The sequence below is a fragment of the Drosophila grimshawi genome, unplaced genomic scaffold (assembly GCF_018153295.1).
Source record: "Drosophila grimshawi isolate 15287-2541.00 unplaced genomic scaffold, ASM1815329v1 contig_848, whole genome shotgun sequence".
In the NCBI taxonomy this organism is placed as follows: domain Eukaryota; kingdom Metazoa; phylum Arthropoda; class Insecta; order Diptera; family Drosophilidae; genus Drosophila; species Drosophila grimshawi.
The window spans coordinates 23,047,813-23,191,991 of record NW_025063692.1 but is presented as its reverse complement, the minus strand read 5'-3'; the positions used below and the strand labels follow the sequence as shown (position 1 = coordinate 23,191,991).

The 144,179-nt window shown below is 38.1% G+C and overlaps 5 protein-coding genes and 1 long non-coding RNA gene across 13 annotated transcripts; 1 reads left to right on the top strand and 5 right to left on the bottom strand.

Annotated features, from left to right (window-relative positions):
* Positions 1-31,396: 31,396 nt before the first annotated feature.
* On the bottom strand, positions 31,397-32,425 carry LOC122322824 (homeobox protein cut-like). The gene has a single exon (XM_043215987.1). It carries the CDS (start codon positions 32,423-32,425, stop codon positions 31,397-31,399), a length of 1,029 nt encoding a protein of 342 aa, XP_043071922.1.
* Positions 32,426-32,581: 156 nt separating this feature from the next.
* Positions 32,582-127,657, bottom strand: LOC6564941 (Kv channel-interacting protein 1). 8 transcript variants are annotated; one of them, XM_032737966.2, is made up of 7 exons: positions 127,471-127,642; positions 116,257-116,730; positions 115,995-116,087; positions 46,576-46,776; positions 41,262-41,335; positions 33,595-33,807; positions 32,582-32,692 (listed from the first exon to the last, which is right to left on the bottom strand). In XM_032737966.2, the coding sequence occupies exons 1-7, from the start codon at positions 127,517-127,519 to the stop codon at positions 32,582-32,584; spliced, it is 1,215 nt and encodes a 404-aa protein (XP_032593857.1). In that variant the 5' UTR covers positions 127,520-127,642. The 8 variants fall into 8 exon arrangements, with proteins under 8 accessions (XP_032593857.1, XP_032593858.1, XP_032593859.1 ...); XM_032737967.2 differs by having other exon boundaries at positions 115,995-116,057; positions 127,471-127,641; XM_032737968.2 differs by having other exon boundaries at positions 46,585-46,776; positions 115,995-116,057; positions 127,471-127,639.
* On the top strand, positions 60,328-60,696 carry LOC6564939. Its single transcript, XM_001991111.2, has one exon. It carries the CDS (start codon positions 60,394-60,396, stop codon positions 60,625-60,627), a length of 234 nt encoding a protein of 77 aa, XP_001991147.1. The 5' UTR covers positions 60,328-60,393; the 3' UTR covers positions 60,628-60,696.
* LOC116805546 lies at positions 117,578-117,938 on the bottom strand. Its single transcript, XR_004365243.2, has 2 exons — positions 117,771-117,938; positions 117,578-117,693 (listed from the first exon to the last, which is right to left on the bottom strand). It is a non-coding gene; the product is annotated as an uncharacterized LOC116805546 (long non-coding RNA).
* A 9,576-nt stretch (positions 127,658-137,233) lies between the features above and the next one.
* Positions 137,234-139,445, bottom strand: LOC6564942. Its single transcript, XM_001991114.1, has 2 exons — positions 138,616-139,445; positions 137,234-138,335 (listed from the first exon to the last, which is right to left on the bottom strand). The coding sequence occupies exons 1-2, from the start codon at positions 139,443-139,445 to the stop codon at positions 137,234-137,236; spliced, it is 1,932 nt and encodes a 643-aa protein (XP_001991150.1).
* Positions 139,446-142,960: 3,515 nt separating this feature from the next.
* Positions 142,961-143,548, bottom strand: LOC6565418 (protein sisterless A). Its single transcript, XM_001991115.1, has one exon. The coding sequence runs from the start codon at positions 143,546-143,548 to the stop codon at positions 142,961-142,963; it is 588 nt and encodes a 195-aa protein (XP_001991151.1).
* Positions 143,549-144,179: the final 631 nt, after the last annotated feature.

Genomic DNA, 144,179 nt, shown 5'->3' with positions numbered 1-144,179 from the left:
AGTTTGCATTGCACAATGAAGGGGCAACTATTTTGTACAATTTATAAATCCAGGGAATATGTTTACTCAGTTTGTAAGAGCAGCAACAACTTGCCAATGCCGATTAATAGAAACACTACACTTACTCGATTGTAACTTACTTTTATGGGTACATATTGTCGTATCTATTTTCCTATATGTACTATTTGCATATGTACTTATACATAAGTGTTCATAAAATATATTTATGTGTATAGTTTCCTTTAATGAGAGTAATTTGCTTAAAATTTATTTAAGGCTATTTAAGTTCATGTGCAACGGAGCTGCTCAATAATATTGAAATTGCTTCCATTCATTAATTCCTATCTGTTGCCATCGCTTTTAGTCTGACGAAATTCTGTTTTTATTACTTTTGCTGGCAGCAACAATTTCGCAAAAATATATTGGTTTAATCATACAAAGGGAACGTTTATATATACGTCGAGATCATTCATGGGCAGTCTACATAATTCGGATCAACAGAGAAGTAATATGCTGTGTAACCTTTATTTTATTTCCCAACTTAATATTTAATCCCTGAATTTTATAAAATTGCCCTACTCTTGGAAATGATTTTTTCTGATTTCTGATTTTTTTTCGTTTCTATTTTTTAAATTATATTCTATTATTAAAATATTCTATTATATAAATATATAAATAGAAATACAATGCATATTTAAAAATTCATATTTGTTAAAATAAGAAACACTTTCTAGTTTCGTGGCGATTTTCACAAAATTCAACACGATTGTTTCCTTCACGTTTTCGCATCCGGAGCAACTTTGAATTATTCCCGAATTATGGAATATTATGAATATTCCAAGTACACCAAGTTGCAAAGCAGCCCTCTTTTTATATGTGTGCAACTCCATGAGGGCAATCCATATATTCATAGTATGCATTGAAATTGCGTTGCAATTTGCGATGATAAATTTAATTGGATGGGAAGGAAATGCTGCAATGTTTTTACACCTGAATCGACTGGAGGCTTATACGAGTGCTTCCTTATTGCTGGCTCACCCAATAACCTAGCCAGGAGCTGTACATTTATGAGGTCATAATGCAATTCATGCAAGCCAGCCAATTTGTGTCTGAAGTGAACTGAAACGTAGATTAATGAGTGCTATTCAATTATGCAGCTTGTTTTTTTTTATCGTTTGGCAATTACGAATGCAGCCGGTCAAGGCAAAGTAGGTATGTGGCAACAATTTGAGGCATCTCTTGCGGCTTTCGCGCGTCGTTGTCAATGTTGAAGCTAATTTGAACATTGGTCCAACGCAAAGGCGTTGGAGCTGAATGAATACTCGATCCTGGCTCGGGGCTGTCTTTGTTTGTTTAGCTGACTTTGTTAAAAATGTTGTCGAAAGCCCAACAACTAGAGAAATGGTTGGCCAAAAACTGAAACTGACAGCAACCGGCAACCGTAAAAACTTACTGCCAGCCACATTGCCAAACATTTTACTCTCCAAATGTGGTAATGGGGCCATTCGCTTTTGCGCATCATAAATCTATGGGTTTGACTGCCTGGTTCACACCGGCACCCTGTGTCGAATCAGTTGAATGTTTGTAGATAGATTTACGACCACAACTCAGCGCGTTTCGTTATTCTGTCCAAAGGCAACAAACACAGATACAATTCGCGTTTTCATTATGATTTCCCATTTCACCATTCCCATTGAGCGGTTGAACTTTTGGTTTATAAACTCAATATCAGCATTTTGTTTTACCGAACAACTTTTGTTATTGCCAAATTGTTTAATTCTTGCAATTCATTTCGAAAACCCAAAATTACTTTAATACCCCGTACACATAAAAAAGGCTTTTGGGGTGTCTGCGTACATTTGTGTGTACATTTTTGTATTATGCATCTATTTGTCTGATCCAAGCCAAATATTATTGTATCAATAAATTGTAATTAAGTTCCATTTACAAATTCGTACTCCATAGGCTTATATTGAAAACTTTTTGTATTTTTCAAAATAGCTAAACAGCATATTTTCTAGTCAGGCACTTTGTCTTGTGTATACATTGAATGAAGGGTTATTTGATTTATGATTGTTAAGCTGGTGTGCAGAGTATCTCCTATTTGAGCATTCTCCACGAAAAAACTTTCTCTTCTTGTATTTAAATAGCTATCATTCAAGAATATTTAATTATTCTTGCTTGTAATTAGCATGACGTTTATTAATGATAATAAAATAATCTATTAAATAAATCGCCCGATATGCAATTGTAAAATGAAATTTGCTTAAAAGTTTTCAAGAATTCGCTTCAAACATTATGTTGAACATTCCAGTTCAAGTGTTTGCTTTGTAAGCCTGTCATAAATGCATATATATTTGTATTTATCAGAAAGAAGAGGCATCGAATTGGTGTTAAATCTGGATAAATCTGTAATAGGGAATCTCAGAGTCTTAAAATTAAAATCATTATTCAATTGCTTCTTTGAATATATAATACAATAAATATATATATAACAATTTATTTTCTAAATAACACTTTTAGTAATATTTATAAGTTTTGGTCGTTATTCCGTGTCAACATTAAGTTATTACATTTTTGTATATATTTATATGTATACTATGTGCAATATATATATACACTCATGTCTTGCTGTACATAGGGTACTTACTAATCGGCCATGTTACCTGTTCCAATTGGCAACATTTGATTGTTGCACGATTTATGGAGCAAAGGGACATATAATTGTTTTGAATGGGTCCAGAATTGATTTAGTCATATGGAAAATCGTTTAATTAATATTCTGCAGTTTGCGTTGCCTAATTTTGGGCGGCTTTAACGCCCTTAAGGCTGCCGATAGCTGCCTTTCTCTCCTTTTCCTCCTGTGTTGTCGTCGCTGTCGCCTTCAGCTCTTTTGCAATTTCCCTGATTAATTGCTGGGGTGTTGTTGTTTAATGTGCTTTTTTTGGTCGCTTTTTTGCTTTTCGTTTTTGGATTGCTGGGTGGTTGGGTTAGGCTTGGTTTGGTGCATGGCCTTGCGGTTGCTTGAGGCACACAGCGCTCAGCTCTCAGCTCTCAGCTTTCAGCTCGACGACGGCTCATCTGTTTTTATTTATGTATTTCATTTATTTAATTCAAACGTCTGCCTGAGTTTCTGTGTTTAGTTTTGGCGTCGCATTTGCATTTTTCTCGAGTTGAAGTCGGCGTCCGTGGCCGTGGATGTGGACGTGGACGTGGCCGTCGTTGTGGCCATATCTGTGCTCCCTTGGTTTGTTTGCTCTGTTGTTGGCTCTGGCGTTTTTCTTCATTAAATGCGTTTGAATTAATTTATAATTTGCTGACGCTTATGTATTTATGCCGCCTACCCATGGCCTTTGTCGTATTATTGTTGTTGGTGTTGCGTTTTCCATAGCCATTTTCACGCCTCGCGCCTAACTGTGATTAATTGTCATCGAATTTTCATCGAGTCAGCTAGCTTTGGTTGCTCTGCTCTTTCTGCCTACGCACTCGTCTCTCGTCTTTTGCGTAATTGTAATGGCCTCTCATTTTTCTAGTTTTTGTTGTTGTTATTGTTGTTATTGTTGTTGTTATTGCTTAACGCTTCTTAGGCTTGATATATGGGCTGGCCGAGAGGCTCGCTGATTTTATGGCGACTTTGCTCAATTTCACAAATACATACTCCCATCTCATCCAAGTAGCATTTGAAGGCAAATTTAAATCAAAGAAAAATTCGTGACGAGCGGATATAAAGTGTTTCTATTCCCAACCAGAGAGAGTATTCTGAGTTTGTTTACAGTCACGAATTATAATGCTCCTTACATACAGGGCAATAAAATAATCAATATCGTATCACTATTCATTTTCTGTTTGAAATTGAGTTGTGAGCAGGTGAGGGGGAGACAAAAGCGTATATAAACTACAAAAGTTTCTCGGTTATCTTAGCCAAGCCGAAGATCGCATAGCCTTGTAATCGGCTGACATTTAAATTATTGTGCGGAGTTCGGATTTAACATATGCTTTTTTTGTTTACGAATTAAAGTATATTTATGTATGTTTACTTTGTTTTTCGACTGGCTCTGAAGGGAATATACCATATTCTACGCCTCTCTCTCGATCTCGATTCCGCAACTTAAAACGAATCTTTTGACCGATTGTCCCTATGGCAGCTTAATGATGTAGTGGTCCGATGAGGATGTTCTTAATTACCAAATGTAAGAGACTTAATAACACACATGTTGTAGGCTTAATCAGTTATTTTATTCCAATATTTTTATTTAAGACGAGAACAAATATAGCGAACGATTAGTTCTATCAAGACTATATAATATGGTGGTTAGGTCCAGTCGCCAAAAATACTGATATATGTCAAGTCAAATCAGGATAGCTTTAACATAAAGAGGGTTCCATTTCGATAGTATGAAGTATGTATGTACGTATGTATGCATGTATGAATATTTTGTATGTTTTTATCCAGTTAGCAGAGTAGGTGAATGGTGAGTATTGGAAAGTTTTGGTTGTTGTTTAAATTGTTTTTGTTGCATGCAATTGATTTTGAGTTATTATATAGTTGAGCTTGTGGGGCGGTGCCGTCAATATGTCAATATTTGATGAAGATATGAGCGAGCAGGAGGAATGAGGTGTAGGGGTGGATATTTGTATTACAGGCGATTGTATGAGTGTGGCACTTAATGCACTAAACAATTTCACGTCTGATTGAAGGCAAATAAATTACTGCGTTTGCGCTCAAATCATGCGAAGTAAACGCAGCCCACTTGAGACTGCGAACTGCTCTCGTTCCCGTGCTTGTTGTTGTTGTTGGACAAATTAGAGGGCAGCCAAGCGCAAAGTGAGTATACGCACCGTATAGCACAGAAATATGCGGTGAATCTGTAGCTAAGCTCTGGGCCACTGAACACACAGTTATGTATAAGCCAGCTCAAAAACTGCCAAAAATTGTTATGCACATGTGTGGTTAAAAATGTGTGTAATTCAAATGATTTCCTAGCAGATAAAATCATACAGAAACTGCTCAATAAACACAACAGACGAATTCCTAAAATATAACTTTAAAATACAAAAAATAATTGGTAACAATTATTCGCAATACTTGTATTTTAAAATATATATAGAAAAAGACAGTTCGTTTTGAAAACAGCACCATTGTCCAATTGAATATTTTATCTATGATTTTGAAGATTATGTACATAGGTGCGTATTGGGATATAAGGCTGCAGCCGTCATGCTTTCCTTACCTTATTCTTGGCTCCGTCGTTTCTGATGATTTGAGCAACTTCAAAATCCTGCTAAGACCCGCTCATCTCCGAGCAATTCTCGATAACTGTGTTTTGGAAATCAGTTAATAGACCAAGACGATTAAGACTCAATTGACAATTGACGTCTTTCATTCGAGTGCTCAACTCGGCTTTTGCTCTTCGATTGCTTGGCTGAAGGTTGTCATTAGCATTGCCCAAGGGTCGGATTTGAGTGGCCGTGCGTGGTAAGTGGCAATCAATTGACATTCGTTTTGTAATTGCAACAATTGAGATCGCCTTTGTCAGCTATTTGTGATTGAGTGTCTTTGGCCCAAGTACTATAGAGGAATCCTTGATATCTTGTGCATCAGATAACTGAAAATTTGCATCACAGCACAAAGTAGGGTGCTTCAAATCAGATCATGCATGATTGAAGCCAAGCCACGCTAGAGACACTTAATAATTTTATTTATTGTTTTTTTTTTTTATTAGTGTTACGAACATAAGCGTAAATGAGGAACTAGTAAAGCCCCCAATTCTTATTATAATTAATACTTTTTTTTTCATAGAAAGTTTGGATAATTTTGCATAGGAGACCACTGTGCGTGGACCTGGGCTGGTTAGCCGGCTGTCAGTGACAAGTGCTGCAGCTGTCGTCAGTGCCCACCAATGCAACACCTTGGCCCCAAACACACATATACACACACACCACGTATACACAGCACACCCTGGTTAGAATTCACAATTTCTCCGTGTCTCCCTTTCTATTCAGTTGCATAAGCCTAATGTCAGAGTGCATCAGTGAAGGGAAATTCCAAAGTGCGACTTGTTGTTGCCAATGTTATTTCTTTTCTGCTTCGGCTAGTTTTTCAATTTCGCCTAAAATGCTTTGCGGTAACTGTCCGAGCTGTCTAAATGTCCGAGTAGGTGATGCCAAGTTGCAACTGCCACTGGCCTTTTCTCTCCCGCTGGCCCCTGCCTGCACTTTGGGCCAAAATCAACATTATTCCATATGTGACATTGCGCCAGCTGTGCCTGCAGGCACCTTCGGAACTTTTCATCTCAACTGCAAGGACTTTTTAAGAACGTCTGTATTCGGGGTAACTGGCAGTCGCACGTGTCCTGTGTCACTTTATATCTCTTGTATGCTCATACGTGCTCTCAATTGTTGGCCAAAAATGCATTTTAATATCTATTCCCAATCTGTAATTGCAAATTAATGACACTCGAATGAGTATAGTGAAAGGCACTTAATGAAATTCGAGTCAGAATCAACCAATTCAAATAAAGTTTGCCATAACCGAAATGTGCAATATATATTACAATATGAAAACGTTAAACAACATAATAAATTAGTAAATCAATAGACTAAACGCCAATATGTACTTAATTGAATTCTGTAAACATATTGTCATGGCTAATGTGCTTAGTGTTTGGCTAAACCTCAATATGTAAACAAGTTTAAAATGTTTTCTTTTTTTTGATGAAAAGTTTGCAATAGTTTAGAAAAAGTATAGAAATATATTCAAATAAAACTTGATAAAATTGACACATCGCAGTACATTTAATTCGAGGCTTTTCAAATATTTTTTTTCGAAAAAAATTATGTTTCTGACAAAATATACTTAGTGGAATTACACGGAATTCATTAAGCTTCATGTGCAAACAACACACATGAAAGTAGTAGACAAACGCCTGAATAAACACACCGCAATTTTAATTGTATGCACGGCATGACGCATAATTTTGCACATACTTACACACACACACACACACTCACTCACACACACACACACAATTCGCATTCAAAACTCTACATGAATTTATTCACTTGTATTCATATGCAAAGGTGGGACAATACCTTGCAAAATGCACGAAATTACGCAAATATAATTTACATAAGCAAATTGCATAAAATAAACTAGGGAACTGCGAAATCATAGACAATATTTGGATACACACACACTCGCACACCCGCACACCCGCACACTCGCACACCCGCACATACACGGCTGAGTGCCGTTGTTGGTGTTAAATTTTATTCATTAATGTTTAATTAGCGCTGTTAATTGTCCACATTTATAGATTTTAATTGTGCCACTGAATTTGTGTAGCAGTGCGCCCAATTTACATCGAATGGATTTTAGCATCTGTATTTAATACTGTTCGAAACAATGAAAACGACTTAGGCAATTTTATTTCACTTTAAAATAACCCTCTACATTTTTTTTTTTACAATTTTCGAATATATAATGAATATTGTTATAATCGTAATTTCAATTATTTAATTGATTAATTTAACCGCAGTGCAAACATAAATGATGTAGGATTCTCATCTGTTTATAATTATCTGTAAGATGATTTAATAAAATCGATTTGACATAAAATTTGCATTGAACATGAACATATATTTTTTACTTGCAGCTTTAAAATTGAGTATTTCAGTAATTGTTACTGTAACAGATTCAATCTGGCAACATCATTCGCAGCTTGATGGACTGAAAAACGTACAAAAATAAATTAAGAAAAGCAAAGAAGGCGTCAATAAATAAAGACTTACAACAGCGGACAGCTGAAATGAAATTTATTAAGCGGAACTCAGAACAAATTCACCGTGGATGGAGAATGGAGGGAAATGAAATGGCATGGACTGGAATGGAATGACAATTGCCCCAAATGAGTTACAACAGCCCAAATAACCAGAATTTGAATAATGAACAAATAAAAATATGACCGAATAGGAGTGACTGATGGGCGCCGTAGATTGCCCGTAGTCGATCCCAAGAGAAAGGGACACGGGTTAGACGGCCAAATTGATGAAAGCCAAGCAGAAATGATTTTACTTTGTACTTTAACCCGAATTGACCGTCCGAAAGCTGCCACTTTAATGCTCTAAACTGTAGTTTGGGAATAACCACATACTAAGGGCATTCCCAAAAGTTGGACACACCCACACGCGCACACGCATACACACACACACACACACACGCACGCAACATGAGTACTTTTGTACATACAGACAGCTGTAATTCCCTGTTGACGCAAAATGCACAAAAAAATATTTGAACAAGAAAAAACGGTTATATTTGCCAGGCCGAAACTTACATACCCTTGAAAAAAGGAACGACTGATTAGAACTGATCAAGTACAACTTTAAAGTATATTGAAAATATAGAAAATTGTTTGAAGAGTCCAAATGTGAGGAGCATAATAAATCGGTTTGGTTTTTCATGCAACAACTATATGAACTATATAATTTAATAATCCGATAATAATTGAATTGCTCCAGCAAGATGACGGATATATTCAAGCTTAAAAAAAAGTAAGGGACTAGTTCGCATTTGACAGATCATTTCGTGGGCAAACTCTGAAATATATGGCTCATCTGCTGGTTATGTATCTATATTTAATTAAGTAATGCCATAATGCTGATGCTACAACATTTTTGGAAATATCAGTAATCGCTACAGGGTATAGTGATTAGTGTTGGTCAAAAGGGTAGATAAAAGAATAAACTTTAATGTTTGTAAATGCTTTTCATTAAGACGTTATGTCAAAGGTCACCAAGTATTGTAGTATAGGTTACATGAATCCGCTGGGACGTGCACAGGAACACACTTACACACACAATCCTGAGGACGCACAACCCCACGCAAACACAACGGAGGAAAGAAAGAGAGAGTAAGATAGAGAGAGAGAGAGAGAGAGAGAGATGATCAAAACACTTGCAGCTGTTTTCATAAATATTTCATTCAAGCCATTTAGGTTTGTTGTTCGGTCATAGTTGTAAGGACTGGGACCGGTCATGGCTTTCAGTACTGCATGCGTACATATTGTACATGAATGTATGTATGTATGTGAAAAATTATGCTATTAAAACTTTATCCACAGAACGCATAGCGAATAACAAAGTTAGAGAAGTTACCAAACATTAATACCATTGGTAAACGGTCTAAGCACTCGCCTACACATACAAAAACACATACAAGCTCACATACCCTTTACACAAATATGGTGCTTGAAAATAAAAAACAAGGCTTGCTAATTTTAAGAAATTCTTTTTCGTATATTTAGAAATTATTTACAGAAGGAAATAATTTTCAGTGTAATTTTCAAATATTAGCGCGATTTTATAATAACTGGGCCAACTTTTTTCCGAGTGTACATTTGATTTTGCAGTTGATGAACTTCGGTAGTCGCAAAACTTTTTGAAAATTGTTGCTCTGCGGCATAAGCCATAAGAACAAAATAGCATCACAGGCACTTAAAAGCCAAACTCAGCTGTGAACTCGTACAATGTAAGATAAAGATACACATTTAGATACAGATATAGATGTATTTTATGTACTCATACAATTATATGAATCTTTGTAAATGACATTTCTGATCGAGTCAACTGGATACAACTAAACTAAAATTCATGTCTAGGACTTGTCCCACAATTTTTAAAACGCACACTGTTAAGATCGATAGCTTTGTGTGTCAAGTTAAAAGCTTTTTAATAATAGCAGCAATTTAATAATGTAGTCTTGTTTAACAGTTGCTAAATATATATTAGCGTACGCAAATAACGATGTTTTAACGAACAAAATCATACAGTAACAAGTCAGAACGTTGCAGTCGGGCGCAACCGACTGAGAAATGCTCTGATACCCGAAGTAATACCATCTGATAACAGGTGCCACAGGGCCGGGAGGGGGTAGTCAAGAAATACCGATCTTTGAAGGAGGTTCCTAGTAATCTACCTTCATAATATAAATTGCGGAAGATATTGGCTTTTGTGAATTTTGGGAGCGAGAGTGGATGTGTTGGAGGATTTTCCAAGCATTTTTTCTGCCTTCCAAGTTTCGTAAAATTACCTCTAAAATTGCGCAAGATATAGGCCCCTAGAGTTGTTTGTGTCTTTAAAATTGTTAGAGATATGTGGCTTTATCGATTTACTAGCCTCCTAGTGGACGCAGCAACCCAATTTTTACACTTTGTCTGACGCGGGCAAAGACCAGTATATGTTGCATGTTTCAAAGCTCCAGCTTAAGGTCGTCGAACAAAGTTGCGTTCCTACGGACGGACGGACGGACTACCTTCTGTATCAGAGTATAAAAAGAACTGTCCCAATAATTGATTATTTTGTGATTTGCCTTTTTTTGCTGAGATAAAAAACTCAATCGTTTTTTTTTAATTTAGAAATGGTTTTTACTGTTTCAATTTACGGACGACTTAAAGCGAATGCAACTTATGCTGCATTTGTTGCACCCACATTTCGAAATGTTGCAGCAATGTCAGCATTGTGGCTACAACCACATCCGAATTCGCAACGGTGCTATAATGTCACAACTCATTGTTGTTGTTGTCCTCCATTGCTATAAATGCAGCACTTTAGTCAAATGCCATCAGGGAGATCAGTTGTCATCATCGCTGGTGATGGACTGGACGTGGCCGTGATGGTTATCACTGTGGTTTCGGCTGTGGTTGCAATCATTCAGATTTCAACTGAGGGTGCTAAGGTTGCCTGCGAGCATGTTTTGTAGATGCATCAGCTATCTGTCGAGCTTGTACCGATATTCCCCATATCGATTTACAAATAGCTGACAGCAACTGGAGCTTCCATTTGTGGAGATCTAATTTGTATATGGATAGTTCTCGCACAGCGACAATTAACATTTAAATATTTACAAATTTATAACATTTATTTGAGTTGTTTTCCTGTATTTGAAAGTCGAGTTGTTAGTGTATTAGATATTGCCACTATATACAGTCTACAGTTATATGTATTTCCACACTGAAATATCAATATTTTTGCATTGGCAGTGAAATTAATTCACATCTCGAATTGACTTTGACCCAATACATTGATTTGTGGGAAGAGTTTATCGGTTAGCAGCCAGCCTACTTCACAACTACCATATGGGAGATTTGGGCCTAAGATTTACACTACAATAAACCCCAAATGAGCTGGGCCGTTGGGTTGTTCACTGGCTCCGCACGTGCTTTGTTTTCGTTACGGAATGAGAGAGAGAGAGAGAGAGAGAGAGATGTAGAGAGAAAGAGAGAGAGAGAGAGAGAGAGAGAGAGAGAGAGAGAGAGAGTGAATGAGATTGGAGTTTACCCGTTGCCACAAAAAATAAAAATATATCGCTGTGTATGGTTAGTATGGATGTCCACTGCTGCTCTGCTGCCAAGTTGGCCATTTGCTGATTGCGACCGCACTATTTCGTCGGGTTTGGCATATAAATTGACTGAGAACCCAAACCCAACAGCCGCCGCCTAATAGTTAAGGGTCTCGCCTTTACTTTGTATGCGACCAGATTTGGATTTCAATTCAATTGCATTGAGTGGCTGAGTGGCGTGCTCTTGTAATCCAGTCCAGACTAAGCTCCAGCTTAGGCCCATGCTTTGTGTCTGTATGTGTGCGTTTGTCTGTGCGTGTGTGTGTGTGTGTGTGTGTGTGTGCCCATTTGACCATTTGCCAGCCGATGACTTTTTACTGTCGACATGTGCGCACCGCACTTAATTGATGCAATGCATTTGAGTTCAGGCTGACATAACTTTGCTTTTAAGCCTCACAGAGGCGTCAACAACAACTTACCCATTCAGCCTACATGCAAGCGTTGCCTTCAAAAACGAAGCGAGGCGAAAAAAAAACACCCTCAAAAGAGGAAATAGAAGAAAGCATGACAGTAAAGTCGTTGGAGCGTTCAAAATGTGTGTGTCAAGCATTAGCTGCCTAAAGAAAAAAAGGACATCAGCTGGAAAAAGGAAGGAAGGAAGGACTTGCTCGCTAAGCGTTGCTCATACGCCTTGTGGGCCACTCGGCGTGTGGGCTAATCCTTCTTGTTGGCCAGCAAAAAATACAAAAGTGTTAATACGAGTAACTCCGTTAACGAAGGCATTGAGCATAGATTTACTGCAATATCGTCTCATTAATACGAGTAGTATAGCTTGGTAGGATATAATGAAGTGGTGCAAAAGCATTCACAGGTAGATGGAATAACTATATATATTCTTAATCAGCTGCAACAGATGAATCTATTTAGTTATGTCCGCCTGTCACCCCGTTTTCTTTCGACAGACCGTCTCTATGAACACGCCGATCTAAGCAACCATAAGGGCTTCTAATTCGGCTGGTAAGTTCCTGGATAGCATGTGCAAAGCAAGTTTATTGATGCTAAACTACGTTTTCCCAATATCGATATAAATCCATAATCCAGAGTAATAAAACACACCATTTGACAGGTGTAGCTTTCTATTCGAGAGGAATATACCCTGGGATAACATTTATCAGCTATAATAATTGTAAGCCCTTGCACTCAGGGTATCTCCTAGTCGGGCTGTCTTGCGAAGAGCCTGGTTACTCGCTTTGATTGATGTGGTGTATTTAAAGCCACAAAGATTAATCAGCATCAGCTGTTAAAAGTGCAGATACCCAGTTTCGTCAACCGGTTGTTGCGTATTATTATTTAACGATAATTTAATTGGATTACCACATGCAAAAATGTAAATAGGAAATTTACAGTGTTCGCTTTGGGGCTTATAATAACATCAACGTCAAACTATCAGGCATGCCACTTGTGGCCCAGACCCTAAGCCCTAAACTCAAAACCCAGCACCAAAACCTGGCCCAAATGCCGTTGGCATTGAACACAGTTTGGTGTTCACGCCTCTGGCGATGACAGCCGACGGCATGTTCATATTGTTGAGGCTACTGCCAGGAGAGACTGTGCTTAAGTCTCGCCACTTACCGCCCCATGTCCACGGCTATGTGGTCTCTATGGTGTATGGCCAAAGTAGACATATTTTTTTTGTTTTTTTTTTTTATGGCGTTTGCAAGGTGGCAACATAAAACCGGAAACAATGCAGGCCACGGCAAAGGCAAAGGCAAAGGCAAAGCCAAAGGCAAGGGCACCGACAACGGACTTCTCTTCGTTCAGACGTAAACTGACATGTAAATGAAACTGTTTCAATGTGTTTCATTGTGTGCGTCTGTCCCTTGGCTTGTTGGTCGCGACGCCCTAAGCCTGTAAGAGTTAAATGGGTGCGGATGTTGTGTCCGACGCTTGTCTCCAACTGCGTCAGCGCACAACAAAGAAAATGTCACGGAAATAACTAAGGATTAGATTGATGAGTTTGCTGCTAAGCCAAGCGGCTGGCCCAAGCCCCAGCCCCTGACCTCGCGCCAGCTTCAGCGCAAGACCAAGCCCCAAACACCTAGACCTACACCTACACCTACACCCACACACTCACACACACACACACACACCAGTCTTGCACCAACTACTGCTTGGCCATGTCATAAACTAGTCACCGACACGTGAAACATCACAAGTTAAGGTCCAAGCTTCAGCTCCAGTTCTAACCAGGCTACTGTCTAAAAGGGCTTGAGGGGACTCAGGAGCAGCTTAATTTTTTGATTATATGCCAACATCAGTTTATTGCGCGGTCGTTTGCTCCATTCTTACATGTGTTATCTTCTACTCCGGCAACTGTAATTAATTAAATTAGACTTGTTGGAAGAGAGTGCGCAGTGCCAAAAAATCTTCTAGTGAAATTGACTTGCAAAAGGGGATATACATACGTTGACAATAACAACAACGATGACAACAACAGTAGCAGCAAGGAGAAAACCCTTGACAAGGTCGTTCATACCCATACATATGTTATGTGTGAGTGTCCATGTGTCCATGTATACCATTCGGTATATAAATATCTATATATATATATATATATATATATTGCATACGCACATTAATATATAAATATCCTCATACTCATATGCCACAGGCCAACAACATAAACATGAACACCAGCAATCTACCAGAAACATCATTTGCGTACACTGCCACACAAATATTACGTAAAGTCAATTTTAAATTAAAGGTGGGCAAGTGGTGGAATAGTTATTCAATAATTATGAAGTGCACTCAAAAAACAAATCCTCCTGAATTTTAGAAAATCTTCATTAAAAGGAAATCGCCTTGAAAACGAGAAATATTGTCTGGAAAAGCATTTTTATTTTTCTGAAATATTTTTTATTATAGCAGCAAATATTTCTAAAAGGTAGAAATGTAATCCGTTATTCTTGGAACAAATCTTTTCTGAAATTTCGAAAATAGTAATGCAATTTGCGCTCAGAACTACTGTTTTAGAGTTTAGCTGGCTGCTGGCTGTTTTTACCAGGAAAGTTTGTGCAATGTTGGAAATTACACCTATTTTTACTTAAATGTTGGAAATATTTACATTGGAATTACGGAAAGAAAAAGACACAACCTTCCGTTTTGGAAATATACCTACTTGATTGAGGGTTGAATGCAATGACAAATCAAATATACAATTAGTTAATCCACAATTTAATCGAGCATCGAGTGAATGTCCTTGAAACAGCGAGTCGTAAGGCAACAAGTTGATTTCCTACTTACTTCATTAAAATTAAAAATATTAAATATAAGATGTTAGCTACCGTATCCGACACAATAATACTTATGCTAATGAGAACAAAAGGCATAGGAATATGAATACCACTGATAAATAAAGATCCCAAAGAACAATTTCAAAATGAATAATCAATTTGCTCAGTTGTTATCGGAACATAATACTTGATTTGTTCTTGTGTAGTCTATAGTGTCATTGTGTACATACACACATACATACATGTACGTGTGTGTGTGTGTGTGTTTGTGCGTATGTGAATGTGTCTGTGCATATATAATGTTTAACATTATCGTTGACATTTATTAGAACCAGCTAAGTGAATTTTTTGCTTTGCTGCCTAACATTAATATTGTTATTTTGTTGTTATTGTTGTTACTACGCTTTTTTTTCTATACATATGTGCCGCTTGTGCACCCTTTACGAGTCTGAGTATCTGTATTTAAATATGCATGTGCGTGTGAGCGAGTGTTTGTGTGTGGTTTAGTGGTTTAGTGGTTTAGTGGTTTAGTAGGTGTGTCTGGTTTTGTCACGTTTAGCCGAGCCAGTGTTATGGCTTCTGTGACGTTCTAACTTTATGCATTGTCTTATTCAATAATTTAATTAACACTCAAACACATAGGCAGAGGAATGGGTCATAAGAATGTTTATTATTGTGCACGATCTTTAATCGCTAATTTCAAAACTCACACACTAATAAGAGTGCTCTAATCGAGTGTGTCCGACTTGGAGACATCCTCGCACTCAATTAAGAAACGTGTTGTCTGATTTGGAATTCATATGAAAATGTTTTAGTTATTATTTTTTATTTGGTTTTTTTTTTCATATGCACAACATCAATCCCAAAGACAGATAATCCTCGATTCGCTATACACAAATTGTTAATACATATATAGATGTATATATTAAGGCGCAGTTCTTCTCTGTTCAGGCCGCTAGGCCCATGAATCATGGGGGCAATCCTGTCGAGCCTGTGTGCTTGTGTGGACGGAAGGGCCCATGTGGCACGTCTATTAAGCTATTTTAATGTATTTTGATTGCATATTTTTGTAAGTTATGACTTGTGAGTTACGTTTAACATATGCGCATAAATATTACCCATGCTGCCACTGAGAGAGACAGAGAGAGCGAGAGCGTGTTCAAGTCACACACAAATATTTAGCTACTCATACGCGAACTAGTTGTATGGATATTGTGACATAATTATTCATATTTACCAACTGAACGAATGGCACACGGGGCCTATTAGCGGACACACTGGTCCCTATCAGAGGTACAATAAGGTGTGGCCAGTGTGTGTGTGCGTTGTCCAACCACCCCCAACCACCCAATCCCCGCTAAAGAGATCAATCTTCATTTGGGTCATTTAATAGCAATTGTTAATTAAAATCGACTGCAATATTTGTGAGCACTTTTGATGGCCTTCCCAGTGGTTTGGTGTTGATAATGCCACACTGCATTCGCCAGATAGTCTAGGCCTCGTTACTCGAATCCGTTGACTGCTCACCAAGCTTTACTTCCGTTGCATTGTGTGCTTGGAGGCCAGAGTTGTAGTTATTATGGCGCTGTGTTTCCTGTCCCTGGCGCCGTTGCCGTTGCCGTTGCCGCTGTCAGGGTGGTGCGTGGTGTATGCCAATTGGGTGGGTTGTAAGTCATCACCTGCCTACCAGAGCCAAAGCCAAAGCCAAAGTCAACAGCGTTAGCGACACTCTACCACGTCCACAGGCACAGTCCACACAGACAGACGGACGGGCAACAATGCACAATTGGAATTGTAGCCATTCAGCTCATCACATTCTTTGTTGTTCGCCCAAGGCTCTGATTCGTTTCGTTTCGCTTCGTTTCGTGGAGGCCCATCTCGAAGCTGAGCACTGAGTGCATCCCTTTTGGTTGGTCACGTTCAAGTCATTATCATTATCCGCACAACGCCTCATCGCCTTGTTATTAAGCATAATTATTGGATGCAATTTAACATTTTGCTATTTCAATTTGCACAGCTGCGCAATTGGATGCCATCATTATTATTTATTGTTCCACTGAAATAAGTGAATGCACATATGAATTCCATTTACCAAATAATCAGTCTTTTATGTAAGCAACTATTTATAAGTCATTTATGTTTTCGCTTGCCAACTCCACACTTCTGAATTTCTCAATCTGCGGAAAACACAATTATTTATTTAACAAACTGCATACCTAAACATATTGATGTTTTCAATGATGTCAATGATACATTATCATAGCATCAGGAAATCATCATTATAATTATTTTGTCTTTGTTTGGTGTCTCAGCCATTTTGAGCATTTGTGGCAAGCAAATGCATCAGTTTTATGGATCCACACATTTATTTAACAAAGCATTTTGATATTTTCAATGCTTTTCACATCCATTTTCATATTTTTTGGGAAATCTTCATTCCATTTTTATTTGTATATTTACTATGTGGTTAACAATGGCAAATGTATGTAACAGGCAGAAGGATATATTCTTAATCAGGATCAACACGTGGATCTCAGAGATCGACTACAGCATTCTAGCTTTTTAAGCATATTTGACTCGGATTTGGTCGGAGCGCTGGGAATGAATTGAAGAGTCGGCGAGTCATGTGTTGTCTTTTGGACATGGATACATTGTAAGTTTTGTAATTTGAGTGGAAATCTGACAAATTTAATAATCATAAAACGCAAAGCAGACGAATTAGAAACAAAGCAAACGCAGCGTGAATATAGCGTTGCATGCAACCAACTGAAAGGCAATGCGTAAAACGCAAGAGAGAATTTAAGCATACTGCACCAAATGGGGCAGGGCCAGAGGTGGCAGCGGGAATAGGGCGTGATTTGGGCGTGCTCAAGAGCGTGGGCGGGGCGTTTGCCGAATTACGCCAGACAAAGTTGAAATGCAATTGAAAAGTTTTGCAAAAAGAAGCAACTACTATATATGTATGTATATGCGGCCAGAGGGCTAGCTTGAGCTGGGAGAGAGAGAAATAGAGGGAGAGAGAGAGAGAGAGAGAGAGGGTGCAAGCAAGAAGAAATGTCATAAATGTTGACTGAGTGCTCTGGGCGCATCTTGCCAAAGTCGCTAAATTCATATGTATGTACAACTTTATTGAGGGCAACCCTTTTGAGGCTGCTATGTGTGGCAAATTCATTTGTAAGTGCAGCCCAGCTGTGTTGCATGATAACGCCACGGTGTTGCCGGCGAGTCGGGTGCGGGGTTGTTGCGAAACTTTCACAGCCGGACAAGTTGAACAAAAGTCTTAACATATTTTCATAATCCAAAAGTTTAGCACAAATGCGACTTAATTGTTGGTACGCGTTGCTTGTTCTTTATTTTCTTTGGGCTAGTTGCAGTTGTTGTTGTTGTTGTTGCTGTTGTTGCTGCAGCTTTTTCAACTTTTGCTACTCTTTTTAATCACTTAATAAAGCGCGGCAACATCATCAACAGCAAATTCATTTGGGTTTTCAACTTGCCAAGGCTTTTCCTTATGCCAACAACAACAGCAACATGAACATCATCAGTAGCAGCCAGCAGCCAGCAGCCAGCAGTTAGCAGTCAGCAGTTAGCTGCGCTTCAAGGGTGGGCCACTAAACTGCTAAACGGGACTAACAGCGATAAGATGCGAGGGGCTGCCCCCCCCCCATGGAGCAACCACATTATGCAGATTTGAGCCCAGAGCACAAACCACGCAACGGAACAGACAGTAACTTGGCTTATTTGCTGTCTTTAATGCGCTTACAGTGAAAGTGAGCTTCCAAATGCTTACTGATTAAGGCCAACAGTTGCTTGGCTTTTGGGGGGGTTATGCATCAACCAATTAAAAAATCTGGCGTATTTTTCATTAGTTCTATCTTAATTTAAAGATAAACTTCAGTTAAACGAAACTCTTCATTTTTGTGTGCTTGAAATGAAAATTAATGTCTTAGAATATTTTTCTAAATATTTTGCGTCTTTTTCATCAGTTTTTCTTTGGAGTTTGTTATTAAAGTTTTATTGTTATTCAGTGAAATTGAACTGGCAGCAATTTGTGCCCAACACTCGTATAGAATAATTGCTTTTGATATTTATATTTTAGACTTGATTGGGTTGGTATTTAAATAAATATTCATTTGACCGTTCCCGAAAGCTCCACTGATATTTGATTTTATATTTTAAATGCAGTTTTTTTAAAACATTTTGTAAAGCATTTTTAAAGTGTGTTTACTTGAGTAAATCACTAATCAATAAAGATAACCTAATAACAATAGAATACAAAAAAACCTATATTGTAAAATCGTATTTCATCCATGCTTATTGTGAAATTTCAGATTGGTGTGTGGTTATTACTAGAAATATATATTATATGCGAGTTATTGAATTGTTTTGACAACTTTTATGTATACATACCGATTTACCATTGCTTCTGGTTTTTCTTTCTTTCATTTTTTGCACTTCTCCCATTTTGTGTTATCCCTTTGCGTCACGCCTCGTAGCGCCAAATAGATTTTATGAACATTCAATTTTTTTTTGCTCAAGAGCAGCAGCATCAACAACAAAAATAATAGCATCAGCATCAACAACAAGGACAGGCAAAACTGATGACAGTAGCTTGTTGCTGTCTTTGTTGCTTTTGGGGCAAAGAATTCATAAGTTTTTATGTCTTCATTTTTGGCAGGCGCCGCAAATCAAAGTGAATGGCATAAATGTCTGTATCTATTTAACACAAATGCCCTTTTAGGCATAAACAATGTTACGTAGACGTAATAAATACGGACATTATGACAACAACTAAAACAACCACAAGAACAGGAGAACAGCAGCTAAGCCATAAACCGAACGCATTAACGCCACAAATTTCGACACAAATGTGACACAAATGTCACACAGACTTATTGATTTCTTCGAATCGAATTGTGATGATGGCAAACGAGAAGAACTACATAGTCACACACACACACACACACATATACACATACACACACACACACTATCTATGCTGTCCCAGCCGCTGATAGCAGAGATACGAGTCCTGATTGCTGACAGTTTAGTCACAGTGGACACCAAAATTGAATTCCAGGCTGCTGTATGATACATAGCACGCGTGCCGATAACAGCAAACGTGCAACACATACACATACACATACACATACTAATACACATACACATACAAAGACATAGCTGTGGGTATTATTTTTGATGGACACACACGAACGCAATTAGGTGGATACTAAGCGCAGGCTGTGATTCCGAATGGGACCTCCAGCAATTGGTCAATTATGCTTCTGGAAACTCAACTAATGCTTAAGTACTGATCAGGTAGCCGCAGCGATCAAACAATTATTGCTGTTGTTGTTGTTGCTGTTGTTGTTGCTCCATTTCTTCCTTTCCGTAAAGTAAATAGTCCCTCGGTTTTAAAGCTACTTTGATGTAACTTGCAACAAATCCGTATTTTTACTGCGAACATTTAATAATATTAGCAATCAATCGATCGAAAGATAAGTTCCCATTTTATCAATAACTCAACCGGCATCCCCACTATCGTTCCAAATCAATGACACAACCTTAAAGATCCTCAATCGGTAGGCATATACCTTGGCATAGTTTTAATTAGTTACAAATTGCATCAATATTGGCAAAGAAGCACAGCACACATCAGCTATGGCTAGGCAGTGACTTGGTTACAGGGTATCTCATAACCGCGATGTCGCTAACTAGAACATTCTTACTTGGAATCTTCGGCAAATGCAGGATAAGACCGATTCTGTTTCTGGTTAGTTAGATGGCTGCAGTGCGGGTCTTGGCAAAGGTGATTCTCTCAAAGTTTAGGTGGTTTTTGGTCGAATTTTCTCACTATGTTTGTTGAATTTGTCTCAATACGCTTGCCATAAATGCTTAAGTGTGTTCGCAATGTTTTGTGCCTTTACAAACAGCAGGCACGTGACATACACTCAAAGAAACACCACACACACACAATTCGAACACATACATCTTCTCATATCTAGCAATTAGCCACGCATCGCATTTAATGAGTGGGGGACGGTCAGGTGTATGGGGGTGTGGCACTTATAGCGTCAATAACTTAATTTCCACTACAACGTGATTTAATTAACGATTACTAAAAGCCTGACCCTTTTTGGTCAGTTTGAGGACTCGGTTGCTCCACACGAAACAACTAAATGAGTTTGCCTGTCGGTTTGAGTTAACAGGCAACTTTATATCGAGTCGGTTGGTCTTGCAAAACTTTTTCCCTTATGCTACGTGCCATTTAAAAGGAAATTAAAGTCAGTTTCCAAGTGCGTGTTGATTGGGCCACATTCAATTTGGATCTATATCTGTACTTAACACGCATCTATGAAACAAATGCAATTTTCAGGAGATGCAAAATGCTGAATGCGGAGCTTGTGCACTATTTTTATACTTATTAAGAAATGTTATAAAATTTAAAAGATGACTTAAAAATAAAACCATGCTTATCTTTTTATATATATAGGGGGGATGACGTCGCATCACATAATTCATAGCTCTAAAAAAATATGTGTTCCACATCCAATTCCCGGCCGATCCATATCCACGCCTCCGTTCCGTTTGTACGCTGCAGTATGCTCCTGTCGTTGCGGGACAGAACCGAGAAGTGTGCTTCCTTATGCCACCCACCCAACAATTATGCTACAGATAATAAACACAGTAAAGCTGTACATTATAAAAAAAGTTTTAAAAATAACTCGGCAGTGAATTTTACTGCACTCAGAGGTAATAGCACAATTGAAAATGTTTCGGTCGATTTTGTAAAATTCAGCGGTAGTTGGTTTTCTGAGTGTGTATCATAATTTGTAGGGAATGTATGCAGTAAAATAAATTTGAAAGTCTCTCAAAGAATATAAATTTAATTTTTAATTTCAATCTATTCATTGCATAAGCTAGACGTGCTCCAAGTTTCCAAAATTATTGTTTTTTTTTTTTTGTTAAATTAAAAGTGTAACTTTAAATATTTGTATAATTCAATATGTTGATTTTTGTGACAAATATATATCAATTTCGACTTCAATTTATTTAAGAACATGTTTTAATTGGTAAATACAATGACTGACAAATAGATCCCCTAATCAGCTGTGGAGTAGACGCGTTCCGAGTTTGTGTCGCTAGAAAAATGCACTGTTTCGTTGCATTTCGATATAGGTGAAGAATTGTAGCAGTCAAAACTAAATTATATCTCTCTTAAATATATTCTCTCTTCGATTGATATCGATGCCACATTTAAAGTACATACTTGCATGTTATGTTACAGATGTTATATTAAGCCCATTTTACAGATCGACGAAAAATGTCGTGATCGAAATTTGCAATATATTTCGTTAGTGGAACCTCAAACAAAAAGGTCTTCTGAGAGGTAAAAATTTAATGAATTAATTTTCTCGCTTTAGCCGCGTTTATAAGTACACTTTTTCATTAAGTACACTTTTTTCCTTATTAATTTCCATTTCGATGCACTTCTTCTGTGGTGGCTTGCCGATAACCGCCGTCAAAATATATCTAAGTATATTATCTGATACCGAAAGTATCATAGTATCTTGCTGTCTCTCCGTCCGTCCGTCCGTCTGTCCGTCTGTATGAACGCAATTTTGTTTCGACACTCTTAGAGATAGAGACTTGAAACTTGTAACATATACTGGTTTGTCAGACAGAGTCTAAGAATTGGAGAGCTACGTCCACTAGGATGCTAGGAAATCGATAAAATCGATAATCGCAAATTGATAAGGCCACATATCTCTCACAATTCTAAGGCTACAGTCCCCAAATTTTGGTTGGTAGATTGTTGACGATGTCCTTCAAAGTATATTGCCAGTAACACCCTTCAAAAATCTAGAAAATAAATAGTGGACGACGCCCACTCGCACCCCCAAAGTTCTCAGAAGCCTATATCTCCCACAATTTAACAACTCCACTTACTAAACTCGGAGGGAAGATTACTAGGTACTTTCCCTAAAATTTTTTCAGCTATGCCATAATTTTAACAAACTTGGCAGGTAGAATATTAGGAAACTCCTCCAATACGCCAGTTTCCGCAAATTTCAAAGACAAACTTGGACGGTAGATTACTAAAAATCTTCTTCAAAGATCGGTTTTTCTTGGCGACACCCACCTTTTTCGCTGCTACCTGGTATCAGCTGGTATCAAAGTATTTCGCAGTCGGTTACGCCGGACTGCAAAGTTCTCTTTTGTTTTCTTTTAATTTGTACCACACATTTTCTCTCATTTTCTAACAATATATTCTCATTGTCTGACAATTAGTGACCAGCTACAGAATGGAGATACGAAAAAGAAAATTCACTATTGTTTGTGTATTTTGTATCGCCTAAGGGAAGTGCAATTCCACAAAATGGGAAAGGTATATTGCTGGTGAAATCATTTAAAGCAAATTTATCTTGGACCATGCTCCCAAAACGTATAGCTAAATTCTTTATTTAAAGTTGGAAACGCAATGCTGGCTCGAAATTCATTTAAAAAATAATGCCTCTAAAAAGTGTCTGTATGGACGGGTCAAAAGTCCCCAGAGCCATAATTTTGCCAAAACTCAATCAATTTTAAAAGATAAGTGATTTTAATCATAGTTTGACCTCAATATAAATCCTACATTCATAATTGGAAATGCAATTCTGGGTCGAAATTCATAGCAGCCTCTGAAGATAAATAAATTGGCATCTCCCTCAAGTATTTGTAAAGAAAAGTATTCTCTACGCCCACCTTGTTATTGCTATCAGAGTATTTTGCAGTTGGCTGCAACATGTTTTTTATGGTCAGTCGAAATAAATTAGTCTACGCACATTGTTCTAATTTTAAGTATTTACTGTTTTAAGGAATGAGTATTTTCTTTAGCAAATATGTATTTGAAAACAATTTAAAGCATCAATCCAAATGAATACTGCACCAATACTCAGCCAGGCTGCAGTGCATTTGGATTGCTGGATGGGCTGTGAATAGGGAGGGGAATGGGAGGGTCTGCTTTGTATTCACCCTACACATTCGGCTCATTTGTTGTGCTGTTGCATTTGACTAATTAACATGCAGTAAAACTTTCGCACCAACTTTGTGGCCCAACGAGTCGCGTTTAAATGCACAATGCGGCGTAAACTGTCAGACAACAACATTTGCATTTGCATTTGCAGTTGCAGTTGCATTTGCATTTGTAGAAGACCCAGTGGCCACTGCCTCGCTGGACTGCGGCCCTCCACTAATAGACGCATTTAAGAGCATTATATCGAAATTACCGTACTTGTGAAACCGTGTTGGAAAATGCAATCTCATGGTTAGTCCTTGTAGCGCTGCGCTATCTCCATCCACAATACGACTAAAGTCGCATGAATATATACAGATATTTACACATATATTTGACAATCCCAAGGTTACTCGGATAGCCCACCGATGCTTAACGTATTTTATCGATTGCGTTCACAAGGGCTTGTCAGCTTATCATGAATTTTACTCTCGTTTGGAAATCATCCAATATCGCTTTCAAAGTTAGAAATATATCATTCTGCGCCTAAAGCGCGTGCTATCCGCCATTTAGTATTGTTTAAGTTTGAATGAAAACTTACTATCCACAAGCATAAGCCACCTTCTAGTGTACGTAACAGAATACTGCATATGCTGTGGTAAGTGTTGAGGTCAACCAATCCGCCAAACTCGGCCTATTTGTCATGACGATCTGGCTTGCTGATCTGAGGATCAGTTGAGTAATACCTTGTTTAAATCTTATATAAAAACTTTTTGTTATATTCAATTTTAAAGTTCCGAAATGCTCATGGGCAGATCCAATGTATTCATAAATATATATGCTTTAAATGCTTAGCGATCTTTTCAAATTTTGTTATTTAAAATCTTTTTTTTTATACTCCGATATACTTCGAATACTGTCGGAGTTCATCTTCAGTGGAGTTTCGAAATCACGCACATTTTAAGATTAATATTAAGAAACAATTGTTGACTGATGAATTTTAAATCGTCTTCTTAGATGTAGCCTGTTGGCTGTCTTATGGGAGCAGACCTTTTGAGTTTCGCAATTACCGGCGTTATTAAGATAATGCAACGCATCGATTTGGATCGTTGGAAAAGCAAGATTTTATAGACTTAAGGACCTTCAGTGATGCTAATGAAAATGCAGGTGTAAATCATAGTTTTATTACGCATTTATTTTTCATACATTCCTTTTATATCCATATTTTAACTTTACAAAAAAAAACAGATTTTTTCGATCATGTTATTATTATGCATTAATTAAACATTCGTTTACTATTCTTAATATCTGTCTGACATTTTTTTGTTTTGGTTTGCATTTTTGGTCATGCAGCAGGACTTAAACGATTTTGCTTATAGTTTTAAAACTGTTTTCTTTCCGTTCTGTTTTCTTACATTTCATGAAAATTTTGGTTTGTTTTTAATTTAAAATGTACACCAAAAAAAAAAAAATCATCTATACATTACAACTAGAATATATTTGTAATTATCAATTTGCAATTAAGTTTACTTTCAACATTCTTTAATTTTACTTGTAATTTTTTTGTTTGTTTCGGATTTTCCGGTTTTTAGTTTTTGAGTTCAAGCTCGGACTGAACCTTCCGCTATACTCACAGTTCTATGAAGGAAGTAATAGAGCGAACTAATACATTGATAGACAATAATAATACCTCAAGTTCTGTATGCGATACTCATTTCAATCGCGCAATAAAAGACTACAGCATTTTGCAAATATTTAGTGTGGGATTTTTAGCTTTTCGTTCCTTAAGGATCTTTTGATAACAATTTTGTTTTGATATTTTGTATTTTACTAAACGTCGTTTTTCCATCATAGATCAACACATTTCTCATACTACAGCTAATGAGATTTCTTCCTTTTTTCAATCTGCTAGTCTGCGTGGAAATGCTGTCCTGCTTTTCATTTAAGTCACACTGAAATAGTGAATATAATTAATCGTACTTATGCTAAGGCTATGACATGTATTTTTTCCACTCTATTCTTAGTTATTAGTAATTCACAAAGCAAAAAATATACATTTATTATAACATTTTTTTATACAGTAAACTTGGTACCATGTTTGTATGTGATCTTGAGTTCTGTGATAGAACAAGACCACAGAAAAACCAAAAAAAAAAAAAAAAAAAAACACAGACAACACTAATAGAAAATTCTCTAAAACGAGACTTTTTGTTCACAATTAGTGGTTTCATTGGCTTTTAAATACTTGTATTCTCTAATGACCAAAAGGTTTACTTATGATTTCTCTTGCGTTGGTAAAATTTGATTTTAACAGTTTATAAAATTTAGATTAAAAAACCATTGTATATACGAATAGACTATATACATTTATGTGTAACACTCATTTATTTATTGATTTTATTAGGCTTAGGCCTTAAGAAATAAATGTGGCATGCAACTGATTTCTGAATAAGTTGCTTTTTCCCTTTCTGTTTGACATGCCACAAATACAATTTTGTTTGTTTTTTCTTTTAAATTTGACACTTTTTAATTGGTTTAATGTTATTTCGTTTTTTTTACAAAGTGTGAATCTTAATATATATAGGCCATAGGAAGCCGTAAGAAAACTTTAACAAACTGTGAAATTGTTGGAATTGGTTTATTTTCAAAATTATTTATTTACTTTACTGTAATTTGTATTACTCATTGATTTTATTGTTAAGTAACTCCACATTCATTTAGCTAAAATCTCGTTATAATTCCAACTGCCTCAGACCGCATTACCAAATTAAGCTTCTTTGATTGAAAACCGTGATATGAGCCAGTGTATAAGCGTACTTATTTAAGTTGTCTTCTGGGTTGGTTGATAGGGATTTTTATTATTATTATTATTATTATTATTATTTGTATTGAAACTGTTGTTGCTGTGTGAGAGAGATTGTGGCGCACTTAAATACAGTTTCGCTTGGGTGGGTCAAAGTTAAACGTGGGTGAATATCGTTTTGATTTGCTTGGCATTTCAACAGTTGGCATATTGTCGTGACTCGCTTAGGTGTATGTGTGTGTGTGTGTGTGTGTGTGTGTGCATCATTTGATTCCAATAGTATTAACTCTGTTGAGTAGTTTAAGTAACAAGAAACCAATCGTTCGAAGGAGAAAAGTAGTTGCTAGTTAGATTCATAGATCTATAAGTAGTATTCTTAACTTCGCTCGTTAAGCGTTTAATTTGATTGATTAGTTTGTGTTTAAAGTGTGGAGAGGACTAGAAATCTAAGTGTTAATACATAGATAGTTATAGAGCAGTTGGTGTGCAAGATTGCAACGCATTTGTTTTTTAATTTTATTTTTTAATATTTTTGAAGATGTAAACATTCGTAATTATTCGTACTGCGGCAACATTTCTCTAAAAATAACACCATATTTGTTTAGCTTTTTCTTATATTGTTAAACACTTATGCTTCATTACTTAAGTTCTAATATTATTTAAATATTATCATTCGTTTTTTCCTTTTTTTTTTGATTCAATTAAGACAACATTTATTTTTTATTGTTTGATGTTTTATTGGGTTGGACACAGTTTTCTAGTGGGACAAATCTTCAAATGTCTTAAGATTTTGTTATGGTATAATATTCGTATTTGTTTTTCTTGTTTTAAATGTAGATTTGGGTTAGCGCCTCATATACCACACTTGGTGCAGTTTCATTTTGAATGTAAATAAGTAAGTATTTAGTAGTTGTAAAGTTGAAAGCTTTTTTTTAGGTGTTTCAGCTAAGGTACCAATTTGCTACAGGTTGTCTAAGTGGATTACTTTTGCACTCTCTCTTGGTTCGTGTTCTCGCTCTTGCACTCGCTCTCCCGCTTGGGCCAAGGCAGATTGGAGATCTTTTGAGAATTGGTGTTGGAAGACTACATCTATGTAAATACATATGTATATACATGTACATACATATGTGTATAACAGTAAGTGAGGATGCAGTATTAGTTGGAAAGGATCAAATCAATAATTCAAGTGACCTCAAGTTCCAATTGTTAATCCAGTTCCGTTCAATTAGGTTTTTTGGAAATCCATTGTTTGTAAATAATAATAAAACTATTTACATTAGCTTAGTTTTGTTGGCTATTTGCTATTGTATATCGTTATTTGTTCTTGTTTGCTAAACATTTAATGCCTAATAGTTGTGTGTGTATTCTGTGTCTTATGTCTACTTAAAAAAATACAATGAAGCAATATACATATTCGACAAACATTGTATTTGCATCGTATATTTTTATCCACACATACATACATACAGTGTATCCTATATGTATGCTTCACATTTACTTATGTATTCTGGAATAATAAACTACAATATAATGCATTTAGTTAGTTTTCTACATTTGTTTTCCTTTTTGCTTAGATTTGCTGGTCCAATTTCTGATTTTAAACATTGATTTCATTTGATTTGCTTTCGGTTTTAAATCTCATAGGTCTTATTGTTTAACACGCAATTATATAAGTATTATATGTAATTGTACATAACTAATAAACTATTTACTATAAGTTGCTATATACATAAATATGTATATAGAGTATACGGGTTGGTCTAAATAGACTTGGAGATTATTGAATAATTGAAATTTGAACAGCAACAGTGTGAAACAACAACAAACAGAAATTTACAAGTTGTCATTGTCTTTTGAGCGGTTATACGATAGATATATTGGCTTATCATATTTATTGGCTGACATCCACTGCTCTAACTATTTACTATTTAAATGTGCTGGGTACAATTTCTAAATCCATTACACCTCAATTTTATTAAGGTTTTGTAAAGTCGTTTTATTTTATGGTATGCCCAGCATAAGAATAAAATCCAAGTAAAACTGATTGGTTCAGATTCATAGATTGTGTCTTTAAAAGCACAATCAATCCAAATGCGGCGAACTGTAATTGGTATCTATATTTTCTCTGAATACTCTGGTAGAGAGTTATTTGCAAGTATCGTTCTCGAACCAACTATTCCAAAATAGTTTCAGCTCTGAAATGGGAAGCTTGAAATCTGATTTTCGGCATATAAAGCATATTGAAATAAACTGACAGTTAAGAGACTGCATCATTGCGGTTTCAAATTTCAAGTGATACAATTTTTGTTCTCTTAAATATTCCCAATTCTTATAATACAGTACAAAAAATTATATGGTGTGGAAATTCGAGGAAATTCGATTCCACTTCGATTTTTTATAAATATAGCATTTCTTTAGTTTAGAAATTTTTGTTCGTTCACATGTTTGTTTGGATTTTGTATGTTTTGTTTTTGGTTTTTTTGTTTGGTTAGTCGGTAGTTTGTTGGTATAAAGCTTTCGTTACGCATGCAGTCAACAGTGAAAATGCTGTTGCATAATTTTGTGGGCTGACCAAATTCAATTGATTCTAATTTGCCCACATATGTATATATGTGTGTGTGTGCGTGTGTGTGCTTGTGTGTGTACATATGTATATACCTTAGCTAATTGCATATTGAGTGTTCGTTCTTCGCTGGTTTGGCAGTGCGCAGACGTTGTTTGTGTGCGTGTGTGTAGCACACTGGCAAACATAAACACTTCCACACTTTAAGCAATAATTTGAATATTTATGACCATTTCGTAGCTAGTTTGACAATTCGCGTTCGGCTTCATTTTCGCATTTCGCATTCGCATTCGTTTCGTTCACATTTCATGTTGTTTTTATGCAAATTTTCGTTGCTTGCATAAATATCTGTGTGTGTGTGTGTGTGTGTGTGTGTGTATAGTGTGTGTGTAGTGTGTTTGAGTGGGTGAGTTGTGGCCAGCAGCATTTCAAGCAGTCAGCAGGCAACAGCAACGGGCAGCAGCCAGAGCGGCAGAGAAATCGGCAGTAAAAGAAAGAGAAATAGATAGAAAGAGAAAGAAGAAGAAGAAGAAGAAGAGCACATATTTTAATTGGCATACAAGAATTTCAATTTCATGCGTCTATATGTATGTGTAAGTGTTAGCATGGCAAAAGAAAACAACGACAAATCATATAGAAAAATATACCAAAAGAGGAAAGAAAAACACAGACAGACTGAGATAGCCATAACGATTAACAGTTAGCAATAGGTAACGAGCAACTGAATCCGTTATCCCTTCTCGTTCATTCTTCGAGTCTCCGCTTGAAAGGCAGCCAAATTGTCATTCTTGGTCTTTAACAACACTTGAACAAACACAAATACACAGAGATACACAAATACATAAACACATAACATAACTGTATATGTGAGTGTACTAATAAATGAGTAAGGCTACAATAACGCATACATAAATACATTCGAGTTTGATTCGATTGAATCCTTAGAACAATGCTTCTACACCAGGGTGTCAAGCCGAAACCTATTTCTGTTCCGGCTCCAGTTCCGGCTCCGGCTTGTACAGTGTAAAGATTTCAGTAAAGATTATGATTATGATTTTAATATAATTTTGTTCTAGTTTTTGATGTTCATAATAAACGACCAATACAGATTTCTGTAGCTGGATCTTAAATTCTGAATTTCAATCGGTTAAGTTGCGGTTCCGTTTCCGGTTTGACACCCTGATCTACACATAAAAGTTGCTGTAATGTAAGCCTAATTTCCAATTCGTCTGTGTGTACAAAATTTGAATTGAGAACATTTTTCTTTTATGTTTTTTGATTAGCAATAATAATTATAAATATGAATTTACAATTTTTTTTTCATAAAGCCAATAAATACAGTGTCAATTAAATGGATGCAAACAAATTTTAAGTTTATAAAGTAGTAGAAACCAGAAAATTGTCGAAATAGCATTCACATACACACACACACACACACGCGCGCATAGAAAAGCACACTGACACACACACACACACACACACACACACACACACACACACACACACACACATATGCGAATAGCAGGTATTCGTTTATGGATATTGAGCAATTCATCGGACCTTATTCATTAGCTTAACTATTTGGTTTTCTTGTTGATTTGTCCCTCCCACACTCTTCATTTTTGTTTTTTTTTTTTTGTTTAGTTTAAAGTAGTTTCAATTTTCATCACAGCTAACGTCAATTTGAGTTTTGGTGATAACTACTTGTGTTTTTGGGTTTCTTTGTTTGCATTTAATTTGATTTCGCCGACTCAGAACTAACGAAAAGAAACAAAATAAAAAAGTAAATCATATTTTCAATTTGATTATTTGCTTTATTTTTTATTTAGTTTAAGATTAAAATTGCATTATACTGCAGCTTTCCTGTTATACATATAAATCTCTATTTAATTATTAAACACTATAGCACATTTTACACCTTTTTAACATCAATATAACATACACACCGATTTGGATTTGACTGATCTTAAACTGACCTATGTGTAATATTGTTTCTGCTTCTGTTTCTGTTTCTGTTTTTTTTTTTTTGTATGTTTAAGAAAGACCAACCAAGAAAAAAGAACACTTACATATGTGTAAGTAAAGTACATTGAATGTTAAACTTAGAAATTAAAACACTTAAGTTGCAATTCCATTTTTTAGTATAGTATATAGTATATATTATTAAGTCCAGCCTGTAGTCTCTTTCTTTGCTAATTTTGCTTACACAAACGTTTACGAAATTGAGCAGAAAGAGCGCGAAGAAATGTATACTATTTGTTTCTTCTATTTTGTTTTTCATTTGTTGTATTGTTTTCGAACCTGCATGCAACATGAAAATCTCGAAAATACTTATGCTGGTATCAAAGATGTACTCACTAGCTGATAGAGATACGAATTTTGAAGGTTTACAAATAAATGCCTATTAGCAGGAGACGCCCTGCTTGGCCACCGTATACCAAGTGCTGACCGTAACCAGCGACGGCGAGTCTGGTGTATGGGGCAGCTCTGTCTGCCCAATGCCTGCCACTCGATAATTATTATCCAGCGGTGGCGGAAGCGGCGGTGGCAGCGGAATTGCTGCTGCGGCGGCTGTTTCTGCTGTTAATGCTGCTGCTGCTGCTGCTGCTGCTGCTGCTGCTGCCTGGACTTGTTTGCGATTGTTGCGCTGCCTGTTCTTGTTTTTACTCTTGGCTGGCTTGGGTGGCGCATGACCTTGACCCTGACCCTGACCCTGAACTGGGCACAACTGCTGCGGATGATGGAAATGCATTGGCTGCGGCGTATGCAGATCGCGACCCACCTGAGGCCCCACCTGCGGACAACGAAAGCGTATCGCCTGCTCATTGGCTATGCTTAGCTCTGGCCATCTTGGCGGCTTCTGAGAATGTAAATGCTGATGTGGATGCTGATGCGGATGCGGATGCTGGTAATGATGATGGCGCTGCTTGCTCTTGCTGCGCTGGCGCTGACGTGACTTGGAGTGCGATTTGCGCACTCGCATCGTCGGCAATTGGCGCGACTGTAGCTCCGTTTGGGGGCGTTGGCAGTGACGGCAAATGGATTGACTGCGCGGAGGCATCAGCTCCTCGCTGTATTCATAATCATCTAAGTCGGCATCATCTGCATACTCTTCCACATCATAATCATCATTATCGTTATCGTTATCGTACTCCGCATCTGCTTCATTCTCGTCCTCATCTCCATCGTTGTCGTCATCTTCATCTTCATCGTCATCTTCATCTCGCTCATCCAGCTGTATATCGTTCAGGGGGCGGTGCCTATGATTAGCTTGGTAGTTGTTGTTGCTTGCTGTGTAATTGTTTGTTTTTGCTGTGGTTGCTATGCTTATTGTTGTTGTACTGGTGCCATCCATGTCAATGACATGACAGCACTTGGCTGCTGCTGCCTGGTGGCTTGTGCTATGTATTGGTTGCATTTGTTGCTGTTTCATCTTGTAGTTTGACTTACGTTTCTCGTGTTCCGTTTGTTGTTGTTTTTGTTGTTGTTGTTGTTGTTGATGCCGTTGCTTTTGCTTTTGTTGCTGACTGCGACCACGTTGCCGATGTCTGCGAACCGTGTACTCATCGCCCTTGTCAGTCGGATATGGTCAGAATGCTGTATCAAATACGGACATAGATCTGGATATGGCATCGTCATTGCGGCACGCCTCCAGGAACTCCTCCAGCGTCACAACTCCATCGCGATTGATGTCCATTTTCTGTTCAAGTTTCGATTAAAGACAAAATTGTATTAGAATAACACGCCATCAGTTTGTCAAATAGTCTTCTTGCAAATTCTACGAGCAGCCTTTCAATTAAAGTCTAGGAAATTTCACACACTTTCTGTTGCGCAGAAACAATCGGTTGAAGACTAAGAGTCAGTATAAAAGTTACTCTTTAATTTTGTTGTTCTTGATCAGTGTCATAAGCCGAGTCGATATAGCCATCTGTCCGTCAGTCTGTGCGTACTAGTTCCTTAGCTATTTTGATGAAACACAGACTGTATTTGTTGTACAGAAATGGGATTCGCATTCGCAGCTAGTTTAACTTATTTTCATGTCCTACTTAATGTTGAATATCTCTGCTGTAGGAATACAAAGAGAAATGAATTTAGGGAGGATAATACTGACAAATATATAGTGCAGCCTGCTACGCATTTGGTTCTCCCCTTTTGGCCTGGCTGCTGGCTGCTGTACCATATGGACATAGAACAAGATGGGGTATTCAACAGGACGACAACCGCTAATGACACTGCGTGACTGGCAGACCAAACGAACCAAGACAGCAAGCTGCCCAAGCTGGACATACTGGACGGATGGACAACGTGACAAGTCCCCCTATTTCTATTTCTGCGGCTGTCTGCCATTCGATGTGCTCTCTTGCGAAATGACCAACAAAAGAAATACATAATTTGATTTGCATAATGCTGAGTAAATAAGCCGCCAGTTTGAGGCGAGCGCAAATTGAAATTGAATAATTAACATAAGTAATGCGAATCGTTGCGGTCAGTTGCAGAAGTGAACCGAACCGAAACGAAACGAACCTTAGCGAAGCGAAGTGAACCGAACCGAACCAATACCGTACAAGCATCCACAAGGATGCCACAATTGTGGGCACTCACCTGAAAGATGTGCTCCACCTTGCCCTTGATTTTCTCCTCCTCGGGACACTCGTCGGGCAGGCGGCCCATTAGCTCGTATATGGCAGTCACAATGTCAGTCATTTCCTCCCTCGTAATGAAGCCGTCGCCGTTGATGTCGTAGAGGGAGAAGGTCCAGCGGAGTTTCTCCTCAACCGAGCCGCGCGACAGTATCGAAAGTCCTTGAACAAAATCCTGTGCCAAATGAAAAATAGCCCAGTATAAATACACATTATACAAACAAAAAAAAAAAAAACAACAACAAAAAATAATCTTACAGTTACATTTACAGTTACAAACAGGTGCGACATGAAACCACGACAAGACGGAGCGAGATCGAATATATGTTTTAAGAAATTGGCCGTAAGCCACAGCCCATTAGCACGTACATGGCTTCAACTACTTATCGCCCAATCCACCCCCCTCGAGTTAAATCCAGCCTTGTCCAAAACGCAGCATGCTGCTGAAGTGGACATTCATCTCAGTTCTGTGTATGACAAATGTGCCTAGATAACAACTGGCAAGTGGAAAAAGTTGTACAATAACGCCGGACAGAACTCCTCATCCGATCCACGAGCGGGAAAAAACTCCGAGCGTAGCTAAAAGCAAAATGTTGCTTCCTTTTGCATATTTCCTCGCATTGGTCTTATCTATTTGTATTTGGACTTGTTTTTGTGCTATGCTCCAGCTATTTGCTGGATTTGGCCCATTTGGCAAATGGCAGAGAGCACAAGTCTAATTTATCAATGAGCCAGGCAAGTGATAGAAACAGGTAAAGAAATGAAAAAAGGAAGGAAGTTCGCAAACTAGTTTCGAGCATTTGCAGTTGCGGACGCTGACAAATGTGTGTAGTTGAAAACACAACTGAAACTACTTGGATCTTTGTTGCAAGGTGCGTATATAGATAAGCAGTGTCTGCAACCAATTGTAGAAATGAAAGGCGAGGGTGGTACAAAATATTATGCGTTATGCAGAGTAGGTTTTGCGAGCCAATGACTAAAAATGCATCTAAGTACTTTTTCCAAAAAATGTCGATACTTGAACGGCATTTTCAATACTTCCCATAGCCGATGAGAAAAGCACTATTATTAATTTGAGCGGTCATTTCTGGGAGATTATTTGAAATCTTTTTCCACGAAATTGGTTTAAATTTGTTGAAACTTTAATGCAAATTACTTCTTAAGCGGCTATATTTAATATAAAACATAACACTTTAAACATACGAGGAAGAATTAACAAAAATAAATCAGTATTTTGACAATTTTATTTTTTACAATAGCTTTACTATTATTTTGAGCGCTGCTTTATTTATATTTATATTTATATTATATTATTTTATTATTATATTTCATACACCAATATAATCATCACAATGGTAAAATCACTTTAAAAAAAGTGTAAGACCTATAAAATGAATACAGATGACAAATTATTATCATAATAGTGTTCCACATGCAGAACGGATTAGTTTTGGCAAAGTTGCGGTTAGCCAAAAGCCAATAAGAGAAAGTATTTAGTATAATTTTGGGGAGATTGGAAGTGAACATTCCTTTTTTGCTTATTAACATTTGCTGTCGATGTATTCGTTTATTAACTTGTGTTGTTTACAATACTTTTTACTTTTTCACTCGTCACTGCACTTGCGTTTTCGATTCTTTTAAGGAATGTTGCACAATTCAACTCAAATCCAACTCGAATTGCGTTGACGGCAAAACCACGTTTTCAATTTAATAAAAGCAACTGTCGTGCAAATCGTGCATAAAACACCTTGCAACAATATGTGAGCTTAATTGAAAAGCGGAAGTCTACTTAGTCAACCATCACTCGACACACACACACACACGCTCACTCGCACACAAGGCAAGAGCAGCTGGAAGGCAGAGAAAGAGAGAGAGAGAGAGAGAGAGAGAGGGAAGTGCGAGGGAAGAGCGAGGGTTGTTTGTGGTATGTGTTATAGTGTGCTCATGTGCATACACTCGGAAAAATGTAGAAAAATGCTCTAAAATAAAATTCGTTAGAATGTTTTTCTGGCTTATGGAAATTTTTATAGATTAACGAAATATATTTCTTCAAATTAAAAACACTTGCCACAAATTGACAACTTCAAAAACGTGATTTTTTCTCCTATTCTTTTGGTAATATTAAAAATGTTTAAGAATGTTGCGTCCAAAAATGTTTAAAAAATGTTGACTGAAATAAGGTCATAAAATGAGCTTTCGCATTTTATAAATGCACTTTCTGAAAAATAAGGTAGTATGGGTATTGCGAATGAATTTCAAGTCGATTTTTTATTTAAGTGTATAAATGTTTACGTTTTCAAGTATGTACATGTTTTATATGGAGAACGTGCCTTGGAGTCATTACAATTTTAGGTCATTATTCACAAACGAAAATGGCGAACAGGCAAAAAGGCAAAGGCGAAGCCCGCTCATATTTGCCCAGATAAGCGACTGTCTCTTAGTAGCTGAATGTGTGTGTGTGGGTGTGCGTGTGTATGTGTGGCATGTGTACAACTGCAGCAGTTGTCTGCCTTTTGTTTAGCCTGTATCTTTGCTTTACCATATTGCCCTTGTGTCTTGACTCGGCCACCCTCAGCGAGTTGGCGTTAAAATTCCCATAATTCATCGTTTCAATGGCATCGCCAGCCAGTCAGCCAGTCAGCCAACACGTGCTGCTCCCTCTCTCTCTGTGTCCTCCGCTATCGGCCTGTTCCGTCCTCTGGCATACCATTTTGCATAGCCAATGGGCGTGGTTCCCTCACACCGGAAGTGAAGTTCATGTTCGGACGTCGGCGAACAAAACTGCAAAATTATTTGCAAATTTGCATGCGAAGTTTCTGCCTGCCTGCCTGCCTGCCACACCCCAGCATAAAAAACCAAAACCTTCTATTGCCTGCCTCACCTCCCTCCACTCGGGCTGACCACCCACGCAGCCATTTGCCACGCTTTGCATGCGCATATTTATTTGATTTCCGTTTGGCTTCTTCGCGCTTTGTGTGCGCCAACAACACTATTTTTTGTTTTGTTTCTGTTTTTTGTTTGTGCAGTGGAAATGTCGACAATGACAGCCGCAAAAACAACAACAACAGCTACAACAGCTCTAGCAGCGACAGCTACATGAACACGGCACGTGAAAATAGATTGAGATAGGCGACGGCGGCAGCAACCATATACCATTCCACCATCCGCACCACCCGATGCGCTTGTCATCCACTTGTGCTGCATTTTATTTCAATTTTGAGACATTTCACTTGGTTGTTTTTCTTATTTTTTTTTGTTGTATTTAGGTTGGCTTTTGTTTCGCTCGTTTTGCGCTGCCATTTGGCAGCTTACCCGCTGCTGGCGAACTACTCAAGAGTAGGCTATGGGGAAGTAGTGAACGTAAAAATGCCAACAGTTGTTTTCAGCTTGTTTTCTGCACATGGGCAAGATTCCGATCGAAATTTGTTGGCTTCAATATCTAAATTTGATCAAACACCTGTTCCAATGTACTGCCAATCCCTGAAGGGCATATTTATTGTCTAGTGTAACTGGCAACATAAACAGTTGCCCAACTTCATGAGACCCTTTTGTAAAGAATGTTTATCATAAAAATTCTTTATATTTATTTAAAATGTTTATTTGCTTTTTTGGTTTCAATTGAATGCTTCGCTTGATTTACTTATGAACCTTATCTAAAAAAAACCTTGAAAACGAATTTCAGATATACTTCCTAGCCTTTCCACACGTTTTCTATCTTTATCAAAATAGTTGCTGATATTTTGTATGCTTTTTGGCAGAACTTTAGCGTATGATTTAGTAAGACTGAGTGTGCTTTTAAACCGCTGTGGGGCAGCTTATTTATGCCTCTTAAATCTAAGCACTTTGTGCTTAAAGCCAATCAGTCGCTGTCTGCCGCATTCACAGAATCTTCTCTCCACCCATCAATGACAGACACTTTTTAGCGCAGAAAATTGCAGAAACTTTTGCGCAACGCATTAAAGCATAGGAAAGTGTACGATAAGGAAAGGGAGGAGAAAGAGCGAATATGTGTGTGAGTGTGTGTGGAATAAAGTTATGGACAACTTGTCGTATACGTATTATTTAGTTCGATTTGGCAGGTTTAACAAGAACTTTGCTTATTACAACTTAACGCTGGTCTGAGTGCTAAAATATCCAAAGGACTTTCACAGCACATGTCGACATGTTAATGTTAATGTTGTTGTTCTTGCTGATGCTGGCTGGGGCCACTGCTAGCAAATCGCAGCTAAATGAGCAGAGCTTTCTCCCCTTGAAGTATTTTGCAACATTATTTGGCGATGTCATGCAACCAAATTCCATACAATTCCACCCACAGAGAGCCACAGGCCAGCGAAGAGGAGCAGCCAAGTTGCTTATAATGCTACTTGACTATGTCTTGGAGTTTCAACTCAACTGTCAGCCATATTTTATGCTTAAAATGTCTAAAGTAATTTCATTGTACTTAAGCGCTTTTTGTTGCTCTTTTTGTGCTTGGGGTGTGCGTGTGGGTGGTTATGGGTGCTTTGCCACTTGCCGTCTCAGTTGACTGACCAGTGAGCCCACCCAGCCAAGCTCTTTGCAAGGCAGCGATATTTTGCTTCGCTTCATTGTCCCCCAGCAAAAGAGAGAAAGAGAGAGAGAGAGAGAGAGAGAGCGAGAGAGAGAGATAGAGGGGAAGGGAAACAGAGAATGATAGTACATAATTAAGTATATTAAATTGAATTATTTTCCAAGTACTTAGGCGCATTACAAAGTCACAATTTTCCATTTGCCAACGTTTATTTAAGCTTAACTCTTTAATGTCTAACTTTGGATTTGATTCGGTTCTTAAGTTTAATATATATCTTATACCTTTCTGTAAGCTTTTCTCTTTCTCTGTTTTGGCTTCTGGGCTTGTCAGTCCATAAGGTCTTCTATGAACCTTTGATCCTAAATGCTATTTTGATGGATTAAGCTGTCTTCACTTTCGACAACTTCATTGGGAACCCGTCTTAAAACTATTTTTAATAATTGAAAGTAGTTTTGTGGAGACACATTTTATGTTTACATTAGAGTTCACTTTAACGTGGTACACTCAGAAAATAAAATTACCCTTAAATTGAAATAATCGCAATACAAAGTATATTTCTAAAATTATATCTTTCTCTGTTCAAATTTAGAAAAGCAAGTAAGAGTGCTTTAAGCGAGTGAGCTAGACTACGAGATACCCTAAACACAGGAGCTGAATATATTATGCTAGTTGTATTGTCATATTTGAAGTCTCTGCTGTTACGAATAGGCTAAAATGCTCGTCCTACCGAATTTTATTGTTTGCAGTTGTGGATTGAGATGCACTTGTAAAAATCAATGCTTGGCTTAAGTTTTGAATTTAAATGAATCTTAAATTCACTGTAAAAGAACAGAATGTTCAGGGATGTTTGATTCAGTAATTACATCAATGTTAGGATCTGCTGATAGATAGATTGTAAGTCCTGCTCTTAAGGATAGGTGGTAGAACGAGGATTGCAAGAAAAGCATAGCTGAGAATTACAATCTCTCATGTTAGCTGAAGTGATACCTTGTAACTTGGTAGTCCGATAACAGCATGAATTGAAGGAGTTTAATGCACCTTTATAACTCAAAAGCATCTTCCAACGTGTCTGCGACACATATTTTTAGGGCGTTTACTTCTCAAAAATTGTATTAAAAATTAAAACATGTTCGTAAATAAATTTAAGTCGAAGCATATCAATATTTAACGTTAAATTGGTTTTAATGTTGATGTAGATATTATGTTATGCGAGTATATTGTATTTATTATATTATAATGGATGGCTTCGCTATATACATTGGTATATTTGAGCTCATTGATAATGAACATATGCTTAATTGCGCTTTATCCATCTTTCTTCCACCACTTCATGCAACCGAATGCCTCGATGCCGATCAGATATCGATACTTTTACTGATATCGCCACAGACTCGATTACCTGCTCTCAATAGTATCGGTACTATGTTAACAAGGTTGCCAGATTGCTTTGATCGCTTCTTGTTTTTTTTATCTCCTATACGAATTCCCAAATTGAAATAAATATTTTCGAAATTTTTGGCACAGCTGTTTTATGAAATGAATCAACATAAAATATAAATTAATAAAAAAAATTTTCTTTATATTTCAAATTAAAATGAACAGTGTAACATAATCTGATGATCGACAGGTCCAACAAACCAAATACAGGTTAAAATAAAATCCACAGCTTACATAAACCAATAATTTTTACTCTGTCTTGTTAGTCGCGAAAATTATTTTTATCCGAAGTGCATAATAAAAAGACAAAAAAAACTTTAACTTACAAAACTAAAACTTTAAATTTAAAAAGTTTGGTCTTTAGAGCTTAACAAAATTGTATGCGATTAATGTGGTATCCTAAGGAATGCCATTATTTACTTTCGAGCGTGTTGGGATCTGATCTGAGGAGATAATGTGAATCGAAGGGATTTTGTAAGAGTCGTAAATGAAGATTGCGAAATTAGTAAAAAGTTGAACTAAGATTATAGAAATTAAAATTGGGCAAAAGATATTTATATATATTTAGTAAAAATAAAAGAATCAACACAATTGTAATGCAGGTTGTTTTAAAAACTGGATTGTTTTAGGAGATTTACCAATATATTTTTCTGCATACTTTTAACTTAAGACAATAGAAAGACAACTCTGTAGAAAATCGCTCTAAACTGAAAATCACACTGAAAACTAGATACATTCTCTGATTTTTAGCAATAATTTTTTTTGTAATTTTAGGAATATTTTCTGAATACTAAATAAAAATAAAAAGTATACAATAATAAAAAACCAAAATTCAGGACGATGATTTTTCAGAATGTTATAAAATACATCAGTTTTTTTTAAATAAATGTACCGCTTTCCTACTCGTATTATTTGTAGCATATTTATTGGGTGGTGGCAAAAGGAAAATCATAGCACACTTCTTGGTTCCGCCCCTCATTTGTATACTGCGGCGGACGAGCGGGGTCTTGGAGTTGGAGTCGGAAGTTGAAGGGATACACATATTTTTCTGGGGCTTTGCATAATGCGATGCGATTTCGTCTTCCCGTAGCTGCTCTCTTTCGAGCTTTCGCTTTCAACTGCCGGCATATTATTGACATATTATTAATGAACTGTGCAAGTTTCATCTGGATAACAAAAATTCTTGTTATAGTCCAAAGTGTATCTCATTGCTATCAGCAGGATCACTAATAGGCAGACACCCGGACAGACGGACGGACATGGCTATATTGACTTAACTTTTCATTCTGATAAATAGATTATGGGTGCGAGATATTTAATGGCGATTCTTGTTTTTCTCAGAGTGAAATATATATTTTGGAATTTCTTGTCATAAAATAAAATATTGTAAAAAATACCACTAGGGAATCCACTGCAAAATACTATTTTGCGAGTATTACAACTTATTACTGAGTGCAATTCAAGGAATCTTCTCGATTGTTGTGTAAGTTTAAGATTTCGCAAAGATATTCGCTTCATAAAGTTATATGATCAAGTTTAGTTGAAGAATCATGTATCACTAATTTGAACAATATTTGTATGAATAAGGTGTTATTTATTTATTTAATTGAATTAATTATATAAGTATATCAATTATTACCTACCTCAAAGCTGACAATGCCGCTGTGATCCTGATCCAGGGTATTGAATACATAATGTGCGTATAATGTTGGATTTGCTGTGGTTATCGTTGTGGTTGTTGTTTGCGTTTTTTTTTATTTTTTTTTTTGGTTTTATTGTTGTTTGTTGTAAATGAAAGCAAGAAAAGAGCAGCGTTAAATGTGAGAGTTCATTGGTTGGCAGTCAGAACATAAATAAGTTGAAAACATGAAATGTCAACTCTTAATATAAACATTTAAATATGAATATATATATACACATTTACACATTTAAATATAAATATATACATATACATATATACAACTCTCAATATATACATATTTCATTTCTTACATTGCTATTGATGCGATCAACTATGCGAGAACATAAACAGCGTTTGCGAATGACAGATGCGAGATAGAAGTGAGAATACGAATGCCAAACTTAACCAAAAATGGCAAATAAAAGAGAAAGTGAAAGTGAAAGCGAAAGCGAAAGTGCAAGTAAACTTTTGTTCTGTGTGTTTTGTGTTTGTTGGGATGCCAGCTTGAAGATAGGAATGCCACCGCTGCTGTGTCATTATTGGGTCAAAACTTTTATGGGGTTCGACCCGCTTGTCTGTCCTTGCCCTCCGATGAACACTGTGCACTTGTGGCAGGCCACTAACACCGCCACCATCAAAATGAGAAGAAACAGAAAATTGTTGCAAGTAAACTTTCGTTCTGTCAGCCGCAAAGTTTTTGTTTATCGTTAAAAGTCAACTTTGTTCCCGAAAAGGGGCTTTCGACATGCCCATCTACGACCCGTTCTGCAAATGTGCCCAGCTAATTATGTTTGTGTGTTTGAGTGTGCGTTTATGGGTGTGCGAGTGTACTGATAAGTTGACAAATGCTCAACAAATTGTGCAGCATGTGTGCTAAATCAGATACCACAAAATGTGCGGGATATATTGTATTGTCCGCTTCTACTAACCGACTTAACCCAAATTTCAATTTTCAATTCTGTATTTAAAAAAATCCATATAGCCAAGCTGGACTCAGTAGCTGAGCCGCAATTGATTGTAGGATATTTGACTTGTCGATTACATTCCCTTGTTGTGCCGTCAGATAAAGAGTGTGCCTACCTACGGTGGCAACACGGTTGTGGCATGTCTTTAAAAACAGTTTTGCTGCATAATAATGTAACACAACGGCACTTCCCTGTAGCACCGAGCACCGAGCACTGAGCACTGAGCACTTGGTGTCAATGTCCTTATCTGGCTATCACATTACATTTAGATTATTGGCAAGCAGCGGCACACTTTGACACTGTTTATGTTTATGACTTGATGTTTGAGCAGCCTCAGCTGCAACTGCAGCTGTATCCCCCACACCCTGTCTTCCTCCTTTTTGATACTCGCGCTTTTTATGGGCACTGAATGCTTACACTTGCTTCGGGGAGTCGAACAAAAATGCAGTTCATAAAAAAAGGGGCACTCGTTCATCTCGGCAAAGAGCGTTTTTATTGATGTGCTTGCTGGCTTGCTGGCTTGCTTTCCTCGCTGTAAGCAGCAGAGTAAGGGCAATGAGCAATGGGGATTGGTGTATGGGGTATGGGGAATTGGATCTGTTGGGGATGCTTTCTTGCGGCACCGCGAACTGCCAAAAATGTATTTGTCAAAGTTTATTGTCGCCGTTTGATACTTAATGTATTTTTATGACGCATGACGCACAGGCACGCCCACAGTGCACCCACATAGCACAAAGCACAGAGTAAGGTCAAAGCTCAAAGACAAAGACAGTATCTGTTGTTGCTGTTCTTGTTGATTTTGTTGTTGTTGCTGCTGCCAGATATGTTTATGTTTTGGCCAAATCAAAAACTGACTGCAATTGTGTCGTGTAAAAATGTTTCTACAATTTTTCCGTTGAAAACTGGCAATACAACAGTAGGGAAAATTTATGGAAAACTCCGATGAAATGTTAGAACAGTGCAGTGGGCAACTGGAACCGAATATTCAGATTGTGACTGCGACTGGGACTGTGCCCAAAAGTGATAAATCACCAACTTTGATGATGATTTTTTTTTCTAGACTCTTTTTTTGTTGGGTTTATTTTTTTTCTCGCTTCCACATTCTTTTGCTTTTGGCTCAGTTGCCGCCTTGTCTTAGGTCGCGCTCAAAGCCTCCGCCCCAGCTTGCATCACTCACATCCACATCCACGTCCGCATCCGCAGCGTCGTGGCGGAGTGGAAAAGCGGCTTATCAAAATAAAAAATGATTTCATTATTTATTTTTCATCAGATAACTGAGGCGCAGCATGTCTCGTGTTTACTTCGCTTTTTACAAGCGTTTCCGCCTATCGCTGTCGATGCTTGTTTGTCAGCCTAATACAAATGCTACGTGGCACCTCCCACCATCTCTATTTCTACCTCTGCCCTCCGACTTCCTCCGACTTCCACTTTCACTGCTCCACCTTCAACGTAATGCTCGAGCTGCTCTGCCATCTCAAGGCTCCATCTCCTTGTTCACATGCATTACCATGTTCCATGTTCTTGTCTGCGTTCTTGTCTCGCAAGCCAGCCAAATAAGTTTATTATAATAATTTAGTGCCAAACATGTGTAGCAATATTTCTCTGTGTGTGTGGGCTGTTTTTTTTTTCTTGCTTCGTCCTGACCGAGGGGATTAGTGCATGACAACGAAGCAAAAAAAAACACAATCATGGATTTTAAGTAGGATTTATTGTGGCCCACAGCGGCATACGAGCCAGCTCACATATATATATATATATAAATATTTATATATGTATGTCTATATTCTCGTTTTTTATATATTCTTTTTTTATTATTAATATGTGTAGTCATTGTGGGTCCATCAGTTTGTACCAATTGCGAAGTGTTTTTTGTAGCTATAATTAACGCACTGCGATCATTTGAAGAGTTTCAGTTTTACAGCAGTTTTCCAAATGATTTCAAGAACTTTTCTTCATGTCGTAAATGTAAAATCAAACAATAAACAACTGAATGCTCATCCATAAATGCTTTCCGGGCCAATGCTAAAATGATGTCTTAACATGATTATAGAATGCATTCGAAATGTTTGAAATTTAAAATGCTGTGTCTGGTTTACGTGTCTGTTTATGCCAAGATAAATCAGGCGTTCTAGCTATCACTTCACCTTGTGTAGGTACAATCCAATTGGCATTAACCCAGATTTGGCAGTCGTTCAATTGGTCCGCTTCCCAGTCAGCCAGTCAGCCAGTCAGTCCGCTAGTCAGTCAGTTACTGTCCAGTATCTCATTATCCATGCCGCAACTTTGGCCAAACCGGGCAGGGGAAGCTTTTGTGGCAAGGCTTTTATTTATGGCAGCAGCCGCGTGGCATAAAGTAAATGAGCAAATTTACTTGTTATTCAAACGAGGTCAAGTGGGTGAAATGGGTGAAACATGGTTGCTTGCTTGCCTTGGCCAAGCCCCTGCAACCAGCCCAGCCTGGGCCAGCCCCGCCCGACCCGAGTCAACCCAAGCCAACCCAAACCAACCCAGCGGCGACTTGTGAAACATGATTTTGCTTTTTATACTTTTTGCTAATTTGCTCTCTCAACATTTTAGTTTTACAAAGCAAAGGGCTTCGCTGCAAAGGCAAACCCAAAGGCAAGGCAGTGTCCTTTTCCCACAACTCTTTAAAACCAGTTATAGTCAGAGCCAGAGCCAGAGCCACAGCCAGAGTCAGTTCATGTTCTCATGTTCTCATTCATCTTCTTCATCTATTGATCAAAGTTAATAGTTGGCATTGGCCTTTGTTTTGGCCACTGCCAACGAAACACTGAGCCAATACTAACGATAATACATATTGGATTTCCATGAAATGAAATTGGCAAGAGCATCTGCTGCCATCGAACCAATTTCAATGCGGGCCCATTCCCATTCTTCCCAGTTCCTTGCTCGATTGCTAATAGATTACAATAAGAGTTGTGGAGTCGCTTGCTTTCGACCATCAATGGGGATATACATAGGTCTATCAAGGATTACATTTATGATGGTTGGCTTTTTGAAAACTGATTATGCTTTAGCTTAAGCCTTGCTTAGCAGTTGTGCCCTTTGAAAGTTTTACTGTCAGACATAAATGTGTTTAGTTATTTGAACGGAAGTAGTAACAAGCAACACAGTCAAATGGTCCAACGATACCAAGCACGGGTTTGTTAACGCACGGAGGGGATACGAAGATCGCGAATTACCCGATAGATGACTCAACACAGCAGTTTCAATAGAAGAAATTGAAGAAGCACAACTTATTAATGGGAAAAGTATATTATAATTTATACATAAGATCAGAGCAAAATGGATTATGGATAGCATAATTCGAGCTACAAGTTTGAAAAAAGAGGCAGAAAGCTCCTCGTATTTCTGATCGGAACCGTAAAATTAAGTTTGCTGATTAACTCAGAAGAATCAATTTCACAGCTTGTAAGCTTATGCAAAAAGATTGGACCATGCATTATTCTACGATCAGAAAGAGAAGGTAGATTTATAAATAAAAGTGTTGCGGTGTATAGCTGAGAATTTTAATGAGAATGCTATGTGTGTGAATACGAATATAAGGGATACATATATATATTAAATAATTACATAATTAAAACAGTTGGAATCAGCTTGAATCACTTAGAATTTTTTGTTTGTCTGTTGCTTAGTGTTTTCATTAGATGAATAATTTATTACTGCTTTCTTCGTTCAGCTTATCTTTTGTTTGGCCAGCAAATAATTTTAGGTTTGTTGAATTGAATATTGAATATTTTCTGAACACAGAATTTTTCACATTGAATTGATATGACAGCAAACTATTTTCAAATTGACAAGGAATACTTGATCCTTAGCAGGAGTTTGTTATTGCCTGCAGTGATTTAATGTTAATTACTTTAGCAGAGAAACTGACACAAGTTATGTTTAAGTTGAAACCTTCTTAATTATAATCACTTCGTAAATACAAAAAGGCAATTCAAATTTGTGCTTGAAATTTAAACTTTCTTAAATATAATATTTAAAGCAATCCAAAACAAGGAACTGTCATAAAAACTATTAGCTGAACGTACAAGTGACGTTTTAATGGTATTCTATATTCTATATATATATACATATAAATAAGAAATCAACTTAATGTTTTTGGAATTTAATTTTGAGTTTACAAATATAATTTTTTGGAATGTAATTAATATTTGAAATGGTGTGTTTTGATAATGAGGGTACTATGTATGTATGTTTGTATGTACATATGTATGTATGTAGGCAATCGTTAATAATACGCTAGAGCAAAACACAAATGTTAACGAAACAAAAATTATACTGTACCGCACGAACCTCCCTGGGGAAAGAACTGCGAATAGATCACTTTGAAGGTATCCTCCTTGACGACGCCCGTGGGACATTCAGCCTTAAAACCACGATAAATTCGTTTGATTTCGTCCTCTGTGAAGCGGGTAGCGCGACTCAAGGCGCTCAGCGAATCGGGTCTGTATCGGGCCGGCGTCTCAAATTCTTCTAGTTCGGAATCTGCAAATCCATTTATAGACCAAGGCGCAAGTAAACGAGGGAAACAGAGAGAGAGAGAGAGAGAGAGAGAGAGAGAGAGAGAGAGAAAAGGAAAGAGAGAGAAAAAAATGAAAGCGATGCATGAGTAATAATGTTTATTAAGCAAAAGCTGTGGGATATTTATATTTCAATGCTTAGAAGTAAAATCAATTAAAATATAATATTGTTCCTGATGTTATCACCAGCTTCCAGTTATGTATTATAAATAGTCATATATTTAATATAGGCTTAAGATTGCCCCATAACTATGAGCTTAGAGAGAGAGAGAGAGGGGTAGAGAGAGTAGAGATAGACAGAGGCACAAACAACGCTCAATTCGCAACGGGAAAAGAGTACGAAACTGTCATCTTGCAAAATATTCCACAAGTTCAAATCGATTTTAACTTTGCAAAAAGACGAGAAAAAGCAGCTGAGTCTATCTAGCCGCGTCTTTCTGTATAAACCTTATCAGCTTAAGAGCATTCTTACTTGTTTCAGCACTGTAAGTGCTATTTTTTACGCTGTTTTTTAAGTGCGCAAATGGAACAAAAAGGTATCAGAACAGAGAGAGAGAGAGAGAGAGAGAGATAGGGAGAGCAACTGACTGCCATAAGTATTGTCAATAAAAAATAAATACTAAAATACAGCAATAAAAATGTGGAGAAAAAATACAGCAATGGAAAAAGCGGGAGAGGGATATTCAAAGATCCACACTATTTACTGCGAATAATATTTAAAATGTTTTAGCTCTTGTGGCTTAATTCTATTCATTTTTATTTTTTATTTGCTTTGTCTGTGAAGAAAAAACTGCTAAGTGTAAGGCGAAATAAAAATTAATCACAACTGCGAGAGTGGCTTCTGCCATTGAATGTATTACTTTTCATTATCTCTTTATTTGTTTATAAATGTTCTTGTCTACTATCACTTCAAGGACTCTTTACTCTTTGGAGACTATTTTCTTCTGAGCACTCTTGCAGAGAATATCACAATTTTTCATAAGGTTTGTATGGCATTAAGGGACACGTCTCCAACAAAATAAAGTATATAAATTCTTCTTTTCCTCTACACATTCTCGAGGGCTCTTTAAATGTTTTCAATTGTCATTGCATGAGTTTGAGAAAATGTCTCCCACAGCTACTGCTAGTTTCATCATCTTTGTAATTCCTCAACATCTTCGAAATGTGAGTGCGTATTTTTGTGTCTGTATATATGTATGTATGTGTGTATGTGTGTGTGTGTGCTTTAGCAACAATGATGAGCTTGACATAAAAGTTGCATGGCTCATGCTCAAATTGAATGCAGGTTGGCCAGAGAGCGAATCGATAGCGAATACAATACGCATAAAATATCTGATACAAGACTGAATTGCTTATGTTGTCCTCTTGGGGGGAACTCTCAAGACTGTGTGGGATGTGGGGCGGTGGGTGGGATGGGAGTAAATCACCTTGACAATGACAGTTTGAAAGCAGACACTGAACATAAATTGAAACATTCGAGTGGTATTCAGCGGATCTGACAGTCAGCGGCGCGCAGAAACTTTTACATTGCCTCATCGCGAATGACAGCCGCTCCAAGGACATCCGTTGTGCCATATCCATATCCATTTGATATCCGTAATTCTGGCTCCGCCAAGTAGACAAATTTCAATTTGCTTTGGCTCTAGGATGATCGGGTCTCTGGCAGTTAAGCGCCGGATTTGCTGGCAGTCAGCTTTTGGATTGGCCAGCGATGAACAGAGCAAAAGTTTTATTGAAAAAGTTTCATGAATGACAAGTTGGCTGATGGCCCCCAACTCTGCCCCATCTGCCCTACTCTGTCTCTCTTTCTAATGATAATTTTATTTTAATATGCAAAATGATTCTGCACTTTGCTTAAATTAATGAATTCAAATTTAAATTTGCTTCCTTCTAAAAAAAACCCTTTCACTGCAGATTGTACACTCAACTCATTTGTTTTCTCTAATGGATAATAATTTTGAGTGATCAGACTGATAGAGATTGAAATTGTTAAACAGTATAAAAATACTTCAAGATCTTTCTTATTATCTGATAATTTGAATGAAATGTACATGTTTAAAAATGTTTCGTTGATTAGCATTGGATTCGACTATATAGGTATTTAAAAATGTTCCAAAAGTTTTCAACTTGTATAGTGTCTGAGATCAGCTCAGATATTTTGAATATATGTTTTCAGAATTTTTTCTTATATACAAATATATATTTTACATGTATCAAATCGATTTGTATCGAAATTCCAGAAACGGGAACAGTTATCAGTAAGACTGCAACAAATCTATATCTGTTTAAAAATGAATTAGAAATCGAAATGTTCGAAAAGTCCGACTGAAATATGCCTTTAGGATTGAAGATGTACGGTACAAAGGTTAATATTGAGTTTTCTATAATACTGGCAAACCCTTTCGTAATTTTTTTTTAATTCTGCTCCATGATTTCTAAGCCACAACACAAAGTTACAAAATTTTGCCCAAAGCTTTTAATGTCGATCGATCTTAATGGGATCGATGACGAAAAGGGAATGGTCTTCAAGCCAGTTCTAGATTATTCTAGCTGGTATCCTTTGGTTCGATCTCCTGGTGGAATCCACAGTAAGTGTATTTAATCACATTCGCCAATATTTCAACGTGTTTAATCTATTTGAAGTCATTCGGGGAATATTTGTGTTTCATTTCTTTTCCAACACACACAACACTAAAGCAGAGCTCATACAGCTAACACAGACGTCGATATACAATTTCAATATAGGGTTTTTTCTATAGGCGGCACTGTATTTAGAGAGAGATGGCAGCTGGCTTCTAATTTTGGCCATTAATTTCTTGCTGCTTGTCGCCTTCTTGCTTTTGACTGCATTTTATGGTTTCCCTTAGCCTCAAATCACAGTTTGGCCGTTTTCCCGCTACAGCTCCGGCTACATTACTAAAAACATCTCAATTTCCGACCGAGTCTTAGCCATTTGTTGTTGTTTGTTCTATTGAGATGGTTTTCCTGCTCTTTTTTGTCAGGCAGTTTGCGTCGACTTTTTGTAAGCTTCTTGCAATTTGGTCCTGCGCTTAACTGCACTTCATAATTTCTTCATTACGAGCATAAAACGCATCCGTAATTGAATTCTTCGTCTTCGCTTTGTGGTTGCTTCAATTTGTGCACTTGATGGCCAACAACTTAAAGTCCTTGCATTGGCCAAGACTGTGCTGCCAGTCTGCCAGCGACTCTGTATGCTTTTAATTATCATTTCATTATTTTCTGTTTGTTGTTTGATACTGTACATAATTTTTAATGGAAGCTGCGACATTTTAAGTGCTTGTGCAGGCCACGACCAAACGGAGGGGCGTGCCTCAACTCGGGGGTGGTTGGGTTGTTTTTGGATTGGTTTGGGTCGTGTCAGCTGTCTTGGTTTTATTGTTGGCTGTTGACTACTTAGTGAGACACCTGAAGCTGGCACCTTTGAGGCCTCTACGGCACTACGACTGCCTATCTTGACAGTTGGCTTTCTTGGCGCACTTTCACTTTCACTTTCACTGCCATTCACTGGTTCTCAGTTGAAAAACACGGGATGCCAGGACACCTTGTGCTTTGTCAGTCATGTTTCTTTCTCCTTTTCTGTCTTTCTTTGTGAATTTTTGATACTCTGCTCTAATAAAGATGTCATTTATCATAAATCATAAGCCAGTCTCCATAGTGTGGAGCTTTGTTTCATCGACAAATAGATGATAGATAGATGTGTATACGTAATTCAACTTTGACGGTACAGCGTATTTTGGAGTCGGCCAGTCTCAAATAAAGCACTATTACTTTTTATTCGTTAAATTTTTGTTTGTTTTCGTACTCGTTTCATATGAGCATATTTCTGTGTGTGTGTGCATTTAAGTGTCAGGGCTACCACAATTTAATTTATTTAAGGGCATTCTGAGCGGCTTGCAAATGAGTTAAGTGCATTTTACCCTTCACACTTCACTTTTGTTGTACCCCTTGTACTCTGTAACAATTAAAATTGTTTAAAAAGTGAATCCCAGAGGCGACAAATGCAAAACAAAATCTGGAAATTAAACGGATCAAGTAAATTGTGGTTTATCTTTTTACTTCCGCCGTTTTTCTAATATCGATTAAAATTGATTTTAGATTGCAATAATAGGCATAATTTTGTTATTCAATAAGAATATACCTAGAATAAATCGAATAATGAATTTTCTACAATTCAAAGAATACAATGACCTTCAATTAACAGAACAACATGTAAAATTCATTGAAGATCTTCGACATGGTCAATTATTGTTAGACTAGGAGTTGGGTGCAGGGTATCTACTAGTCGAACTATATCTACTCGAGCCCACTGAGCTCATTGAAACCGGGAAAAGGGTATAATGAAGCTGTGCAAATTATATATTATAATATATAATATATATATATAAAGTTACAGTCTTCCCATTCATTTTCCGCACGGCATGTGTGCGTCTGTGGACACGCGTGTGCTATCTTGATAAATGCAGCAACAACAGCAGCAGCTGAAATAAGAAAACAGATTTTGTTGATGCCCCTGTGCCACCGCTTTGGTTGCATTTACTTGGTAATTGTCTGGGAAACTCGTGGCGCCACAGCAACAGCCGCAAAAATGTGCAATAAAAGAAGGCATCAGAATCTGCACAATACAGCAATGAAAAAAATAACAATTGTTTCATTCTTGCAAGTTGCAACTTGGCGGCAACAATGTGACGAGAAGCGCGCCACAAACTTTGTCCTGGGCATTTCGTTTTGTTAAAAGTGTTAAGCATACGCCGTGTGCGCCCGCTCTTCTTTTGGCTATGAAAAAACTCCATTACGACCTCAAACGAGATATGTGCAGGCATTGTTTATGTGAGCTGCGCTACTATATCTCAACCTAGAGCATAAGTGGGAAAGATAGCACTGCCCGAAAATACAGTTAGCCGAATTGATCAAAATTATGATTATTGATAAATCCCATTCTGTTCAACAATTGACGATAGCTTGGATAAGAAGATTGGAAAACAGCTCAGAAATGTGTGAAGCAGGCAGAAGAAAATTTCTCCGAATCCATCGAGTATATACAATTCTGATCAGCATCAACAGTCGTGCCGATCTAGCCATGTCCGCCTATGTGTCTTATATACGCCGATCTCAAAGACTTCAAATTTGGAATGCAAAGTTTTGCTTAATATACGCAGTTTAAATTTATTTGATAACGAATCCTCAATATCGATAGAAATCGATTACCGATTACAATAAATCCTTCAATCTTAAGGGTATAGCCTGAAACTTGAGATTTAAATATACAATCAGAAACAAATCGCTTGAAATTTAAAAAATTCATTTCAATTAGAATAAAAGACAAATTAGCAGATGTTTCTCTTTATATATTTATATATTTATATATTATCTATATGTATATGTATATGTATATGTATATGTATATGTATATGTATATGTATATGTATATGCATATGCATATGTATATGTATATGTATATGTATATGTATATGTATATGTATATGTATATGTATATGTATATGTATATGTATATGTATATGTATATGTATATGTATATGTATATGTATATGTATATGTATATGTATATGTATATGTATATGTATATGTATATGTATATGTATATGTATATGTATATGTATATGTATATGCATATGCATATGTATATGTATATGTATATGTATATGTATATGTATATGTATATGTATATGTATATGTATATGTATATGTATATGTATATGTATATGTATATGTATATGTATATGTATATGTATATGTATATGTATATGTATATGTATATGTATATGTATATGTATATGTATATGTATATGTATATGTATATGTATATGTATATGTATATGTATATGTATGTGTATATGCATATCGTTGATAACTTCTTCATTACTCGTGCAGCAGAAGCAGCCCCAAATAATGTCTGATTGGGTTTTTATGAGACAAAGAATGTACTTAGCTTTAACGATTTCATAAAAGATACATTTTCGTTGCGCTTTGACTGTCATCCAAGTCATCTGCGAGCTTGTGTGTGTGCTTGAATGCGCTTTGGCTTGCCACGCCTTCTCTCGCTCATTTTAATGATGACGAGGACTCGATGGTTTTTTTTTATATTTTATTTTCTTTTCTTTTTTCGGTTCTGCTTTGCTCTTATATTTTGGCGCTTGCTTATCAAATGTAGGACGAAAAGCTATAAAACTGCCAAGGCCGTGTGTGTGTGTGTGTTGGAGTGTGTGTGTCTGTTTCTCTTTGTTTGTGGGCGGGTCGTATCTCTGAACGCTTCGATTGAGCGCGCTTATCTTCAAAGGATTGCTTGGCTATATCTCCAGTACATTTCATTTACATACTCCTATTTACGTTGTGTATATTTGTTTTGATTCGCTATAATATATATATATATATATATATATATGCATATATATATATAAATATATTTTTTATTTGATTCATTTGCTTCTTTCTGTATGGCTGCTCCTCTTTGCACTTATCGACACTCGACAGACACTCTTGAATTTGATCGAAAGTAAATATTTTTATGCAGTTGCAGTGAATAAGAGAAAAAAGAGTAGAATAGAGAAAAGCAGCAGACCTAATAAAAAGCATTTTCACAGTCGTGACTGTTGCACCACACACCGTGGCAAGCCACACAGAAACTTACACACCCTGCGGCTTGCAGCAGCAGCATGCAAAAATATTTGCGCTTGGCTGATAGCGGCTGTTGTTGTTGTGGTTGCAGCAATGCAGCAATTGCAATGGTGCTGCAGCGGAAACGGAAACACGACACCTGCGCAAGCCACACTCGCACACCCGCACACACACATACACAGACAGTTTGGCTGCCACAGCAGCTGCAGCAGCTACGCGACAAACAAACAGACATAAACAAGGAGTCGAGATAAACAGGAACTTATTATGCAAGCGCATGCAACGTTGTATGTTGCAAGTTTGCAACGCACCAGGTGCACCGCTTATACGTGTGTGTAAGTGTGTGTGTGTGTGTGTGTGTGGGTGTGTGTGCTTTATCTGCGATTACAATGAAAACAGTGTGAGCAGCTGCTTGAAGCTGCGCTCACCCTTATTTATTGTTATGGTTACCAATTGCCACCGACCATACTGACCAATGATTACCCCTCTCGCCACCCCTTCTCTCAAATAAGAGGGGCATATTTGCGTACTTCACACCTTGACGTCAGCAGCAGCAGTGCAAACAACAAAAACAACACTGTGTCCTCTTTTTCTGCGAGACTTTTGGTCTGGTTGCGACCCCCAAAAAAAACCCAATCCGCCCAAAAAAATAAATATTCTGCTCAACGTTCCAGCTGTCGAGGTCACCCAAAATGGCTTTGTTATGCTTGCAAATAATTTAGTCATTTTGGCTTGAATACTTTTCTGGGAGCTTCTTGTTGGCTAGCTGATAATAACAAAACGCAAACACAAAAAAGCACACATCTAAAGTGAGGCACATATATATATATATATATATATATATATATACATGTGTGTGCTTGTGTGAATGTCACTTGAGGGCACAAAACTCAAAGCATAGTTAGGCTAATTTCGAGTCAAGCAAACATCACATAAATATGCATATACTTGAATTAATGCATTTTGTCAACGGTTTGCGCAAAAAGCCAAATGGCAGCTGCCAACTGCCAACTTGCAGATGAGTGGGATAAACACACAGTTATGAAGCGAAACTTGTCTGTAGCAAAAATAAAATAATGCACACCATTATTTCAACTAACAAACAGTTATAGCTAAACTGCAGAAGCAAATGCAAAACGTGCATTTCACATATGAACAAGTAATGAATGAGCTCGACTACGATATACCCTTCTTAATATATTACAGTTTTATTGGCAAATTTCTCTTTAACATGTTTTGCACCCAAATGTGAGCAAGTGCACTCACTGATTGCATTTAGTAAGCACGGGCACTGAAGAGAACAAAAAAAACGAGTGCAGCGCATATTTTATTCACAAGCCTCAACTGATCAGTTAAGATCAGCTGGCGACAATTGCGTGCATATACAGATATATATGATTACCACAATCAAAGGTAACGGGGCTCTGCAGAATACACACAAGAACATATTTACACTCGTCATCTCTTTCTCACACGTGCGTTCGCATACTTTTGTATCCAAAAAATGCTTGCGCCTGCTGATAGATATGAGATCAATGTGAGAACACGATTTCGACTATAACTTGGATATTTATTTTCCGATATTGATGAAATCTCCCCGGAGTGACTCGGCTTTTCATTCTGGTCAAGAAAAGATGGAATCCACTCCTCGACTCTGACAGACGGCAGATACCTCATCTACTCTCGTCTCAACAAATAAATTATGCAAGAACCAGTAAGGAATTCTAGAGAAGGACTAGGAAAATATCCTCAACTAGAGCTGGGAGCGGACCTTTTTATTAATTCCGGTTGTTCCTCTAACGAAATTTGAGTTTTAATATTGTTCCAGGAAAATTTCGAAGATTTCTGATGTTAACCCGGGATTTTCCAAGAGGAGTCTCACTATCCCATAAAATAAAAAAGATTTTCTCTTCTATTCAATTATTTCATTTAATTATTTCTGGTTTTTGTCTAAGAATAAAAGTTTTCGAAAATATCTTCAAGTCGGTTCTCCAAATTTCAGCTTGCATCTGAAAAAAAAACTTTTTGCTTGTGGAATATTTAAAATATTTTCTAAAAAGTTGCTAGAGCAAATACACTGAAATAATTTTTTTTCAGTTTATGTGTGTGTGCACAAGTGAAAATTCGATTTTCTCCCGTGTTTTTAATCGATTTTGATGTAATTTTTACAGATGATTTATATTATATCTAGTTAAATAAATTCTTGTTTAAAATTATATATATTTTAAATTCTCGTTTTTATTACTGTCAGTGATCGAGTTGAATTGATATTTCATAAAATGATATGGTACATCAAATGAAATGGTATCTTGATCATAAGGAATTGTCGTGCGTAGACTAATGCTGGTCTAAAATATACATATATCATTTATTGGATCGATTTTGCTTTCTTCTAACTGTTACATAATTTTACACAACTTCATTAATGGTCAGAACAAGAAATAACATCTAATTTAAAATTGAAACATAAATACAATTTACTGTTTGGGAGTAGAGGGTATTTCTCAATTAAAATGTGTCATTTAAATAATCACTTAATAACAATTATCTCATATATGAAGCTGAGGTTTATTCCAACGTTGGTTCGTTTCCTTTATTTTATTTTGTTTTTATCACTATTATTTTTGCTTTTTAACTGCAGTCAGTGTTGTATAGTTTTGCTATATTATTCGTTTCTGTCTAAAAGGAAAATACATTTGCATATGCATGAAAGTGAGTGCGTGTGTGTGTGCGTGTGTGTGTGTGTGTGTGTGCGTGTGTGTGGTATGTGGCTTATGCCAGCAGGCATGCATAAGGGCATTAAAAATATTGTTTTCGAGGCACACTAAAATATACCCGTCAGTCACTTTTTGCTTTTGTTATAAAAACAATGATTGTGAAATGTGCCAAATAAAAAAAGATGGTTGCAATTTTGATTGGTTTCAAGTATTTTCATTTTTTGTTTAAGAGAAAAAACACTTTTGTATGTCAGTAAAAGCATGACGAATAGTCAGTTGGCCCTTTCTTTTTGTGATAGCGATCAAGATCAGAGCTAGATTCGCTCATTTGTGTGTGACATGCCTTGTGGCATGACGCATTCATACCTTCAATATACCCAACCACTGACTGAGCACGAGTACTCATTTATATGCGAGTATGCCTCCAGGCGATTGCCGTGCATTCGCGTCGCAAGTCTGCTCCAAATGTGAGCAAAGCTAACAAATAGTTGATGCGCTGGCCCGGACATATCTCCACCCAGTCCCGGAAACCAACCAAACCGCCCCGGCTGCCGACCCGTTTTGGCTGCCACAGTTCAGTCGCTGAGCGTGTTTCATGCATTTTTAAGCAGCCATTTGTCAAGCGCGTGAAAAGTGTTGGCTGCTTTTGGGCAACTTGCGCTCTTATAAGCACACTCACACACACACTCATACTCACACATACTCACACACACACACACACACACTCATGCGCACTGCCTGCAGCTGCTGTGTATGTGTGTATTTATGAGTTGAGTAAAACTTTTAATTAACCAAAATTGAGGCTTTACAGCCGCCCCCAAAGAGTTTTTTTTTTTTATACAAAACCAAAAAGAAGCATTTACCTGCTCCACAGTCGCATAGCCATGCTTAAAAGTTTCCGATTTTTTCCCTTGGCATACACAAAAGAAAATTTAAAGCAAAAATAAAACTACATGAAAAGTTTTTTGGAGCGACAGGTAAATTGCTTAAGAAAGTTGCAAGTCAATTCAGCCCTAGAAGCAACCCAAAAGATCAAAATCACGGCAACTTTTGCACGTCATGTGTGTCTGTGTGTGTGTGTGTGTGTGTGTGCGTGGGTGAGTGGGTGTGCTTAATGTAGGTGTAAGCATGTAGCAAAGCTCTTGGACAAACAAGCTGAGTGACGGGCAAAGATAAGAATACTCCTCTTTCGAGAGGGGCCTCCAGCTAATAAAATATAACGCGACACAAGAAAGATCGGATAACTTTACCACATCGAAGGTTATAAATTATTTTTGACCTTGAAATGTATTTGTCCAAAAATAAGGATTTGCAGCTGTACTTTTTAGAAATTTAATTCCTATAAATAGAAAACATTTCAAACAAATAGAAAAAAGTCATTCTAATTGTTAGAATTTGTATACCCTTGTAGAATGGGGAAGAATCAGTCCAAAGACGAAACAGGACACCTAAAAATAAAATTGATTTAAAAGTACAAAATATGTTAATATTTTGAGCTCTCAGCAAAATAATATATGTCGGCAGGTAAACTACGGCTACGGAGTAGCTACTTTTTTTTTTCGTATATTTAGAAATTATCTTTAAGATCCAGAAAGTTATTCAAGAGTTAAGAACGATTTGCAGTTTATTGCTAGTTTTTAAATTTCAAATTTGAGTTCGCATATACCATGGACAGATCAAGTTTAATTTTCACTTTCTCGATAAAAGGAATAAGTCTCTCTAATTGCCCGAAAAATATTTTTCGTATATTTGGAAAATATTCCTAAGAATAGTGAAATTTTAATTTTGGGACGATTTTCCGAATTTCAGTTCAATTTTTTGTATTTATGTATATATATATATATTTATGTATATATATATATCTGAGTGTATAGACATCCAATTTGAGTTCTCATATACAATGGACAGATGAAACTTAATTTTAATTTTATCGATAACCAAAAAGTATTTTCATATTGAACACGACAAGTATCTGAATATTTAAAAACTGAGTTCAGAGTATCTGCTAGTTGAGGTATTTGAATAGAACATTATTACTATTATTTTGTTTACTTTTATCTATCTTTTATCTATAACGGATGCGCACAACAACATATCACAACAGAATTGAATGTTTTCGATTTAGGCACACATATGAGAGCAGGAGCGGAAGCGCGAGCGGCAGTGGGGACAAACTCAATTCAAAATCAATGCAAACAAACGGAACAAGCCAAAAAGTATCGGATAAGAGATGCGTAAGTTGCATTTTTAGTGGGTGTTAGTCAACGCCGGGGCTGAGCGGTTAGTGGGTGGATATGGTTGGAGGGAGACCGCTTACGTTTGGAGAGACAGCCCCAGGCCAAAAGTAGAGCAGTCAAAGCTACACAACGAACAGGGAGAGAAAGAAACAGAGAGAGAGAGATAGGCAGTGTAAGAGAGAGAGAGAGAGAGAGAGGGAAAATATAACATAATATCAAATTGTACAACTAAATTATGAAAGTTTTGCGTGGAATTTTGATTTCAACCGGGCTAAATTTGCTTACCAGTCTGTGCGGCGCTGCCATGGAATAGACTACGCAGATAGCTGATCAGTCGCCGATGCAGTGGCCGATGGCGATGACGCGACGATTTGCGCACAGTTGAGGATGAGTCCTGGCCACCTTCGCCCTGCTCCGCATCATCGATGTCAGCTGTCTCCTTGCCGCACTGCGTTGCATCCACAATGATCTCAATGCTGCGCTGGGTGTTGGATTTTTTGAGAACGACACCACCGCCGTGACCAACTCCACTGCTGGTGCCGGTGAGCGCTGCTAGAGCGCTGCTGCTGCTGCCGGCACCAGCGCTGGTGGCAATGGTGCCAATGAGTGCATCTGTGGCACAGCTGCCCGTGCCCGCAATGCTGCTCACAATGTTACCACGTGAACTGTGACCCGGCTGCTGCTGGATGATGCGACTGCTGTTCGACGGCAGCTGGCGCTGTCCGGCCATGATGCCGGGTAGCTGCTCGTTGACCGCGCCATTGCTGTGACCGCCGCGATAGATCAGCTCCGTCTCGTTGGACACCTGACGCAGTGCGTGCAGTCCCAGGCCCGTGTGTGAGGCACTGCTGGCCATGCCGGCAGATGCGCCGGCAACGGCACCGGAGCCACTGCCATTGCCATTGAGGCCGGTGTAGTAGGCGCTATTCGGTCGCTGCGTATGCTGCACCTGCGGCCCAGCCATTGCGTTATCCCGGAAACGGAATCGGACTCGGCGTTGGGTCGGTCGCTCGACCTCGAGCGGATTAGCAGTGCAGGCTCAGCTCAGCTCAGCGTCTACTCTACTCTCTAGTAGTAGTTGCGTGTTAAGGTTAGTTGCTCTCGTTCACTCATTATCAAACTTATTATTATTATTATTTACATGTTGCTCGTCATTTTATTTTGTTTTTTTTTCTAGCGTTAGAATTCGGCTTACTTTGATTTTGATTAGTTTTTGCTTTTGGTTTTAGTTTTATGTTATTTGCATTAAGCGTTTTTTGTGTCTGGCTATTGGCAGTCGCTTCAACTTCAGCTTTAAATTCTCAACATCTGCACGAAGAGCGAGAGAGAGAGAGAGCATGATTGGGTTAGAGGGAGAGAGAAAGAGAGAGAGAGAGAACAAGATAAAATATTATAAGCTTGTGGTTAATTCATATTAATATTCAGTTATTTAATTATTTTAATACATACAGCCAGTAGCGTTGCATATTTGTGTGTGAATAAATGTGGATTGGGTATCGCAGTGTGTGTGTGTGTGTGTGTGTGTGAGGGTGTGCGGGTGTGTGGATATGTGTTAGTTACATATATATTTCACTTTTGATTTATTTTCGTGTCTAATGGCCAAAACTTTCTGTTTATCAGATTACTTTCTTGAAAAGTTACAATGAGGTCATTTCCCAGCAGTTTTAACAGTTGATAACCGATAGTAACTCAATGCCAGCAGCTCATATAACAAAGTTAATTATAACAAATAATTTGCGATATAGAAAACTATTTAACAAACTTGAATAAGGTATGTGACGATGTAATATTATTATATATTATATATATCAATATACGAAATATATTCAATCCAAGACAGCCATGCGGCAGAAATCTAGCCAGAGTCAAGTGCCTTAAAATTTTAGGTTCGATTATAGTTCGATTGCCAAAATATATACAAAATTTTGATTTTATTTGTTTGCCCCAAATCCGTTGCGAGTGTCATTTCCTCAAATGGAGAACAATATGGATGACGACACGCCCTTCAATCCTTTCTATATTGGTCCAAATCCGAGCAAGGCATGCGCCAATGAGGAAGTGCCGCCTCGTGAATGCTCGCCGGACTGCATCCCTGCTGCTGACAACAAAACTGCGGACCCCAACCCACCTACATCAAGCACCGCTCAGGGAAACGAGACTTCATCTTCACCGTGCAAACCATATAATTGCAATTATCACAGCAACTAGTGGCTATGGAGGACATTACAAATAACACAATTTTGAATAAACCACAGTCTTGAATAAAGCATCAAATTGAAACCAATCGATGTTTCTCTGCTCTTTCATTTTATCGATAACTTTCACGTTTCGCGAATATTATAATAATATTATTGTATATTATACTTTGACATACTATTGTTCACCCTTTGAAATTTTAGTTAAATCAGGAAATCATATATTGACATATTTAGTGTTCACGCATCAAATGTTTTCATCTTTAAAATGTCAAATTGAAGTGGAGCCAAATTTAGGTTACGCATTTCGTTTGGTTTTGTTTCATAATTTTCTGCAAACATTTAAGGGGCTGGCTTTAAATCTTCCCTTCCTTCAAATTAAAACAATTAAGTATATTCTCGAGCTAGTGAGCTCTTACATTGCCTCCGCTTACACACCCACAAATACCGTTATTTGGCCGTTGTATCTTTTCAAAATGGCCGCCAAGGTGCGACGGCAGCCCAAAAATTTATGACATATCTTACGGGTAATAATTTTCGACTACGCTTAGCAGCTAACAAGGCTAACGTGCTAGGGAATCTAATTCCTCACACACGCAGACCCACAAACACACACACACACACACACACAGACACGTAGACCCATACACACACACACACACACACACATACACTTTAGCAGATGAAAAGGTCGTCCATATTTGACTATTTTGGACCAAATTGGCGAACAGCGGTCGCCAATTGCGTGAAATTTAACAAACAAGAACTTTTGAGCATTTAATTAAAAGAAAATGTGCGGCACGTCGCTGTCACTTTTGGAGGAAGAGGGGGCAGGGGGAGTGGCAACTGCCGAAACGGATGCTAAGCACATTGAAATTTCGCAACATGCGCCCCGCCGAGCTGTCAATAATGGGTTAACAATGGGATGCGACGACAAGCCCAGCTCAAGTTCCATCTACATTTGCGTCTAACTCTCTCACTCTCTCTGTATTTCAACTGATGCGCTGATTTGTCAGTTCTATGGTAAACGTGTCATGCTTTTGTCACGTGTTGGTCGTTTGTCAGAAACGCGACTTTTTAGCAACACTCCGCGTATCGCATTGCGTATGAGCAATATTTGAGTACGCTGCTTGTTTGCAGTCGTTAGCTTTAAATGGAGCATGCAGAAGGAGCCTGTTGAGCATTCTACTGGCTGGCTGGCAGGCAACTGAAATCCATTTCCGAATGTAAATAGTCAAATGCTGTGCACAAGCTATCCTTGCATCCGTTAGTCCTTGAGTATTCAATTGGTGCATGTTGCGAACAGTTAATTATTTATGAGACTCAAGTACATTGAGCTATTGATTTGTATGTTTTTGACAAGTTCTCTCAGATGTTGTTCTCTTGCAACTGTTTAACTAAATTAATTCAATCCATAACTATTTCGAAAAGAAGCTCGAATTAATATTTTAATCAATTCCGCAAACAATTTACAATGTGCAATGAAAATATAAAATAATAAGTCGCTGGCACAACATGAATTCATAATTCATTTCAATCTGAATAGCTTAAATCGGGTTTTTCCTGATGCCCTTGATTTATTTTGTTGTTGTTTCAAATTTCAACTTATGTATTTAGCTGTTAAATAATTTGGACAAGCAGCTCACGTTATTCGTTACTTGTTGAATAATTGAATAAGCAATTGAAAACAACTAGGCAAATTATTCCTAAATGATTTATGTAATCCGATTAGACAATGTTGAGACTTAAGAGCCACTTGTTGTCTGTAGGCTAAATGCAATTCAATCAGCATATGCAATGCCTATAAGCACTTTCACAATATTCCAAGTGAAAATCGAACGCATTGCCAAACCCAGCTTATATGAACAGCAATATATATATCTATAAATATACGTATAATTTACATACGTAAGTATTTGGGACATTTTCCATCAAACTTATTGATTTACACAACTTTATTTGCTTGCGCGTATGTGTGTGTGTGTGTGTTTTTGAGCACACATGGGATATGTTGCAATTTAGCAGGCGGGAGCAGACCGCCTGGCAGACTGTCTGTCTGATTGTCGGTCTATCTGAGCATTTCCTCTAACTCTGCCACAGTTTTTCTGAATTTGTATACTTTGATGTCGAAGGAATCACAGTATATTAGTTTAGAGATAGAGACTTGAAACTTGGAACATGTACTGAGTGGTCTGTGCCCGCGTCAGACAAAATGCTGTGCTACGTCCACTAGGGGGCTAGAAAATCGATAAAATCGATAATTGCAAATCGATAAATGCATATCTCCCATAATTTTACAGATAGAGTGACCAAAATTAGAAGAGAACTTGCTGCATCAAACCTTCAGAGATCGGCATCTACATTTATAGACGACACCTGCCACCTCAAGGAAGTTCGGCCCTAGAAATCTAAGCTCTAGAGTCACACAATTTTGAAGATATGTTTCTGATAACTCCTCTAAGAGATCCAAGCCGATACACCAATTAGTGTAAGTCGAGAGGACCATATATCTCACACAATTGAAAGTAACAACTTTTAAAAATCAAGAATAAAAATTTGATTGCTAAGAACCTTCTGTAAGAATTATTTCAACCACGCCCACTACTGCCTCCTCCCGTAATTTAAGAGCTAGCAAACTTAGAAGAAAGGTTACTAGGAAACTCTTCCCTCCAACATTTACAGATTTTAAAGGTAAAATTGGACGGTATTTCTTGGCTACACCCAACCTTTGCTTTCTACCTGCTATCAGCTCGTATTATTTACAGTATCAAAGTATTTCGCAGTCGGGTATGCCCGACTGCAGCGTTCTCTCTTGCTTCTGTTATATTTATGGCAACATTTTGCATATCACACACATACACATGCAAATAGCCAGAGTAGAATAACCAACTGACACAGAAACAGCATGTTTACAAGTTTTTTCAGGCAGTATTCATACAAATATACATATTTTTTATATATGAGTATATTTTTATGGGTACACACTCATTTACACAATTGGGATTGCCGCACAAATTGCCAATTCTACTTTAGAATTTTAGACAAGGCTAGAACTAGCGATTAGCTTAGGTCCGCCGATGACTAAATACACTTTGGTCAAAATATTCCATATTTGTGCAGTTAAATTATATAAGCATACGTAGCATTTATTTATATTTTGTTGCATACGTAGCTTTTATTTATATTTTGTTGCCACTATTGACTTTCACTATTCAAGCGATGCGAGCTATGTATATGATATAGTACACCGATGATGATGATGCATTTTTTGGCCAAATGTGGTCAGAATAAAAAATAGATATTATTCATACGACAACAAATCTTTCGATCGAAAGACGGACAGCAGGACAGTCGGGCACGGCTATATCGAATCGGCTTTTGATGCTGCTGAAGAAATTATGCTGTCCGGAAAATCTCCGACAGTGAAAACAAAATTATAATACCCTCCGCAAGACATACAAAATACAAATGTGTTTTTTAAGACGTATTTTATGTAGAAGCTTTCTTAAGCCCACAAATGCTATTTCTTTTCGATAACAAATCGTCTTTACATATAAATTTATATATAAACTAACCAAATACATTTATAGTTTTCAGGCGATTTGCTGACTTTTTTTTTCTTTGAGCTCAGGTATAAATACGCAAGCCTGAGTAATAAGTCGATAAGTCGACTTCAATCGCTAAAACCTTCTGGGCAACTTGTTACATGCTGTGAAATTCAACTCCAAGGAATGGAAACAGAGAGAAACAAAAGAAAAGACAATAAAAAAACCATAATTGATTTGCTGGGCTTGATGGTTGGATGCTCCACCTCCACCTCCACCTTCACCTTCACCTTTTTGTTTTGTTATTTTGTTCTGCACTGCGTTTAATGTGCCGGCTATGTTTGACAGGCTTGGCTTAATTATATTAAGGCTTTTATGGCGTTGAACATTGGTGTTTGTTTGGCAATACGGCGACTATAGGTCTCATAACTTATTCAGGCAAAAACCACCTTGCGCTTTATGCATATTCATGCTGCTGACAACCCTTGTTCCCGCCCTCTCGCCACTCCTCCTCAATCTGTCTATCAATCGGATGGGCACGGGTGGAAGATGGTAGCAGGCAACAAGAACAGAAACTGATGCTGCTCAACTTGGCCACTTATTCGCGCTCGTAAGCACGTTCACAGCAACATTCACATTCCGGGAGTGCTATACTCTGTCACCTGGTTTGGCCTAGTGGTCTAGTGGCATCGACATCGGCACGTGCCCGAGCCAAAGGAGCCAAAGAGGACATGCCAGGACCCGACAGAGCCTGTCTGTGCTCGCAACTTTGCAGTTTAAATAATTTACATAGGAGTCCAGTCCCGACGGAGAAGCTGCGGAATGTGGCGTAGCGTAGCTGGACAAAGCAGCCGGCATGGTATGGGGTGTGGTGGATGGTGTGTATGTATGCATATAGATGCAAAATGTAGATGAAAATTGAGATGAAAATTGCTTCAAAAGGCCAAGTGTGAAATGCGGAACAACAAATGTGGACACACACACAGCTACATTTGGCAATCCGTCAGCATCACGTATACGCAACAGAAGCTGTATGCACGTGTGTGCGAATGAGGGAGGTGGTGAGGGGTGATTGGGGAATTTTCGTGAAGTCTCCATCTCAATTCATAATTCGAAGTTAATTGCCTTTGGCGCGCTAAGTCGGCTCAAAAGCCCAGATCCGTAATCAATATTATGGCCACTGCGCACATTGTAATCCCTCATTTGCCAATCTGTACCTTGCTTATTTCTCACTCGATCTCCCCTAATCTCTCTCTCTCTCTCTCACTGTCTTTTTCTTTCTCTCTTTCTCTCTCTCTCGAGAAAAAGAGAGTCTCGCTTACTCTCCGCTTCTCTCTCTCTGTCTCCCTCTCTGCAACTCTGTTTCGAAGCTTTGTGTGGCTGTCGTGCGACTCGTGTGGCCATCAAAGCTGTGTTATCTCTGTCATTAGTCTCAAATACCAATGGGTATTAGTAGGTATGCAACTGAGGATTAGCCCCAAAAGCTGAGACACACATGCACACACACACACACACTCGACACACACAAAACATGCAAAGAAACGTACAAAATGTATCATGTTAGAAACACTGTGAGTTGTTTGGTTGTGTTTGTTTTGCGTGTGAGCTGTGGAAATCAATAAAGTCGAATTATTCATTCATGTTTGCTGCTGGCTTGTCTCTCTCTCTCTCTCTCTCTCTCTCTCTCGCTCTCTCTCTCTCTGTCTCGCTGTCTGCAATTAATTTAAAATGAGCTGGCGCTTGTGCCAAATTGTGTGATATATATACATGGCTGTCACTAGTCGTTAAGCTGTGGCAAACCAACCTCCGCCCCCAACAAACACCATTGAGTGTGGTATTGGCCTTCAAACGATCAAAAGGAAACGGCTGCCAAAAGCCGATTTTACGCACCGCTGCCAATGCCAACGACTTTTAAGACCCCAAACGTTGTTGTATTAGGCATTTAAGCATTTGATTAATGCGAACCAAATCCAAATCCCAAACCCGATGCCCACACACTCAAGTTCAAGGCCCAACTCAGCCTCAGGCTGAAGCTGAAACTGAATCAGAAACTCCGGCCAAAAGCTAACGTGAGCAATCCTAATCCGTCCCAAATAGTTGGCTAGGTCAGCAAAGGGAAGGCGTTGAAGCAAAGCGATTGATGCTCTACTTTCAGCTTTGCACAGCTGATGCTGAATTATTCTGATTATTCGCAACACAAGCAAAGAATAGCACATGATAATAGTTAAGTCAAGCAGGTCCACATGACGAGGGTGACGAGGAAAATGTCTTCACCAACGGACGTGCAAGAATTAAAAGCGTAAACAAAAAAAAGAAGAAGTAGAAGTGCTGTACTCGAATGAACTCGACTCAGAGATACCCTAATCACAGCATTTATATATATTAAATCGATTAAAACTTGGCTTCTAATTATATTGTCAGATTTCTTTTCAAAATACTGTGCATACTAAAATATAAGCGGTACATATCTGTATTTAAAACTCATACATGAATGAATACGAATTTTGAATATGTGCTTAATATTTTCTTATTTAAGCTGCAAATTGGAGGAAGAAAGCAGTCTCCAGAATACTTGTTCCGCTCCTGCCCATTCAAGAAGAGATTAAGCACGCAGGGAAGCGCCCTTCTAACTGATCTGTCTCTGTTAGCAAATTTAGAGTCCATTAGAATTGGAAAATTTATTAAAGCATCCTGTTGAACCCTCCCTTGTCTCACCCAATCTAACGTAACTTAGGGCTTAGGCCTTTACCTAATCTGTTGCAATTTTATATAGAAAATATAAGCCAACTTGTGGCCAGACAATTATAGTTTTTATTGTTATCAGAAATCGATTCTTATTGATATTGGGTGAGCAGGCAGACAGTCGGCCAGGACTAGATCGACTGGGCTATTGACATACTTTTTCGGAATCGGAGATATTTCCTTCTGCCTGTTATATGCTTTGCACACTTTCAATCTACATTCTCACTGAACCCATAGCGAATAAAAAAGATTCCATTGTGAATACTATATCAATATTAATCGACGCAATTTCTCTCCAAATTACAGCATCTTGACTTTTAAAGTCCAATGCTAGTATTATATTAAAAATACGATAATATCTAGATTTAAAATAGGGTGTCTTTCAAAAATCAGTGACGTAAATCGGAAATCGATTATAAGGAAAAGTATATTGATTGTTTGAAAAATAAATAAAATTACCAGATGTCAATCGAAGTATATCTGTATTCGTCTTGACTGCATCTTGTCACGTTTGTTTAAATATTGTTAAATAGGCGGCATTTTCAGTTTGATAACGTTTAATATAATTCTCAAGAAAACCTATATAAAACTGGATGTTTTTTGGCTGTCATTTGCTTTGTCTTTAGCTTTACTTTGCATGTGTGTGTGTGTGCTGAAGCTCTTTTATATAAATACATAAATGTGTGAGCATAGAGTGGGATTTCCGAATTGGAGAATTGGGGAGTGGCCAAAAGTCATTCATGTGTTGGTATCTGTAACTATCAATTCACAAAGTTGACACTTTGCTGGCTTTTGTTTAGGGGCATTGTCGCAATCAATGAGCCAGAAATGTGTGCGAAATGAAGCCACACACACACACACACACACACACACTCACGCACACACGCACACCACACAGCATACAAAACACAATTGACAAAAGATCGCAAAGAAAGAAATTCATTTGGCGAGGAAGGCGTCACAAAGCAAAAAGCACAAAACACAAAAATGAAAATATAGACGAAGGCCAGCTGCTGCTCTAGGCAACTGGCAACTGGCAACTGGGCACTGCTCGTGAAGCTCGTGGCCGGGCTAATTAAGTATCGACTCATTCCTATACACAGAGGCGGGGAGTGGGTTTGTTGGCAGGTGTTAGCTGAAGATGTCAACTAATTGGCATTTGATTAAGTTGAAAGTGCACATACCTAAATGAACTTAATTAGCGCTCGAACATAGAAACAATGTATATGAACCGTATTAGATGCCGAATTGATTTATGTGTCTAACAACAGCAACTTCTTGGTTGCAGCTTTCTGCTTCCTGTTTCCGGTTTCCTGTATTCCCAGTTGCTTCCTGCTATCGTGACGGTCTTCACTGTCTTAACCGTCTTGACAGACTGGCTGCAAACGCTCGAAAACACTCAACAGACTAGAGCCAGACATTTCTGTTCGCCAGTTGGTGTGAACAATTTGTTCAGAGGCTTGTCAAGTTGTTAGCAGCCAGAATGCAGCAGGTAACAAAACAAATTGTTATCAAGACAATGTAAAAAGCATCATGTTACCATAAAAAAACACAAAATCATTTATTATGCGCATAATAAATATCGAATGTTATTCATTCAGCTGTTGCTCAAATGTAATGCTGACTCAACTTTCGAGCTTACGATTGGTTTGGTTGGGGATAAGGTTTCACTGCAATTAGAACTTGTTTTTTGTCTGCAAATCACAAAATGCAGCTTTTATCACAGTTTGTAATCAAGTTTTTGGATAATGCTACAATTCATGTCTGACATTTGCAATATATAATAATTGCAATTAAATTAATTTGAATTTAACATTTCACATTTGTAACTAATTACCTTGATTCCGCATCGGAATATAATCAAAGGACTGTGGTCAGTTTGCATGCCATTTAATAACCCTGTCGATTTGAATTAATTTGATTTCAACTCGTAATTGACAATCCGTTGGGCCACAAATTCATATAATTAAATGAACATATTTGGACAAATGTTCACATCGCATAAAATGAGACTTCAAATCAAATTTTGAGTGAAACTCGATCTATTTCGCCAATGTTTGTGAAGTCAACAAGTATAGTTAACCTACAGCTTTAAATATATATTCAACAATTTAGATTTCCAAAATGCCTTTGTCAGAGTAGTTGCTGCTGCTCGGGAATTAAATTTCAAAGGCTGTGTTTGTTTGGATTTATATATACATACATGCATAGCTTGCCAGTGTATATAATAGAATTGAAATGCAAGTATTTTTTTTAAATATATTTTTTTTACTTCAACAAATCTCAGTATATATATATATATATATTTATGTTGGTTTACCGTACTAGTCTCAAAAGGGGTCTATACAAATTTGACCAATTCGCTGATCTGATCAGCGCACTTTCAACCCGTATCAGTAATTGAACATTTGTTGCGGCGTACACTGAGTGCGGTCCAACATTTCAAGTGTTTGCGGGGTATTTGTAAATGCAAGGGCGACAAATTTGAAAGGGGATAGCTTTAAATTATGCCGTCACGTTGCTGTTGCACGTTGTAAGCAAGTGAGCACCCGCTCAACATTTACCAATGTGGGAAAGGGTGCATTTGCGGTGAGCAACAGCTGCCACCAAGCCCACTCCTGACATGGCTGTCAGCCATTAGCTAATAGCCAATTAAGTAATTAAGTGACCAAGGTGCAAAAACGTGACAACTGCAAATTGCCGTTACGAAAACAACAACAAGAACTAGCAGAAATACTTTATGTTTGCGTGAAGTGTTTTTTATTTTTATTTTGTATTTTGTTTTTTTGGGCCCAGTTTATGAGTCGGTTTCACGTGGCAATGGCCAATCGATTAGCTGGTGCTGCTGGTAATTAAAGTCACGTCTGACATCTAATTACGAGTAGTTTTCCGACCCAAATTGCCAGCATTAAGGAAATTAATTCCAATTTTTTAATGCAAACTAAGCATAAGTAGAAAAAAATGACGCTGAAAATCTGCAAGCCTTGAAACTGAAATGCGATTTTAATAAATAGTGTTCAGCAACAATAACAACAACAGCAACAGCAACAACAACAGCAACAACAGCAACAACAACAACAAAAAGCAGCAGTTGCAGCAACGACGACATCGACAGAGCGTCTCTAAAATTAGAAATTACAATTTGCAGCTGGTGGCTGTTGGGAAGGTCATGACACACATTACCACTGCAGCGCCACCTGGCGGCTGGGGAGCAAAACTACACGACTTGAATAATTGTCGAGCAGGCAGCAGAACCTGTGTGCTCCCAATGCAGTGGTACACATACGCCAAGAACAACGGCAATTTGTAAATATTAAAAGGGTTTCGTTTCTATATACTTAAAGAATAATATTCTAAGTTTAACTAAGTCTACTTGTCAATTTATTTAATGTTATTATTATTATATATTTGTGATATATTTAAGACATAATATGTATGGAAGTTCATTAGATATGTTACAAGTTTCAAATTTATATTCAATAAAATAGACAAACCTCTAGGCTTAACTTAAATTTTCTTTTCAATTCGCATGGACTACATATATCTATTCAATATTAAATTAGTGTTTGTAAAGTCTCAAAGCTTTCTGGAAAATTGGAAACAAACAATATGTGGCTTTCCACTGAGCTGTGCTGCTGCGAAGGCAGACAACAGCTTAACTCTAAAATGGCGGTCGAGAGAGCAAACTTCATTACAATTTTTTTAATTTCAGAAAAGATTTTCTTCTATAACATGAGATTTTGCATTTCTAGCATTTTATATATTATGAAATATATTTCTGAATAATACAAAAGAGCCTTTCTAGTTTTAAGAATTCTTCTTGTTGTATCTAGAAATTATTTCAAAAGAGCATATCATTTTTTCAGTTTCCATTGCCATAAATAATTTAAGCCGTTTTTTTTTTTTGCAGAGCTGTCTAGAAAATGTTTAGGATTAACCAAGTTGCTAATGATAGTTGACGAAAACAGGTTGCTAATGATAGTTGACGAAAACAGGTTCAGGTTGGCGATCACATCTTTTGATTGAGCTGCTGATCTGCAGCGAAAAGCGCGTATTGGTGTCACTGTGCAACTTGGACTGTAATTAAATCCAGCTTCAATTTATGATGGGGGCGATGGCCAAATGGCAGCTGGCATAAAGAAATTACACAAATCCATCAACGCACGCAATGACACCAGACGGACGTAGGCACAGCCGGAGCTGCTGCCGAAGCCGTAGCCGGAGCCAGAGTTAGAACAGCAGCAGCCACAGCCACTGTAATTGAAGTCCGGTCACAAACGAGAATAACGGGCTGCGCTGGAGTCACAGTTAGGCAATGTGGAGCTGAATGGGAGGGGGGTGGGGACTTAATTATCAGGTCTTGAGGTCTACCAGCATACGTTTCCGGTTCTGTATCCATTCTCCGTGCCCGTCGCTCTCACTATCTCCGGATACATCGCCTCTTGCGCCTCTGTCTGTCTTAACATCTCGTGTTCATCTTAATTTGGTTTCATGTTTTATTTTGAGGAGCCCATTGCCAACGAAATTTGCAAGCCAGCGGCAATAAAAGTCAACAACAACGACAACAAGGACAGCTTAGCATCATTCCAAATGCCAGCGTCGGGCTCGGAACATGGTGCTCATCGTTTGGCCACAGTCAGAGCTCAGTGGCAGAGCCAGAGTCACAGCATCATCATTATTGTCATCGTGATTATCATTTCATGGTCATCGTCATCATGGGCAGTGACAGCGCAGTCAGAGTCAGTCCTGTCAACGGCAAGGGCCTACAACACCCAGCCCCAACCGCCCCTCTCGAAAGGGCCTTACATTGTCAGCAACACGTTGTGCAGAACTGGGATTGCTTTGCTTTAGGGGGGTACGGGCTTTAGGCTCGACGCTTGGCGCTGCGATTGGGATTGAAGCTGGGGATCTGGAGATTCCAACAGCCCATTTCTGTTGCTCTATTTTGTGCTGTAACCCTATGCCAGTCCTGTAACCATAGTCGTTGTTGTTGCTGTTATTGTTGATTTCATAGCACTCGGCCAACTTCAATTTCATTTTCATTTTGTGCTATTTTGATTTTGCCCAACGACCTGCTCATCTCAATGGCGACAGCAACAAAAAAAAAAACCTTTTTTTGTGTCATGCTCTTGCTGTATTTTATTCATACACAAATTTAATTCAATTTGCTGTAGACACACTTGAGTTGGGCAGCCACGCGCTTTCTGGCTGAAGGGTGGTACGTTGGGGGGAGGGGGTTTGCAGAGAGGGGATTTGTCTGTAACTGGGGCTCACTGTTGTCTATTTTAGGCAGACGGACGGCATAAAGCAGTGCACAGGACATCGACCCAAGTGGATTCTATTATTAGATGAAACCCAACCAAGTTTGTAGTTCTCAACTTCAAGTTCACTACTACTACATAATAGATGCGAAAGGTCCGCTGTGAGTATCCCCATACATTTGCATGTGTAGTTCAGCAGCTGCTCAAGTATAAGTTGGTTCCTCTTATAGATTGTATTGATAGTTTGCTGCAGTTTATTACTTAAAATACTTCTTTGTTGACTTTCTATCAATTCACTACATTTTCATTTTTTGCATAAGAAAAGAATTAAGTTGTGAAAAATATTTGAGTGTGCCTGATTGTAATATTTGGTTCTGATTCGCGAACTGTAACAGTTGCAATTTGATTACACAACTTTCATAAAATTAATAAATAAATGTCCGTTTCTCAGAGACTTGAAACACGCAGATTATACTCGTCCGTGTCCGCATCAGACATTGTTTTAAAAGCGTTCACTGGACGATAAAAATCGATAAAAGCGATAAGCGCAACTCGATTAAAGCACATAGCTCATACTATCTTTGAGCAAGAGTTACCAAATTTGAATAGTAGATTGTTGGCGGCATTCAAATATCGGCCAATAGGCCGATACAAAAATATATATCACATAATTTTCTAAATATTTCCAAAGCCTATATCTCCGGCAATGTTGGAGTTAGAGTTAGCACACTTGAAAGGTAGATTACTAAAAACCTTCTCCTAAGATTGACATGAAAATGTATTGGAAATGTCTACCGCGCCCCCAAAAATTGACAAAGTCTATATCACGAACCATTTAGAGATTGAGTTACCAAATGCGATTACTCAATGATTATTCACTGGTTAAGGTACAACAATCCACTGGCGCCTCTCCCTCGCAACCATAAGCAGGTTCTTTGCCAACTTGGATCAGCTGATATGACATTGATATCAGAGTATTTAGCAGTCGGATACGCCCGACCACTGCAACACTTGTTTCCTTTGTGTTTTATGTTTAGGTTGTTGCGTATAATTTATGTGATCTAATTTATGTACATTAAAATCTGTTTACCAACTCGCAATCGGTTTTAGTCAAGTAAGTTGTTGGCTCCCCCTTCCCAATTCCCAATTCCCCCTCCCCACCTCCGATGAACGAGATTTTGGCAAAGTCCTAAAGCTTACTGGCTCCAGTTAACGTTATCACATCGTCAGCTAAATGCTTAATGTGATCTGCTTGTTATATCCGAGAAGCAAACATCGCTTACAGTTGTTGAACAAAACGTCGGATATTACACATAAGTCTTGTATGTGTGTGTGGTTGTACCATACACACACACGCACACACGCACACACACACGCACACTCAAGGCGAAACGATTTTAGCTGAGCGCGATTCGCGTGCTAAGCTCGTAAATTAATTTTTATATCCTTTTCAATTACATTAGCCCGTCGATAGGCCCCACAAACAACTATCAATGCATACTAATGAGCTATGGGATTCGCAGATTGCTTATCAGCAGCTTGTGGCTTGCTTTCGCCTCTTAATTGTTGTTGCTGTTGTTGCTGTTGTTACAGTTGTTGTTGTTGTTGTTATTGCTGGTGTTGTGGTGATTAAAATGTGTAATCAGTGTGGGGCGTAGGGGAAAAATAATTGCTGCAAATAATGCATTAGATGTTCAACTAGAAGCCATTAATTTTCGGCTAGGCAATCCAATGCAATACAGCCTCATAGAAAGAATAGGGAACTACAACAATTCATATAAACGCGTTTACCTCAGCTGCGAACATTTAACGGCAAAGCCAACGGCTTGCGGCAGTGTGCAGTAAATTCTATGCTCGCTTTTATGAAAGCATTTGAATTAATTATACTAAAAGTTGTGAAAATAGAAAATGTTTTCCACCTGATGCCTGACAATGAGTGCCAGACAGACTGACAGCCAGGATAACAGGCAGGATAGCTGGCAGGCAGGTGGGCAGGTGGCCAGGTGGGCAGGATGCTGAAGCAGATTCCACAAATAGTTGTGGAAACAGTTACCAAAGGCAGAATTGTTGTTCCGTCAGTTCCGGGGCTGCTTGCTTCACGTTAATGTGCAGCCAGCAGCGACTCGAATGTTCTTTGCGCCACTTTGCTGGAAACACACAATCATAAGAGAGAACTATTCACAAGTAGCTTATACGTATTAGACGGTGTCTGTCTGTCTGTCTGTCTGTGTCTGTCTCTCTTTGTGCATTACTAGAACGAGTACAGCTACAACTTGTTATTACTTATGTGGGCGTGTGGCACAAGCCTAGCTGGAAGCCTCGACAGATGTTTCACTTTCCACAAGGGTATCAGCTCAAATATGTATACTTACACGCATTTATGTCTATACTTTGTCTAAGTATATACATGCTCTTCAAAGTACTTATTATCTCGCTTTATCGCATTGCAATAAGCAATAATGCAGAGCTCAATAGAATGGAGTGTGGTTTGCTGAGGCAACAATATAAAGCAATTGCCAACTGTCAAAACAACTGTAAAGAATAACCCGTAAAATAGTTGTAACAAATTGCTGCAATGAAAAATTCATAACCAAGTGCGATTTCCGGTTGCTACTTAAGTAACTATTATCTTGGTAAAACCTAACCACCTGGGCACCATCGATCCACTCAGCTGTGCCACAGAAACTTCTTTTGTGTGTGTGTGTGTGCGCAGCAAAAGTTGTATAAAAAGGTTTGCTAGAGAAGGATGGGTGGATGATTGGAGGCAATTACCTTTGTATATTTTTATACCACACACCTATTTATGTTTTTATAAATCTATCTAAAATAATATTCAACCTATTATCAGAGTGCGATATATTTTTATATATACTCGTACAGGTAGTTTTTTATTTGTGTGTGTTGTAAATATACAACATCAATATGTAAACCGTTTAATGGGTACAGAATATAAAAAACGATACTTGGTATTCTTTTAAATTCTGTAACACGCACACACACACACACACACACACATACACACACACACACACACACACACACACACTCACACACAAAATGGAGCTCACTTGAAACTGAAACCCCACTCGACAGTTTTCCATTTTGTTCTCGCTTTTTTTGTTGTATTTTTTTTTTATTAAAAAGATACTCGAGGTTTTCGAAGACGACGTTGGCGACAGTGCTGACGGAAGCACGTGCTCTGCAATAGGGTGGGCTTGGTGGTGGTTGTATGTTGCAGGTTGCAGGTTAAAAGGGTGTGGGTGGTAAGCCCCAAACTGAGCTGAACTGGCCACGCAATTTCTCTTTTGCGTTTTCGCAAATAAACGTGCGAAAAACGCAGCCCACAAAAACGAATAAGAGAAAATCATTTGGCAGCTGGTTGTGGTGGCCTTATGTACCTGTAAGTCTCACCTCCTTGCTACACTCAGTGTTGGTGCTGCATACAGAGTTCGCGGAAGTGGCAACCGTTTGCTCAAAGTGTTCCGCTGATTCGGGCAGCTCACGTGCATTTTGTGTACGCGTGATTTGTCTGACTTTGTCGCATTTGTCGTGTTTGTTGTTTACCCACTCCACAAGTCGCATATTGATCACGTTGTGGAATGCCACAGCATTCAAAATCTGCAAATATTTTCTGTGTGCACAGTGCTTAATCATTCCACTTCATCATTCAATCGAAGCACAGACAGATTATAAAGATAATTATTTAGTGTTTGACAGAGAACTTTGCTTTGGCATTTTCACTGGGCACCGGTAACTAGAAATAAGTAACAACCGGATAAGCTGTCAATTTTTCTCCATTATAATGTTACTGATGGCGAACTGATAGTTTAACGGGGAAGGATTTTAAAATGAAAATATTTTCTAAAAATATGTTCCCCTAAAGCGCTTTTAAGTAAATTTTGCATCTTAATCTCAAACTTTTTTAAAAGAGTATAATTGGATTAAGCAAATTGTATGTAACAGGCAGAAGGAAGCATCTCCGATCCATAAAGTGTATGTTCTTGATCAGGATAAGAAGCCGATTCGATATAGTCATCTCCGTCTATATGAATACGCGGATCTCAGAGGCAATAAGAGTTCAAATTTGTAATTTAGGCTCTCGAATAATACGATAACAGCCTTCGTTTATCGACTTTCGATATATTTCGATTTCCGCTACCAATACAATTTAACACAATTTTAAAGGCAGAGGCTTATTATCAATACAAAATATGTGCATATGCATATTATTGATACCACTTAAAAATTTCATCACGATCGTATACGAAACACCTAAACACCTTATAGAAAAAATACATAAATACACACATATACATATACATAATATATATACATAAATAAGCGAGGGCATGTGTGAGAAAGAGACGGCGAGCTTAATTTTTAAATACGATTTTTTACTCTTCACTGCCTGTGCGTGCCATAAGAATTGAGTGGAATTGTAGACCTGCCCACATGTATTTAATATAATTAATGAGAAAAAAAATGTTTTAAATTCTGTTTTCAATTTTATAAGTGAATAAAGAATGTTGATTGAATATTGCAGAATTTAAATACATATGTACATCACTTAATATAAATGTGCTGACGCATAACAAAGCGTCAGTTAAGTTAAGTTTAATCAAATCATTTTCAATATAAATTGCACAAAACAAATAAATAAATAAACGCAAAAGCCGAAAGAAGCCTTGAAATTGTCGCGAGAGCTTTGAAAATCGCTTAAAATGTATTATTTGTTAAAATCGCCCTGAAAAATCTATTTGTTTTTTTTTTTAAATCATTTGTAAATATATGACATGAATTTTGTAACAGTAAAAATGCTTGCCTTAAGTGAACATATTAAAAAAAATAATCAAAAATAAAGTAATTCAAAAAGATATTTTAATTTTAGTAAAAGTGTATTGTGGTTAAAATAAAACATAGGCAAATATGAACCATGTTTTTTTCTAAAATTTAAAATTTCTCCTTAGACATATTTTTTATGTATTGTTATTATTTATTTATTTTTTTTTAGTAAAGCCTTAAGTAAATCAAATAAGAATTTGATTGGTTTACACAGTTGAGAAGGAAAATACATATGCACTATCATAAACATGCAAGTCCCATAAAAGTTGGCAGTAAGTATTTTATGCAATTTCCAAAGCACAAACAAAACGGCTAAATGCAATATGGAAAAATGCCAGGCACAAGGTGCATCAGTGGCTCATGCTGAAATAGTAGGTCCTTTCTTAAGCCTGTGCATAATGCAAAATCAAAATATGTTTACCGTCATCACACAAACACACACACACGCACAAGACAGCATTGAAATTGGCAAGGCAGATTTAGCTTCCACTTCGGATCGGATGTGCTTGAGTAACAACTTGCAAATAACTCATGACATGTGTGTGTGTGTGCTGTGTATGTGTGTGTGGCTAGACAGTCCAAGCTGCCCAGAAAAAGAACAAGCAGAAACATCAATTGTATTAGCTCATTGTTATCGCTATTTGTACGCCCGGATATTTGCAAAATAATGTCAACAAAAATCCAATTTCCTTTTACCTTCCCGTTTAAATATTGCACATATTGCCAGAGAGGCGACTCCGTTGTGGTTTCGTTGACTCTTTTCAGCACTCGCTGGAAAGTGTGGGAAGACATAATAAACTAACCATCGCAATGGCAAAGTGCACTTGCCATTTGTGCTGTGAATTGGTGGCAGTGGTTGTGCAAGGCACCACTGAAAGGTGCTGGTGGTTCGCCTGTAGTGCATGCCATCAATTAGCCTCTCACTCAGGTATCTTAGACATGGCTGGAGCGCAGTTTGAAGCATGGCCAGAATGGCTTTATATATTTTTCAACTCATATTTCTCAGCTGGCACGTTTTCTGCTGCAGTCGATTCAAACAGTTTACCTTTTTCTTTTTCTTTTCTTTAAGCGGCATATCCGTTTTCCGCTTTCCGGCATCCGGTACACTTCATCAGCAGTGGCCCTAGCGCAAAAGCTGAAGCCAAACTCGATTGCGGATTCACAGCCGGAGCAACTGCAGCCGCATACCGATTACTCTGAATTGTTATAATACAATTCAGCTTAATTTCCTAGCGTTTTGCTTTCTTTTCTTATGCTCAAGTGCGTCTAAGTGTGCGAGTCCTTTTGTTGTCCACATCATCATCTTGTACACCAGCACAACATGATCATCATCATTTCCATTTCCATCTGCGTTCAACGTCGTCATCCTCATCCTCATCATCATCATGTCGTCGTTCTCGTTGCCATGCACTTAATTTCCTCTGTTCACGTCGTTGATTTTGCCTTGCCATCGAAGTGTTTGCCTTGCACTCCAGTGCTTGCCCAGCTTAGCTGGAGAGGACCACCTGACCTTCAACATAGCCTATGGCCTCACCCCTGTCACCACCTTCCTCTTGCCCATACTCTTCAGCTCTGGTGCCACATTATTATTACCGCTGCTGCTGCTGCTTTGTAAACTATAATTTATTTCAATCCAATTTTAATAGATATTTATGCATTGTTTTCCATTCGTTTCACGCGGACTTAAATGTTGACAACATTTCCGACATGCCAATAAATTAAGTTTGCATGCTTGATTCGTTGACAATTCGAAATGGGGCAAAAAATAGAAAGGAAATAAATGATTCACATTCGCATTCAAGCAAACCGGAAATCTTATGAAATTCGAATCATGTCAGGATGGTAATCAGGCTTGCATTTGAATTTGAGTTTGAATTCCCAACAAATCCAATAAAAAACAAACCACACAATTTTGACAGCAAACCAATATTGATAAACTGTTTATGCTAAAAATAAATAAATAAAAATAATATAAAAAAAACCCCGTAGGCTTATGCCTTAATACTTATGAACGCATGGTCGAAATAAAAAATAAATAAATAAATAATAAGGCTTTACACAAGAGACCAAGCGACAAAATAGAAATATAGTCAAATCACATTTTTCCACCTTTTTCAAATTATCACAAAGTGTTCCATTAATCATGGACAACTACAAGGTAAGAATTGTAAAAATTTACAGACACGAATTGGATGTTTTGACACACCCCCCCTGAGATAGATGCAGAAATAGGGTCGATAAAAAAAAATATTCCTAGAAATGTCCTTGGTTGTAATTGATGAGCGAACGTTTAAAATGTGTTGAAGTGAAAGTCAAACTGCTCTATACAAACTACATATATCGACAACTGATAACTTACTCAGCACATTTTCAATGGTTTCGGAATGCATTCCAAACAAAGAAAATGTTGTTGCACAAGCGAAATTGAGCTTTTTGCAGCTCTTTACAAAACGAAACGATTTTGTGAAAATTAATACTGACAGAACACAGACATGAAGTGAGTGAGTGAGTGAGTGAGAACGTATTCTAAGAAAAGCTGTTTGGCAGTCTTCATATAACGAGAAAATCACATTAAACATGGCTATTGTTGTTGTTATTTTTGGTTGTTGTCGCTGTTGGGCGAAAGGTCGACAACAAAACTTTGAAATGCATAAATCATTTTGTCAGCGAGCACACGGAGAAGGGTAAGGGGTACAGTTGAGGCAGTCTGGCAAACAGGTGTGCTGCAAAAGAAGTCAGCAGCGTTAGCAATTTCGCCAAGTGCCAGGCAACAGCCATGCATACACAAACATAAATTTATATATATATATATATATATATATACATATATGTAAATATATATATATTATATACAAAATAGATATATAAATGCATAAGTACAAATATAAATTGCTGCGTCTTTAGGTTCTCTTACTGCTGCTGCTGCTGCTGCTGTTGCGCATTTCCACAAATCTATCAATAAATAATAAATGTATGCTTCATTCAGTTTACTAGAAGAGGACGCTCGAGAAGCGCAACAGAATGCCATCGTGATGCTGTGTCAATGGAAATGGAAATGGAAATGGAAATGCCAAATGGAGCCGTTCATGCCGATGCTAAATTGTGCTGATGCATTACGCTTGTTGATAGCCTTGCATAAAAGATGCTCTTTTACGGCAAACCGTCAAGTCATCCAAATTTGCCCAAATTGCAATAAAAGAAAAAAGTAAGCATGGCTATCTTAGACACGCCAAAGATTAGATGCCCTCTAGTGTATTTAGTGTCTTTCACCATATATGTATATATACTTTAAAATGCTATTTGTATTCATTTCGTGGAATCTTTCCGATATTTCTCCAAGTTGTATTCTAATAATTTTGAGCTTAAGGAGTTATCAACCCAGAACCTTTTCATAATTAAATAGTGCAATTGGGTGTAACGACCATCAACTTGAAGTTAATCAAAGCGTACTCAATTTAATAATTGATTTCGTCACTTCTCAATTCTCAAGCAGTTCAAGCGGTTCAAGCGGAGACTTTTTGATTTGCTGACTTGAAATCATTTTTTTTTTTTCATTTTTTTCATAAATCAAAAGAATTGAATCTGCGAATATGCATTAATCTTTGCTAAGATTGCAGTGGCATATCCACAATTTGAAGGCTCGAGTCACCAAGTTTGATAGGAATGTTACTAGTAACACTCATCCTGACTTCAAAAATCGGAAAAATCAATTTCTCGCGCCACCGACTTACAGCTAACCAACTGCCCACCAGAAGTTACTTATCTGCTGGTATCAGAGTATTGCCCAGTCGGTTACGCCCAACTGCAACTCTCACTTGTTTTAGTTTCGAATATTCATTGCCGGATGTCAGTGCATAAATTTAGATCCTTGCCCCAGGCCGCTCCACCCAGTCCCCCATAGCAATAATTCAGTCCCATCCACGAGCTGTTTCAAATATGCGCATTATAATTTGACAATGCTCGGAAGGAATGCACAAGTTGAGCCAGATGATGCACGCAATCAGACCAAATTCGGATGGTCAGAGTGGAAATGCTGCTGGTTATGTGTACGCAATGGAAGTGGAATATTACGATTGAAGTGGAATACTACATTATACACACTGCCAATGATTTAGTACTTATATGTTGAGCAGATGGCTAAGACAGTCGTTTTAAGCTCGTTTCAATAATTTTGCTTGATAATTGAATCGTCAATATTTGACTGCAGCTGCAATTTTAATGCTGATAAAAGCTGAGAGAAATCTAGTAATGAGAAACAAAATAACACGGTTGAAAAATGTTGCCATTTATTGTGCAGAGGGAAGTTTGAATGGGTTTTATAGAAAATACCAGGCAAAGGATCTATTCTCGCAGCCTGACGGAGAAGGCTAAATTGACTCGGTTGCTGATCAAAAATATATTTGCTGGGAAACGCTTTCTTCTGCCAATTACATATGTACCTAGATAGAAAAGTGGGTGCTTCCCTGGAGACCAACTTAGACCAACGTCTGTGTGTGTTGTATCAAGTCAAAAGCTCTCAAGTAATGTTGCGGTGAATGCAAATTTTGATATTAACATGCAGGCGAGTCAACTAAGCTCGACTGCGTTATACACTGCATTAATTTTTTGTTCAAGCTTAGAAACTTGTACAAATATGTATTAGCTGATATATAAATATATATAAATATTTGGGCTTACGTGAGTTCATATAAGATCGTCTCTTTTTAAATAAATAAGTAAAATTTTCCATGAAATACAATATGAAAACTATTCAAATAAACGAGTCTAATTATTATTCATAATAATATTATTTAATATAATATTTCTTGTATTTTATTATATTTTTTACAGTCAACAGTTAACAGTGAGTGCGTAAATAATAATAATAATTTAAGCAATTCATTAATTGTAGCGTTCTGATATAATTTTTTCTCGAAGTAAAGTGAATTTAATCCGAACCTTTTTAGATATTGTTTTTTTTATACATTTTTTTAGTGGTTAATCCCTATGAAAAGGGGCTGTAATACCCTAAATATCCATTTTGTGCTCTGATTACAAGTCATATGAGGTGGTGGAGGGTTAGAGGGGTCTGGAGGGTTAGAGGGCGTCTGCTGCTTGTTGGCACAGTTGGAGCAACTGTCGCCGCATATGTGTCAACGACTCGGTCAACATTAAAGGCTTTGCGCCTCCTTCTGTGTGAACTCCTGTCGCGCCACGCTGCATGTGTGTGAGTCAGTGTCCCTTTATGTGTATGTTTGTGTGTTTGCTTGCACGTTTTCATAGGGCGGTATAAACTTTGTAAACTTTTGCATATTCATTTGATCCTTCCCATAAGTAGCTGACATAATATGTGAAATCCTTACGGAATTTAATAAGCTTATGCCGCTCAGCTTTGTCCGTCCCTGAAACCTATTCAAAGGCTATCTCATATATTTAGAAATACATGTACAAAATACAAAATTAAGTGAGCACTAGCCCAGCTGGTGCTTATGCCATTTAAATCCAAGGGCATTTCATTGCAAAAACTCTGCCCGACCAACTACAGCAAGAACAAAAGCCACCAGCAAGGTGAAATTTGCTTTATAAATAAACTGAAAAACAAAGTTGGGAGTTGTTGTATAAGTATATGTTTATGTAATATGTAATAAAATGTTAATATGTACTCAATTCAATCATTATTTGTAAAACAAAAAACAACTGAGAATAATATCGAAAACAGTGCTTGCTATATTATTCCATTATTAATTAGTTTCTTTTTTTATTATAAAATAAGCAAAAAGGCTGATAATATTGAAGAGTTAATGTTTGGTTCCCTTTAGGTTGTTGGCCAGAGCTTTCCACAGTATAGATATGGTAGGTATTAACCGTCTACTACTGCGAAGAATCGCATTTAGGCGGCCTATGTTTATTTTGGCTTCCAAATTACAGTTTAGCCGAATATTTTTTAAAGGGTAATTTACAGAATCCCAACAATTGATTTTGTAGTCAATGCTCGACTAAGAGATACCCAGTAAGCAAAAAAATACAATACAATTACAAAATAAGCAAGTCTATATGCAAGTCCCAAGTGGAAGGCCATATTAGCTAATGGAACACAACAATTCTGTTCTTTCATGCGATGCATTTCAAGTGACACGAAGCGTTCACCAAATTCGTGTATTGGTTTTTTTTTTGTTGTTTGCGCAGAACTAAAGTGGTTTATTTTTATTTCCTTCACTTATTTTGATGTATTTGTTTGTATTCCACTTGGAGAACTTTGACTACTTGCAAAGCGTCCACACATCCTGGGAACATTTTGCTGCAGTTGTCAGTTGCCTTGGCAAATCCCGATGCGAGTCTTAGCAAGGGTTGCGGTTTGTGTGGGTAACATTCAAAGGGCGACCGCGACTCTAAGGACTAAGGACAACAATTACTTATTTAATTTTTGTGTGTATTTTGCTGCCATGCAGCATGTCTGCTCTGCACTTATCCTGTCAGTCAGTCCTTGACTCAGTGCCCCGCACCCTCACCCGCACCCTCACCCTCACCCTCACCTCCTCCCCTTTGCCAAGTTCCCTTGACTTGGCAGCAGAGCCAGCATCGGCATCAGCTTCAGTTACAGCTGCAGATCGTCCTTTGCGAGTGCTTTGCTGTTAAATGTGGCCAATGTAGCGCCTCCCAAAAGAGCATGAGTGGCAGCACAAGACAGAGAGAGTGAGAGAGAGAGAGCGGGAGAGAGAGAGAGAGAGAGAGAGAAGGAGAGATAGAGATAGTGAGTGGTACATGGCAATTGTTTAGCCCTTTGCACAGAAAGTTTTCTTATTTTCGCGCCTGCTGCTATATAGTTACTTACTTACTTGCTGTTGTTGTGGCTGCTGCTGTAGTTGTTGCCCCTTGGGTGCTTTATTACAATTTAACTTTTCTTTTATTGCAACATTTTTGCCTTTTGCGTTCGTTGGCCTTGCGGCTAACCAAGTAACCAACACACAGCCCCAACCAAGCCGACCAGAGCCAAACACAAAGGTTCAACCGGGTGCTGGCCACAGACACTGACAGACTCTGGAACTTGGGTCTGATTATGTGCCATGTGCCATCTGCGTCGTGTGTGTGTGTGTAAGTGTGTGTGAGCATGTGAATAACAACAACAGCAATAACAGCTTGGCCAAAGCTCATTTTTATGCTGCCTTAAGTTTCATTTTACGCTTAAGATTTCCGACTACAGCCTCCACACACACACACACACGCACACACACAGACACACACACAGACACTCACACAACAAACAGAAAGAAAAAAGCAGAAAGGAAGCCCGAACCCAAACCGAACTCTGACAACGGCTTTGAATCCGGCAGCTGTCCGACGCGACCTGCCATGGCCCATAGCCCATAGCCCACAGCCCACAGCCCACAGTCCACAGTCCGTAGCCCATAGTCCATAGCGGCCATATGCATGGTAGGTATGTGTATTATGGCATTTCTTTTATTTTATATGTATTTTACTTCATTTCACTGCTGATTGCTGCCTCTGCTTCTGCTGCGTCTTCCTCTCCTTGCTTGCTTGCTTGCTTATGTTGTATGTATTTCCACTTCTTGCCTCATGCATATTTGAATGTCCCTTAAAGGCACTTCAGTGCTCTTTGCCGCTTCTGCTTATATTTCAGTCGTTGTTGTTGTTGTTATTGTTGTTGCGGCTTCTGTTTAGTGTACCACACACACACACACACACACACACAAACGAGAGCATACAACAAACACACTTCACCTCCCACATTGCAAAGGCACCTAGCAAAATCATCATCAGAGTTGACGGCCGCCATTGCCGCAGTCGCCGACCTTAATGGTCAAATGTCTGTGTGTGCGTGTGTGTGTGTGTGGGTGTGTGTGTGCGTGTATATGTTTTTTCTGTACAGTTATGTGTGTGTGCCTGAAAATGATTTCTTAAACTGCAATTCATGCCCTGCAATTGCGATGATGGCGCGTTTTTATTGCTCTCTCCCGCTCTCTGTCGCCAGCCAACCCCCCAGCGAAAATTTAATCGAGTTTATCACATTATTATTTGGACGGCCTCCTGCGTGTCCTGCCGTGTCCCTGTGCAAAGAAGCACTTAAGACGTGCTTATTAGGCCCTATTAGTAATAATTGCACTACTGAGTCAATTTAGGTATCTTGTGCAGATTTTCCGTTATCGTCATCAACATCATCAGCATCATCATCAGCACTAATATCATTATTAGCCTTATCCTCAAACATTATCTGTAGCCCCAGGTACAGCTTAGACAGACAGACAGACAGACAGACACTTGACTTAATCTTATTCTCAGTTTGGCCTTTGAATTGAGTCGATTTCCGTGCTGCGCACTCGTTTCATTTAGCTGGAACTGACCAACACAAAATGATAAATATATGCATGGCATACCAATGTTTTTAAAGCGCTTATTAAAACCTGCCACAGAAATGTGATATGCTCCCTCGCAAGGGAAGTAAATATGAATTGCAAAATGCTCTCACTGAGAGAATCAAAAAGGTATTGTTGCTGCAACTATTAACTAATTGAAAACGAAAAATGGAATCTTTAATTAACATCTAGACGACCTATTCTTGACCTATACTCACATGTTTACATATACATATATTCATCGAGTAAATTAAAATTGTGAATATTCATGCTATATTGTAGTGTGTGTATAATGTAGAATTATAGTCGCATCACATCCTGGCTGAGGAGGATGGGCCAGAAATTTGACTCGCCTGACCTTTTGCTGTGCGGCGGCGGCAACTCAATTTGAGGCGAACTCGCCGACGATACCATTAAAAGGCCAGCACGGCAAATATTTTGCCAAACAAATTGAGGGACAAAAGGCGGGCCAAGAGATGAAGATAAACAGCACACGTATTTCTCGAGAGTGCGAGAGAGACAGCAAAAGAAAGAGAGAGCGATAGATGGGAATAACAGCAACAATATACAAATTTTGTGCTAAAATCACAAATACACAGAGCAATTCTCGAACTCAAACTCAAACTTGAACTATGGACTCGCTCTCTAATATAGAACAACTTTCCCTCTCTGCCCCCATCTCCTTTGCCCCTTCGCGTTCTATATACTGTATATGAAGGACTTGGACGGGGGCATCTAATCTCCTTTAGGGAAGCATCGGACAGCGAAACAGTCGTCGAGACAGTCGAGATCAAAAGCTTTTGATAAACTCTAACAAAGCGCCAAAGTATGCGCAAAATGCCAGACAAGCACGACGAGAGGTAGGGAGAGTGCGATTGAGAGAGAGAGCAAGAGAAAGAGAGAGCGAGACAGAGAGAGAGAGAGAGTGCGAATGCGAGCATGGAATATGAGAAAAATGAAGGAAACAACAATAACAAGATGAACAACAACAAAAAAATACAATATTTAAACATTTTATGTTAGGCAAGAGCCTCACTCCTAACCCGCACCGGCACCCGCCCCCGCCCCCGCCCTGTTCCCTGCCCCACAGTCGGAGTGTGTGTGTGTGTGTGTCTTCATTTGGCGCAGCTCATTTTGCGTTTTCATTCTTTTGGTCGTCGCACAGCCGGCGGGCATTTCATTGTTTGCCTTTTTTGTATCTGGCGCTTTTATCTTGCCACTTTGGCATTGTTTTATGGCCACCCCAACGCAACGCAACGCATCGCATCGCATAGCCCCTCCCCCAACCTCTATAGCGACCACCCCCCTCGCACCCCTAATTGCATTAAGCGCCTTATTAGATGGCACAGCAATTTGCACATTTTTCGTGTCAATTGTGAAGCAATTTTATTACTGACAAAAATAAAATACCATAAATAAACAACGAATTGCAAGCGAGCTTTAAGGAAAGCCACAAAAAAATAATTAAAATATTTAATATTTATGACCACCGGAAATACTATCAGTTTCAATTATCTGCAAGCCAAACCAAAATCAATGAGAGTTGGAGGCAGGCAGATAAAGAGAGAGAAAGAGAGAGAGAGAAAGAGAGAGAGAGAAAGAGAGAGAGAGAGATTGAGAGAAATCTCTGACAATTATTTGTCACAAAATTAAACACAGAATGTGGCAAACACTTAATTTCTTTTACAAATAATTAGTTCTTAAAAAAAATTACAGAATCACATTGATTAATTCAAATGTCCGAATTTTTTTATTTGGTGCGACTATTTCCATTTTTCATTAAAATGGGTGAACTGGATTTTGCGCAAATGTATGCAACAGGAAGAAGGACGCATCTCCGACCCCATAAAGTATATATATTATTGATCGCATCTCCGACCCCATAAAGTATATATATTATTGATCAGGATCCATGTCCCTCTGTATGAACACGCGGATCAAGAGACTATAAGAGCTGGAGACTTCCAATTTGCAATATAGGTTCTCGTATACCCGGCGCAGATCAAGGACCTAGGATCGCAATTACGTAAGTATGTAAAGACTTTTTAATGAGAGGTTTTCCAATCAAACTATTGCATATTTAACAGTTGGGTTCAGGGTATATCGTAGTCGAGCTCACTCGACTACATCATTCTTACCTGTTTTTCTACTGTTTGGCTATCACGCATTTCCGCATAATTATTTCAGTGATTATTGCATGCATTATTCTTTGGGCATTTTATAAAAAATTGTTTATTATTGTGCGATTTATAATTTTCGCAACATTATTTATTACACCACGCTGCAAATTTAATCCAACTGGATCAATTTTGCGGAAATTAAAATTATTATACGCTCGGCTATCTCTGTTACTCATCAAGTCTCTCCATCTGTCTCTGTCTCCCTCTCTCGTCGTATGTGGACAATTGTTGATTTATTTGTTTGGTCATCGCGGTCAACCAAGGTACGGATACGTGTAAATGTGTTTAATAAGCGGACGGGCAAACAAAATCGCTCACATGCCCCTCATAGTCCTCATAGTCCTGCGCATCCACAAACAACAGCAGCGACACAAAAAAAGTTCAATCTCTGGCACAGGCTTTTTGCAGACACCTCCCACTCCCAAGGGCCGACCTTTAGCATTGTTGTGCCCCTGTCATTGCCCCATTGCACCTGCTGGCCACAAAGCGGTCAGGCGATGGAGCACGCAATTAAATTTATTAAATCCCAATCAATAATTCAGCCTATGCCTCAATCGCAATGAACTGCATTTTTTATGCAGTAAGTGGTATGGGCAAATGGGAAATGGGGAAGAGCGAATAGCACACGCAAAGCAAATCAATTAACTACAACATCTGAAACACTATCAGAGATAGAGAGAGAGAGAGAGAGAGAGACAGAGACAGTGTGTGAGAGAGAGAGAGAAAGAGAAGATCTTGTGTATAAAACACATGCAAAAGGCACAAGTTATAAGACAATCCAATTGTGTTTCATGCAGCTATATTCAGAAATGATTTAGGCTGTTTTATCCATGGGGAAGAGCAAGCTTTGAATACTCGCCGATCTCTTGAGAGGACACTGTTTACTAGACGACCTCTGGCTGAGCTGGATACAATCAGTTACAGAATTTGCCGACTTTATGATTTTGATGAAGAATCCGCGGAAGAAGATGCAATATGACAAAGAATCATGTCTTAAGAACTAGACAAAAATGATTGAATTTGTATTAAAAGAAGAGCTATTGGCTCAGAAAGGAGCACAACAAATTTAACTACGTTGAATTGCACCAAGCCCCCTAATAATAATAATAATATTAGTCGAACAATAATCTCTTTCTCTTAACAAATGTGATATTTATGTAGCAGTTGTTTGACTTGTGAAACAACAATGAATACTAAAATCCAAAATACTAACAAGGTAGAGTGCTCAAGTGGAGATAGCTCAAGTAGGAGACTTGTAAGTACATAATAGGCTTGCTCAATACGAAAAAAAAAAATATTTTATTGACGATATCTGCGTTTAATATTGGATAGATCCAAGATCTACGAAAACTCAAAGTTGAAAGTTACAGTTTCCAGCTCTTGGAGTCTCCAAATTCGACAAGAATATATGTACCTCCTGGGGTCGAATATGCTTGCAGAATTTTGAGTCGTTTCATAATACCTCTCTTTGCGTTTTGAAGACCACATTTCAGGGTAAACAATCTACAATTTGTGGCAATATTTAAACTGCACTCGTACCAAAACCAGTTCATTCCATGGAATGTGTGGATATGTGTATGTGTGGAGTGAGAAACCATTTCGTAGAGGCAACACAATAACGGTCTGGTCACTTTGTGGCCAATTAGCCAGACAGTTAAGGTCCTTCAAAATTGGTTAACTGCGGAATCGTGAAGGTTTCCCTGAGAATTGCAGAACACTGGTCACAGAGCACAGAGCACAGAGCACTGGATGACAAAGTGGTTGGCTTGGCATATTGTCATATGGAAACTATCCTTTGGCATTGTGGCTTCAGTAGAGACGCTGGCACGTCTTTGGCTGGCTGAGTGCCAGACAGAATTTGACAAGCTGTGCCATCCATTATGTAAGAAATAATGGACTTGTAATAATAGCAGCCCTTTGAAATGATGATGGTATAATTAGCGACAGTTACAGGAATCGGACTATTCAAATAGTAAAGTACAAATAAATAGAGGAGACACAAATTCATTATTTGTAATTAAAATATGCCTTTATTCAACATTGCTACTTGTAAGCATAAGGCGTGGAATGGACATCGAATTGACAATTAAGAAAAGTTGTTGAACTTAATTAAATATGGTTTCATAGCAAACTCAAAGTCGATTATCATTCCAGGCGACTGCTGCTGCCCATTGGCCTCGTTATTGACCAGCTGGCTACAGTTGCCATTAATTGACGTTGCCTCCTCAATGGCCCGCCAAATGTCGAACGTCAGTGATGGTCGTCTGCTGTTCTTGTTGTTGCTGTTGTTGTTATTGTTGATGGCCTTGTCCAGAGTATGGTCATGGTCCAAGCCCGCATCGCTGAGCAACTACTTTGAGCTGGTGTAGCTTATGCAGTTGCAGTGTCCAGACAGTTTGGTTCAGTTTGCCGCTGTTGTCTGATTCAGTTAACCCGTCCAATGACCAACAATATTAACACACACTCGTTACGATAATGTGTGAGTGTGTATTAGTGTTCATGCTGCCTCAGGCTCTGTGCTGGTCTGGTCTGGTCTGGGCTGGGCTGGGCTGGGCGGGACTGCTTGCAGGTCTGTCTGTGGCTTTGGCTAACAAATTGCACCACTGTGGTTTTTGGTGGTGTGCGGCGCAGTGCATTAAATATGAGCAGGGACAGGGATAATGGTGAGTGCGGGTGGGGGTGCCGGCGCGGGAGGGCTCTATAAATAAGCTCATGTTGGCTGGCCAATTTCAATAGAGTCATAAAAATAGCCGGGCCATTTTGAAAATCCAGGGCAGCTTGGCACAGTCAACGGCAGCGCTTTTAGCAATTTGTTAAACGTCATATGTGCAAGTAAAGTCAATTAGAAAAAGTGGCCGAAAATTCTTTTCCTATGACCGTGGCATGCAGACGACAAGGCCCATGCCCATGTGCACGCCCCCAAAGCCCCAACCACACCCATTGACCAGTTGCCATTTACCAGTTAAGCCTTAATTGATTTACAACAAAAGCAAATAAAAGCAAAAGAAAACAGAATAAAAGTGTACAACAAATACGAAATGATTTCACTTGGCCCGTTTCCGGTTGTTGCCTTTAGCTGCCCTGATTTTCCAGTTGCTGCTGCACTTGCCTGCTTCTTCTTCTTCTTCTTCATCTACTTCTTCTGCTGCTGCTGCTGCTTTCGAATCAAAAACCAACACGGCAGCCCTGCACAAACTACCCTGGGTATGTTTGCCAGCAGGGCTTTTATATAAGCCACTCAATTGTCTGTTATTGTAAATCTCTTCTGTTTGTAATCGAAACTGTATTTGTGTACTTTTTGAGAGTAACCTGATCGCATCATTGCCCAACATGGACAGTGTTTCAAAGAGTATCTCACAGTCGAGTTGAGCCAGTGTTGCGTATACATATACATAATTGACCCAGTCAATTAATAAATGCTCGCTTTGGCCTGGCGCTGGCTTTTGTTCTCGGTGCGCCGTTAAGTATGCTGCACTTTATTTGCAAACGGGCAAAGTTGCAAGCCAGGACACAGCACGAAAAGACAGAGAAAGAGAGAGACAGAGAGAGTTTTACGAGTCGAGTGAGAGTGCGAATGGAAAGGAGGAGCAGAGAAGGGCAGATGGCGTTGGGAAGTGAAAGGGACTTTTACATTTCGCTTTTGACTCGCCGCTGGATGAAATATCTTTATTACAACATAATTAAAAGTACATTTTTTCTCATGCTCATTAGGTTAATGCGCCAAATGGGTGGCGTGGGTGGCGTGGATGGCGTGGGAGGGGCGTGCCGGCTTGCGTGGAGGCGTAACCATCTGCCGCAGTTTGCTTGCATTTTCAATTGATGTCACGTGAAACCAAAACTCGTAAATGTATCAGGCGGAATAAAATAAGTTTACAATTCCGAAATGCCAAACGGTTATTGTTACTGTTATTTTATTGGTACATTGAACACAGCTTAGCACTCACGCGCAACAATTTCAAAAATGAATTAAAACAACTTTTTATTCATATTTTTAATTAAAATAGCTTAGCAATTTATGTAGAGTGCCAAACAAATTAGTTGATTCAATTTTAATAGCACGATTGTTATGAAATAAATGCCAAAAGCAATTTGAGCGTAACTCATTTTTATTACTCGGTATGCGCAATCTTATATTTATAATTAAAAAGAAGAAAAAAACACAATTAAGCCACTGGCTTTCAAGTTGATTCAATTATTTATAGCACAGTAGTTCGATTAAGTGCTAGGATTACTCCCCAGTGGCTGTAAAAAAAAACTTGCTCAAAGGTTAGAGTCAAACCCTGACCGAAGTTCACCAGGTAATTAGAGAGTTACAGAGCAGATGCAGATGCAGATATAAATGCGGAATCCGATGCAACCAAATACCCATCAGTGCAGAGTGGCAAAAGGACTTCAGAAACACGTAGCAGACGTAAGTAAGTGTGCGTGTGTGTGTGTGTGTGTGTGTGTGGGTGGGTGTATCTCTGATTACTATGTGTTATTCCAATTGCATTGAGTATCTAGTATCTGCTATTCACTTTGTGTTTGCTGCTGGCTGTGTTGTTTCGTTGGTGTTACAGATGTGCACACATATATACATACATATATATATATATATATATATATATATATATATATATACATATAAATAGACATACATACATATATATATATACAATTGCAAGTGCTAACACTCGAGGCTATCCATTGCATGTGCAGTTGTCCGCAGCTGATTGCCTCTGGCAATTGCCAATTAAAATGCGGTTAGTCCATTACCCCCCTCATCACCTTCTTCACTTACGTGTGGCTATCTACTTTATTGCAGCCATATTTATGTTAATTAAATTTCACAAACCAACAACGAAGTCCAGTCTCCATAAACTGCACTTTTAATTAGACAAATATTATGCAACGCATCGAAACTCTGGCAGGCAGTTGAAAGTCAAGTTGTAATTGTCATTTGCTGCCAACTGCAGCTAACTGTCATTAGTAAGAAATTAACTAATTCTTCTAGGTTTCATTTTCAGTTTCAGTTAAAGTTTCAATTTCAGTTTGTTTTTCAAAATTTCATTAAATTCAATTGAACAATTTTTTAAATTGATAATTGCGCCGAATTCATAAAAGTTCACAATAAATACGAACGCACAATTTGTTGGAGTCATATATACGTATGTATGTGTGTATGTGTGTGTGTGTGTGTGTGTGTGTTTGACGTTGCTCTTGCAATGAAACTTTTGAAATTTTTATGACGCAAGTTTATTTTCAAACTTTCTACCCGCCTCTTCGGCTGCAAAAAAAGAAAACAAAAGCTTGGCAGCTGATTCCCGTGGGTCACAATCTGGAGTGAGATGAAGTCAGATAATGAGAAAGACACAGAGCGAAAGAGAGAGAAAAAGAGAGAGAGAGGGAGAGATTGAGAAATAGATAGATAGGGAGGGAGAGAGAGTATGAGAGTGAGCGTGGGGAAAGCAGGAGAAAACTTGTCATATTTTCATTGTTTTTTCAGTTGGTATTTTGACTCACTGGCTGTTTATTACGAGTATGTGACTCACAAAGGCAAAATGTATTTATATATATATATATATATATATATATATATATACATCTTTAAAAGGAGAGGAAGAGGATGCAGCAAATGAATTGAGGAGGCGCGTTAAGTTGTCGCCAAGCCCGACTTGTAAACTTTTTTAATTAAGGTAAAGAATTTGCTTTTGCCCGCAACTCGACTCGATTTTAAACTACCCTCTCAGGGTCTCTGGGTACTCTCACTCGCCGTCTTGGTCCTAAGGGTGCTATGCATTTTTAATTCGCCTGCTTTCCCATGAAAGTTTGAGTCTCTTAGCCAAGCGATAGTAATTGGCCAAGCACAATGCGACTTAACAAATATATTCATTAAAAATTCCACAATAAAAGGATTGAGTGTTTCGCCTCGAGATTTTCCAACTTACGACTGTCTGCGGAGCGAGAAATGCAAAACAACACGAAATTGAAAGCAACTCAAGCATCGAGACAGAGCTAAGGCTTTCTTTGTTTTTGAATGGTGTATAAGTCTTTGACACTAGTTTCTCATATTAAAACACTTCAAGAACAAATCGATTTTTCCAATCGCTTCAAGGCTACCCAAAAAAATAAAACATATTTTGATTGATTGTGTCCTGTTTATTATTAATATAATAGTTATAAGTATATTCAAGTGAAATATGGGTGTGGGACTTACAACGACGCACCGATAACTTTACAACTTTAGGTACTCGGCACTTTGACGACTTCTAATTGACGATCTTAACGCTTCTTCTTCCATTAGTGCTTATGCTGCTGTTAGATCTGCTAACCAGTGTTGCCACCCAATGCCGTTACATAGATAATATTATAATAATAGTATAAATAACATCAAATCATATAAAACAAGGCACGTAGAAGATTAGATACGCTTAGATGTCGGAGTCAAACATGTCATTTTTAAGCAAGATTTATTTATAGCTTTCGTGTTTCATGCAAAATGTGATGTCCTCAAAGCTGAAGGAGTTTGAAACAGAGCAACTATCTCATCAAGAGCATATTTATACTCCATTTAAGTCTTACACATGTCACATAAAAAGTAGAATACCCTCTGCAAGCGTATAACAATAATCGTATGCTCAATTAATGTTAATAACAATTAAGAGCGCCCTGCTAGTGCCTGCATTATGATTTAATGGCGTATGCTCAATTTTGAATGCCATGTTAGACAATGTGTATACACGAGAGCTGCTATGGCGTCATAAATAGGCATTATCAACGAGGGCACTGCAAGCGACAGATGCAAACTGCATTCGTATGGGTTAGTCTGTGTGTGTATGAATGTGTGTGTGTGTGTGTGTGTTGTGTGTGTGCGCGCTTGAGTGTGGCACGAATATATTCAGCAGACGCCATTTCTAAACATGTGTCAAATTGCGAGTAAAAGCAGAGCTGCCAAATGAAATGACACTTAGCCGTGCAATTTTGACAGCATTTTAATATGCAGGCAAAGCCAACTCACAACTGTGTGTGTGTGTGTGTGTGTGTATGTGCGTGTGTGTGTGTGTGTGTGTGCTTGTGTGTGTGTGCGATCTGACGTTGAGCGCTTCAAATTGAAATTACTTAACTGTTAGCTGCACTCGACTGCGTTCAGCGCTTAACCTTTGGCATTTGACTTTTGGCGTTGGTATTTCGGCAAATTGCCGGACTGCCAAGGCATTTGTTGACGCACAGTTAATTAAGTACGCACACACGTACACACACACACACACAAACAATTCAGTCGCACTGAAACAGATAGAGCTATGCAGGAGCCTTTACGCACACCAAGAGTGAAAATGGAATGACAGCTAAAGGCTGTAAACCACAAGGTGTTTTACCAGCACGTTTTATGGCAACGCACGCACTTGGACTCAGCCTAGCAAATAAAACTGGGCAAGTTAAATTAAAAATGTAAAATTTATACGGGTTGCCTCACTGACTGACTGACTGACTGACTAACTGACTGCTTGCTTGACAAGCCGGCTGGGTTGCCAGGATGCGGGCATTGTAGTGAGCATACATGAACCTGGCCAATTCTAAAAATAGTCGCAACTCCACTTTGAATAAATAGTGCGTACAGCTAAGGTAGCAACATGTCCAGGTATAGGTCTCCTCGGATTGGCAGACGTTAAAGTGCCGTCAAGCTAATGCCATTGCAGTAGGCAACGCAGGTACTGCCCATAAATGAGAAATACAAAAGCCTTCTGCAGTCCAATTGCCAACACAATATGTACTATGTGTGTGTGTGTGTGTGAGTGTGTGTGTGCGTGTGTGCACGTGTGTGTCTCCCACACAGCCATAAACCCTTGACGAGTGAAATGTCAGCACTAAGCGACTTTGTAGTCATTATTAAAACGCCTCCCACCCCTTGCCCCCTTCTAACAACAGACACTCAGCAAAGTTCCCAATAACTGCCAAGCTCTTCACAGACACCATGGGTTGGACTTTTTACGGACATGTTTCTTCATTTGGATTTAAATTTGCCTGAATTGCAGCAATGCTAGTTCAAAAATCTGTTTTCTACATGTTGGTTTTTTAAATATGCAGCCTGCAATTGACTGAAAGAAAGAAGGAAAGGTAAAGCTCCGCAAGAGAAGGAAATTCATAATTGGATGAAGATCCTAAGCATTGTTTAAGACCTGATTTTGCTGAATTTATTCCCCACAACATTATTCAGAAATTTATGGCAGATATATTTTTACATTTGGCACTCTAAACCATATTATCGTAAAATAAATAAAAAGAAAAAAAAACGAAGAAACCAACAGCAAGCATGGAAACAGTAAATAAACTTTTCAACTCCTTGAAGACCATAAAACAAAAAAGCAAGAAAGAGAGAGAGAGAGAGAGGGAGAGGGAGAGAGAGAGTGTGTGAAAGTGAGAGAGAGCGAATGATTTTCATATAATCAAAGTATTGAGTTTTCTCTTATTTTGCGTGTCTCGTCGCCAGCGACTTCTCGGAGAAATGGCATTAAAACTGATTTATTGCTGCAGATAACTTTGGATTTATGTTGGACTCGCAGTAAAGGCACTTTTCGTGTGGTCCTCTGCAAGCATGCCCCACGAAAGGGGCAGCCACCAAAAGCCAAATAGCCAAGAGCAGAGCTGAACAGCGCGCTTCTCTGGCTCAGAGCATCAAAGCGCTTTTAATTAACATGAAACCTTTAATTATGATTTAAAAGATTAGCGTGTCAAATTCACAGTCCATATCTATTGTGTATACGCCAAATCGCAATCTACCCCTAAGACTAAGTACGTTTATTGTTTGCTCGAAGAGCGTTTAACAGTTGCTGCCCCCACCCATTAACAGCTGCTTTGGCTAAAGGCTAAGCATCGATAGGGATGAATACAAAGGAAATGATTAAGGCCACAACGGCAAGGCCACCCACGATGCCGATGCCGATGCCGATGACGATGCCATTGGCAATGCACATCATTTTCCATTACGATGGCTTTGGTCATTAACTTTTCTACAAACATGCGCTGCGTGGACTTTGTCTTTCCTATTTTTTCTTTTCTTTTCTTTTTTTTATGAAAATGCTCAGGAACGGAGTTTTTCCGATCATGCACGACATAAACCATGCCAAAATGCATTATCATTAGCATTAACTGGTAAATGCAAGTGACAAATAAATGCAAGCCTCGAATCAACAACTAATACAAGTTAGCCAGGATTTCTTAATGGGATTTCCTAATCAGGCCATAAAGCGAGTGACTGTATAATGATATAGATTGAACTGGCTTAAGTGAAAGATATGGCTCTTACTAAATGGAATGTATTACAAATTTCAAAATATATGTGGAATAGGCAAATTCTTTCGAAATAATAATAATAATAATAATAATAATAATAATAATAATAATAATAATAATAATAATAATAATAATAATAATAATAATAATAATAATAATAATAATAATAATAATAATAATAATAATAATAATAATAATAATAATAATAATAATAATAATAATAATAATAATAATAAAAATAATGCCTGTGCAAACCCAAAATATTTATTGAGATAACTTTAAAATCATACAAAATATAAAATGCATTAAATACTGGACGTGTGGCAAATCTTATAATTCCAATAACAGCGTTTTTCTTCTTCATAAAATATATATATTTATATGTGGGATTTCATACAGGAGATAAACAAATCAGAAGCGGTCAAAGCAATTTGCCAACCTTATTGCCATTGTCTCGATACTATCGAGAGCAGCTAATCAAGTCAATAGCGATATCAGTAAAAGTATCGATATCTGATCGGCATCGAGATATTCAGTTAAAGCCAGCAGATGGAAGAAAGAAGCATAAAGCGTAATTCTGCATATGTTCATTGTTAATAAGCACAAATATACAACATATATACTTTATTCATTTTTAAATAAAATAAAATAAATCATTTATGTGTGTTAGGCTAGCTAAGCGATAGAGAAGTGGTATATAAGTGTATTTATTGTTGTGGACAAGCATGTATGCGAACATGATATAGGAAGATTCTGCAACCAGCTGGGATTGCCTCCCAAACATGCTTTGCTCCTTATCTTCTTCCTATTCATTGTTGGACGCAATATTAACGGCCTTTGTTCGGGCGTTCGATTGTAGAAAATAAAAAAAAACGCCCGTCCCCTAAGATTTGTTAACACACATAGTGTGTGTGTGTGTGTGTGTGTGTGTGTGTGTGGCTCGTGTCTGTGCGTGAGCGTTAATATTCATTACAATATGCTTTTAAATGTCAAAGGCAAGTCGTTGTTTTGGGGGGAGGTTTGGGCGGCTGGCTGGCGAGCACGTCGCCATTGCCCCAAAACACACGCGCCCATCTTTCCCAGTTTCCAGCCGATTTCATTGCCGTCTCTCTCACGCGCACGTGTGTGTGTGTGTGTGTGTGTATTAGTGTGTGTGTGTGTAGCTTTATGTGTGAATGTCTTTGTGCATTCGCCTACTTATTAAAGTTGTTGGCTTTGCCGCTTTTCTGCTTTGCTATTTTATTTTATTTATATCAACCGCTCGCAAGTTGCTTTCATAAGTTTATTATTTATAAGTCTCACTCGAGTGCGACACTTTGGACGAGTGTGTTCACTGTTTACGTTTTGTGTCCACGTTTCGTTTCAGTTTCTGCAACACACACACACACACACAGAGACAGACACAGACACATAACTGCAGTCGTGCACAGGCTTTTATGAGCGGCAGGCAATCAGTTTATATTTGTATGGTTTATTCACAATTTGCACCCCAAAAGCGGCCAACAGCAAATTTAAGTTTTATTGCAGCTCAAGAGAAAAAATATATACACAATGATAGCATAAGCTTTTTTATGCTCACATCATCTTTAATGTGTGTGTATGAGTGAGAGTGAGACAGAGAGAGAGAGAGAGAGAGAGGAGAGCAAAGTGTGCACTGTGCAGAATTGGGGTGAAAATATTGTCGCATCAGTAAAAGAACAAAAACAAAAAATGTTGTATTGTATTTTATTGTTGAAGGCGCTCATGTTTTTATGGCACGCATAAAACATTGGTCCGCTGGCCGAGACTGGCTGCTGCTGCTAATGCTTACGGCGGGGTGTCAAGACGGGGTGCGGCGGCAGCGGCAGCGGCAGCAACGATAAGCCTTGTCACGCCCATTTGCACAGCAGGCGCCGCGCTTGAAATTGAAAATTACATTTGCCAAATGCTTTCATAAAATAAAAGAAAACTGCTAACTCAATGAACAAATGAACGTAATGAAGGTCAGCAAGCACACACACACACACACACATATATATACATATATATAATTATATAAATACATATATATATATATATACAAATGTGTATATAGAGAAAACTCTTTTTTAAAATCAAAAAGGTGCGCAGAGTTCGACAATTTGAAAAGCTTTTTGTTTATGACTTGCACTCCAAATTAGTTACCGAAACAGTTATAAGCACATGTGTATATACACCTCAGTGTGTGTGTGTGTGTGTGTAGGTGTGTTTGCTGAGCCCTTAAATAATGCACAGGTATTCAGTAGAGTAAAGTACTTGGCAAGCACATAATTCGAGTAAGCCGCTTAAACTCTACTTAGGCTTTAGCGTTTGCCCCTTGTCTTATTTATTTTTGTTCAAATATTTATTACAACGATTATTAATAAGCGCCTTCATTTGCTACCCATTAGGTTGCTTAATTTAGCAGCAACTCTGATTTGTTTAGTTTTCTGCGAATTATAGCATCATTCCAATAACAATATATCTTATATATATATATATTATATTCTTCAATGTTTATGCCAACTTAGAAATAAAATGCTATTTAATTTTTAATTTATGGTTCTTATTTGTTGGGTCGTTTTGCAGAAAAGTGGTTATCGCCTGCCTTTCATTTGAATTAATTGCTTAATTATTCATTTCGCAAACACAAATAAAAATACGCCGATCAGCTGTTTAATTTATTTTCATCCCCTCATTTTGCCACTCAAATGTTGGGCATAGTCGATTCAGGCAATTAGTGTTCAAATTAAAACATTTTTATAACATTTATTTTTTTTATTTTCAGTTTTTCAGTTAATTTATTGAGGATGAGCTGCGCTTTGACACTATTTTTGGTAAGTAAAGATACATTTTGATATTAATTTGTTGCTCATTCAAAATGTGCGTTATTAATTGAACTGTGAACAATTTCAGCACACATTGATCACCACTGGGCCTGCCACTTATCGATTTTCGATTCGGATACAAACGCGTCCACTGCGCGCCACCTTTATTCAAAATATTATTACAAAATGCAGCTATTTTCATAAGAGAGGCAGACGGGGACGAGGGCGAGAGTGTGTGCGCGGTCGCTGGTGTAGTAAAAGTAAATGTCAAAGGACAAACATTGTCGACGACTACCTGGCTACCTGTTACCAAAATAAAAAACAAATCAAAGTGCTTGAGTCGGCGACAAAAAACCCTGGAAATTGAAACACTTTTTCATTTTCATATCGCCCAAGGTATTTTGTTTTATTTTGATATTTTTATTTCAATTTTTAAATGCTTGTCAGCATCAAATGTATGAAAATAACAATAAAAGTATCAGCTGAATGATGGCAACAGCCGGCAGTTGAGTCTCAAGCAAAATGTATGTAAGACGAGAGTACGAGTATACCCTCCTTAATCGACTGTGTTAAAGTTGTGGCATACTAAAATGGCAACAGGCCGCCTGTTGAATGTCAAAAGTAATATCAGCAGCTAACACTGACTGACTGACTGACTGACTGACTGACTGACTGACTGACTGACTGGCAGATTGGTTGACTGCTAGACCGACGACTGACAATTGAAAGACATAATGGGAAGCCATGTGTGAGGGAATGTATGTGATAATAGGTTTGCCTACTTATTGGGGCGCACGTAAATTTCTTTCACGCACACACTTAGACACTCTTCACTCCCCCCAAAAACTCTGACAAAAAACTATAATGAAATTTAGGTGATTTTAAAGGCTCAACTGAAATAGCTAATTAACATTCTATGCCAGCGATGGTATAGTGCTGCTGCACAAAGTTTGCGATGTACGATGTACAACAACAAGTATGAGTAGCACATGATTACATTCAACTGACAACAATAACGACAACAACGGCGTCGACAACGAGGCGCTTTCAGGCACTGGGCTACAAAGCAAAAGGACTTTAGGCAGCAGCAACAACTAGGTGGCAACATCGGCAACAACAACAACAAAGACTACAACAAGGATGACACAGATGAGGAGTCTGAGGAGTCTGATGATGAGGCTGGCATGAAAGCCTCTAAGCCCTAATATTTGCTGTTGCAAGCGACAGCAAAAAACCTGTTCACAGCTGAGCCCTTAGAGAGAGAGCAGAGCGCAGAGCGCACAGCGAAGCTGTGGGGCAATGGGGCGTTTAACAAAGCAACAACAACAGCAGTCAAAATTGAGAGGCATACGCACAAAAAAGAGGGGAATATAAGAAAAAAAATGTGGCATTCTGTGTGAGAAACTACAGCAACAACAACAACAACAGCAGTAACAAACGAGAGAGCTATGACAAGAGAATGCCACAAAAATCAATTTTTGTGCCAATTTTTTTTATTTGCAGTCTGCTTTTTGGGCTCTGTGCAAAAGTAACTGCGAAAAAAATGACACCAAAAATCAGAGGATGAAAAAGAGGCAAGAAATACAGAAAGAAATTATAAAAATGCGTTGGGTCCTCGCGTGGCCAGCGCTTCGGTCTGTAGCCGGAGTCTGAGTGCGGGTCCGGGTCCGGGTCCGGGTGCGGGTCCGGGTGCGGGTCCGGGTCGGGGTGCGGGTCTGGCAGGAATTGGTGTCTTAGGTTTGCTTTTACGCCTCATATTTCAAAGTCCGCTGTCTGGAATACTCTTGATCTGGTCGCCCGTGGGCCTGTGTGTCTGTGTCTGTGTCTGTGTTTATTATTCTGTCTGTGTCAAGATTCTGGCTTTGGGCCACGCAAGACTTAGTTTGCCATGCACTCACTCACACACAATTAGGAGCAATCGCAGACTCATAAATCTTGCCACAATTAACTTGCACCCCAGCTGGCAATCAGATACACATACATGTCAATATAAAAATATAGTTTTATATGCAGAAATTGATCTGATGCTCAAGACTTCATTGAATTGAAAGCCAAACAAATCAGAAGGCGGCACAACTTCATTATACCCTTATTACCCAATTTCAAGGGGATCAGGGTATAATTATGTTTTGAAATCGAAATACTCAAAATTATAGCAAATGGGATGGGTTATTGTTGGCTGTCCTCTTTTTATTGTAATTGAAATGTGTCTCCTTTTGAGTAGAAGTGATTGTACTGAATCCTCAACCAATGTTTCTAGCATGGCATTACGAAGGGGGTGGGGGGTGTGGTGTGTGTCGAGCAGCCAACTCTACCGTTATTTTGCGCATACGCCCCCAGTGCTGGCGATTGTTAAGTGAAACTTGGGGTGTATGACTGACTGTGTGTGTGTGTGTGTGTGCGTCTGTGTGTGTGTGTGTGTGTGTGTGTCTGTGTGTGTGTGTGTGTGTCTGTGTGTGTGTGTGTGTGTGTGTGTCTGTGTGTGTGTGTGTGTGTCTGTTTGCTTGGTTTATGCATCGAGTCAGCCCATTTGATGTACGTTGATACAGTTGTGATTCTCTGCTGAAGTTATTCAGATAGATTCACGCCCACAAGCACAACAATTTGGTAATTCCTGCCTTTCGGTGTGTGCGTGTGTATTTTGTATATATATATATATCTTATTATATGCATACATGTCGCTCAACTCGACACGAATGCTTTGATTATTTCAAATTCGCTTTGATTTGACTTTTATTTTATTTATATTATTGTTATATATATACTTTATATTATATACATATATATATATATATATATATATATATATATGTATATGTATTGCGTGGCGGGCCTCGATACTCAGTCTTGCAGTCGCCCAGGCCGACAAATTTATGCCGACATCGCCTATATTTATATACGCCTTCACCTGTCTTGCCAAAAATCACTTACGAAATTAAATTTGCTGCTGCTTGTCGCTCTCCATTTGTTTGTTGGTGTTTGTTGGCCAACTCTCTCTCTCTCTCTCTCTCTCTCCCTCTCTCACTCACCCTTCTCTCTTTGTTTACATATTGTCTCTGTCTCTGTCTTTGGCCTACCCATTAGCTACCCCATTTATTTTACTTATTTTCCAATCCACATGAGAAGCTCGCGCCTCAAGCGACGTTTCCATCATTCAAGTCATCATCATCATCATCATCATGCATATTACAAAATGTTGAATATGTTTGTATTGACTGTCGGCTGGCAAACCCACCAAACACAATTAAGGATATAACCGAGCACTGGAAATATGCTCAGGTGTATCTGTTCTTTTTAGCTCACTTTTGCAAGCCAATAAGTGTTAATTGTCGACACCATTTGCCAGGACTCAACTAAAAAACTAAGTAAAAAGCCTGCAAAATTGTCATTCGTACAACTTTACTCAATGCTTATACCTTTGTTTAAGCCCGGCGAGGAAAACAGCTAAAATAATTTTGAAAACACATATTTTTTATTGTATGCTTTAAAATAAAATTCCATAAAAAAATGTATGCCACTTTTAATAGTTGCATTAAAGCTAGACCAATTTTGTGATGATGATGAACCACTTTCTGGCATCGGAATATTGTGCTTGATTTGGCATTGTTGTGCATGATTTAAGCCCGGTCTTCGTACTTAGAAATACTAAGCTGACTCTGAAAGATGCAATCAACTCTTCTTTTCGTAAAATATTAGGCATCTATGGAATACGAGGGTCGGAAGAAAATAACATAAAATTGTATTAAATTGTTTACATATTTTCTGCAAGCCATCAAAATTCCATCTTTGAATTATTCAGTTTAGCTATGTTTCCCATAGCTGTTTTCATAGTCTCTTTTAAGAGTTACTTCTATTTGTAATTCGGTTATACGTGCTTGACCAAAGCTGATAAATATTTCAGCACTTTTCCAATTGGCTTAAAGCCTTAAACCTCCAGTACAGTCACCAGTCTTTAAATGCTTTGTTATTCATATTGTAACGCAAATTTACTTGGGTTGACTGCCTAAGATATTATATTTGTTATATATGGACTCCTGCCTGCAAGCTATAAATAAAACTTGTTTAAAACGTACAAAAACATAAAAAATCCCAACTCCCAACTAAAATTTAGATGTTCCTGATTAGCTTCGTTCTGCAAGGGTATTTAAACTTCGTCCCGTCTGCGATAGCTTTTCTTACTTGTTGTTTTCAAAAGTTGTTGTTGATATTTGTTTTATTGCGATTAAATATGTAAAAGAATGTATTTGTCGTATTTATAAATTATATTTGAGTATGCCTGGGGTATTTAATTATATTTGGGTTCGAGTGTGTATGTTGAGTGTGTGTATATGCATACATACATACATACATATGTCACAATGTCGCCGCTGATGTATATGAGCTTGTAAATACAAATGTATTTACATATGTTAATAGAATGTTCTTATTATATTGTTCATAGCAACTACATTCAACTACATACACATATGTGCTCTGTTGCTCTTGTTGTTGACATTGCGCTAATGAATTAGATTTGATCATTTTAATATATTTCTTACAAAAAAACATTTTAGATACATGTTCTCTGTAGCTTCACTCCTTGCCTACATACATATATCAAATCGATTTGCTTCGAAATCTGCGAAACGGGGACGGTCATCGATCAAATGAAATGAACTTGATCTGCGTATGGTGTAGGAGAACTTATATTCCAAATAGAAGTCTGATGGACGGATATGTGTATATCGACAAGGCTTTTGATACTAATCTTTATGGTGATACCTAGTTAGATCTATTGTTCCCCTTCTGAGTGTATAGCTCTTCCATGCACAAATTCAAGAATTGTTGTAGGCTTTCTAGCTTAAGACTTGATTCTTTGGGTTGATTCGCCAGCTTCCGTTATTGCTTATACCCAGTTTAGCTAGGTGGCAAGACTCCGGTGACGTTATGAAGTCTTTTCTTTCTTGTTTAAATCGTTTCTGATTATAGCTGCCTAAAGCATATATGGCTTGTCGTATAACTAGTGCGTCTGCCCAATGTTTTCCTCTCATTTATGCCATACGAATATTGTTTTGGTTTTTAGTTGAAGCCTACTTGAAGTCTAAAACTTGAAAGTTTTTGCTTGGTCATTCTGCGAATGAAGTTAGCCTTGAAACCAGAAATTCAAACTAATTTATTAATATTGCGCACTGCAAATGCAGTTAAAGTCAATATTGTTTTTTTTCTTCTAACTTTTGACTTATACACGTACGTATATCTTTTGACTTTACGCTCAAAAACCGGAACATAAATTCATGTCTGGTTGAGGCGCTGCTAGAAGCATTCTGCAATGATTTCATCTCAACACAAATATTACATTTAAATATATAAGAAATTTATAATTTCATCGTTTTTGACCAAACGAAGTTATTAGTAAATAATTGCCCAGAATACTAAGCACAGCCTTATTCGAGAACATATGCACGTAATGCCATTAAATAAGTAGTTTTCTCCAATGTGCTTGAGCCAACTTTGTGTCTGTGTTGCATGAATCACAGTGCGCAAACAATAACAACAAACAAGCAAATAATTTATTTAGTTGTGTCTGCTCTCCCTCTCTCTCTCTCTCTCTCTCTCGCTCTCTCTCTTTATTTTTCTTTGTTTTTTAGCTGCAAAGTTAAATGCATCGTTATACAAAATGCTGTTGTTGTGTTGTGTTAGATGTTTTTCCTACTGTTTTTTCTTTTTATTTTTGTTTTTTTATTTTTTTTTGTGTTGGTTTGGGTGTGTGGCAATTGCTTTGCTCCTGCTGCTGGGTTGGGGTTAGTGGTGTTTTTTGCTGTTTTGCTGTTTGCTTTTGGCTGAGTGTGTTTTGTTTTGGTTGTTGTTTGTGTAATTGTTTAAACGCACAGACGGCTCATTAATTATTTATTCGTGTTTCTACTCACCGACAGTCGCTTGCTTTCTGTTGCTGCTGCCAGAAATCAATCAAATGTTGCTTTGCTTTGCTCGGAATTGTTGAAGATAGGTGTTATTATTTCTTGGTTTTTTGTTTCTAATTTTGTTTCTGTTATTATTACTTGGATTTACTTTTATTATTATTATTTTTGTTTTTGTTATCAAGGTTTTGCTCTTATCTGACGCTGGACTGAACATATATATATATATATATATATATATAATTATATGTATAGATACAAGATCGTAAACAGGATTGTTATTGTATATGATTTTTGTTTATATCGGCGATTTGATTTATGCAATAACAACACGATTTTTCCGCTTAAATGTCCAAACTGTTTAGCGGTTTTCGTTACCTGGCAGTGAGTCTTAAAGGCCATAGTCATTTTGGCAACTGGCAAGCAGCAAAATTAAGCCAAAGTAGAGTGCAAATATTTATGAACATAAATTTCTAAAATTTGCCATACGCGGCCAACTTGTGGCGTAGCTGATATTACACAAATTACGCTCATTTCATTCGATTTTAGTATTTGGCCAGCCTATTTTGTTTATGCCACAAAATCGGCGCCCGCAATTCTAATGAATGAAACGATCTGGACGTGGGATGGGCATGGGCATGAGCATGGGCATGGCGGGGGCGGGGGCGTGGGTGCGGGCAAAGCGAACTCTTCAAAAATCATCTAATAATGTCGATCGATGACACGATGGTGATTGCAACGCTGCAGCTGTAATTTAGGCATGTATATGGCATTCCATGCAGCTTACGTTTTAGCTGGAAGTCGTACAACATTTTTATTTGCCACAAAACAGCAACAAACTGAGTGTTTACGACTCAGCCAGCTACTTATGCGGAGCGCCTGCCTCCCCTTCAATTGTGAGCAGTTTGTTCTGTCAACAATTTACAATCTGCACTCCAAGCAATGACGAACAAGTGGCAAAGCCTTCAAAGTTTTGCTGACACACCAAAGTTTCCACGTCCGGCTGAAAAATGGGACTTGCGTCTTTCCCAATCATATATTTATTACACAAAAAGGTCACAAAGTAACTTAACACACAAAAGACAGGGAAAGCCTGCCCAACTTTGAAGGCGACTGGCCTTGAAAGCAACCAGAAAATCATATCGCAAGGCTACCAATAAAGCATATTCAAAACATCTTTACAATAGTCTAAAATACAATATATTTTGATTAAGCGACGGATGCCACAACTTAGATACATTTTACAAGTATCCCATGTAACCATCACAGAATTAATGCAGCTAGAAATATGTACATATGTTGTTAAGATTGCAGCTTGCACATATGCATATGTATTAACAGCCATTTCGATTTCAGTTGCCTGCCCCACGCGGCGAATGCGTAATTTTTCGCATGCCATGCAAAGCTTGGCGCTCAGATGCGCATTTAAATGAAAATGCGCTTGAAACATTTTTGCAAAAGCAACCAAGCCACACGCACACACACACACACACACACACACACACACACACCGATTCACCCACACACGCATGCAGAAGCTGCACGGCAAGCCACATATGGAATGAGCCACAGCAACGCGGCGTATGCGCAATTTTTTCATAATTATTGCCACGGCAGCTGCTAGTTAAACAGCAATTTAGAATTAAATGCTTTAAAATGGTTTTTGTTTTGTTATTTCTGTTTTATTTGCTTATTAACTTTTTTATGTGTAGATTATATATGAGTTGCTCTTGATTAAATTGCTAAATCTTATCTAATCTTTATCTACTCAATTGCTGTCTGTCTGTCACTCCGCCAAGCAATGAGCCAAATTTGTCGGAGTCTGACAAAGTTCTGAAAACAAGAACGATCAATTTTGACTCAAACAAAATGCTAAGATTGGCAGGCCACGCCTACTAGGTGGGAAGATGTGAAAGGGAGGGAGGGAGGAGTCTCATTGAAAATACGTCAATATGCATCCAAGTGCAAAACGACAAGTCGATGAAGGAAACTCCCATTTGCATAAACTAAAAAGACCTTCAACACTTTTCGAATTTGAGACAGCTAATTTAAAGGCAAGCTCTTTCGAAAATCAAGCCACACCCACGCCCATTACGCCCATTGGCGCCTACTACATAATGTTATCAACTGATAATACAGCGGTATCAGAGTATTATCACTCATTCCACTCACACACACACACACACACACACACACCACATGTATGCAAACATTGTTGTGGACAGGTGAACTCAGGCAACTCAGGCCACTTCTGGGCAATTAACTCTTTAATCTCAAATGACCTCAATTTTGGCTTAGCTTGGATTTAACCAGGAAAGAGACAGCAAAAAGCTTTAACTAAATGTGAAGTTGTTGCATAGTTTTAGGCAAATATTGCCAGCAACGTTGATTGACAGGTTTTCAGGCTTGCCCCGGGACAACAATGTTCCGCATTTCCAATTCATAAATATCTCAAAAGAGCCAATATTTTGAAGAAATTTTCATTTTTACAATATTTTATGCATACCAACTCAGACGAATTTTATCCAGCTGTAGAAGCGTGGTGTCGCCTTGGACTGAAGGAACACAAGGATGTCTACACCATATTTGCCGACGACGATGGACGATGCTGTCCAACCCGATGCTGAAGGCGAAGTCAACTGATTGTCGCTACCAGGTGGAAAAATCATTTGTCGTGGCTGATAACAAGCACATCCGCTTGGCCAGCAGAGGTAAGAAGCGCAGCTTGTTTGACAAACAATTGGATAATTCGGACGAGGATGAGCTGGAGTTCCTTTGCAAGGAACAGTTTGCCAAACTCTTGGCAGAATTAGAAGTGTATCTAGTCGAAAAGAAACCTGGTCTCTGGCAGACGCCTGCTGAGCTGCCAGTCGAAGTCAAGGTCAATAGTCAATCGATTCCGGTATATCCAGGAGAACAGAAGCTCCTACACTAACACTAACACTATAGGCAGAAAATTCCTTGTGTTTCTAATCGGAACTGTAAAATTAAGTTGGCTGATTAACCCAGAAGAATCAATCTCACCGTTTGTGAGCTTCTGTAAAAAGATCACACCAAGTTTCTTTCTACGATCATAAAGGGAAGGAAGATTTAAGCTGATATTATAATTCCAATTAAGACCCCTAATGATGGAACCCAGGACACCACAGGCTAAATTAGCTGAGGAAGAAAGATTGGAATCTAAAAGGTATTTCCCAAATATATGAAAATTTGAATTTGTCCACCTTAACAATGGCTTTAGATCTGTCTTAAATAAAAGGCTTGACGTCATCAGTTGTGGTCTCAGGGGAAGCCTTGAAAGAAATATATGTTTGCTAGGTGGAACGCCCACGAAGGTCATGTGAGGAACCTTATCAGCAGCATCCGGTGGAGCTATTGCTTTGGCTAAATGTTCACTTGATTCAACTGATAATTTGAAGCTGAATGTTGAATTGCATCAATGGTGCTAACAATCACTGAATCGTCAACATTTTCGGTAATATAAGCAAAAACATCCATGGGCATTGCGTTGTTCTCGTCACTTCTATTTGGTGTTTGCAGAGATGGGGAAGACAGATTATTTAATTCTATACTAGCTACGGAATTTGTGGGTACTTGTGAAGGGACGGAAACAACATTTGGACCAATAAACAGCCTACATTTGGCCCTTTTACGCTGCGAAGATTCATTCATAGAAGAGCGAATCCGAGAATCCGAGAATCCGAGAATCCATCGAACAGTTCTTTAAGCCGACTGAAGAGATCTCGAAAGTCATTCTTAGTCTGCCATATGAATTCCATCATATCCCTCCCAACGTCCCCAAACTTTTCACATGTCCACTTTAAGCTTGATTAGGACTCAATGAGGTCAATAATACGGCCGTTTTTTCGACACAGCCAGCAGCAAACAAAGCCCAACTTAATTAAAGATATAATCAATTAAATTAATAAAATTATAATGTAACTGCACAATAAACAAGGAAAGAAAGAAAGATCCAATTAAACTTTTAAAACACACAATTGTTAAAACAATACAAATGATGGTATGCACTCACACAGAACAAGAAAAATTGAGATGTTTAACGGAATAGAAAACAAAACCAGAGTGGAGAAAACCGCAAAACCAGCAACAATATTAATGAGACAAGTACGACTTAAACCCAGAGAACCCGCCCAAAAGACAAACAGAACCAAGGGCACAAAGATACAAAAAAAGCAAAAACAAATTGTTAGCAGAGACTAATACACCGCAGAAGAGCTCGAACTTGGGCAGCTATTTGTTGTTGTATTCAAAAGACTTTCTTTCATTACTTAACAGATATCTGGTGCTCAACTACTGTGTCTTATATCAAACAAAATCACACACAAAGTTTAAGTCAATTTTTGTAAAATGCGCAGTAAAAAAGCAGGAAAAGCCACAAGGCGATTTCTCGGGATTAAGCCGCGTCATTTGCGCAAACGTAAACGCATCCATCTCATCGGCCACCGTTCAATTGAATGGTTGTGAAAAACTATCGGAAAATCAGTGTACCGAGCTTGTGCTGCAGACCGACTCCAAAGTGGATCAACCCTCGACGAGTTTCCCCAACATTCAAATTGCCGGCACAGGCGAGATTGTGACCAGTAAAAGTGCTGAAATCTGTGTTATTAAATATGAGTTCAACGACAATCTCAATGATATCTCAGCTCCCGTCGAAGGGCGATTTCGTTTTGAAGCGTGCACCGAGCATTGAACGTGTGTGCGGAACGCTGAAGAGGATTCAGTGTCCGCAGTGCTCCATTGAGCTTGCCGCAATGAAACTGATGCTGTTGCGCCATCTCGGCACACATATCAACGCGCTGAAGAAGGACGCCGTTCGGTGTCCCGTTTGCATCCTAAAATTATGCTGCGCCAGTTCGCTCAAGCGTCACATGATCATCCACACGGGCCTCAAGCCATACAGCGTGGGATTCTCAAGCGTCGCATGGATATGCATTGGGGCATCAAACGGTGTCAGTGTCCACAGCGCGAAAAGTGCCTTGAGCAAAAGATCAATCTGCAGCAGCACATCGGTGAACCTCGGCACAAGTGTCACCTGTACAAGTGGAGCTCCAATCAAGTGATGGATCTCAGTCGTCACCTGGTGACCGATGCGGGCGTCCCGTTCGCCTGCAAGGAGTGCGGACGACTGTTCAACGGGAGTGGGAGTGCGTTGCCCAGTTATAGCAGAGGTGCATTTAATTATATTCTATTTGGATCATCTTTGTCCTGAAACATTTTGCAATATTATTCCCAACTTTCTGTGAAGTGCTCACAATTTTCTTATTTATATTTTTTACACCAAAGTTGAACAATTTTCTTTATTGGTTGGAAACTGTGGGAAAAGCACGAAAAACACTTGATGACAAGACATGCGCAAGATATACCTGTGAACAGATTTGGGAGCATATATCTTATCTCAAGTCCTAACAAATTCTGAAATATAGCAACTGATCAGACCTGATTACATTTATATATATATATATATATATATATATATATATATATATAGATACATAGGCATATTGATATTCGATATCATATAGTTGGCATTTTTTTCGAAAAAAAAATTGTTATTTCAATTATCTATTTATGTTTTTTTTTTTAAATTGTTTGAGCAACTTCAAGCTGGTGAAAAACACAAAATTCAAATTTAAAAACTTAATAATCTTGAGGCTTTTAAAATGGAAATAATCTCTTTAACAAAACAGTTCGACATTTTTACAGTTATATTTCAGTTGTGTTTTATTTGTTATTGTTTAATTTGTGTATACTATTATTGTACTTTTAGTTTTGCAGAACAAACAATGAATTTCAAAACACTTTCTTTTTGGAAAAATATTTATTTCATTTGCAATTTGGGGACTTGCAAATGAATCGCCGAATTCCATTTATGACTTTTTATTACCTGCCAAGTTTTTGAATTTCTCATTGAATACATTCAGTTAGGTTTGTAGTTTTCACACACAGAATCACAGAACTGCCAACACCAAAAATACAACAAAAAAATGGAGAGAGAAAAAATAGAAATGCTGAGCACTGACCAAATGAACAAACTGTTTAATGCTTTATTTTGATTTTGTTCTGATTGGTTTTTGTCGCCGATTATCGTCGCCGTTGTCGTCGTTCTGTTGCAGGCAAAAGGCAAAAGGCAATGTAAATTGCGCTACAGCTGCTGCTGCTGCTTCGGCGCCCGCGCCCCACACAGACAAGAACAAACACGTCGTGCCGTCGGCAATGGTGAACGAAAACTGAAAACTGAAATCACTTTGCGCCAGAGCCAGCAACACAACAGAACAGAACGGAACACAACACACGCAGCAGCAGCAGCAGCAGCAGAGTCAGCGTCGCGACGCTGTCCACGAATGCAGAGCGTTTGGCGTATTCCCATTTCGCCAGCGTAGGCAGCGGCTGCGATTCTGACTGCTTTATCGCATGCGAGACACTTGCTTGCGAGCATGCAGTACTGGGATATTTTTTTGGGAAATTCACAAGCACAACTTAATGTCCAAAGTGCGAGCAAGCGAACCAGAGAGCATTAGTGAGAGAGCGTACGTTGTACAAATTTCCCTGCTCTTGTCGCAGCGGCAAACACGAATCGAATAAAAGCTAAGAGCACGACGAAGTGGAATTGTCCACAACGACGAGCACCAAAAACAGCTGCATGCTGTATCTCTCCTTCTCCCTCTCCCTCTCTCACTCTCTCTCTCTCTTTCTTCGTATGTATATTCACATATAAATATGCATACATACACGCATGTGTGTGTCTGTGTATGGGTTTGTGTAAGTGTGTGCAGGCCAACCCAAAAATGTGGGCCTACCTGTTGCTTAGCAACTCAGCAGAGCGCCCAGACGCGCGCTTCATTATCATTGTCAGCATGCCAACATGTTGGATGGGTTGGACAGGTGCAGGGGAGTCGCTGCGCTGCTGCTGGGGCTGCGACAGATGTTTGGTACGAATTTCTTCAGCACTGTAGCCGGGAACAGCTGTTAAAATCCAACCAACCAACAACAACAACAGCAACAACAAAAAAACCTTCGGATGAAACTATTAACATTTGCAGAAAGTAAAGGACATTTTTCCTGTTTTGTTTTGTTTTGTTTTGTGTCCTATCTGACCGCCTGAAAGCAGGCAAGCATTGTTGTTGCTGCCCCCGAAGAGGATACATTAAATAAGTAGAGTACGTGTTAAAAAGAAATAGACACCACACACGCACACACGCACACACACACACGCAAACAGACACACAAGCATGCACAGACACGCACATAAGGCAAATAGAAATAGAAAGGCCAAAACGAGGGACGCTGGCGACATTGATAAAAGCACAACAAATTTTGTGCGCTAGTATGTGTGTGTGTGTGTGTGTGTTGTCTGCCTGTGTGTGTGTGTGTGTTGTCTGCGCTTGAAACTTGAACATATTGCGCAAGGATTATCAATCGATTGTTTTTTATTAGACTTGAACACTTGACAGACACAACACGCAACACCAAACCAAATAAGTCAAAGACCCAAAACACGCAGTCAACGGCATTTCCATAGTCGACCCATTATGAGCCACTGAGCCATTGAGCCACTGTCAACAGCATCAACATCAACCATGGCACGCCCAATTCTTTTAGTTTTTGGCATTAATGTGGCATAAATACGCGCAAAGCTCTAAGAAAATAGCGAGAAAAATCCCTTAATTTGTATTCAAATTTAAAGTTAAATTATACATAATTAAAGCGAGCAATTAAATTAAAAATAGGTAAGTAAGGTGAAAGAAAAATAAATACAACAAGAAAATAATAAATCTGATGATATTCAAATATAAAATGGTGCAAGGATTGGGCAAACCCAGAGAAACCCCAATCAGACCAAAATTCGTAAAGCTTTACTTTCACTTACTTTAGTATGAAAAGGAAAAACGCTAAAACAAGAAGAAGAATTAAATACGGCCAGCACTTGTTATTCATAGAAAATAAATGTTGAAATAATAATTATAATAATAATAATAATAATAATAATAATAATAATAATAATAATAATAATAATAATAATAATAATAATAATAATAATAATAATAATAATAATAATAATAATAATAATAATAATAATAATAATAATAATAATAATAATAATAATAATAACAATAATAATAATAATAATAATAATAATAATAATAATAATAATAATAATAATAATAATAATAATAATAATAATAATAATAATAATAATAATAATAATAATAATAATAATAATAATAATAATAATAATAATAACGATGAAGGAGACCATAATCTAAATGAAAAACTGCTCGAAACTAATCAGTTTTAGTCGTTCTATGACAACAGAACTACTAATACAAAATCAGCGCCTGTCGAAATTTATATATATATATGTATATATAAATATATATTCTTTATATTTAAAATATATCTCATATTAAAAGTTTTTAGTTGCAACAAATGAATCGCCATTTATATGCGTTTACACATAGCCGGACTATTATATAGTTTATAGTTTATAGACTTAAAAAGCCAATTGAAAGTTGTTGTTGCTAATCGGATTTTGATATTATTTTCAGCTGTTTTGTTCAATTGTCAAAATATCATCCTCTGAATACTAAATAAATGCGCACCTTGCACTGAGCGCTGATTGTGGGCTGAGTGAAAAGCTTAGCTCTGTTTCACAATTGATGGAACGTGTATTTGGTTTGTTATACAGGAGTGACGTGTTTAGGTTGTTATTCTTGTTGCTGCTATTATTGTTTGCGGCTCTTGTTTGCATGTGGCAGCAGGCAGCCGACGGCAGGCAGCAGACGGCGGACGGCAGACGGCAGGCAGGGTACGTGTTGGCAAATGTGCCGCAGCGGCACTCAACACTCAGCATGCCAAATGCAAACACGAAAAACAAAAGCAACTCAGATGGATACGAAAAGAAGATGGATACGAGGAGCAGAGACAATGTCCCTGGCAATGTCGATGAAGTCGAAGTCGAAGTCGAACTCGAAGTCGAATACCAAATCCAAGTCGAAGTCGAAGTCGAAGTAGAAGTAGAAGTAGAAAAGTGTAAACAAGAAACGTGATATTTGACAGATGACTGAAGATATTTAGATACCAACATAAATACTACTTATGCCCAATGTCAATTTCTCTCTCTCTCTCTCTCTCTCTCTCTGTCTCTCTCTGTGTCGCTGTCTCTGTCTTGCTGTGTATCTTCTAGTCTATCAGCTCCACCGTTTTTTGACTCAACCCCTCCATACAGATATCCCGCAACCCATCAACCCCCCCTCATTGTCTCTGGGGTCTTATTGATTTTCTGCTGGCTTTCACAGCCACTTGCCGCTCGGTTTGAAGTGCCAGCCACGCATAAAGGACCCAGGCGCAAGCAGAGACGGCAAGCAACACAGACAGAGAAAGAGAGAGAGAGAGAGACATAGAGAGAGAGAGAGAGAGAGAGAGAGTGACAAACAAAAACACAAAAAACAAAAACAAAAAAGCAGAAATCGCAAAATCGGTACAAAAGAATCGAACGAGGCAAATATTGTAATGGATTCATGTTGTTCAATATATGCTCGCTTACCGCCCCCCTACCACCTTACCACCCTCCCATCAACCCCTTTGCTTTTTTTTGCATCATCAGCTCCTCTACATGGCGTATACTTGATGCCGTTGCAAGCTGCCAAACAACCACTCAAACAGCATTTAGTGTTCACCAACCGTAATTAATTTTGTTGGAAACCATTTTAAAAACCATCCACACAAAACCAAATTTACTTAACCCACATTTTTTATTTTTATTCCTTTGCTTTAGTTTAGTTTAGTTTAGTTCGTGCAGCAGCAAAAGTCTGCTTGAGCAACAGATTTATATCGAATTATGTTTCGATAGAGTAAAACAATTATAAGTTGAATGGGCTTGTTAATTCTGCGCAAAGTGTGTAACACATTGAAGGAGACGTCTTTCAGCCCATGTTTATTATATATATATATATATATTTCTGATCAGTTCTCCTGGTCAATTTAATGCAATAATGATGCAGATTTGGACTATAGAATATACGTATATATATGTGCCGGAGTCGCCAGGATTGGATCACTGTAACTACATTTGTAGTTGTCACAGAAACCATCGCTTAAGAGACAAGTTATGGTCTCAACACTTTCCACAGCCAAAACTTAATCAAAAATAGGCCAATTTGCAGAAATTTGTTTACGCCTAGTTACAGATTTGAAATACACAAAAAATAATAAATAAAATAAAAGAGAAGAAAACTTGTGATGACATCTGGATTAAAAGTACATCGAAAATGTGAAAACACAAGACACTCAGACTGAGGTCTGTATTTCCGATTTTTCAGACAACGACCAGTGTACATATAGAATTTATAATTATCTGCAAGCGAAGTAGATTGCCCAGCATATATGCGTCATTTGGTAATGTAAACTTGATGAAATAGATCAAAAATTATTTGTATATTTACTCACAATCATAATAGTCATATCGATCCGCCTCGCTGGGATTATTGCTGCCCATGATTTTGCCCAAAACTGCAAATAGCGCATAAAATGCAGGAAAGACTTCATTTTCAAATGCAAACAAAAAAAAAAGGAAAATTCTGTAATTCAATTGAATGCAAATGAAAAGCTTCTAATGTGATTGCAGTTGGGTAAACAAAACTAGCAAATGCACAGAATGCAGATAAGCATCGCGGATGGGGATTGCGAGTGCATGGGGGCAGGCACTCACATTTGGCGAAGCTCCTGCGAAAGCGGACGAAGCACGACACGGAGCGTGACAGTTGCGTTAGATCCTCGGGATGGCCGCCGCCCTGTTGTATGCAAATGATGGGCGCCAGCGGCGTAATGTGGCAGCGACTGTGGCTGCGACTGCGACGCCGACGCTCCAACAACGGTATTGCCACAAAGCTGTGATCCACGGGCCCCACTGCTCCTGCTCCTGCTCCTGCTCCTGATACGGCTCCAACTGCTCCTGCTCCTGCTCCAACACCAGCTGCAGTTCCAGCTGCAGCTTCTGCTTCGGCTGCGGTCGACAGCGTTAAGTCGCCGGGTATGATGCTGCCGTTGTCGTTACTATTGTTGTTGTTATTATGATTATTATTGCTAATATTATTATTATTTATATTATTATTGTTGTTATTGTTGGGGCTGCTGATGATGCCAATGACATTGATGGTGCCCTGCAGTGGGTTCGCGTTCGCCGCTGCAAACAGAGAACAGCAAAAATGCTCATCAATTGGTTGCCGCTGATTTTTAATTTGTCTACAGCAAAACTAAAAAAAAATAATAAATAATTAATAAATCATAAGTGGAAAATAGATGAAGGGAATAATTCATTTCGTACGCGATGCATCTGTGTAGCATTCTGCTTCGTTCTTTCTTTTTTCTTCTTGCACTTTTGAATGCCATAAATCATTCAAATTTGCATTCAATGTATTCGTTTCTCTTCTTTCACCATTTTTTTTTCTCATTTTTATTTATTTTTTGTTGAAATATGCAAGGCAATGTGCCAAATGGCGCAGAATGCGCACAAAACATAACAAGCGGGTAACACTCGATTCGAGGACTCGACAGCCATAAAAAAAACACCAAAGCAAGGCTCATACGAGTGCATCGGTCGACTAGCGTCTACCCTGTACTTATTTGCTTACATGAAGGCGTACCCAATTATTCGCCAGCAACAAACATCGATTTCGATTTCTATTTCCATAACTTCATTAAACCTTTTTCCCCATTTTTAATGGGCTCAAGGTATAGAGAAAATAACCAACATACTCATTCAGACACACACTCACAATCAAATAAATATATATATTATCTGAATATCTTTCTTCTTCCGATTCTTCTTCCTATATATATATATAGATTTGGTTTGGAATATGTGAGTTGATTGTGCAATTTACAAGCTTTTATTGCGAGAGGATCTTCAAGTAACTCACCTAAAAGAGTCAAATTGCAAAAATCAAGTTACAATTTCAAAAAAAGAAATTGTACACAAACAAACAATTAAAATAAATCAAATAAATCCAAAAAATAAAAAAACATTGAAATTTGGTTCGCAACTTTATTTCAATTTATGCTAGATTTATTGAGCATGGATCGAAGAGGGCTTACTGTAAAAAGTAATTCGAGTAATTCGTCAACGGTTTCAACAGTTTTGGGTGTGCTGTAATGTTGAAAATTAAATTGAACGAGTTAATAAACTGGTCGTAAGCAATCTGAAAAAATATTATTTTCACTTACTTATCAGCCCCAACCAAGCTGCAAATTTCTAAGTTTGTTGATTTATTTGCCAGCAGCTGTCGACAGATCTTATTTGGCTCGTACAACCGTACACTTTGTGGACTTTAAGAATATGTCGACCTTTTTGGCTAACCATTTGCTTTTGGCACTCTCTCTCCCTGTCTCTTTCTTTCTCACTGTATGCCCGTCTCTCTCTCTCTCTCTCTCTCTTTCTCTCTCTGTGTGTGTGTGTTGCTTTGTTGGGGCACAGAGGTCCTCTCGCCCTGTTATATGTTGTGGGCATTGCTTGAAGAACTCTTATCCTAACCGCAGCTGGCTAATTTCTGGCTTGTTGCCAACTGCAACATGTTCGTACGTGTCAACGTATCTGGTGCGGTTCTGTTTTTGGCCATGTTCATTTGTTGCATATTTTATCGTGCCTCAAAGTGCCAACAAATCGCACACGACACAGCGTATTATTGTTTGGTATACACACACACACACATATATATATATATATATATATATATAATTATATGTATGCATATATATATATAGATTTATTCAGTTGGGTCAGGGGTGTGCTGTGTGTGTAGTTTTATAGCAAGTGTGATTCATCATTTGCTTGTTGAATTTATTTTATGGCCATTGCAGCGACATACCGTTTGATTTGGGTTGGGCAATTTTATTTATTTAGTATATGTTTGTTTTGTTTGCTTGCCATTTATTTGCGCAGCAACAGCAGCCTCAACAACAAAAACGATTGATTATAAAATAAAACAAGCGGCATTGCTAAATTTTACGCACAGTTTCCGCACAGCCAGAGGGCCGCGTCCAATAAAAACAACAAATTCTGTGGCCATCCATCACTTGCTGTATTAGCAAGCAACAACACCAACAACAACAACCACAGCTTCTATGCATGCGAGTGTGTGTGTCTGAGTGTGTGTGTGTGTGTGTGTGTTTTGTGTGTGTGAACATTTTTGCGGAATCGTTAGTGTGTGTCAATGTCAGCGTCAAAATGCCAACTGCTGAAAAATGAAACGCGGAACAATCTTGTTTGCGTAAATGCAATATTTGCTGCCTCCGAATGCCCCTGCAACCGGGGCAAGCACTCACGCATTAAGCTCACCTCTGCAGCATTCGAAATGACTGAAGTAGTTATAAGTGCTGAGCAAATCAGAGCAAATCACATTAGAACACACTGAGAAAGGCTGCAGTCGAGTGAGCTCGACCCTGAACACACCTGTTAGAAATATTCGAGTTTTATTGCCAAATTTCCCTTTAAGAAGCTTTGCACTCAGCTCAAATGTAAGCATGCATGGAAGTACTCTCATTGCACGTTCGAAAGGGTTGAACTAACTAAGGCAGTGCATTCTGCATTTATTCTCAAGCCCCAACTGAAATCACCAAATTGCGACAACGACGTGCATCTCCACACACACATTTATATGATGATGTATGATGATGTATGATGTATGAAATAACACAACGTTATTTCGGTTATTATCGTTAAATATTATATACCAAGTAGCATACAATAACTTAAAAATGTGTGTGTAATTTATTAGTTTTCGTGAATTGATTTGAATCGATATTCCCGAAACATTGAGATTTATCGATTAAATTAAATCAACTTGATATGCGAGTGACGGACAGAAACTTACATTTCAAATTTGAAGTCTGTATTTCTTATAGTCTGATTTTGTTGCAGATCAGACAGATAGACAGGCGGACAGGTCGTAAATGACTAGAGAGACTCGACTGTTGAACCTGATTAAGAATATATATATTTATATAAGCTATGGGTACCCATTTGTTTTTGTAAGTTCTGATCAACCCATCGCACAGATACTTCCTCTTGCTCTCCCATAGCCAATACAAAATACAATAATTTAATATTTTCTGTTTCTAATCTTCATTATTTGTCTATAACGATGTGGAAGGCACGTTTTGATGTTTGCAGATATGGATTGAGAAGTAAATCGATGATTGGCGTAAGTTTTAAATTTAAGAAGAGAAATTGGAAGGGATTCTTGGTTGAGTAATTATATCAAGGATAAGATTGCCTGATAAATCGATTGTAAGTCCTGTTCCTATCGATGGATGGTAGTCAATCAGGATGGTCATAAATGTACACCTGAGAATTACAATCGGTCATATAAACTGAAGTAATGCCTTGTAACTTGGTAGATCGAGAATGATATGAATTGGTCAAGTTTAATGCACTTTTAAATCAACTTAAACTGCGAACGTGTCTGGTTCACATCTCTTGAGAGCGTTTTCTTGTGAAATATTATGTTCAAAATTAAATTCAAATCGAAATAAAAATATTTAAAAAGAAAACTTCAACATCTTGAATTATACAAATATTAACGTAACACTATATTGATATTGATACAAATATTTTAGAAATTCTAAGCACATCTATGAAATCAAAATGAAAAATTGTTGTATTAATTTGTATTGTATTTATATGAAAATTAAAACTAACACCGCCAGTGCAATCTAATCTGATGATTAGCAGGTATAGCAAACCAAATACAGATTAAATGCAATTCACAATTTGCATTTTAAATTAAACCAACATTTGAATCTACGCATGAATCAGTCTATGGCAAATAAAAAACTTTAATGTATAAAGCTAAAACTTTTAATTTGAAAACTTTACTCTTTGGAGCTTAACAAAATTGTTTGCAGCTAATGTGGGATCCTAAGGAATGTCACTATTTATAATTTTGAGCGTGCTGAGAAAATAGGGAGATCTGAGGATAAAATGGGATTCGAATGGATTTTGTGGGGGTCTTAAAGGAAGATTGCGAAAATAGTAAAAAGCTAACCTTAGATCATAATTTGGGTTAAAGATATTTCAATAGAATAAGAGAATATATATATATATATTATATATTTAGTTTGCAAAAAAAATTTGAGATTTATCAATTCATTTTTCAGCAGATTTTTAACTTAATGCACTCAATACAAACTGACACAAGTCACTACAATATGTGATTTATAAATTTGGTAAAACCAAGAAAAACTTTGTGGTTTTTAGAAATTATTTTTATATATACAATAAAAAAAGTCCTTAAAATTAGAAAGTACCCTTTTCTGGATCCTTTTAAATATTTTCTGTACAATAAGGTGAATTATTTTCCAAAAGTCAGAGCAATGTTATTTCTGAATGTTATAAAATACCCTGTCCAGTTTTTAATAAATAAATGTACCGCTTTATTATTATTAGGGGGGAAGCTGCACCGCGACATATTTGATCCATTGTGCCCCCCTTCTGAGCCTATAGCTCTTCCATCAGCCCCAACTCCCGTACGAACGTGAGGATCTTTGTTGGGTTGAGGTCTTCTATGTCTTTGCAATTCAAGACATGCGCCCCTAGGATGCTGCTTCTTCTTCTAATTAAGGCGACACATTCTGCCAGGATGTGCATCGAGGATTCCTCCTCTCTTTCACAAAACCTGCAGAGATCGCTACTATATATACCCAATTTTGTCAGGTGACTCCTTAGTCTACAGTGTCCTGTCAATAGACCGGTGAGTATCCTAAGGCTGTTCTTTCCCATGGTTATAATTTGTTTAAATCGTACAAGATTATAACCACCAAGGAGACATCTGGCTTGTCGGAGTCCTACTGCCTCTGACCAGCTCTGATGCCGTCTCTGTCTCTCCTCGTTTCTAAGTTCCAGTCGTATAGTGTGTCTCCCTATGCCACAATACGGTTCTGGTCCTGGTCCATCGTAGGGTGAGCCTGTTGTGAGTCCCGAGCAGGTCTAGCTTTGAACGAACTTCATGGACTACCTTCGATGTTATCTTAGTCCCCATTATAGCTTTCAATGCTGCTTGACTATCGGATAGGATGGATATATCCGTATTCCGATAGTTACGTTCTATGTTGATGTCCTCAGCCTGAAATATGCTGGTGTGCGTTCCCAGGGATTCATGGTAAAATACCCGAGGACCCGGTGCCCTGATTCGTGAGTGATCCATCGGTGTACCATTTTATGGTGCGCGGTTTCATGGGATGTACCGCTTTACTATGCGTCTTATTTGTAATATACTTATTGGGTAGTAATATAGGGAAAAGCACCCCACACATCTCCACTTTGTCACACAGTTTATACTGGCAGAGAGACGGACAGACAGACACGGCTAAATCGACTCGACTGTTGAAGCTGATCAAGAATATATGTCATTATGAGGTCACAGATGCTTCGTTCTATCTGTTACATACTTTGCCGAAGGTTTTTATAATCTTTTCAGCCATTAATGTTCAGAGAATATTCATCTGCAAAAGCCATAAATACTCTTTACCAATTTAATCAAAGTACAATGTTATTATGTTGTTATTATGTCATTATGTTATTATATTCTGGCCGCGCTTTCCAGCACTTAACCAGAGATTTTGGTCAAATTAGCAGTTGGCTTATATATGTGTACTCACAAACAAATTTAACATTCTTCAGCTGGATACAGAATAAAAGTAAACAAACATTCGCCTTTCCTTTCAATATATATATGTGCATACTAATTACTTAAGTATATCTTTTATTTAGCACAAAGCCATTGGAAATAAAGATACATTTTTAATGAATTAATATGAAGGCATGAATGCGGCTGACATTTAAGTGCATAAATTATTCACTTTATTATTCGATTAATTTGGGCTCGCATTCGAAACTATCAACCAGTCTCATTAATTTATCATATATATGTTGGGATTTGATTTAAACAAATGAGCGTCATAATTTTTACTCAACTGCAAGATGATAATGTGTTTCGAGAGGCGTTAAGTATCGGCGCTGTAAATGTGCACCCCATTAGTTCTAGACACAGAAAGTCAGAAAATGTGGCACATAAATGTTAACGACCTAATGACTTGTCATACAAACTTACTCTGTAAATAAATAATGGAGGAATATCTTGTACTAGTATTATTTGCTACATGTAGTCAAATATTAAAATGCTATTACAAACGAATTGTTACTAACTGGACTGTCTTCGGAATTGAGATTGTTTAGCATAAATAAATAACTAATTATTTAGATCATACATATGTTGAACACATTCTTATCGAGTGTCCTTAAAGTGTATTTTTAATATTAATCAATCAAATGGAATGTCTATTGCTGAAAGGGCAATAGGTGTCCTTAATCTACATTGTTCAGATAGGCAATCAAATATATACACACATCTGCATATGTATTTTTAAACTTATGTAGTTTCCCGATTCGGTGTCTGTTTAAGATCGGATTCTGTACTTTGACTGCATAGCAATAATAATAATAATATTTTTTTATTACTTCACGCGAATCTCGTACGACGCACAAAAACCAAAAATTGTTGTATTGTTGTAGTTATTGCTCCTGGTCCATTTGTTATTGTGGTCGGTCGCTGCTGTTCATTGTATTTGTTGTTAACTTTTGTATTTAGCTTGAAAAACAAGTCATTTTATATCCAAACAACAATTTTACAAGACTCATAAAATCGCAAATTTTGCAAAAGGCCAACGCAAAAATATTTATATTAATGATATGCATAAATACGCGTATAAGTCGAGCACAATTGTCTGATCCCCCACCCGCTCTCCATCCTGCCCAATGCAACCAGTATCTTCTCTCTCTCTCCCGTATACAAATGGACGTATGCTTGCCAAAAAGCTGCCATTTATTCGCGTGTGTTGTCTACGCCGGAGAGCTGGAAAATGAATTTATGACGAGACGATATCTAAACAAATGTTGTATGCAAGAGAAAACATATTCCAGACATTGTTTAGACCTCTCGGCTAGTTTTCGTATTCGATTTGCAGATTTCAGATTTCAGCTTTCAGTTTTTAATTTTCGATTTCGGTTTTCATCTTTCAGCCTTCCAATTTCTACAAACTGTTGCCAATTGCAATTTGACGGCTGTCCAATTTACAGTGCCAAACAAACCCTAAATTCAATTGTAATGTGTAAAAATATAGGATCTATATTTTTTGAAAATAATAAAAGTTACCTACTTGAAATTAACTATTACTTATAAAATAAATATGAAGTGTTATATTAAGTATAAGCAATCTAACGAACCCATAACATTTACAATAATATACATACATATATAAATACACAAAGATATGTATCTTTTGACTGTTTTCTGTTCCAATCAAAATAAACAAAATGAAAAAAGTTTATTAATCGTTTTACTATCTAGTCCATTTTGGAAAACTTTTTTCGATAAGAAAAATATATAATACATTTTTCATGAAAAACAAAAATTGTAAAAACAAGTATCAGAAGCAAGCAATAAAGATTTCAAATAAAAAAAAATAAATAAAAAAAAACTTGTGTAGTTTTAAGTATCCATTTTACTATTTATATATATTTTCACCATAGGCGAGAAAAGATTTGAACGTGCTGCAAAGTGTTGCACAAAATGAATGAGTTGTATTTTTTTTTTTTTTATTATTTATGTTTGTTTTTCCCGCTACGTGTTACTATGATGGATCAACAATATCAACAATAAAGCAATCGCTCAATAAATGATCGACTCGTCAGCAGACTGAGAGTTGATTGATTTTTTTTTGCTTCGGCCAATCAACAATTAACTGAAAAGTCGAAGTAAACAGTGAAGAACAGAGCGGAGCATGGCCAAAAGTTGAATAGCTTCAATGCAATATACTTTTCCATTTCCATTTCCATTTGGCATTTGGCAGTTCAAGTTCATTTGGTTATTTTGTTCGAGTCGATGTGCTTCCTCTGAATTGTGCTACGGGAATTCCAAGTTCGTGCGAAAGACATTAAAAAGTAACATCAAACGGTGAATTGCCACCTTTATGGGACCGTCCATAATTCTGTGTGCTACAAAAATAAGTTGCCTTTTTAAGCGTCCAAAAATCGAGCAACATATGTTGGCCCAGTTGGCCGATTTGGTTTAGTTGGCCAAGTTATTTTAGGGGTTGCTTTATTTTGTTCTTTTTTTTCCTTTTTATTTTTATACTTTGATACCGAAGGTATCATAGTATATTGGCTTTGTCCGTCTGTCTGTCTGTATGAACGCAATTTTAGTTCGACACCCTTCGAGATGGAGACCTGAAACTTGGAACACATAGTGGTCTGTGCCCGCGTCAGACAAAGTATAAAAATTGGAGTCCTACGTCCACTAGAGGGCTAGGAAATCGATTAAATCGATATTCGCGATTCGATAAAGCCACATATCTCCCACAGTTTTAAGGCTAAAGTCACCAAAGTTGATTGGCCGGTTGTTGGCAATGTCGCTCAAAGATCAGAATATGCCACGCCCACCTTCGCCGCCCCCAGGCCACCCGCCTCTAAGAATTTTAAATGTGTATATCTTCCACAGTTTTTGAGATACAACAGTCAACATTCGTAGGTATGTTACTGGACGCAGCCTTTAAGAACCGGTAACATAGTCCACGCCCACACCTTCGCCCATAACCGCCAATGCCGATATTTCGGAAGTGTAAATCGATAAATCCGCATATGTCCCACAATTTTAAAGATACAGTGACCAAATTCGGAAGGTAACTTGCTGGTAACGTCCTTCGAGTATCGGCAACTACATCTTCATATTTTCATTTTCAATGCGCATATCTTCCACAATTTGTAACCTAGAAACACCACATAGTTTATGTTACTGGTAACTCCCCTAAGAGATCGATAAAAAAAAAAACTAATAAGCCGATACATCATTTGAAAGCTAGAGAAACAAAATTCGAAAGATATATTGCTAGTAGCACCCTTCACCCACGCCCACTCCCGCCCAAAAAAAAACGATAAAATCCTATGTCTCCCGCAATTTAATAGCTACAGTTAGCTAACCTGGAAGAAAGATTTGGACGAACCTTCTCCATCATTTTTTCAGCCATATCAGTCCATATCTCTCCTAATTTAAGAGCTACAGTTACCAAATTTCGTAGGAACGTTACTAGATTATATCTACCGCAACTGGAAAGGCAAACTTGGACGGTATTTCTTGGCTACACCCATCCTGTTCATTGCTACCTGTTATCAGCTGATATCGCGTATATCAGCTATATATTATTGGCATCATATTATTGGTATCAAAGTATTTCGCAGTCGGTTACGCCCGACTGCAGCGTTCTCTCTGTTTTTTTGCGCCATGGAAAATTCGCCGCCTGTGTTGTTGTTTATTTGCCAAATTATATTGCACTCGTATTTATTGTTTTTTATCCCGCGATTTTATATACATAATTTGCTCGTATTATATAAATTTGATTACACTCGCAATAACCGGGCAACGATTGAAAATGGTTTTGCAACTGTGGCTGGCCATGTGCTGGGCATCTTTGGGCAACTTTTAATGATGTCTCACCCCTCTGCAGCCTGGCACTAATTCCACAAGTTAAATGCCTGCACGTGTTGCACGCAACGTAATTTCAGTTGGATCTTAACACCATTAGTTTCATTTAATGTGTGGGTGGAAATTGTATCTGGGGAATCTATTTTAATGTGAATGGTATGGCTATTTCTGAAGCAATTTAAACGCAATGGGTGGTATATTGAGTGCGGGTTGCTCAAACAGCGACACACAACAGACCCTAGCCCCACATTCAGTGGTTATTGCCACAAAACTATTGTGAGACAATTGAGATTCTCCACGACGCATCGTTCGAATCACATAAAAATAATGTGTTCTCTGATACCATACTGGCAATGTACTTGCGCCGCCTACCGAGAATAATACCTTGTATATTTTACGAACCAAGTTTCCAACTTTCGGTATAATAAATAATTCAGCTTCAGCTTGAATCTATATCAAACGTGAAACTAAATTATTTTTGCAATTTTTGACACTTTTCAATACGTGAGAATTTTGTTATATGTGAGTAAAACTCGTAGTTAAATACACTTTTGCTGTAAACTCACTAACAAATGTAAGGAAATTATTCTGAGTCCGTTACAGCTCTAATGAAATATAAAATATATAAGAAAATAAATGGATGTACAAGAGATTTTGTTTACAGAACATATTATTTACTATTCAATGTGCAATAAACACACACATATTCATAATATATACTCGTAGTTAGGCTACAAAGCGTTTGAAAAATATTTTTGCATAACTTTCATAATTTGTTTACATCTCTGTTTGTAAACAATGAGAATGTGTAATTTGAAGGGCGAGTCCTAATTTCATTCGGTCCATCACTGTTGCCAGAGCGGAAATAAGAACAATTGAATTATTTAAAAGCAAAAACAAATAATAAAAGTAGTAAGTAAAAAAATTTAATTAGTAAAAAAAAGTAATAAAATGATTAAGCAAAGTCTACTGAAAGTAACAAAAAAAAAAAACTGAAAGTAATAAAAGTGAGTAATGAAGTAATAAAAATAATAAGTAAAAGCGATTAAGTTATTTAAAAAAAATAATAAAATGCATAAACATATATGATTTAATTATTAAAAAAAAAAACACTAACAAAAAAACTCATTAAAAAATTAGCAAAAAAATTATATGACTTATTATTTAATCAAACAATGATGTTTTTAAGACTTTATAAAATTGATTAAACAAAAACAAAAAAAGGACAATTATTTACGAAAGTCATAAATGCTTTGCGTAATCAACGAAAAATGTAATATATTTTTGTTTTAAATGCCAATAAGTAGATTTATAGCAGCTTGATATATGTACACATGTGTTGCAACTTTAAAGTAAGGTATTCTGTCGTCAAACTCAGCATTGAAACTTACGCATCTCCACATCCAATACTTCCTGTGCCGTTGCCATGACGCTCAGCATTTTGGTGATTCTCTCGGCACTTACAAGTTGCTTGATACCGCTGCGTACATTATTCCGTACACACGTACTACGTATGCAGTCTGTCCGGTGCAGTTGATTGCACCAGCCAGTGCTAAAATTAGTTTAGCAGCACAGCACAACACACACGCACACACACACAACACACACACCAATGCAAATCCAAATGAAAACGAGAAGAAAAAAAACAAAAAGAAAACTAAATTAGGAGAGCCGAAAACCGCGATTTAGTTACCATGGCTCAAAGAACAATATACACACACATACACATACGCATACACACACGCACACGCACACGGACAAACATGCTTGTGCTTATGTGTTTAACTAACACAAGTGATATTAAATTTTCTGGCATGTACAAGATTTTATTTGGATTTCAATTTCGATTTCAATTTCGATTTCAATTTCGATTTCGATTCCGATTTGTGTGATATTACGCGTTGACGTTAGCTAAGTATTTCCCGCTCTAAATGTGTTGGTGTAAGCGACCAGCTGACCGCCTCTTCTGGTCGTCTGTCTGCTTTGACGGCTGTGCAGCAAATGCTTTTGCCGCTTTGCCAGTTTTTACTTTCCATTTTCTTCAGGCCAATACATTTCGCCCGTCTCGTGACGCGCCCTGCACCGCCCTGCCGTTCCCTTGGACACACATATGTACACAGAGATGTTGTATTTTTGGCTACACGCTGCCTTCAATTGCTCCCAAACTGTGTGCGATCATCTCATGGAATTTCACTGCACGCGCTCTTTAAACCGAACGCCGAACGCACAACGAAGCGCACAGAGAGCTTCGGTAAATCATTATGTTCAGCGACTGGAAGGCGGATAGATGGGTATATGGATGGATGGATGGATGGATGGATGAATGGATGGATGGATGGATGTGGCAGCTGGTAATTAGTGTTGTGACAACAATTTCGAATGTGATCTTGCGAATGCTCAGTCAAAACAAAGTGAAGGGCACAAAGTGCTTATCCATGGGAGGGAGTGGTGAGTAATGGCATATAAATTAGCTGCACTATTAAAAAAGAGGCATTTAAAAAGTCCGCAATTTTCATAATTAGCATTGCTCGTTGCTAGCCAATTTAATTTAATATTACATCCATTCTATTGCAATATAATTAGCGCTTATTTTGCGGTAGGAATCCTATTGTATAATCAGTTGGAAGTGAAGCAGTAGGCATAATTAGACTATGTTGCAGTCCATCATTCTGAAGAGTTCCACAGCTTGCGAAGTCGATTGGATTGTTTCTGTTTCAATCGAATAATCGAATAATGTTTTGGTTTTATGATTTAAAAAAATTTTAAAAAAAGACTCCATCGAAATTTTAGGGATCAGATTATGCCTTCAATACCATATTTTAAAAATAAATTAAAGTTTACATGTTTTACAACGGCCAGCTAAATATCTAATTTTAGTTGCACCATCAACCATAGAGTTTTACGTAATCTCAAGAAATCAATTATAAATTCAAGTTGGCAATTAATTAGCTTTTATTTTGTTAAGCAACTTATATAAAAAAAAATTATCCCAATTACCCAAAAAACATTTTTTAAATGTTTGCCCAAAATGACTTAAGAACAAAAATCGAAGATCAATATCGATATCGATATCAATACTTTCGAAATAAGTGTAATCCAGGAAATCGAATAGAAATTAAGAAGCTTTAGCTTCGATTGAAAAAGTCTATTTACGCAAAAATCAATTAAAGCAAGAGAGAACGTTATAGTTGGGAGTAGTCGACTGCGAAATACTTTGATACCACAAGTAATACCAGCTGATAACAGGTTATTACTTATTGCGGTCAAATTGCGGTATATATATGGATTTTTTTTGTAAATGTTAGGGGCGGGAGGGGGGTGAAAAAATTATGGAGAAAGTTCCTAGTAATCTTCCTTCCATGTTTGGTAAATGTAGCTCTTAAATTGCAGAAAATATAGGCTTTTGGGAGTTTTGGAGGCGGCAGTAGGCGAGTCCAATACAAAATTTTGTACGATCTTTAAAGTTCTTAAATTGCGGGAGATAAAGGCCTTTATCGTTTTTTGGGGCGGTAGCAAGTGTGGTCCATACATTTTTTCCGGCTTTTTGAAGGATGTTACTAGCAATCAATTTTTTAAATTTTATGACTCTAGCCTTCAAATTTTGTGAAATATACGGTTTTATTGATTTACATAATATATATTATCGAATTCAATAAATATATCGGTATCTAATAACTGGCACACTGGCAAATCCTCGTTTTGGACACATAAGCGAAATTTGAATAGTAAAAAAATACGGAACTTATTAGTTTCAACAAAAAAATGATTTTGAAGTCAAGCATATGAAATAGTTCGCTTGATCCGCTTGAGAATTGTGGCGACGAAGTGAACTATTAAATTGCATACTTTTAGGAACGCTTTTTATTAACTTCAAGTTGATGTGTGTTACATCGAATTGCACAACTCCCTATACACTTTTCTGGTAATTTCGAATAAGTGATGCACTGCAGCAAATTTATGTTAATTACGTAATAAATTCGAAATTATAATAATACAATTTAGATAAACTTCGAACAAATTCTATCTATGACCATTTTTGTTTTCATTTAAATATTTCAATTACACTTATTGGACAGGAATAAACGCCTGTATTCGGCGCCTGCTTTTAGATAGTCGATGTCGATATATCATATTAATAGATCCTCTGCTTGCCATTTCCTATTCAAAAAACCTGCGCAATCTATGGCGCATTTTCACTCATTATTCATTTTAATTTCCAAATATTTCTCAGATTTCAGCAGCATTCGAAATGCAGCCTCAGTCAAATATTGGCTATTCGTTTATCAAGTACATTTATTGAAGCAAAATTAATACGACTGCCTAAACACATTGCCAGATGCTCTGCATAAAATTAACGACTTATTGGCAGTGTGTATAAATGTGCATAATACAGTATTCCACTTCAATCGTAATATTACACTTCCATCGCCGACATTTAACCAGCAGCATTCCAACTTTGACCATCCGAGTTTCCGACTGTCCGACTGTCTGCATCCCTCTGCCTGAACTCGTGCATTCCTTCCTTCCCAGCATTCTCAAATTCCAATGCGCATATGTGAAACAATTCGTGGATGGGACTGAATATATTATGGAGGACGGACTGGAGCTGCCTGGGGCGGGGTTGTAGGTTAATGCACTGACATCCGGCAAAGAATTTACGAAACTATAAAAAAAATACCCCTCATGTCACAAAACACAGACACACGCATATAGCAACGACTTTAAAAGCGAACAGAACAAATTGTTTTGGGTGAGAAGAAAATGCTTTTCGTATATATTTTATTATTGCATGCATATCGATTCGGCAGCTAGAATCCACTCAGTGTGTTAACATCGATGCCATTATTTATTGTCACTCAGTCCATAACACAATCTAAATTGAATTGAGTGCTGCAAGCAAAACCCACCCAATGCCCCAATGCTGCTCCCTACACCCACTCAACCACCACCCCTGGGGCAATCCTACGTCCCGTTCATAGCTGGACTTGTGCCAGTTGGCAAATGCTTGCCAGCTCGCGGCATGTTCCTTAAGTGTTCTACCTAATGGTAATGGTTTATTATGCATATTGTAGAAATTTAAATGTTGGAATTACGACTGTGTGTCGCCTCTGATTTTCAATTGGGCATACTCATAGGTATACACATATCTCTCTTTCTCTTTCTTTGTCTCTCTCTGTCTTTAGGCCTGTCAACACAGTTGACACTCCGTTGCCAGTTGGCTGTAACCGAAAGACGCCCTACAATTTGGAAAATCAACCTAATCCAAACAACCAAATCGCCCTGACAAACAGAAAGTGCTTGTCGGCTACATACATAATTTCCAAATTTACGAAATAACTTTTTAAAAATAAGAGGAGTTGCCCCTTAGTCGACAAAGCTTATCGTATTTTCTTTTTGTTTGTTTTGTGATATTTCTATATTTATAAAACATATAAAAAGAATTTTGTTGGTGATTGCTCTGAGACGACTCGCAAGCGAAGTATTTCTAGTTCATTTCAAATTCAATTTAAAAATTTTTATACTTTATCGAAGGTACAAAAGGTGTTCAAATTTTGGTGCTATATCTACTGGGAGGATAGAAAATGAATCACGTCTACAATTGCAAGTCGAAGCCACATATGACTTTAAAGCTAGTCACCAAATTTGGTAAATATTTTATTTCTTATTTTATCTCCCTCAGGGATCGGCACTGGTTACTTCCATCCCCGACAAACCTAAAAACCAGACATGTCTTTATTTTGCACAGCTTTTGAGTTAGCGTCATCAAATTTGGAAAGTAAATTATCAGAAACCGCTTTCATGTATCAATAAAAATATTGAATTTTAGGCAACCATAATTTCAAAAATCGATACACAATTTTAAAGCTAGAATCACAGAATATGGAACAAAAATTGCCGAGGACATCCTTCAAAGGACGACATTTACAGCCACCATTTCAAAATGCAGAAAAAATCCTACTTAAGGCTACAGTTTCTAAATATTTCCTAGATTTCTAGGAACCTCCTGCTAAAATTGGCAAGAACATTCATTGGCCACGCCTTTACCGTCCCCAAAAATGGCAAAATCTACATCTTCCGCAATTTTAGAGCCAGAGTCACCAGAATTTAGAAGACACATTAATGATTATTCAACTGCTGCCATCATACCCTCACCACCACAAGAAGGTTCTTTGCCACTTGTGATAAGCTGGTATAATACTGATATCAGAGTATTCTGAAGTCGGCTACTCCTGACTGCAAGGTTCCTACTTGTGTTTTCTACACGTTGAAAAAATCTGCCTTCCAATCGAGAAATAAATCCCTGGTCTCTGCACTTTTTCTAAAGACAATGTAAATCAATTTTCTTAATTTCAGATTATTGTTCAGAGTGCAGTGGCCTGTTGCACGTTGCACATTGGCTGCCAACTGATGACTGTTGGCTATTTCACGAGCTCCTGAATGCTGTCGCAAGCAGTCAGTTGACAGTTGACAGCTGCCAGTTGTCAAGCTGTCAACTTGTCTAGTTGTCTAGTTGTCTGTTTGACAGTCCGGTAATTTTACAGTAAAACGTTGAGTGCTTTGGCAATATAATTTGAGCATCATTTTCAAGGGCTGCTTCAAATTTGGCATCTACTTTTGCCCATGGCCCTGAGATCGACTGCGTTTGCCTTGGCTCAATTAGTTCAGCCGCAGTGCAGCCAGTCTGCCATTGGGCCAGTATCAATTATTTTAATTCACACTGCTCACTGGGACTGTGGCGATTGGTCTTTGACTTGGGTTTGGTTTTGCGTTTGGGTATTGGGTATTGGGTATTGGGTATTGGGACTTGCGGCTCTCGTAAATGTCACACGTAGATGTCACATGTGTCAGCGGTTTGAACACGTTCCGTCTTCTTTAAGCACGTACGTAAGTCCCAGAGAGTTTTTTTTTCACTTCTTCCACAATGTCCGTTCATTTGTTGCCGAACAAATCTTCGATATGTCAAATGGCTATGCTATTCCCAGAGCTATGGTATTCAAAGCTGATAAAAGCATTCCATTTGTATTACTATTCAAATAAATTGAGTGCTCCTGTTGTTTTTGCCATTGCTGTAGCCGAATTTAAATTTAGGCCAAAAGAAAGGGCCATTATTTTTTCACAATCGAACCGTAAATGTTTAGTATTGTACTTATTCTATAATAACAAAAACGAACGGGCCACAGCGGTCTCAAAAATAGATAGCAAATGAAAATTGGATAAGCGGCCGCAGCAATCGCAGACCATAATAAATAAATATAAACTCTCTCTATATGTAGTTTATATACTCACCGCAAAACAATACACAAAATATAGCGTACAAAAAATCAAATTGGTATTTGCGCCTTAATTTATTGCTTTAATGCATCCAAGTTATTGCTTACCAAATACACTCTGCCGACCACAGCAAAAACAATAAAAATACACTAAACAAAAAGAACCAATATCATCATCGATTATTTTATGCTCTTCAATTTTTTTTTTTGACACTTTTCCAAAATTTACATACAAAAGCGGCGCACGAGACAATTATCAAACGTGTAGTATACAAAAGTATATAGTATATACTATATATTCATACTAGATACCGTATACTATATATGTGAATATATATATATATAGATATAGGTATATATACCGTGGGGGAGCTGCGACTGCAACGCGCTGCGAGACTGCGGGCCAACTGAAAAATATCTAATCAAATGACTGGCCGTAAAAGTTTTTGGAATCACCACAAGAACGCTAACAAAAAATGGCAAGCAAATGGGCAATACACATGTATGTTAGCTTGTACATATGCATCCTGTCTCGTTTCACGTACGCTCGACAGAATTATGGATAAAAATCCAATTATAATGTGTACAATGTTCAGTTTGTAAATGGAGAAGGCGGTCGGACGTCAGAATTAAATTCACTTAGCAAATAAATAATTTGAACGCGAACGCGACCACGGACAAAGACGATGCAGCACTGAGCTGTTGGCAACCAAACCAGACAATGATTTAACACACAACAAGCGGCAGGAGGAGACGCAGACGCAGACGCAGACACAGCATAAGCATCAAAATCAACATCAACATCAACATCAACATTAACATCAACTAGTAGTACATCGCCAGGGTCCAACGAACAGCATCAGCGCCAGACTGAAGATAAACAAAAGTTATGATACGGAAATAAACTAAAATTTGATGTGTTGGCGAGTCGCGACGCTTGTTTGTTTTATTTTTAGGACCTGCCACATGCCGGCATAACTTTGGAATTTATATTTTTTTGTATGTAGGTATGTATGTATATACATTTCGGCCCCACTGTGGAGTAGATGGTGCCACTTGCAGCTGCCAGCAGCTAACCAGCTAAGCAGCTCTCGACGCTCGCTACTCGCTACTCGCTGGGTGGCCAACCGATTGGAGCAACCAACCCGTTCAGATTCAACTATCTTGGCCAGCAGCAGAGTTCATTAAATTGTGCAGCAGTCGCATGGCAATTTAATTCCCAATATTGCTATTTAATTACATTAAAAACAGCAGAGCGTACTTTTATTTTTTCATTCTCAATACAAAAACAAAATATGACTATTAAATGGATTCTAATTTACATACAATTTTATTATACTTGTTTGCGTGCAATGGCAATCAATAATTTTGTTTGTTCTTCATATGGATAATTGATGCTGCCAAAGTGATTTTTAAGTGATATATTGTAGCCAACAATAATAATCGTATAGGCTTTTCAATACTTCTACTTAAAATCATTTATGTAAACATTTTTTGTTTTTTTTTTATAAAAACCAGAATTCAAATTTATGTTCGATTTTAAGAATTCCAAGATAAAAATGGTTTGCAATACTTTAAAAGTCTTTTAAATGTGTTCATAATAGATTTATACTCATTTCTAGATTTATTCGTTTGTCAAACATTTTAACTTATTAGTTATTATAGCCAAAGAAAATCACTCAACGCTGAATACATTTCTTATTCCAAACGAAAATTCGATTTCAAAGTAGATACAGTAAAGTATTCCTAAAACGTTAGCCAACCAACTGCGTAGATCGCATGGCAAGCCTTGCCAAACTCATTAAAATAGTATACATATCACAGATATGATTTGGCTATGGTATCTGCTTCAGACATTTATTGAAATATATAAAGCAAACATCTGCACAAGACTATTTTCATCGGCCACAGTCGAGCGTCAAACGTCGAGCGTCGAGCTATTAATTAGCCATAAAAGCCAGCATTTGGCCTTTCGGTGCTGATATACCCAATACCCTATAGACTACAGCCCATAGTCGTTGGGCACGGGCCTTTCAATTGGCTGTTAACGAGATCATCAAAATGACATTTCTGCCAGTCCATGCACACATACCAATGTCGGCTGACTGCCTAACTGCCTGGCTGACTGACAGACTGAATGTTTGGCTAAGTGGCTGGGCGTATTTAAATTCGGAATTCACCCATCGTCTCCCTTCATTAGCATGCGCGGCACGTCTCTGGCAGTGTTTGTACTTCGGCGACCGCTCCTTGATTTGGGCCATCCTCAACAACTTTCCTCCCTACCAACGTCAATGAGGTGTTCAATTGAGGGCACTCCGAATGCGACGAGTGCAACTTAAAGCTGTCCTCAAAAGTTCAGCAGCTCTCATAGATTTCTCATCATTTGCACCGACTGCGTAAAGCTGTTTTAAATTGTGATCTTAAATAAATACCTGATATCAATCTGATGTAAATTAAGAGTATACAGATTAGTTCCGATTGTTAGTTATTATATATATATATATATATATATATGTATATCCGTTTTTAACAAACATCTTCCGTTGCCGCTTTTGGGTGCTCTAATTTACTCCAAATTGGAGAAAGTAAAAAGTTCACCTGGTAAATGCTCCTTGATCAATTTACATGATTAATGTCAATTTGGTTCTGTTTGTTTATGACTGATATGTAAATTTGGAAATTTGCATTTAATTAACATCCATAAGCAATTCGATGCAATTTTGTTTTCAATTAAACGTAACTTTAAACATGCAAATAAGCTTAAATGCATTTAAAGCCAACAGATACTAACAATACTTACTATTAAACATTGAAGCAGCAATCAACAATGCCAACAACAACAGCAACCACAATAACCACAACAACAAAAACAATGGCAACAATGTTATGCAACAATGCGAGCCAGCATCAAAGCCAGCTTCGCTGCTGCAATTACTTATACACATGCAAATACATGTACACATGCAGGTCTCACTTGATGCAATCAAGAAGCTATAAGCTCACGAATATTTAATTTAGTTCTTGTGTTCTGTATGTGTATGTGTGCTTGTGTGTGTGTGTGTGTGTGTGTGTGTGTGTGTGTGTGTGTGTGTGCTTTGGTTGAAGTGCACATTTGAATTACTAAATGAGTGGTTGTCGTTGCCTTGGCGGCTGTTTAATTGTAATTTCGTGTGCAGACCCAAAATGCTAAACAAACAGAGTATGCAATGTGTGTGTACGCAGTGTGTGGCCACAGTGGATATTACTGGATTGGATTATCAGTAGATAACAAAGTTAGATAACAAAGTACACATTCCATGTTAGTTGCTGCTAATGTTGTTGCTAATGAGAAATTAGCAAACTCCGGTTAGTCAATAGTTATTTACCCCCCCTTTCATTTTTGTTTCAGCTTGTTCTGCGTACGGCTCACGCCAGCCGATGTCTACTGTACTTGCATTCGTAATGCAGCCTTGGATTGTGCAATATATTTGGGCGCTGGTAATTCGATATGTGAGTAGCCCCCAGGTAGGCTCTGAATGGGTATTGCCATTGCCATTGGCGCATATCATTGTTAATATGGCTAAATTATAAAAGCGATTCATATGCAGTGTGTGTTGTGTGCGTGTTTGTTAACGCATAAATTGCCCAATGATTTTGACCAAAAAGCATTTGCAAATAAATTTTGCAATCCGTCGCACAAAATTGCCATATTTCTTTATTACCCAATAGCAACTGGCAAGTTTAAAAATGTCTGCAGCAAACATTTGGATAACTAAACGAGTAATTCGCATAAATAGACGTTATAAAAAGAACTCACAATATTTGTAGAGGGTACAACAAGAATAAGATTTCCAAAAACAATTGAATGCCGAATTATCTAAATTGCATACGGACAGTAAAAAGTTTAAGGATTCTTGGTGGCCTTATGCAATCGGTGCCTGACCAAGGCGTGCTCCGCGATGAATCCCAATAGAGCAAGCAATGTGCCACCGATAACCACATAGAAGGCAAGCTGCAGGTCACCAATGGTGAGGACACGAACTTCACTGCTCACCGCCTCGGATCGGATGAGGGCTGTGCGCGTTTTGATCGTCACTCTGAACTTTTGATCATCAATCCATTTGGGTATGAGGCCAGCGCTAAGCAGGAGGAGCAGCTGTGCATTGATGGCCTCCTCCCAGGGTGAGTTTCTGGGCAATACATATGAGATGGTGTAGTATTTGGGACACTCGGGTACCACCCAAATGCGCTGCATATGCAAATAGTTTACAGACTCCATCATTAGGGATGAATACCGCGAAACACCAGACTTGCCTCCAATGGTGGCTACTTCATTGGTTACATCCGCATCCAGATCGCTATTCCACACGAGTTTCTTATTCAAGCTGGCATATAGCGGTGACGTCTCACTGAAGAACAAATCGTCGGCCATCGAGCTGTACTTGTACACGATGTTAATGCCACTGTCGTCCAGATCCTGCATTGTTAAGATGTCCTTGTAGTGCAACGGATGTATATAGACGGTGGCCAAACTCGACTCAAAAATGGCACCAAATATGACGCTGACGAGACACAGCGAACCAATGAACATGCGCTCCGCATAGCTATCCGGCAGATGCGATAGATTCACCCGCACCCAGACGACCCACGTGTCCACCACAATGGCCAGTGCCTGCTGCCACAGTAGCTCATCCCTCATCCGCACAATGCGCAGCTGCAGATTGATCGCACGCAGCACCATCCAGATGAAGGCGCACACAAACGCCATCAGAATGAAGCCCAGCCAGATTTCATAGCCCACCGCAAAGATGGGCAGAATCGATTGTGGAATGCGACGGGCCTTGGGCACATAGATACACAGCTTATCGTCATAGACAGTCACCGTAAAGTCCATGTACTCCTGCACCATATAATCCTTGACAAAGAAGCCCGTCAGACAGATGTCCAGACCATCGTTTATTATGGAACCAATCACACCATTGTAGGTCCCATTGGGACTTCGCTCCCTATTGAGAAATATGACACTCAGTGAATAATTTGAATTGAATTGAATTAAAGCTCCATTTTACCTTGTAATTAAATTTAATTGAAATATATATTTGATAACAGGGACCGTAAATAATGATTATTGTCATTTTATTAATAAATATAATTTTTCTGCCACTTGGCTTCTATTTGGATAATTGTTGCATAAACACAGTCATTATCGTGCATTGAGATTTATAACAAATTATTCATTATTTTTTGAGGTCCCTGGTTAGTACACAGTGTACAACAAATGCTCACCCAAAGTAGTTCTTATCCGGCTGCTGCAGCAGCATTGTAAAATTAAGCAGCTCGCTAATCACCTTGGCCACCTCCCAGTCGACGCCGGTGATACGTCGCAGCAGACCCGTCTTGCGATCCAGCTGTGGACGCGAGTAGACCGATTTGAAGATCTGCACACGCAGCGGATAACCGTTCATGTTGTGAAACAAGAGATTGGCCAACGCCTCGCCCTCCATATAAGGCACCAGGCGGCCGAAACCATTCTCAAATCCATTGTCATTGCCTGACGCATCGAAGATGCCATCCCAATCGCCATGCTCACTGTGTGCAAACGGATCATAGATCCACATGGCCACATCTGTGAGTATATAGCGATTGTAGACTCTGTGCCGAATCCACAGCTGACGGCTGCTCTCCTCCAGCATCAAATGCTGCTGCTGGCTCAGATTGCCAACCACGTCAGCCACAATGTAGAAGTAGATGCCGGCACGCTCCGTGGACTCGGCAGCTCCTTTATTCGAGACCAGTTGCGACAGGCTGATAACCAAGGCAAAACTGTCACGCATATCCAGACCAGCCAAACTGGTGGACATCTCCAGCGGCTGCTGCTCATCGTAGCTGTGCATGCTGTGTGGCATGTTTGTGTGTTGCATAAGCCACTCGGCATTCCCGTTGCGAGCATCCGACTGCATATGATCGTGTCGCAGTAGCACGTGGATAAAAGGAATGCCTCTCATGGGCTCCACCAGTACCGCACCCAACTCTCCAGCCATGGCCCAAGTGCATCCTAGGATTAGCAGGAGCAGCAATTGAGCGAAGAGCTCGCTTTCTTGGCCACCGTTCGCCATCGCATTGCATTCGCAAATGAGAGCAGGACTAGTTTGTTGTTGGCCAACTAACAAGTTGCTAGCTGAGGGCCCATTTCATGTTTTGACACCTGCAATTTTGTTTGTTTGCCCAATTGTAATTAGAGACCAGTTATGTCAGCTGGCATTCTCCCAGCTGGTGCCGCCTTTCACCTTGAGCAAACAATTGTTGTTCAGTTCATTGTGGCAAGCAAATCGAAATGGAAATTCATTTGACTCTTATTTGTGACACTGATTTATATAGCAGCAATTGGTTTGGGTGTTGTTGGGAGTTATGTTTGGGGTAAGAAATAGACACCGGAGTTTCTTTACAAATCGACCATAAGGAATGCAAAAAAAGAAACCAATTCATCGCCAAATCAACTCAACTCAATTCAATTCAATTCAATTCAAAGTGTGGCCAAACAGCAGCGGAAATCGAAAGAAAAACACTCACCCGCGATTTCAATGGAGATTCAGTTTGTTTAAGCTGGATTTGCGCACACTGACCTTTCCTCAATGTTCAGTGCCATAATAATATTTGATTGTTGAGCAAGACAGTTCAGTAAACAAGCTTATTTACCTGTGCAGAAAGTAACCAAGCCTGCAAACTATCTTCTAAAATTGTATTTGAACATTGACTCGTATTCAAACGTAACATATTTTTTACATTTTAAATGCAAATGCCAAGATTTCCTTGCAATTCTGAGAGAGTGGGCTTCATAGACGGGATCGTTCTAGATGGGAGCCCCAACATCCTCATGCGTGACCTCGTCGCCTGTAGTTGTCAAGTGCACCTACAAAAATCAATCAATAAACTGAGCCACACTTTACTTTCGCAGCTTTTCTCTTCTCGGACTCTGCTGATTTGTCGCGCACATAAAATTATTTAAATTTGTCTCCTAATCATTCCAGAAAGAACTTACATTTGTTAAGCACTGTAAATTGAGCAATCCGAGTAAACCAATTGACCTGGAACCAGTGGAAATCATATTTAAAAAGAAAGAAAAAGTGTATGATCATGTATAGCAGTTAGATTAATGGCAGTATGGTAAGTATGTGCAGGGTATCTTCCAATCGAGCATGGTTGGCTTGAGAAATATTTGCGAAACAAGTGCAAACATTTCCATCATCAACATTTTCTGCTCCACTGTGCAATGTGCGATGTTGTTGCCACAAAAATTGAGTGTTGCTGTTGCGTTCCTTCAATGATTGTGTATGTCTGTTTGTGTGAGCGAGTGGGTTATGTGTGCTGATATTTGGGCACGTCGTTGTAGATGGGAGCCCCAACATCCTCATGCGTGACGTCGTCGCCTGTAGCTGCCAAGTGCACCAACAAAAACCATCAATAAACTGAGCCACACTTTTCTTTCGCAGCTTTTCTCTTCTCGGACTCTGTTGTTTTGTCGCGCACACACTGGGAGTTTTCAGAATGAAAAATAAATTGGAAAATTGAAAAAGCAATTCATCGCATTAGAAACGTGCATTGAATGGAAGCTGCTGGCATTGCTTTTCAGCACCACACTGCTTTATCGCCCATACGCCAGGTGTGGCGAGGACGTCATGAAAGTTGATGCAACTTCAATTTGCCTTGAAACGAATAACAAACTGGAAATGACCAAATTCATTCGAAACACTGCCGGTGATTGGGTGGTTGGTTGGGTGGTTGGGTGGTGCGGACTGTAGATTCGAGCAGTCTTATGACCGATAAAAATCAAATTTGCAGGATTAAAATTGGAAAAGGTTTGGCCATTTACTATTATGACGAGGCAGTTATAGTTAAATGCACTTCACAAACTTCTGACGAGGTGCGCCTCCAGCACAAAAGGAATCCAATAACGCCCTCTGACGTGCGTGCAACTGAAATGTTCCATGTCGATAACAGAGTGTTCGCTTAGATGCATGGATGCAGTGCAGCGGAGCGAAACGAAATCATTTGTAGAACGCAGCACGTGAAATTGAAATTTAACATTGCGTTGCTGCCGCAGTCCCGCATTATGGCAGTTGCAATCTCATATATTTTTGCACTTAATTCCACATCATTTCGTCCGAACAACAACAAAAAAATGAGAGGGTGTGAGAAAAAAGCAAAAGAACCCGTATTGAGCCCAGCAGAGTAGCGCTCGTGGCATTCATGGTTCTGCGAGCTATAACTTCCGTTGCATTTATATTGTTTGGACAAGAAGAAGAGAAAATGGGAAAATGCAAGCATGGCAAATGTGGCACCTGGCAACAGCAGCACCAAAACTAGCACAGTATCCGCACATGTTGCCAACTTGCGTGTGTGTGGATGTGTGGCATCGATTAAATTGACTTTGAGTCGCGCGGTTGCCCTCTTCTTGCAATTGGATTACAATCTACGAATCCTCAATGCAAACCAAATATGCTGTTGCCACTCCATTTGGCAAACAAGTCACTGAGACACAGACTCAGCCTCTCTCTGACTTCGACTCCATCCATTCAACCACCCGCCAGATATGCAAATACAGTTGCTTAAATATACATATTGCTATCATTTTGATTTTACCATTGAATAGTATGGAATTGTGACCTTTTGAAAGTCACTTAAACAAACTAAACATATAATAAACTATTATCTGTTATGTATTTTGTATCTTGTATATAATAACACATTATCCCAAATAGAAGCCGACAAATAGATTTTCGAAGTACATGTGTACTTTATGGATGCCTCAATTAGCGTCAAAATTGTTAATATTATTTTCTCTTAATAATTTTTCAACAAAATATAATTAATCATTTTTAATCTCTCTGACAGATTTTCATACAAAAATCGCACGTTCGTTTTTTCAAAATTATTAGAAAATATTATTTTAGACACCATCTAAAATGGCTTAAAAGATAATATAAGAATTTCATGTACACATATTGAAAAATGTACTCTGAAATTAACAAATAAATGTTTTATAGAAAAACAAAACCTTCCGTTTTAGAAGAATTCTTTCTGAATAATAAGTTAGCGCCAAAAAGATGTCGATTTTTTATCTGATTATTATTAAGCTTGAAAAAGAATTTGATTTAAACATTTTTTCATTTTTTAGATTTGTAATTGGTTGTAAAATATTAAATAATTTGCACCTATCTAATAAAATCGTTTGTTTTGACATTTTTTTAGAGTCTGTCAGAGGACAATAATCAAATTTTCTAGATACAATTAACATGACCAGTCAATCAAGTCGAATAAAATTAAAAAAAAAAAAAAAGTTGTCCAGTCTAGAATTTGGAAGACTTAAGACTTAAATATATATTGTTATTGATTTTGTATACATCTTGTAATTTTCTGAACGCTGAAACCAATGTAAAACAAAGTCGAGTTATTAATTTTTCGCTTAACGTATTTATTTGAAAATTAGAACCAACAAAAAAAAATTAACTAATAATATGATAACTTCTCTTAAGTTTCTATCTCTCTTCTCTCCATTCTTTGTACAATTTAAAAATAGTTTAGTTTTTAACGCCAGCGGCTGTTTTTTCTTTTCTTTTTTGTGTGGCTTTTTTCAGTGGTCCATTGTCATAATCGCTGCACCACAGCGGTCCACGCCGAAGTTCTGACGCATACGCTCGAGGGCAGCTCGGCTGAAACCACGTGCCAGGAGCTGCGACTCCGCTTGGGCGATCACCTCGCGCATGTAGTCCAGTGCGCCGGCACTCTCCGTTAGCTGGCTGCAGACGAACTTGTGCCGGAAGCGCAGTTTCGCCTTCTTGATCTTGTTGTTGTAGCGCGACTTGCGGCACGATTCGGCACGCTGACGCTGTGCATCCCGGCTGCCCGTTACCGTCTGGGTATCGGTTTGGGTGTGAACTTGGACCTGGCTCTGGGTTGCCTCTGTTTTGGTTGGTGGTGCACGCCGTTCCACCACGATAGGATTCTCGATAAGCATTTGGTCCACATAGCGTTGCTCCTCGTCTGCATAGTGCGTCTTTAGATGCTGCAGCTCCATAGCAACCAGTTCGTCAATCTGTTCCGGCTTGTTGCTATGCAGTGCCGGCACTTTTACTGGATGCACACTGCCACCGTGGACTGTATTGTAGCGATGGCCCAGCTGGCTATAGAATTTGTTGAGATGAATATTGGTCTGTTCCATCTTTTGTTCGTTGATCAGTTTATCGCTTCTGGCTCTTGGTCTGCTCGGCCCGAAATCAGAATTGCATTTGAGGCAGCACTTGTCGACGCAGCGCTTTTATAGGCTGCACATATCGCTCAGGTCAAACCTTTATTGAATCAACTTGCAACCATTTTATGATCTTGTTTGTGCGCCTCAACCAAAATGCACCGCCCTCACACATGGGCAAGTACCTGCCCCAAAGAACATGTAAACAAACGGATTAGCGCGAGAGGCGCATGCCACCTCATTGACCTTAAATTCTATCACAATTGCTACCTGATCAATTTCCGATAGGGCCATTGAATGGTGCATGTTTCGATTATGTGCTTTTGCATTATTTCTTCCCATTTGTCAATAATACATATATAAAATCAGAAAGCAATCGGAGTGAATGTTAGAAAATTGTTAAACTTTTAGCTTATTATTCAGAAAGTATATTTATAAAGCGGAAAGTTGAATATTTCTAAAGGCGAGGGTTTTCATTTCCTAATTCCAGGTTAGGATGTTTTTTCTGTATAGGTGTACACGGATATTTTTACATACACACAGTTTAGATAGTTTATCAAATGAATATAAATTAATTGAATGGTCGAGAGAGCCAGCTTGCACT

Excerpts from the sequence above, each read along its gene's own strand:
- LOC122322824 (XM_043215987.1), bottom strand. The coding sequence starts at position 32,425 with ATGAAACAGCAACAAATGCAACCAATACATAGCACAAGCCACCAGGCA.
- LOC6564941 (XM_032737962.2), bottom strand. The coding sequence starts at position 59,383 with ATGGCTGGGCCGCAGGTGCAGCATACGCAGCGACCGAATAGCGCCTAC. Across the intron at positions 46,777-58,499 it reads CTGGGGCTGTCTCTCCAAAC|ATTCCGAACTAGAAGAATTT; the intron begins GTAAGCGGTCTC and ends ATGGATTTGCAG. Across the intron at positions 41,336-46,575 it reads TCCCCAGGGAGGTTCGTGCG|CAAATCCAACATTATACGCA; the intron begins GTACAGTATAAT and ends CGATAACCACAG.
- LOC6564939 (XM_001991111.2), top strand. The coding sequence starts at position 60,394 with ATGGAGAACAATATGGATGACGACACGCCCTTCAATCCTTTCTATATT.
- LOC6564942 (XM_001991114.1), bottom strand. The coding sequence starts at position 139,445 with ATGGCGAACGGTGGCCAAGAAAGCGAGCTCTTCGCTCAATTGCTGCTC. Across the intron at positions 138,336-138,615 it reads CCGGATAAGAACTACTTTGG|GGAGCGAAGTCCCAATGGGA; the intron begins GTGAGCATTTGT and ends ATTTCTCAATAG.
- LOC6565418 (XM_001991115.1), bottom strand. The coding sequence starts at position 143,548 with ATGGAACAGACCAATATTCATCTCAACAAATTCTATAGCCAGCTGGGC.